Raw genomic sequence first — 144,179 nt, 5'->3', positions numbered from 1 at the left:
TTTGGCACCCCAGCAAATATGTTTAAACCCGCCATATTCTGAATGTGTCTGTCTTTTGTCAGGTGCCGTATGTCATATTTGTTTTTCGTGTATTATTTTGTACATAAATCATGCCAGAGGTTTTCTCGTTTGAATTATTGCAGTATTACATTTGTTATTTTGTGGCCTTTTATAGCCTACTACTCGGATTAAATTTTCCTCATTATTGAAGGCTATATGGTGATCCACGGTTGTTAAATTCATTTAGTCCCTGGTGGAGAGTTGTGTCATTGGCAATCATGCGAAATTTTCTTATTTGTATATTGGTGGTATTCATCATTAATAAGATGTGTCTTATCTTTGTAAAGACCGAGGTTATGAGTTTCCTTTGTATTAAATACATTACATTTAGAGGTATATTCATTCTTTTTAATAAAAAAACATATTACTAGTAAACTTTACGTCTTATATAATATTACTTCAATTATTTTATGAATGCTTATTTCGGTTAGAATACGCCTCTAATAAAAAAAAATTACTGCTTCGTGTATTGGTCAGAGTACCAATTCTCGTTTTAGCTAATAACTCAAAAGATACCAATCATCCCGTAACTATCAAAGTACTTATTACTGACAATTAAGGCAAAATTCGTTAACCAAAGTTCTCATTCGGACGTAAAAAATCAAGTTACGAAATATCAAACTTGGACAATAGCATGGACTTCAAGAGTAATGAGACTGGAATCTTCGACAGGGTATGACGTGTAAGACAAAACCTCGTATTGAATGTCACTTCTTATCATTTACCAGGTGATACCTCAGATGAAATTTCACCCTGCTAACTATTTACAAAAAACTTATTACCTCTTACAAAATATATCTCATCAATTATTGGTAGAATGCTAATTCTTGTTGTGTACCTCTAAAAGACACCACTCCACCAATTATTGACAGAATAACTACCGCCCCTATCCAAATATCACTTCTCAAATTATATTAGGAATAATAATAACATCTTCTCTAATTTTTGTGCTATTTTCACATTTCTTGATCGGTTTGAGAAAAATATTTCTCCTCACTAGTGAAATGTTTGTTCTCGACAAATGATTGGTCGACATTTAATTATGACGTCAAATGTTCTTGGTTTCTTCTGAATTTTCTATTGTGTCGTCATAAAAAAAAGCGACCATGCAAATCTTTGAAAAGGAAGGATACTAATCATTAGAGAAACAGATTCCATCACTATAACTCGTGTATTACGATTTTTCCCCACTCTCGAAAGTTAAATTTTACTTATTTAAAAAGCTCGGCAAGCCTCGCACTTTAAATAAGAAAATTTAACTGTCTCGAGTGGAGAAATATCGTAACACACTTGTTGCAGTGGTGAAATCTATATTTATCAGATACCCATCTTTAATTATTGTCAGTAATCAAGTTACTGTTAGAACGAACCTCTTATAAATCTTACCTGCTTTTATTGTTGTCAGAAAGCACGTAGCTGTTAATACTTACCTATAATAAACTATCATTCCTCAAATCTTCGTGAGAAAGCAAAAAGCCTCAGAAAAAAAGTTGCAATTAGCAAATTATTAAAAAGATACTTCTTACTGTTTAAAGTAAGCTTTTATAAATTATTTTACCCCAAATAAATATGAGAATAAAAATTGTATGCTATAAAATATTACTGATGCAATTATTGTAAGAATTATCAATACTGTAAAAATTACATATTTGTACAATACTTAAAACCAATCTACCAATTATTTTTAGAATACTAATTAATTTCAGAACTAACCTCTTTTACAAGATCTTTCTTCCTATTGTTGGCAGAATGCTAATTACTGTCAGAACTAACCTCTTATAAAATATCACTTTTCCCATTATTGAGAGAATAATAATTAATATAGAACTAACCTGACACAAATTATCACTCCTACAATTATTGCGAGAATAATAATGACTGCCGCCACAACTACTGGGATAATTATCGAAACGCTTACTGAAAAAGTAAAAATGTCAAGTATAGTTATTAACTTTCATAAAAAGGTATGTCTAAAGACCATATTATAACTTTAAACAATTTTATGTATAATCTCTTGCACAAAAGCTTCAAAGAAAACTAATATATTGAGCAACGCGAACCCGACCAGCACGGGGGGTAACTCTTACAAAAATCTTATTTTGTGAATAATTATACTGTATCTCTTGTTATATATCTATATATATATATATATATAGGCATACACGTTTAAATATCTGACAACTTATTGGCAGAAATTCTCCATTGGATTACACGTGGTTATACAGGGCTTACACCATAATATATATATATATATATATATATAATTTGTCTCAAATTTAGCAAATTGTTGTTCTTTCTTCAGCGGGATTCGAACCCTTGCTTCTATGACATTGTGGCAACACCGCCTGCACCGTGTTCTAGCGCCCTAGACCGCTCGACCACCTAGGCTATATAAAAATATAGCTTTTGCTGGCCGAGTAATGCCTTTCCTCGTCGGCTTTATCTAGTGCTGTGACACAGTACATGATGTATAGTGGCAAGTAGATGGTGTACCTTTCAGAGCAGCTATTTTGTCTGTCGGAAAAGAGGATAATGTTACTTTCCATACCGCCACATCAAATTTTAGTTCTATTATACACGTCTTAACATGTGACAACTTTATGACAGACATCCCCATTGATTAACATGTGGTTTTACAGGGCTAACACCATAATATATATATAAGTCGTCTCAAATTTAGCCCAACAATGATAGATCTTCAAATTTGCGTTAGCACATTTTTGTTCTTCCCTCCGCGGGATTCGATCCCTTGCTTCTGTGACATCGTGGCAACACTGCCTGCATATATTATGGTATTTTCAATTTTTCTAAAAATACAGCTGTCAAGTAAAGAGTTGCTTAGCATCAAATACATTAACATAAGATGTATCTAGTTTCCTGTACATTGCTGGTTCCTGTTTGACTAGATTATAATTGGTTTTGATACTGGTATGCTGTACCAAATAGTCGTATTTGATGTGCGTCAAGTTTTAAAAAAAATATTTGGAATTACTTAGTACTGCTTGTTTCACTATTAAACTTCAAATCGAAAGTTTTCTTAATGTCCTAATAACACACGGACTCAACAGTCTTTTGATGTCTTTCACTTTTGTCTTCAAAACATTTCTTCCTGTACTCTCCAGAATACTTGGATAAAATACCAATCTTAGCATGTTAGTATTGAAAAATTCTATCTAAACTCTCAACAACGTGCCAAGCAAAACGAAATATCTAAAGAACAAGGAAAAGCTAACACGTCAAAAAAGGCAAATACCCAGAAGCAATTAAAAACTATCATCCAAAAAAGGCTGACATTACAATAGCTAAGAGACGAATACAATAGCTAAGAAACGAATGCAAAATGAAATTAAAAACCAATTGTTCAGTGAACAATTTCAGGTCTTTCCATCCTAAAACATAAAAATTTGGATAAAAAAAAATATGTCTAGTGTTATAAGATAGCTTATATCACATTGCGTTTCGAAATGTACAATATTTAAGGCACATTCCGTATAAATTAGGGGGATAAAAAGTCACTTCCGGTAAAATTAAAGTCATCCCGATGTCAAATAATAGATTATTTCACACTGATTGCAAAAATATATAGTTGTAGGTACTTTTTAATGAAATCAGTGAAGATAATGGCTATATCCGGTTAATAATACGTCATTTTCTGCTGACTTTTTTAAGTTCATATGTCTACCAACCAAATGCAAAAGACCCCATGGTTTTTCATGTATAGATATGAATTAATAGCAAAGATCGAATTCTAGCAAACCAAATTTACCTTTGACCTTGAGGTCAAAAAGCAAGGACATCAATATATAGTTTTGAGTAATATCACAATACAGACAATTTTAAACATTAGAGGGTAGAAAACTCTAATTAATTGGCAAGAGAAAGAGGCGAAAGATACCAAAGGGACATTCAAACTCATAAGTCGAAAATAAACTGACTACGCCATGGCAAAAAAGAAAAAGATAAACAGACAAACAATAGTACACAAAACACAACATAGAAAATTAAAGACTGAGCATCACGAACCCACTAAAACTGGGGGTGATCTCAGGTTCTTCGGAAAGGTAAGTAGATCCTGCTCCACATGTGGCACCCGTAGTGTTGCTCGTGTTAGTACATACCCGGTAATAAATCTAGTTGGTAGGTCACATTCGGGTACAGAGGAACGGGTTTGTAGTTAGGACATTTTGAACATATCCGCTATCATCTGTGAAATGAGTATTCCATAACGGTCAACCAACTCGTGATGGCGTCCGTAAAATTAACGAAGGGATGATTTCAACTTCATCACTTGGAACTCTTGGTTTAATAGCTTCCTTGCGAGCAGCAACCCTCTATCAAAGAAATCATGATAGGAAGTACAAGCCCTGGAATATCGTATCAACTGGGAGATATATACTCCGTATGCAGGCGCTGATGGAATGTTGCTACATAGAAATTGAAAGTTCACAATTAGGAAGCTGAAATCATCTCTTTTGTCGTAAAGTAAACGCACCCCTTTAATCAAAATATATATGTTATAACATGTTCCAATAAACAATTTATTAAAGACATTGTGTCGATATCTTAATCGGTTTCTGAGGAGAAGTGATAATTAGCCAAAAAAAAAATCACAATTCAGTATTTGGGGAGATAACTCTTACAAGTAAAATTGTTTGGTTTAACAGTGTCAGTTTCAAAACAATATAAACCCTTCATTATAGTATACCCAATATATATGCGACATCTAGCGAAAAAAAATAATTCTCGCAAGAATTTACACTGGCGGAAACAAACAAAAAATAATCAGAACAAAATCAAAAGGTCTTTCCATGGAAAAGTGAAAAGACCCAATAACTCTAAACCTACCGCAGGATTGAATGTTGAAATGTCTGTGAATATAAAAACAACGATTTGAATGGATATATGGTATAGCATATCATTTCCTTCGAATTTAAGCATGAAAGCTATTTTTTCCGGATTAAATTAATTTTATCATTTACCGGTGTCAGGGATCAATGTAGCCATGGTAACACTATCATTGGCTGTTGTTTTCGGAATTTTAACATCTGTGGAAAAAATAGTTGATATCTGATACGTAACTCCTGGTGAGGCTGGAGATAATTTGGTAGTTGTCATCTTTGTCGAACTATTTTTTGCTGGTGGTATTAAAATTCCTATTTGAAAATAAAGATGTGAAAGATATTTAAAATTTAGTACTTTTAGTTATGATTTCGTATCGTTGCAAAAATGCAGTTATTCCCAGAAGGTATTGTCCTTTTGATTTTTACCATGCTATTAAGACAGATGTTATAAAGAGGGGACCATTTTAAATTTCTACAGAATCAAAAAAGCGTTTAAATGAGAAAAATAATTTTCGAAGAGTTTACTGTGACTTGATTTTAGGTGCTGTCCCTTAGCAAAAAATATTGTTCCACCAGATTGTAAAATTGACAACACAATTGAGACATTTAAATTGTCTAACATTCGGCTTTGGGCGTTCCTGATGAAGGTAAATCTGGAAACGCGTTTTGGAGCAGGTAATTTATAAAGTTGTATTCATTAATTTTTGTTATTGTGAGAGTTAAGTCTACCTTTTATGGTACCTGTTCTGTTTATTTGTTTCACCTGATCCAACAGCATGCTTTTTTTCCTGACGTTTTTCTTCGTCTAGGGTTATTCCATCATAAAATTGGAAGGAACAAAAAAAATCTGCTTTTCCATTGTTTTAATTCCTTTATAGAGATAATTAATCTAACTTTGACCAAGAAATTCAGTGAAAGATTTTTATAACTGCATGTTTACATGTGTGGACATGACAAGTGTTTTTAAATAACACACAAACCTTTACATTTTAACCCTTATGTGTTGTATTGTCTAGTTGTCAGCGAAACACTAAATAGCTATTCAGTTGGTTTCAGTTTCAGTTTTTATTTGATAAAATTCAGTTTGATATTTCATATTTTGCATATATCTCTGCACCATTTTCGTTTTGGAGAACTATTGACAGTGTTTGAAATCTGTTGAAATTATTGTGTAAAAGAATTTAATGCATCAAGGAGGAAACAATTCATTCAAATGTTTATGTGACATGAAAATTTAAAATGATAAATTTTGGATTATACTGTGCAGTGTTTTTCTTTTGAAATCTATTAGGACGTTTGTACACAAAGATACTGTTTCACTCAAGAGATTTTAATTTATATTAGATGGCAACAAAAAATTAAAAATGGAATGCATGAAGGAGATATGCCTTTGAATGCGATATTGGAAATAATCATATAACAAACTGGGTTTAAATATAATAAGACGTTGCACCTGTTTATTTTGGGAAATATATATCATGGAAAATGAAATAGATGGTGAATACTGTTGATTTAGTAAAATCTAGTGATATAGTGAAACATATAAGACTTAGTACTTTTTTTTGGAATAATTCATAAAATTAGGAAAACATTTAATGATGTCAAATATATCGGAAGAAGAATACTGGAATGAGATTTCAAATAAATATGTAAACAAAAAAAAGATAAAACAGTTCATTCATACATTTGACTATTATTCTGATATTTCACAAGTGCATGGGCACTCTGTACTAGGTTCATGCTAGTAGGTTTTGAACAAAAAACTAAATGAAGGAATGCACACGTTTGTTCTGGTATGTTAACACATTTGTTTATCCTGGAAAATTATTGAATAATTATTATTTCCACATCGGTCAAAGAAAAAAGTTTTTGAGTTATCTCCCACTAGAGAAAAATTTTAGAGACAAAAGATCTTTTCAACAATGTAAAAGAAATCCAGGCATTCATAGTATTTGGCTATGAAAACAATAACAAAATGCAGTCAAGACAAACAAAACAAATGCAGACGTAAAATTCAATAGACTGCAATAAAATGAAACATTTGTACATTCTACTTCAGGTTTGCTCACTCCTAAAAATATGAAATTACAAATTAATAAAAATCTCTCTTTTTCATTTTCAATGCAGTGTTTCTTTGGCAAAGAATGCTTCGAGGAATACATTATTTAAATTCAAAAGACTGCAAATATAATTGTATTTCCATGACTTGTGTAAGGAAACCTAATGAACCACATAATGAAATCAAATCAAAAACAAATTATAATTTTAAAACGAAAATTTTTAAAACTAGAAATATATTTGATATGGCATAAGTTTTCATCTTGTGAAGATATTCTTACATCAGTCATCCTTACTTATTTAAAATGTATCCATGCAATACTAGTGTTAATTAAAGAACATAAAACCTGAAGCCCTTATACCACTTGAGTAAGTTTTGAAACATCTATCTCAGTAACACTGCATCAGAACACTGACAATTGCACAAGTAAAGTGATTGGACATCATCAATGTAGACTCGTTTCAATGGTTTTACACTAGTTATGTTTGGGGCCCTTTATAGCTTGCTGTTCGGTGTGAGCCAAGGCTCCGTGTTAAAGACCGTACTTTGACCTATAATGGTTTACTTTTACAAATTGTGATTTGGATGGAGAGTTGTCTCATTGGCACCCATACCACATCTTATTATATCTATCTTGCATGAGAGATTATTCATTCACCAACTCTTGAAATACCAACTGTTCAATTTAAATGTCTCGATTGTATTGTCAATTTTACAATCTGGTTGAACAATAGGTATAGGGAAAGAATAGCACCTATATTCAAGTCATAGTTAAACAAGTTTTTAAATCCTTAATTTGTATATAGACTCTTTTGCTTTATTTTTGCTTTTAAGCTTTTGAGACTGTTTTTTTTTTCTATTTTTGCGATTGCACTTTTTGAGATTGTATATTGTTTAAACGTGGAATTAACGGTAGGTAACCGATGTTCCGATTTCGTAAATTTATTAAGAACATATTCTTTGATAAAACAAAATCAATACTGAACAGTCATTTTGCTCTAAACAGCTCTTTGAAGACTGAGCAATACGTTATCAAGTCTTTCATTTTTTCGACTAATTTACTGCGGTAAATTCAGTTCTGTTCAGACAATTCGCTTGCAGTCAATTAAGATTTTGTCATGATATGTTCAGACTGTTCATCAGTTGTTATTTACCTAAACACATCAAAATTATACTGTCTGAAAAGCTACTGAACATTGCTGAATTTGAAGCAAGTGAACTGTCTGAACAGTTCGGAATTTACCACAGTGTATATGCGTCGGAAAAATAGACTGAAAGACTGTACATGACTAAATAATTCATTGTCAATACTTTTCAGATGATGTAAAGATCAAATGACCGTTACGACTTAAATTGAACTACTAGTAATCGAGATAAACAATATATGGAATCGGATAATATCCAAATGGAACCAGACTGAGCGTGTCGCCAGTAACATTATCTACTGCTGTGCATGTCACCTGCGAGAAGAAGCCATGAATAGGCTATATGAAACAATCGTTGCGTCCATAACGCGTTTCTCGATTAATATTTAGTAATAACGCTCAATACTAAACATTTGAAAGCAAAGAATGTGTACATACTTGATTACTCGACATGATAGAGGAGCTTTATCACAAACAGAGATCGATACAAAAATCAATAGATAAATCCAAATGATATAAGATTTGAGTTGGGACATTTATTTTTTATTTTTTGTAATCAACTGGAAATTTATTAAACGAAATTTTACAAATTATTTTAATACATAAAGGCTAATGACTGAGACCATGATAGCAGCGGTATCGACCAAGACTTTGAAAATAAAAATAATATGATTATGTGATGCGCCCTAATGAAAATGAAAAGAACATTTTATGTTTTGTATGCGTCCAAAGCGCTTTACCTTCATGGTAAATATTTAAAAGCCAAGGATATAGAGGTACTGAAACTTTGCAGAAAATTATTTAATACACCATATGATTTATCAACTGTTAAGACAAATTTACATCAACCATTAGGAATGCGTGAAAGATTTAAGAGTCACTCTATCATCAAAATGAAATAGTTCTTTCACTTGCTACCTTTCTGTTTATCAAGGTCCCGATCGTTAACTATAGCCTCAAAACCCGAAAGTTAATTAGCAGCCATTGTTTTTATCAGCACTCACCCAATGAATCATAATTGGCGGACATAGTTTAGAATATATGCATAAATTGATTTAACATTTTCTTGAACATTTTAATCACCAGAAATCCGGTTCATATGAATTTGAATAACTGTTATTAGGTGAAAAGTCTTGAAAAAACTATCATTTGTCGGATTATAGAAGCCAAATGCAATGCACTCTTGATGAGCAACCGATAATTAAAATAATATATTATCCCGTAAAGAAATTCTGACAAAATATCTGTCACTGCTTGACGAGCAACGAATATGTTAAATATGCTTTTGAATGAATTTTGCCTTTTCTGTAATTTTCTTTTAAAGTTATAGTGATCAACATTTTTAATGATTGTAACCTTTCTGTGGCAATTTATCTAAGTAAATGAATGGCTACTGTAACATAAAAAAAAAGTTCAGTCCAGGCTAATTGAAGTTGGATAAGGCTTCTAACATGTGAACGTATTGTTATATCCCTGGCTTTCATAAATTCAGGTTTGAGCGTTCTTGATCAAGGCAAATCCAGAAAAGTGCTTGGTTTCACGAAATGTTTAAAGAGTTATTTTCATCTCCAATGTTAAATACAATGCTCTACTGATGGTGATGAAATCTACTGAACATTTGCATACTTGCATAACTCAATCAGATAAAGAAGATAAACTTTTTAAAAAGCATAACTCAACCCTCCCTTGCTGGCCACTGCATTGAACATCCGATCATCACAAATAACTGTATTTGAAATTGTCTTAAAGCTAAGCAATCAAAGCCGGTGAAAAACGAAAGATAAAATGTTTACCTGGCCATGTATCTGTTGGGGCATGTTTGGTTCGACAAAGCGTATACAACTCCATAGAACAGTTAAAAAGTTCGATTGAATACACCTTTCTCTGTCGGATCAAAGCTGCACATCTTGTTGGGAATAATGGTAATGCTACAATAATAAACATTCAATGAACTAAGTTCTCAAATCTTTTAAAGAAGAATTCAAGATACCATTTCATGTGGACGTTCTAAACTAACTAATAGCATATTTTCGATGTCTGATATATCAATTTACCTATTGTGTTCTAATACCTATTTTGACATTTTGACTGAATGTGGATTTTTTGGAGGAAGATGCATTTATTGAAGAATATACACTTACCCTCTCAACGAAGCTGAACGAGGAATTTAATGTGATGTTATATGAAAATATTGACCTGTCTGTCTCATAAATATGACATAAATCGCGTGTCTTAAGTTATGTCTTACGGCAGTTGTTCTTTAGGGAACTATCTCATATTTAACCTATATTGATATGCATTTGTTGCATTCAATATTTTGTATATTAAGATTAAATGATTTTTCGTAGATTTGATACCAAGTAGAAACGGTTCAGACGATTATAAATTGCCTCAAATGTATGTCCATCTCTAAATGTATTGTAATTGTAACCGGACTAAAAACATTCCATAATACACTGCAAAAGAACAGAAATATTGGACAACGCCAACCCAACCAAAAAAACAGGGGTGAAATCAGGTGCTGTGGTAGAGTAAACGTTCCTGCGGCAAAAGTGACATCTGATATGTTTCGCATTACAAACAATGCATATAACCACCCAACGTGTAAACAATTGTTTGATCCAGCGTGGAATCGCAATGTCTTCTATATTTGAAGTAGGTTTTGATAACGCATGTTCATTTTAACTCATTATTTAGGCCGTGTATAACTGATTTTAATTTTCAACACATTTTTAAATAATCATAGATACGAGAACTAAAACTCTGTACGCCAGACGCGCGTTTCGTCTACAAAAGACTCATTATGGAAGCTCGAATCAAAGAACTCAAAAAGGCCAAATTACGTACGAAGATGAAGACCATTGAGGACCCAAAATTCCGAAAGGTTTTACCAAATACAGCTATTGTAAGCTATTCCTAGGGTAAAAACATCCTTATTGTTTCGAAAAATTTAACGTTTTGTAAACAATTATTGTGTAGTTATTACCATATCAATAATAATTCATGTCAACACAGAAGTGCTAATTACTGGGCTTGATGAAACTTCCAAAAGCAGGGGGATCGATATAGTAGTTGTTATAACGCATCTTTGAGGCTGACGGAATCGGTTGTATAGCTTAATAAAAAAGTTATAAAACCAAGTTTAACCCAAACATTTTCTTTTGAAGATGATTGTACCAAGTCAGGAAAATGACAGTTGTTTTTCGCTTGTTCCGTTGGCTGATAACGTTTGATTTTGTTGGGGTTTTTTTTATGGGCCTCTCCTTTTTAATTTAGTTTGGAGTTCGGTCTTTTGTTATATTTTTTAAATAGGAAAAATAGAAAATTTTAATTTGAAAACCAATATGAAAACCTATATACCAAAAGACTACAATCCACATAATCATTTATAAAGGTGTATGCCAGAGAAAAATTTCAGCTTTGCGAACGTTTTAAGCTTCATGTTTGGGAAGCCAATAATGTTAATTGATTATGAATATTAAACCGAAGGAATACATTTACAGTTCTAAGGCAGTTGTAGTCTAAATTCAGTAATAAGACGTTTTTCATAATCTGAAAACATAAAACTCCATTTGATAATTTCAATAAGACCGAAGTACTTCTTCCTGAGTAAATGATTTTACAGATCTAATAAGAAAATATTAGTTCAAAGTTGATTTTGCTTATTCAGATATAACATTAATGGCGACAATTGTATTGCGTCTAATGCCCATTTCGACAATAATGTTTCTTCAGGGATGCTCAAGGCCAAAATATTTTAAAGTCAAAACCCAAACAAAAACGTCGAAAAGCTGATAAACAACACAGGATCAAAAGTAAAGCCAAACTCAGACAAGGTATTTTCGAAATTTTATGACAGCAAATTTTCCTAGAATAATAATCGTATTTTCATGCTAATACAGACAATTTTTATATTTCAATTCTCGTTCAACATGTTGTCATTTACAATCAAGCAACTTACGTGTGTTTATGTCAAAATAATTATAATGTAACCTTTGTAACCAATATTGCTTCTGTGTTGCAGAGGAAAATTCCCATTTATTTATCAACCTTGAAGAAATGTTCATACAAAATTTCTGTGCGTCATACCATGACATTTCATTCCGTTCTGAAATAACATAAATAGTAAGATCAAGGTTTGTTTTAATTGATGTTTGAGAATTACTTTTGATGTTTGTTGTTGGTCAGTCTTATATTTTCGAAGCAGTGTTTCGTAGACTATTGTTTATTTTTTTTCATCGTTTTTCGTTTTTTGAAGTCATGGTGCTGTCAGTTTCTCTTCGATGATTTTTTAATGTTCATTAAATATCTTCGGCCTCTTTTGTATTATCGAAATTGCAGGATTAATTTCTTTTCCAAACGTGTTTTGTGAAAATTAAAACATTGAACTCAGAATGTATACAAAAAATATATATGAAAATAAAACTCTATAAATTTGCTGTGTCCGAATCCATTTTATTGGATTATCTTCGTCAAGAATGTAACCATTGATTATACGTCAGAAAAACTCATAAGATGTAACATTGCAATTGCCTTCATTTATGAACTCTAATCGAGCTGTTTAAAGTAAAACCACTCAGGTGAGAAAAACAGCTCACCTGTGTACTATATAAACATGCGTGTCACTTTAATACTCGCTTTCAATTTAAGCTCGCAGTCGAGATGTTTGGTAAGAATAAATGTCGAAAACAATTATGGCTCAAACTCAATTTAACTCTCCCAGTTCTAGAGGGAAACATACTCCTTCCCGAGGTTTGATGGAAGATTTAGACTTCGTGTCTGATATTCAATCTCAAGATGAAGTTGACTTGTGTGACGATGGTCAGTTTAGTGACCTTAGTGACATTGAACATGCCAATGAAGGCGATGTTTCTAGTGCCGATAAGGGCAATACTAATATGGGCAATTCAAGTGCAAACAAAGACCAACAAAATGCCAATAAGGGCAAAAAAGGTGCCAATAAGGGCAAAAAAGTGCCAATAAAGGCAAAGTAAGTGCCATTAAGGGCAAAACTTGTGCACAATCCGACGATGGGGCGACAGGGTTGGATTGTGAAAGTGACGAGAGAACCACACGTAACTGGTTGCCGGATAAAAGTTATCCAGTAGAATCATCTTCTTCCGGTAAGAGAAAACATGTGGAAGAGAATGCAGATTCTGGTGATGAATCTGAACAGGAGACCGAGAATTCCTTCTCGGATAGTGGGGAAAGTTCAGATGACGATAAACGTTTTGATCCGTCTGATATTTTGAAGAAGGGTATCAAGATACCGGCTAAAATTACTAAGTACATTGAAAAAATGCCAACCAGGGCATTACAAAGAATGTGAGGTTATAGGTCACAAAGAACTGTAACATTCCGACAAGTAAGAGTCTCGCTTCTAAAGAATTGGATAGATATATGAAAAAACTATTTCGTAAAAAGTTCAATCAACCCCTTAATGCTAAGAAAGAACGTTCTATAATTAACTCTGAAAACAGAAAATTAGATGCTTCTGGTCCCTTAGCAATTTTATGAACAGAAGCAGAGAAAGCTAAGAGACGTGATCATGGTTTAAACCCAGTAGATGTCATTGATATTGTTCAGAGAGCATTAATTTTGATTGAAAATGCTCACTACGTGTATTTTATCTGATCGTCGTAGGTCTATGCTTGGTAGAGTATTACCAGAATGTTTAGGTTTATTAGCTGATAATGATGGCAAAAAAGCTCTGTTAAAAAGTTCTCATGTACAATTTGGCTGCAAATTCAGGAAGTTGCTCACTGAAGAAAGCAAGGACAACAGGGAATTGTTTAGTTTACTTCAGACGGTACGTCGTTCTAAAAATAAATCTAGATTTGGTAATCGTAACTTAAGTGGTGGTGGTCATGGAAATGGTGGCCGTGGCAATAACCAGTATTTTCGGCTCGAGTCCCCAAACAACCAGAACCAGCAGTTTGGGTGCCGAGGCAGGGGCAGAGGCAGATGTCAGTCAAGATCCACACCAGGTATCCCAAGGAAGGGATTCAATACAAAGAATTAGGCATACAGCAGGTAAATGTTCAAGAATTAAGTTTTCTACCTGTGACAACAGACCGTTTTGCTCACTTACCTGTTGGGGGGAGAACAAAATTGTTTGTCCAGAACTGGAATTGTTTGACATCAGATCCTTGGGTCTAAGAAACAGTTCAGGGTCTAAAACTAGAATTCTGTCAAATACCGCCAAAACAAATTCAGTGTTCCAAACTCTTCTTCGACAAAGAGAAAACGGCATTGATAAATCAAGAAATTGTATCTTTGTTAGACAAAAAAGCAATAAGTCAGATATCCCAAAGTCAGGAGTATTTTCTTGGTCAAGAAAAAAGGGGGAGGACACCGCCCTGTAATAAATTTAAAACAATTGAACAATTATTTGGTTTACAATCATTTCAAAATGGAAGGGATTCATTCAGTAACAGATTTAATCCAAAAACCAGAGTGGATGATCAAAATAGATCTGACGGACGCGTATTTGACCGTCCCAGTGTTAAAACAACATCAAAAATATCTCCAGTTCCAATGGCAGGGAAAGACCTTTCAATTTCAGGTACTTCCCTTTGGAATTTCAGTCGCCCTACTAGTATTCACAAAATTGATGAAAGTCCAAGCAAGTTTTCTAAGACGACTAGGTATTCGTCTAGCGGTTTACTTGGACGATATCTTAATAATGAACCAATCAAAAGTGAAATGTCAGTTAGAAGCACAACTAATATTAAAGCTTCTCAAAAGTTTAGGATTTCTAATAAACAGAAAGAAATCAGTTTTTGTCCCATCTCAACAAATGCTTTTTCTTGGATTCCTAGTGAACTCGATAGATGTGAGTCCATCTCTTCCAACCCCAAAAATACAAAAAATACAAAAATTGTGTAAGGAAGTAAAAGATTTAGAAAAAATAACAGTAAAAAAAACTATCAGAATTAATAGGGAATCTGACGGCTTCAATTCAAGCAATTTTACAGCTCCACTTCATTACAGACATTTACAGGAAGAAAAAAATCAAGAGCTGAATCAGACTTTCAGTTACAATTCCGAACTGGTCCTGTCTCAAAAAGCGCAAAACGAATTAGAATGGTGGATACACCAGTTAATTCATTGGAATTGAAGGTCTCTAATTTCTATCCAACCATCTGTAATAATCCAAACAGATGCAAGCAATTTGGAATGGGGAGCAGTAATGAACAAAGTATTCATAGAGGGTCCTTGGTTACAATCAGAAACACATTTCCATATAAACGCCCTGGAGTTAATAGCAGTAACTCATGCAGTCAAATCTTTTTTAAAAGACAGACACAATTTACAGGTGTTGATACAGACAGACAACATAACAGCAATGACTTATATCAACAAAATCGGGGGGACTGTGTCCAAAGTTTGCAACAAACTCGCCCTAGAGCTTTGGACATGGTATCTCCAGAAAAACATAGTGCTAAAAGCAGATTTCATCCTAGTTTGAGAGAATCTGATTGCAGATTGGGAGTCCAGACATCATTTAGACTCCAGCAATTGGAAACTTCATTCATAGGTTTTCAATTCTTTAATGAGGCAGACAATGGTCTGCAACATAGATCTTTTTGCAGATCGGTCCAACAATCAACTTCAAACATACATAAGCTGGCTTCCCGATCCAGGAGCATTAGCGTTCAATGCTCTCCCGCATCCTTGGACAAGTTTCAAAGATTATGCCTTCCCCCCTTTCTGCATGATAGCTCAATGTCTGAAGAAAATCAAAGCAGAGAAAACAACTGTAGTTCTGGTAACTCCTGCTTGGATGGCACAGCCATGGTACGCAATATTACTGGAAATGTCAATTCAACACCCAATTCTGTTGCCAACATTTCCACGTCTACTACAGTCTCATCAAGGAGAACCTCACCCAATGATTCAAAACAAATCACTTCAACTAGTCGGGTGGCTTGTCTCAGGAGACCATATCAAACACTGTCAATATCAGAGGAGGTTAAAAAACTTTTGCTCAGCTCCTGGGGGAAGGGAACTCAGAAATCTTACAACTCGGCCTGGAATAAGTGGGTTAACTGGTGTGTGGAACGGGAAGTTGATCCCTTTTCAGCACCTCTAACTGCTGTTTAAGATTTTTTAGCATGGATGTTCCAAAAGGGGTTTCAGTACAGAACAATTAATGTTCATAGGTCTGCTTTATCCTCTATTCTTCCTCATATTGATGGTCAACCAGTGGGACAGACACAATTAGTAAAAAAATTAATGAGGGGCATTTTACGGGAAAATCCACCTTCACCGAAATATCAAGAAATGTGGGATATTGATATTGTTTTGAGGTTTCTCATTTCTCAGTCTGTTAACTCAGATTTGGACCTTAAAACATTAACCAAAAGATTAGCAATTCTTTTAGCAATAGCTGATCCGAAAAGATCTTCTGAAATTGCTAGACTTGATATACGATTTATGCAAATAAACAATGAAGGGGCTAAGTTTCAGCTCCCAGGTATATAAAAAACTCAATCTGACTGTAATTCAAAAGAAATATTTTATCCTAAATTTGAGGACAATTCTAAATTATGTGTGGTTGATTGCTTGCTTGCTTATTTAAATCGTTCTGCAGATTTTAGATTGAAGGATAAGTCTAAGCCAAATCCATTACTTAGAACTTTAGTTAAACCACAAAAAGGAGCATCATCTAATACTGTAGCTAATTGGATAAAAGATATTATAAAGTTAGCTGGTATTGATACAGCTAAGTTTAAGGCTCATTAAACTAGAGGGTCATCAACTAGTAAGGCAAAATGTCAAGGAGTTTCTATAACAGAGATTTTAAAATTAGCTGATTGGTCCAATGCTTTAACTTTTGAAAAATTCTATTTCAGACCATCGTTGGAGGATAGTGATCAGTTTTCCAGGAAAGTTTTGAGTTTACCTTCAGGTATGTTAGTAATTATGATTAACGCTTTGAACGTGCAATGTTATATCTTATGAATTTTTCTGACGTATAATTGTAGATTTCATGAGGACGCGAAGCGTCCGATATGAAATAAGATTATACGAAGAAAATGATTAAGATATAACATTGCAATTTCCCTCCCACACAATACCCAAAGATTATATTTCTTAGGGTCAGTGCAAAGAGGCAATGAACAAGAGACTGGTTATATTCAAACTTTATATATACATAAGAAAAAAAAATCAAACAAAAAATCAAGACCTAAAATGTTTGTTTTTTGTCTAATGAGTATCATGTTGATTAGTAAGTTGATAAAATTCTAAAGCAATGAAAACATAACAATTGAAATAATATTTATTAAGAAGAACAGGCTTATTATCATTTAACTTTATTCTTTCAGATCGACCATCCTTGGAGTCCTTACAGCCAGAAAGGTGATGATGTGATGACTTGCTTTTGAACTTTAGCTTTATCGTTTCATTCCTGAGATACCGTGAACACTGTTTAATTTCTTGTTAGCAGACAATTTTAAAGATTTCAAAGAGAGACATGTTAAGTTTTGGAATCAGTCAAGATTTGTGAAATATTTGAAATATTATATTATAAATATCTTGTTGACCAATTAAATGGTGAAATAATATTCTTTTTATTAATCATATATAAAACGAAAGGAAATGTATACCAGCACTGGCAACAGAATGATTACATTACATTTTTCAATATCCATAGTTTACAGTTTTCGTTGGTTATTATTGTTTTTTTTTGGGACATGTATGTTGACTAGTATAAACAGGATTCTTATACTAAGAAGTTCTGTCTCGCAAATGAAAGCGAGTATTGAAGTGACACGCATGTTTATATAGTACACAGGTGAGCTGTTTTTCTCACCTGAGTGGTTTTACTTTAAACAGCTCGATTAGAGTTCATAAATGAAGGCAATTGCAATGTTATATCTTATTTTTCTTCGTATAATCTATATTTCATATCGGACGCTTCGCGTCCTCATGAAATCTACAATTATACGTAATTTTCTAAAAGCAAAATTATGTTTTAATATTGTCGCCTGTGGGTGTATACAATGAACACTTTTATCGAAGAACATGACGCACGTAACTTAAATTAAGGCGACAGTGGTTTACTGATGTTACAATCTCGTAAAATGATCAGCAAGGTACAAATCAAAGTAACAAACACTTACAACTAAGTGAATCGCCTGAACCCCAAAAGATGCGAAAACGCAGGCGTCGACAAGGTAAGCATCTCCTGCAATGCATGCGTTGCCGTCATGCAAATTCACACCAAGTTAAAAAAAAAAGTCATAAAGGGGATTAGGACAAAATCTATTAAATTACATATCAGCCGACTTTACTGGTATCTAAAGTTCTAAGACCACGAACACGTATCGCTAGTGAGTTGAGACACTGATACATCGTATCGATCACCCATTTTTTTATGGTGTGACCATAAAACTAAAGTTATTGTGATTTCAATCCTTTGTACTCCTAACTCTGATAGACCAGTTAAACAGAAGAAACACTTTGAGCAGTCATAACCTGTCAAGTAAATGAACATAAAAATTTCCGAGTAGAAAGCAGACTTTACGGCGACTTTGAATTAACCCATGTCAGGTGTCGTACTTAAGCAAGCATATTGGGTCAGGCACTGAAGATATGGTCTTCAAATGCAGAGTTGTTCGTTGACTTTCATCGACGAAAAATGTGCCAAGTGAAGATTTTGATTACATCAATCATAAACGAACGTTAACTCTAAGATAACCTGCTTTTATAAATTGTATAAGATAACATGCAGTACAGTTTTTCAATCTTTTAAGTTCCCATTTATATCAATATATATATTTATCACCTCATTACAACGTATGCAAAAGACAAAAAGTATTGATATTAGTTGGAACTATTGTTGCAAGTGAACAGTCAATAGATAATTTCGAGTCTTATATTGTTTTGGGTAGCTTTTATTGTTTGGGTAGCTTATCCTAATGTTCCATGTCACAAGTAAAATATGTAAAAGCTTTCTTTATTTCCTGAAAACAGTGCATCTTGGTTGGTTTCATGTTTTATCGCAATCGAAACGCCCAAACCTAGGATACCCGTTGGATTGTGTTTAGCTTAAGACAATTTAAATTCTTTTAAATTTTGAAGAAGAAAAAAATCAATTGTTTAATGAAGCTGAACTACCCACCAACTTGTTAGAAAAATTAAATTACCAGTCTTATGTAAAATGTCAACACCTGAAGTATCGAACAAAATTAAATTTGTTTTTACATTAAACCCCAATTGCAGCAGAATAAATTTAATCCAATACAATATTCAGATTCTTACAAATGGTGGGCATATATAGCTCAATACGTTTAATAGCATGTCGTATATATATGATGTCAAGGATGGTGTGATACGAAAAAAATTACAAACTTAAGCTACATAACCGTAGATGTTTTAATTTTTTTTTAAATAGTATACCACTGTACCAAAAACTAAAGTCACTTATGAGTCAATACATTTTACAAATATCAATGTAACAGAAAAAAAATAAAAAGTAGCATTCTTAAATTGAAAACAAAATATAGAATTGTTGTGTCAGAATTACACTTTTTGATGTATCATCATAAAGAACACCAGAACGGAAAAAATGTGGAAGAAATTAACGTGCGAAATACTTTATAGCAAAGGGTTATATATTTATATATAATATCATGCTTAAGTGATGGATATTGTTCACTCGCGTATTAAAGCTACACATTGTTTGATATTTGCTTTTAATCAATACAATTCATCATACTACAACATTATTTCTGTTATGTTTAGGTTTTAAAACAGTTTGATCTTGAGCATCATTGAAGATGCATTAATTGTGGAAATAAATGCGACAAGAAATACTTAGACATTACCTGATGTGTTGTTGATGCTATATTGATAACTGCTGAGTGAATAAATTAAACGGAGAATTTTTAAGACATATTAATATTTCTTAGGTATATGCAAAAAGAAATACTTTCAGGTAATAAGCCAGGCATACTTTAGATCCATCAATACATCTGTTGATGCGACATTTTAAGGTCAAAAACTGAAGCTACTAATCTTGACAATATTCGACACCATAACGTATTCTGTCAGTCAAATGATTACAAATATGAATTTCATTTAAAATAATCAATGGTTCGGTTGCTGCATTTCATATTCTAACTTTTTTATTCCATATCAAGACAATATTCAAATTTTTATTTTCAAACTTTTATTTTCTCCTTCAGTTATTACGTTTACCAGTTATATAAACATGAATGAACACAAATAAAATTTTCCTTTTCTCATACTATCTCTCAAGAAATGCATTTGTAATGAAGCAACAGTTACTTACTTTTTCATTAAGATATCTAATCGTAACGAATGGGTGCCAATCAGAACATACCGAATACTTATAGATAACAAATGTTCTGTCTTTACGTACAATTTAATGAAATAGATACAATGTACATTGATATGCGCATACTAGCGTTTACATCCTTCTCCTTTGGTCTTATAATGATAGTTGTCGCTTTGGCAATCATACCACAGTTTTTATATTTAGTAGGGTTTTTTAAATGGAGATTTCTTCACTCACTAGCCTGGCATGATGAATAGTCGGAAGATAACTAGTCCTCCAATATGGAACGCGAGATATTAAACATGTTAAATGCAGACATACATCCGATTAGCAAATAATAGTTAACTTTCTCTAAAATTTTCAAATTAACTTGCAAAGATGTAAACAACTTCCCCAGAAATACGGTAAGTACACGTTTGTCGTACATTTAGATATGCTTGACGTCTCAAACAACATTCAACAGTAGTTTACGATTAATGAAATTAAAAAAAAACCAGATTAGTCTTTGTAAAACGTTTTAAAAAAACAAGTTTACCTGTATCACCACCAATTTTAGTCTTGAAAGTTAGAACAAAGAAAAACAAATAAGTATAGCCCGAAAGTGTAACGTTGATTTCATATCATTTGGTAAATCACATGTAAATGGTTCATTAAAACAAAAATGCTTCATAAAAACACAGGCAAGTATATGAAAAAATATGACAAAAATACTGAACTCCAATGCAAATTCAAAAAGGAGAAGTCCATTAAAACTGCAAAAGCAAACGCTAATAATCAACGGAACAATTGAAAAACAACTGCCCTACTCCTGACTAAACTGTGGTATGCATTCGTTGCAAAGACTTTTTTACCAGGACTGACGACTATTACCTCTTTTCGGAGGTAACATTCGCGGAAAAGAGGTAATGGTGACAATAAAACTCCTTTAGTGTTAAAATCAGTCGTCCAATCCTGTTGAAAAAGTTTTTGCAATGAAAGCACACCACAGTTTATAACGCCCATAGAATGAATAAATACAGGCTCGTTACATAGTAAAACAGATATTTAAACGCCATACCACGTTACAGAGGGTATATTCTACCAACGAATTGTACCTTGACAAAGGAGACTGGAATCTTTCGTCATAGATTTTAGTTTCAAATCGTATATTTTTGTTTTCTTCACAAATGTAAGTTCCGATTATGAGGTCGACGTTTTTACCTTTTATATCTGTTTGTTTTGCTCACACATTGTTGCCAATATAATTGAATTCTATGCGACTGTCATACAAGTGAGAGGTTTAGCTAGCTATAAAACCAGGTATAATCCACCATTTTCTTAATAAGGAAATGCCTGTATCAAGTCAGGAATATGACAGTTGTTTTCCATCGTTAGATGTGTTTCAGCTTTTGATTTTGCCATTTTATAAAGAACTTTCCGTTTTGAATTTCTCTTGGAGTTCGGTATTTTTGTTATTTTACTTTTTATTTTCATTGATATCCTTAAACAAATTATTCTCAGAGATAAATGAGATGTAATTACTAGTTGCATTATGGATGAATAACTGATAGACGGAAATCACCATACATCAATGTAAAATGCGAAGCTTACCTTGTCAAGATGCGTTTATGGAGAATCTTTATATGAATACAATACAAAGTTGGCCAGTATAGGTGTAAATAAAAGCGACAGTAGTTTACCGATGTCCCAAAACAAACCCATAGAAACGTCTATTTGTTGAAATACTAATTCATCAACTTGTCAATAAAAACAAAATTCAGCATCCAGGGTATTTTTCTCAATTGTATATTCAATTTTTGTTGTTGCAAATGTGAGTTGCAACAACAAAAATTGAATATACAATTGAGAATTGTATGTACTCAAAATAAAGTGCGATCGGGAATGCATATATGGTAATCGTCTTTAGCTTTGAAATGCAACAGTCGTGATGTAATTCGATGCTATATTAGAGAAAAAGGCAATCGATGAATTTACAGATCAGACGACTTTTCTGGTGTCTTAAAATCTAACGCTGCGAAATGTGTTTCTCGTTTAATTTTGTTTTGCGTTGAAATCATGTAGCTGTTAGGAAGGCCCAACAAATAAGAAAATATACGCACTTACAAGTCAATAGAGATATGTAAACGAAATACCTCGGGACAGAGTGTATGTTTTACTAAAGTTAACTGATACGGAAATCTTTCGTTATAGATTCTAGTTGCAAGTCGTCTATCTGTGTCAGTTTCAGATTATGACTCCAATCTTTTACTTTCATCGATATCCTCATAGTCAAGTTCACAGTGATATATGAGATGAGAGCACTCGACGATTTCAAATGGATTACTGATAGACAGGAGATCAACAGATATCGATGTAAAAGTTGACACTGAACTTGGCAAGATGCTTTTGCTTTATATCTTTGAGAACTTTCGTGTGATTTCTGCTTTATATGAAAACAAAACTTTGTTGGCTAGTAAAGGTGCAAAGTAGTTCACATAGAAAATACTTTTGCTTACATTCTTATCCATAAGACTTGCTGTCATTAAAGCAAAAAGCAGCATCCAGTTTATGTGCTGCTCGATTTAGATTTTCTCATCAAGTAAGATATGTTCAGGCCTAATTCAAAAACATATATATGCCATTCCCTTTTTTTTTTTGGTAAAGTGATGGGTTTTTTTTTTCTTTTTTGATGTAATCAGCCTTTCAATTGAGCAATTTGTGATATTGTTGCAAAATTATATTGATTCTTATTGCAGAATTTGGTGCAGATATTTAGGATTCTTAAGATCTACACCTGATTTATCATCACTGGTTCAGTATACACGTAAATCTTAGAAAAACGATTTGGAAAATACTATAAACAACTGTCATATAAGCTGAAGGCTAGCTAGCCTAACAAGGTTTAACCCACCATTTTTTCGAAAAATACATTTACCAAGTCAGGAATATGACAGCTTGTTTTTATTCTTTCCGTTGGTTGATATAGTTGGGCGTCTGATTTTGTCAGGTCTTATGGACTTCCCCTTTTTAATTTACATTGGAATTCGGTATGTTTGTTAATACTTTTTAATATCTAAATGAGGCTGCTAAGTAGCAATCTTTATACAGATGAATTTGAATTATAGTGTAAGAGATTTTCATCGTCCCTTATATGTTAATACAAGAGGATAAAAGGACGGATTTGTAATTTAATATGTGTCGTGATTTAAGTGTAAGTGTGATATTTATGCTAGCTTTGAATCCAAAGTTCGTTTTGGGTCAATATAAAAATGCCTGTTGCACATAAAAAAAATGGAATATTGTTTGAGACTTTGAAAAAAGTCAAATAGCTTTACCTAAAAATATGAGAAAAAAACAGTTGTATTTTGATTTGATTTAAAGAGTTAGTTTTAATCTTGCACAACCATATCGATGTAGAAGACTCGCTCAAATTAAAATTTTGTTCATGTAATTCCGTTCAGGATTTTTCCAATCTATTTTTGTTTCTTGATGCCCGTTTGCTTTCAAACAGTCACTATGCGGAATACAAATTAATATGACTGAAATAACTCAAAATAGAAAGCCATTTGTTGAACCTACTGTATTAAGTTGTCTAATGTAAAGCTATTTTAACCTCGATACTTGGAATGTGTTGAAAATTAGAACAAAGAATATATAAAAAATCTGAATTCGGAGTAGAATAGACACTTCAATGACCAATAAAAAAAGAACGAGATAACCGATAAGTCCGTTTCACAGAATTTTAAAAATTAAACAACATAAAATCCCTCAAATATAACAAGGATTGCATACAGGCCCTCTGGAATATAATTCAATAGCTGTTCCTCTATCGACACCCATCAGAGAGTGTATCGTATGAAAAATACTAAGTTACTAAAGTCGGTTTATACCCCTTAGACTACCTCTATAACACCAAAATTGCCGTGCGAGTGTTGGAAATATTATTTGTATTGTTAAGCAGAACAATGATGGTGATAATTTTAACATATTTCCAAGTCTAAAATTAAAAGATTATTATAATAATTATCGCTTTGATTTCATTTATATTTACCAACTGCCGTACTACCATAGCAATAGAACTTCTTATGTATCTGGCAATCTTCCTCTCCGACAAAAATATTTTGGATGCTTAGCGAATATCCTACTGGACACAAATCTTTATCTAGAATAACATCTGCAAACAAAACATGAGTACCATAAGCAAAATGATAAAACAGTTTGAAAAATTGCTGCAGTGAGATTGTTGATAAAACAAAACTCACCAAAGATACCAGGATTATAATTCTGTACGCCAAACGCGCGTTTTGATTACAAGGCTCATCACTGACGCTCGAACCAAACGGCGGTTTACCTACTTTTAAAACATCTTGGGATGTTATTCGACAAATTTTCTCAATAATGACACTAGGTAATACCATCCGTTAATATCGTTAAAATTATTTATTTATGGAAATTTCTTTATGTTAATATTCATCACACACATGATTAAACATAACGTGAAATAGGAACTGATGGTTCCTCTTTTCACAATACATGTGTTGCAATATTCATTTGTAATTTAAACTTAAACTGTACTATTTCCGAATTTTATTTGTAGCCTTCTGTAGATTTAGCACAATGATTTATCTCATCAAATTGTTATCAGTAATGCCATATGACATCTAAAATCATTTGTCTGAACGATGAATGTTATATTGACTATTACATGCCAATATATAAATAGCATACATAGGATTTCGTTCTTTAACAGCTGCAGTATTCTCACCATGTGCAAATACTTAACGTAATCTATGGATATCAATATGTTTTTGTCTATTCAAAATATAACTGCTCCTAGAAACTATGGATTCAGTGTATGTTTTGATTTCACAATGCAAAGACTAGCTCTGCCACTACAGAATAATTTATGAGAGCAATTTGTTCGAATACAATGCTGAAATAATATTGTACAACACTGGAAATTATTATTGCGTAATTTAGTCACAAATGCTAATACTCTTGATACATATTACGAGAGTCAGTCAGGGCAAATATTTCATAGAATGACTGCCATAAACATACACGCAACATTTTTCAAAATGAAAACAACACTTTATAGAGATTCAACATTAATGCAATTTTCTAACGATGTTGAACACATCAGTATTTTATCAATTGGGGTCTCCGTGGCAGAGTCGTCTAAGTAGTTTATCTACAGTTATTACTGTCCTGTCAATTCTATGTTAAAAATTTGAGTTTAAACCCAGCAGCTGTCGAGGTGTATTCGACTCATCTCTTAAATGACCAAGTTTGGCAGTTTCCGGTCCGAAGTTGGTTTGTTCACTACGGGTAATCCGACTTCCTCTGCCATAAACCATACTGTTCGCCATAATAAAGCCAAATACGCTTATAGTGGCATTAAATACCAACCAAAACAATAAAACAACAAAATTTATCAATACACACAGCTGTGAAAGTACTTTAGTAGCAAGGTTCTTCTAATAATTTTTTAACCATGATTTTGGTAGTATGATTGCCAATGAGATAACTCTCCAACAGAGACCAACTGAGGTAGAAGTTAATAACTGAGGGTTACCGTACGTTCTTCAACAATGAACAAACCCTATACGTCATAGTAAGCTCTAAAAGTCTCCGAAATGACAAATGTAAGACAATTCAAACGATAAAACTAACCGTCTGATTCATGTAGAAAACAACATATGAAAAAAAAATATAATATACAGCTTTAAATGACACATTTAATTGCAGGCTCCTGACTTGGGACAGGCACATACAGAATGTGGCGGGGTTAAACATGTTTGCTGGCACCAAAATCTTCCGCTAGCCTTGGAACAGTGGTTTAAAAGTACTACATAAGAACAAACTATTAAAATCAGTTTCATTCATCATATCGATATAAAGCACAAAAAAAACACAGAGTACAGATCTGATAGCACTCGCAGTTACTGAACGCTAGTTTAAATCAATAACAACTTATAAAAAATCATGTATCTAAGACTAATAAAGGCAATGATAGTATACCGCCGTTCAATAGTCATAAATCGATTTAACTGAAACAAATCCGGGTCACAAACCAAAACTGAGGGAAACACATCAACTATAAGAGGAAACAAAACGGAACACCAGAAACACTTAACTGCTACAAAAAACAACGCCAACATACATAGAAACGGACTATGTGATAACAACTGCCATATTCCTTAACAGTTAGAGAAAACATGACCTAGCTTTATTCTTATCTTTTTTAGTGTTTGTTAATATTGTTGACATTTGATAAGAAATTTTTTACCTACGTTTTTTAATGTCGTAAACTTTTATTTCTAATTCATTTCCACTATTTTCACTATGACAGGATTCCTCCGGAATCTTTGTATTATGGATGTTGTCATGAACCAGATCATTATCTGATATGCTAAAGCTGTTGTTTTCCTGAAATAAATCACAAAAGAACTTACATTACAATCCAATCGTTTGATTCTAAGAATTAAGATATTTGGTGTCCGGAGTACCAATTTACGTTCATGTCCAATATCACTTCAAATATAAAACTACATGTAAAACAATATTATGTTAGATGTACGAGATACAACAGGTCTATAAGTACCCAGTTTGAAGGGTTGATTTATGAAAACAATGGTACTAGTTTTACCATTACATTATATAAGTCACATTTTCAAGAAAAAAATATTTAGTTTGCCAAAATAAATCGATTTACCCAGCAGACTGCAATTTAATTACAGCTGTGTTCACTGTATTATCATCTTGTTTTAACAGATGGAACTTTTATAGAAGTTTCAGCCAAATACTTTGTCTGACTAAGGCTGTTTTTTTTAATTATACACGTTTATGTACGGTTTGATAATATATTGATAGAGATTAAAAAGATACAAATATTTGACCCAACTTCATTTCCATGTGCATTTCATAAGTCCGTTCTAAAAGAGAAGCAAAAGATACCAAAAGGACATTCAAACTCATTAGTCGAAAATAAACTGACAACGTAATGGCAAAAAAAAAGACAAAAGGACAAATAATAGTATACAAAACACAACATAGAAAACTAAAGATTAAGCGCTCCACCAAAAACCGGGGGGTGATATCAGATGCTATTATATACGGGCTCCTGTCTGTTGGTGAATACCTTTTATTGCCTTCTAGATGTCTTATTGTAATTTTGGTTTATGGGTTACTGTCATGGTTCATTGTAATCATATTTTTTTTATTATCGCTGGTTTGTCACCGTAGAATATGTTATGAATTCATAATATTTGAAAAAAAAACAAGTTAAAATGATATCCCCGTTTAAAGGTTTAGGAAGTTGAAAAGTAATGGATATGAAAATGCATCACATAATATATAAAAATAAAGAGATGTGGTATGATTGCTATTGAGACAACTATCCACCAGTCACTATATTATTCAGTAGAGTATGTATACATGAATCCTGATAAAAAATTTCAAGAAGCCCCTATTTGCGGTTCCTTAGATAAATGCGACGGAAATTTCATACAAGATCATTATGTGTCAGAATATAAAAGTATTCGGTAAACACGACATTGATAAGCGATAAATCTGCAACATGGTGAAGCATGTTCACATAATTTGAAAACAAATTTCTAAATAGAAATAAGAAGATGTGGTATGAGTGCCAATGAGACAACTCTCCATCCTAGTCAAAATTTATAAAAGTAAACCATTATAGGTCACAGTACGGTCTTCAACAAGCTGTTTCACAAAAAATTTCATACATGACCATCGTGTGTTAAAATATAAAAGTATAATGTTAACAGGAAGTAAAGGAGAGTTAAATCACACAGTATAGCATATTCACATAAAGCCTGGTACTAAGTTTCAGGAAGCTTTTATTTCTAGTTCTTGAGAAAAATAGAAATGCAAAATTGATTTAATTGGACAGACGAATAGACAGGGATTAAACAGCATACCCTCAATCGTAGATTGGTTATATATAGAACGGATATCTTTCATTCACTAGATGTATTTGGTTATTTGTGTCGCTGGGATGCTAAATCGTTCAACCGGCATCTTTTTTTATTAATATTTTACACTAATCAAAACCGTAAACTGTATAGTTATTTTTACAACTAAACTCATTAAAAATTAAACGCCACGATTCATTGTCTCACAGAACATCAACGTAAATTTGGCATATAAATGACTGGATTCATGTGATACTTGAACGATTCCTCCAGAATTTAAAATGTGTTAACATGATAATTGACAGTACATGCAAATCTGATTGTTGGAGTCTTCGATGTGATCTGATATTTTGGAAATGAATTATCTAGTTTAGAGGACTAAAATAGTTTTTACTGATCAAGGTCCGGGTTAGTTCTATAACATAAGACTTCGAGCGATATTTTTTTTCACTTTGTTTTCTGATATTTAGTTTTTACTTAGAAATATGAGAATGTGAAATAAAAAGAATTTCCCCGAACCGATTATTGGAATTTTGGCATTTGCACCCGATTAGGCAAAAAATAAGAGATTTTATGGAATTAAACAATATCATCCTGATTTCAAATAACTGTATGCCTAGCAAACATAGAACACAAGATGCGATAAACTAAATAGTTTAGTCAGATATATATGTTGTATATTACATAATGTATAACAAACAAAATAAACCAAGAATTTTGTGTGTTGACGCAAACCAAAACAAACAACAAACAAATATTGTATTTGCCAATCACGGCGCCCACAATGAGCAGAATAATTACAATATAATTTCAAACATAATATAAAAGTAAATTAACATAGGTTAAACAAAGTAAATAACATGATTAATTTTGATTTAATTGATTAATGTATAATATCAAAGTAACTGAAATAAGTAATTTGTAATCAAAATATATAATATGACCTGTTGCTTGTTATTCTGGACCCTTTATTGGACAGTACACCTCACAGCATACCAATTATTAATTAAATGTAAATAGTAACTATTGTAAATGCATATGTTATCATATATATCTATAACTCTACATAAAATAATCAAATTTAGTATTGTATTCCGTTTTTTTTTTTAAAAACATCTATAATTGACATATTATTATCAAAATATTTTTATCTTCATTTCCCATTATTTAAATAAACAGAGATTTGTTATCAAATTTTGAAATATTTTTATTTTTACTAAATATTTTGCTAAGATATGGATTATAACATTAACCAAAGCTTTACATGTTAAAAGAAAATGCATCTCATCTTCTATTTCCCAATTACAGAGTTTGCATATTCTATTTTCTAGTTTTATATTAAAGTAACGACCTTTTTCCAATTCAAGTTTGTGAGCTCCAATTCTAAATCTTGTTATAACACATCTTTGAAGATATGGTAATTTCAATACTTATGGCTCAAAATTAAAGTTTGGTTTGAATAATCGATAAGTTCGAAGTTTATTTCCAGAGGTCTTATTTTGTCTTTTGTCATTGAATAATTCTTTCTTCAATATGTTTCAACATTTTAAATATAATTTCTTTTTCATCATATTCTTAATGTTTGTTTTAGATGAGAGTACTTGATACTCTTGTAAATCAAGCGATTTCAGGATAGCATGAATACAACTAATCCAAGAATTCTTCCCAGCTTTTGATAATGTATTTGAGAGAGAGTATGCATTTTTAAATAAAATATTATTTGTAATATGAATTCTTTTTCAATATTTGATCATGTTTGTTAAAAAATATCTCACATTAGAGGATAACGACCTAATACACTAAATATGGCCAAATTTGTTGCATGCTTTTTCACTCCTAATGTAAATCTGCAGAACTTTAGATGCACTTTCTCGATTTTTTTTACGAAGTCTATAGAAATAGTTTAGTTCTGTGTCATTCTTTAACTTCTTTGAATTAAAACAACCCCATATTTCTTAACCAAGATATTATAATACGGGTTTCACTGTATGATCAAAAATGTGCATTAGAATGGAAGTATTAGGTTTATCATTAGTAAAATATTTAGTATGTTTAAAGAAAGCTTCTAAACATTTTTTTTATGACAGGTTTTTGGCTTCTGAAAAGCTGCCAGATGCACTAAAACTTACGCCAAGATAAGTATAATGTTGGGTATTTTGGATGTATGTGTCTTTATATTAAAGCTGTGCATCTTTAATACGGTCAGATGCATTAAGAACTTAGATTTCGTTTTTTTTTAAATTAATATCTTAACCTCAATTTTCACAATAGATTTCCAGCTTATATGATTTTAGACCTGAAAAATCAATCGGGATTGGTCTTTTCAATGTTGGTGGAAAATTGAAATTTATGCCAATTGTGAAATCATTAAGAGAACGCTGATGTGTAAATTAAAGAAATATACATATTTCTTTCTATTCATTGTTTTAACTATATGTGTTATCCCTAGTAATGAACAAATGCTAGCTTGAAGTTTTAGCTAGAGAAAAAAGCCATATATGGATTTTATCATACATCCTTTTTTGCAGAAAAGACCTAAACTTACATGCTACAAATCATTCGATTTTATTTTCTTAATTTTCTTTGAACTAGCTTCGTGCATTTTCGGAGTATTTTGCGTGATTTGGAGACATATACAAACCTTATAAACGTTTAAGTTAGTTCGATAGGTTTTTTTTCGTCAAATGTAAAATTTAATCTGCTAATTAGAGGAAGATCTAAAACATTAAAGGGACATTACATACGAGATATACAAAAAAATCAAAGAATGATTTTTTTTGTTCAATCATGTATGACAGTAAAATAGGGAAATGATAATTCACTTTTAACAGTCAGTTTGGTTCAATTTTGTCAAATAAGCTCAGAAATATTGCTGATGAATTGTTCACTTGCAAATGAATAATTCGACCTCATTGAATCCGTATTCATGTGACATTCAATTTAACCTCTTAACTAGGTATGGGTACGAATAAACTAGGCGTGTTCAACTAATAAAAGGAAAAGAATGTTAACATTGAAAGTTAAACCATTTGGTTGACTGACTCGATCCAAAAAAACAATCATTCTTATATAGGTGAAAACGGTGATTAACATATTTTTTAAACCTATAGTATGAAATCAAACAGACCTAGAAAAATCAAATTGCACGTGTTCGTTGTCTATTTATATCTATATATTTGCTTATATTGGGTTATATGACCGTCGGCAGTTTTTAGAAGTCACCTCGATGCTTAATAAAATGGTGTCTAAAATAAACTCAAAATGCTGATACATATTATCGAGTGCAAGCACCGTAAATTGTTTATTTTAGATTTTTTTATCATTTGGATATATGTTTCAGTATATTATAGATCAAATATGAGAATTTAAGTCAAATCAATGAAAATGAATTTGAAAGCTAATGCCCCTTTAAATCAAATAGTATTTTAATTTCCATACATTTTCATTTTTTCTAATTATCAGAATGAATCGAAAATATAACCGATAATGTTTTTTTCGGAGAACGTGTCAAAAACTCTGGAAAACATCTTTCTTGAAGGACAATCATCATTCACTCTTTTCCCGGCTGTAAACGCAAATATGATAGGCTTGTGTACCAAATAATATATTCAATTATGATTTATATAATATGTACCGACTAAGGCACACACCTTTAAATATTTCTTAATGCACTTCCATTCAGAAACAGGTTTTTTTCAAAGAAATTTAGTGTACAATCAAAACCCTGCTCCCAACAGAAGATGAGTGGTCAGTCCCTAAGTAGAATTTGTATTTTCAAGGTAGAATCATGTTTTTTTCATAGAACGAAAACTTGTTTTAAATCAAACAAACAAACAATTTCTTTTTTTCACACTTTATGTTTATGTAGAAATTCAAGAATAAGAAGATCGCATATTAATTAAATACACAGACATAAAATTGAACATACAATATTGTAATGGTTGAACGTCGCTATACCAACAATCATCTGGTTATTAAATATTTTGAAGTTAATTAAGTTTTCATACATTACTGCATATGCTTTAAGGAATTTATTTCAAAGCAGTATAGTTGAGAATTCCTTTGTCAATGGATTTTGTAATCTATATTGATTGTTTAGTATGGTTATAGACACAAGGGGGTGCATAACTTTCTTATGTACTTGCAGAATATAATGTTTCAGTTAATTGATATATAAATGTACCACCGTTTGCTAGTTTGATTGGCCTTCAGTGTATTGAATCTATTTATTTGATCTATCTATTTCATTTAGTCATGTAATTGACGACAATGTAGCCTTTTATATCAGAATGCATTATTTCATACAATAAAAAATTACCATGATGACATGAATAAAACTTTTCAAGTAAATATATAAATGGTTGTTGATGGTTTATGTCTGTCATATTTGTTTTTTGTAAATTGTTTTGTTTTAAATTAGGCCGTCAGTTGTCTCAATTGAATTGTTTCATATTTGCATGTCGCGGCCTTTTATAGCCGACTAAACGGTTTGGTTTTTTTCATTGTTGAAGGCCGTGTAGTTGCATGAAATTGCTTACATCGACTTCATTAATTTGAACTTTGGTGGATAGTTGTATTATTGACAATCATGCAACATCTCCTTTTTTATATAGTAATTATGAAAAGGCTGACGTTATTAATCTCAATGTGCTGTAGGTTGTAATGACAAATAGAGAAAGACAAACATCAGCTCCATATGTTTTGTCATTTGATATCAGTTTTAACAAATCGATTCGTGTATACTTACTTGAATACCAAGTTTTGAATGTTTACACTTCCGGGCACATTCAGTAAGATCGGTTGTATTACATTCTATAGATGTCAAAGACTTTGGATCAAGCTGGTAACAACCTAAAAAAGATAATCTTGATGATCTGTTTGATACATTTGTGTGACAACAAGATATCGAAAAACGACAAAAATACAACACCTGACTTTGATACGTAGACAATGAAAATGTAAAAAAAAACTATGAAAACCGCCATCTTTAGTCAGTTTATTTGAACTGCGGTCTCAGTGAGCTTTTAATTGAGACAGAACCACAATTTACATTTCGATACAGAATTTTCATAACCAATATGGTAATCACTGGACTATTTCCATTTAGCAGTAAAATTGTGTCATCTGTCTCTTTTATAATCTTAGACTCAATTGTTTGGTTCTCTAGATTCTTATCGAAAATAGACAGGGCACGCGGTTCCTGTTACACTAGTGGCACTTGTCGAGTTGTTGACGCTGCCTACAATTCCGGTGATAAAAATCTATGTCATAAATAAAAACAAGAAAAATGGATAGGTTGGCGCCTGTTAAAACGTTTAGACCCGCTACATTTGTATCCACCAGTCCCAAGTCAGGAGCCTGTTGTTCAGTGGATGTCGTTTGTTGATGTGGTTTATAAATGTTTCTCGTTTCTCGTTTTTATATAGATTAGACAGTTGGTTTTCTTGTTTGAATTGTTTTACACTAGTCATTTTGGAGCCCTATATAGCTTGCTGTTCGATGTGAGCCGAGGCTGCGTGTTGAAGGCCGTACTTTAACCTATAATTGTTTACTTTTGACACATTGTGACTTGGATGGAGGGTTGTCTCATTGGCACTCATACCACATCTTCTTTTTCATATTTCGTTAAGACAAACGTACCTTTTTTCTTCTTGGCACAAAGGAAATAGGAAACTCAGCCCCAAGAATCCACGTGCAATATACACAAAAAATGAATAGTTCGCTAATGGAAGATTTTATGAATTCCCCTTTGACTTAAAGTTTATATCAAAATAAAAAGATGCGGTATGATTGCCAATGACACAACTCTCACCCAGAGACCAAATAGGTCACCGTACGGCATTCAAAACGAGCAAAACCGGTACTGCATAGTAAGCAATAACAGGACCTGGAATGACAAATGGAAAACAATTCAAACGACAAACCTAACGGCCTGATTTATGTTCAAAACAATGAACGAAAATCAAATATGATGTACACCAACAAACAAAAACCATTGAAGTACAGGCTCAATACTTGGGGCAGGCATAAAAAGAATGTGACGAGGTTAAAAATTTGTCCTGGCGCCAAACCCTCCCCCGTACTTTGGACGGTGCAATAACAGTACAACAGAAGAAAAAAACTATAGAAATCAGTTGAAAAAGGCTTTACTCATCAGATCGATGCAAAACAGCAAAACAGTTAACAAAACCATAGACCAGCCGTGGCAGGATATTTGAACATCCCTCACAACAAAAAAGACAAAAAGTTCAGATCTGAGAGTACTCGCAGTTACTGACAGCTAGTTCAAAGCCAATAACAACTCATAAAAAATCATGTATCTCAGGCTAAAATATCAGTAAGTACACATCTAAAATTCAATGGATTTAGTGTAAAGACGTCATTAACAGGCAGAGAAAAACATGACCTTGTGCAATGTCAAAATATAGGTATCGATAAAAATTATAGAACCGTGAATGTGTATATGTGTATTACAATAATATTTGGTATGGTTTTCATTTACTGATATCAAAATCAAAATTTATACCAACAAAAGCAATAATCAAAGATCTAATTACAGTGCTGAATTGGTAACCTTTCAGAAGAAGTTTTTTAAAGTAAAGTTTACCCGGATCGTATCTTAATTTACGGGATCTCTAAACAACATCACCGCCAAAACTAAGATGTGCTGTCTCGTATGTAATAAGTCTTCTATCGGTACAGCTTAACCTACAAACTAAATCTTTCTTTCTATGGTAGAATTTAGTAAAGGTTCTAATTAATTTGTGGTAACGAAATTCCTGACTTAATAATTAACCAGTTATACATAGATTACGTTCTTTTAAATCCAAAACGTCACTTCAGACACGGGTATAGCGAACAAGTTGTGATATATGAACACCTTAAGATGGTTCCCAAGGAATATCACCGTCCAAAAAACGAAAATGAACAATAGGGAAAGAAAACTCTTCCCTCTTGTCGTTAAGTTTTGTGTGGATTTTCCCGTGTAAAACGAAATATCTAAATCTAGGAAAGGACAGTTATTACCGTTTATATTTGATTTACGTAAAATAAGTTCCTATTGGGTAAATTTCGGCAGTATATTTCGAAAATTCTGGATTATTTAACTAATCATTTATCACCAAGATAACGATAAGTGTTGCTGAATTTATCAATTAAATACAATTTAGACGGGTATTTACGGAGTTTGGCCTACAAATTGTGCAGTACATTTAAGGGGTGCAATTGGGGACTCATAATAAACACCAGCGTCAGCGTTTCTATAGACGCATAAAAATATCGCTGACTCATAATCAGTCGTTAGCGTTTCTAATGGCGGATATAAGTAATCGAAGAATCCTAGTCCTCCGTCAGCGTTTCTTTAGGCTGGTATAACCATCGAGGACTTATAGTCAGCCGTCAGCGTTGTTAACGGCGGATATAACCAAGTGAGGATTCATAGTCCTTCGTCAGCGTTTCAACTCATTGTCCATCAGCCGAAGTACTGTAGGAGTATGTTACCATCGGAGATTCAAATTATTGTATCAGCGTTACTATGGATGGACCTAACTATCGGGAACTCATAGTCAACCATGAGCCGTACTATCGGCGGAGATTACCATCGGGATGTTACAATTAGTACGTTTCTTAACAAAAACAAATAAGATCTATCCAACGCAACCAAAACTGATTATATCAACACACGCCTTACAGATCTGTAGTTTACCTTCGTATACAATGCTAAATGATCGGACCAGATAGGCATTGATCCAAGCAGAAAAGGTATCAGGAAGATTTGTAGTGTCTATACTATTTATACGTCTTACATCACAACTTGTGTCGTCTTCATTATTTTTCGAGCAAAACAACAACGAAACGTTAGCAGCTGTATTACAACTCTCCTTTAAATCCTCCCACCTTGTTCTTCTGGTTGTTAATTCAAAATTTTGACAGTCTGCAATCTTGTCTATAATCATATAAACATGAAGAATAGAAATTGTTCTTATATATATATCTCTAAGTCACATTACAAATAATAATGACAAGATCACAAATTTAAAGTAAGTAAGTAAATTATTTATTATAGTGACATTTGTAAATATGTACATATTATAAAGATATACTTTATAAGATAAATATGAATACACCCGGCCCAATGGACCTATACGTCATAGATAATTATAAAAACATTTATCACGTTCTTGAAAATAACAAATTATTCATGAAATTGTCTTTTTGTTGAAGAAAGATATTTTTTTTTAATAACTATTTGTAAGCATAATTGCGTCTTTCAGAATATGTCTGTACGATGTATTTTGCTAGTTTTCGAGTATGACTCGATAATTAACAATTTAAGCTTTTCATTATTGTGTATAGATATAAAGGAAGTAGTAATCAAACCAAACACACGTTCTCGTATACCAGAATAGAATGTACAGTCTCAGTTTCGGCCACTTCTTCAGTGCAAAGTCTTTTTGCTGGTCGTTCACCAATATACCGTCCGGTTTCTATCCTGAGAGGTAATATTCCACATCTGAATTGTGCGTTCGACATTGGTTAAATTGATTTTTACATATTGTTCCCGATTAAAGACAGATTTGAAAGTTAAATAAGTACGAAGTTTGGTACATATTGTAACGTATGTGGCAAGACGGTAGTGTAAAGTGTGTCGTCCTAGTTAACTGTCAGATACAATACATTGCTTTATATAAACATTAAAGATGTGGTAGGATTTCCAAAGGGACATCTATTTACCAGAAAGGAGGAGAGCAACTATATGTCACGATATGGTATTCAACAAGGAGCAATTCATATTATCAAAGACAAAATCAAAGTTTATCCAGATTAAGACAATATTCAAAGTTTACTACATGTAAAATTGATAACCTTTATGAATGAGTTTATTCAAAAGATCAATAAGTTTACATTGATTGTATCTAAATTTATAAACTCTATAAATAACCTCACCACTAAATTTTTCTTGAATTATCATTCGTGGTCATATGTGATAATACATATACATGTATTAAGGTTGCAATGCTCTCTGAAGTGCTATGTAAGATCTTTTGATTCAAGTGCTCGCCAAGTTTTTAGAAATTATTTTTCCACACAAATAATAAAGTTTAAAAAGAAAACATTTCATGACATTCATGTCAGTGTTTCTGTATCATGTTTAGAAAGTTCGATAGATTCATTTTGTCTGCAATTTCCAGTTCATAAACTTATAAAGTTGTGCTTAAGTTAAGGTTTGAATTGCTTGAAGCATAGTTGATCAGAAATGACTTCTTAAGTTTAACCTCTTTGGATTCTGTTCTCTCTAACGCTTCATTTTTGTGGTTTTGCAAAAGTTTAGTCTCGAGAGTCAAAGTGGTACTCTGAAGAAAACATATGGTTTGGCGCTAAGAAATAATGACATTTGTGTTATGCAATGACAAAATTGATGGTGTAGGTATTTTGTCTAGTCGTTTAGTACTGTCAATAAATTACAATTGTTTAACACTTCTGCTCGGCGAAATAGAAGTCATGGCCACAGAAATTATACTGCTGTTCACACCGTGACAATTGATAGTCTGTTATCGTCTGTTCAAAAACCTCTAGGAATTCACCATATCAGAACTAAATTATACTCCATTCCATTATCTAAACTTTATTTACTATTTCAAGAGACCCTAAATAATTCCGTTATTGATTTCAATTCTGTTTTGTATAGATTAGTTGCAATAATCATGGACATTGTTAACCATAGACTATTCAAACCCGTATCTACTAATTCCAAAGATGAGGAAAAACGTAATTTGTTTTTAAAGTAGAATTCGCAAATAAAGGTTTAGATGCTATCAATATTAACAGTGTTTTCCACTAGAAATCTGTACAAAAAACTATACCTGATTACTTCAAAAATAAAGCTACACCTGTAACTTCATATACTTACACCAAGTCTATTGCATCCAAGATTTTCAACCACAAGAGGGTTTTAGAGGCCTTTAACTTCACAGATGTGAAATTCAAACCTTTAGATTGCTCATGTGCATCGTCAAAATACAATTATAGTCCAGCTGGTCATGTTATTACTGGCGACCTTGGCACTGTAACCAATGAACAACTAAGAGAGTTGTAAGCCAAGGGATCAAAACATAGAATTCCCCAGCCCATCAACTGGAAAAAGAACTTCGGGTTACTGATAGATGGAGTTGAGGACTATGATAGAAAATAGGTAAAGCGCGAACCAGACGAACCAGAATTGGACACTTTGTCTGAATGGATCAAAGCTATTCGATCATGCATTTTTAGAGCGCATTCAGAAAATACGATGTACTATAGGCACAAGGATTTCTAACCCATTCAAGAACCCGGAGGTTGTGGATGCTTTATCCTCTTTGCATGACAAATATGTCCTTGTTCCAGCAGACAAAGCCTCCAATAATATCGTCTTTGTATGTAAAAACCATTATTTGCAATGTCTCACAAAAGAGTTTAGAATAAACAGCACAACTGGTAATCCTACATATTCTTTAACATCATTTACAAATGATGAAATGTTACAAAATCACAAATCTGTCCTTCTTTATTTTGATATTAACATCAAAGAACAGGAAGAAAATCCACCGTCATTATACTGGATACTTCAAAAAACTCCTTATAAAGAATATCTTTCTAAAGTCCTGAATACTATTCTTTTTACAGTAAAAGATGGCCTTCAAAAATATTGTTATGAGATATATTCAACCATTGGTGTCAATCAGATGTGGAATCAAAAAAATTCTAATGACATATGCTAAATCTTAAATCACAAACTCTGCAATTTTGCAGCAACATTAAGACCTTTGATTTTTCTAAGCTTTACACTACTATTCCCCATGCTCAATTGAAAGATCGACTTCACCTTCTCATTTAACAGAGCTTTTTCTATAAAAATGGGAATCGAAGATATAAATTTCTTGTTTTTTTGGTTATTATAATTCTTATTTTGTGAAGAACCACACTGGTTCTATCAGAAAATATACTGAAGATGATATTATCAAAATGCTGGACTTTTTAATCGACAATATATTTGTTGAGTCGGTATTCAAATAGGTACTAATTGTGCACCCCTTCTGGCCGATTTGTTTTTGTACACGTATGAAGCAGAATTCATTCAGAACCTTCTAAAAGACAAAAAGAAAAAGCACCTTGTAAAATTCTTTAATTTTACTTTCAGATATATATATTGATGATGTTCTATTAATAAAAAACCCATATGTCAGTCAGTACTTGCATCTCATATATCCCAGTGAACTTGAAATTAAGGATACTACTGATACTAAAAGGACTGCTTCATACCTTGATCTGTTCCTCAATATCGACACAGATGGACGACTTCACACTAAAATCTATGACAAACGGAATGTTTTCAACTTCCCAATTATCAATATCTCATTTCTCAGCAGTAACATACCCTCTGCTCCGTCGTATGGTGTTTACATATCTCAATTAAAACTTTATGCTCGTGCACGTTCACACTATACGGACTTCATATACAGGAGTGTCCTCCTTACGCAGAAACTGCTCCAACAGAGTAATGAAGAGGAAAGATTAAAAATGACACTCCGTAAATTTTATGGACACCATCCACATTGGTTGATCTATACGATGTGTCTGTATCTAAACTAACTAACGACATTTTAACCACGTCTTAGAATGTGGTTTACCATCTACGTCGTCTGTCTGCTTAATACGGAAAGTGACCTAATCCCGAATATGACTGTTTTGCCGAATGTGAATTCGCATTGCTATACGACGTGTCTCGGTATTTATACATCCAACATTCATGTATTTAGTTATGATGTTTATTTTATAATATATATATAGGAAGATGTGTTATGAGTGCTAATGAGACAACTCTCCATCCAAGTAACAATTTATAAAAACACGGAGCATTGGCTCACAACGAACAGCAAGCTATAAAGGGCCCCAAAAATTACTAGTGTAAAACCATTCAAACGGGAAAACCAACTGTATAATCTATATAAAACGAGAAACGAGAACCACGTATGAACTACATAAACAGACGACAACTACTGTACATCAGATTCCTGACTTTTATAAGTACGGTTTGATATTGTGTTATGTCTTAATGTTTGCGGTTTGAATTCTGTATTTTCGGTGCATTTCACATATGTCTTACTTGTCAGTATAGTCGAGTTAATTTCCATTTTCCATGGATAAATTATTGTGGTAGTCCAAATAATTATGACGTCGTCACAGCATTGATTTAAAATAGCTTTTCAAGACCGTCATAATCATTATAATTATTTTGACTAGTATTGTGAAAATAATTGTAATTTGTTTATATCGTTCCATATAGTTGTATGAATTTCAAGATTATATATACGTCACAAAAATATGTCACTTTTTGTGGCGTTGATCCATTCATGTAAAGCAGTTTATGGTGTCCTGTGCTGTCGATAATTCATGGTAGATGGCCGTTGATATTCTGCGGTTTACATGTTGTAATGTAATATTTTATTATATTATTTATGCATGTCTCTGTGCTGAGTGTTCTTGCCTTTGTTTGTACTGTATTCCTTCACGTAGTGTTGTCGTTTTAACGATATCTTTTAACGTTGTCATATCAGCGGGAGGTTTTGCTAGCCATAAAACCAGGTTCAACCCACTGTTTTTTAAAATGTCTTGTACCAAGTCAGGAATATGGCAGTTGTTATCAAATAGTCCGTTTCTATGTATGTTGGCGTTTGCTTTTGTTGCAGTTCAGTGTTTCTGTTGTTCCGTTGTTTTCCTCTTATAGTTGATGTGTTTCTCTCGGTTTTAGTTTGTAACCCGGATTTGTTTTCTCTTAATCTATTTATGACTCTTGAACAGCGGTATACTACTGTTGCCTTTATTTATGCCTTTTTCTTAAAATGTCCTGTACCAAGTCAGGATTATGGCAGTTGTTATCAAAAAGTCCGTTTCTATGTATGTTGGCGTTTGTTTTTGTAGCAGTTCAGTGTTTATGTTGTTCTGTTGTTTTCCTCTTATAGTTGATGTGTTTCTCTCGGTTATGGTTTGTGACCCGGGTTTGTGTCAGTTAAATCGATTTATGACTATTGAACAGCAGTATACTAATGTTCCTTTTTTTTGTCAGCTTTATATAAAAATGTACAGATGTGGTATGATTGCCAATGAGACAACTATCCACAAGAGATAAGATGAAGTGGTAGTTAGCAATTATAGGCCACCGTACGGCCTTCAACAATGAGAAAACCCCATTCGTATAGCCGGCTATAAAAGGTCCCGACATGAAAAGTTTAAAACGAGAAAAGTAACGGCCTTATTTGAAACAAAACAATTTATGAAAAACAAATATGATAGCCACAAATAAACGACAACCATCATACAACTGGCTCGAGACTTGGGACATCCACATAAATACTGGTGGGGTTAAAAATGATTGTGAGCACTCACACTCCCCTAATCAGAAACAGTGGTGTAACAACATAACACATAAAACATGAGAACAAACTAAAAAAATCAGTTGAAATTGGCTCAACTCGAAAGATCGCTACGAAAAAAAAACTCTAAAATAAAAATAATAGACACAAAGCACCGAAATACGAGTACTGGCAGTTACTGAAATTTAGTTCAAATTAAAGCCAATAACAACTAATAAATAAATCATGTTCTCCCAGGCTAAAGTATCAATCAATACACACCCAATAGATTAATTTAAAGACGTCAAAAACGGTCTGAAAAAGGCTCGACCTTGTGCAATGTCAAAATATAAGTAAACGGTATCAACATGATGTAGGATCATGAGTTCGCATAACTGTACGTATACAGCAATATATATTTAGTTCTGTTTTAATTTTTCATAAAACAAAATCAATGTTAGTACCGACAAAAACAATACATTAAGAATAAGTTTAATCAATTGTCTCTATTATCGCGATTCTTAATTTAAGGTGGTTCATAACACTACAGGGAGATAACTCTGTAAAAACCAGCTGAACGTTTTAATCATGTTCTATTGTTAAGGAAATATAAGAGCCTCAATGATCAAAATTAGTGTTTGTCAAACTGCTATATATCCAATGAAATTTTTCCGATAAGTGTGTGGTTCAAGTTTTTTGAAATCTTTTTTTTTTATATTTTTATCAAGGGTCAAAGTAAATATTTTGTCAAAATTTCATGAAAATTTAACGAACCAAATTAATTTTAGTCAATGTGTTTGGTACCACCTTAAAACATATTTACTATAAATGGATATGTTATCAAATCATCAGGAAATTATATTTGGATGCTTTCACACTTGAATAATTTAGTCTCTATTCAAACTTAATTGATTCCACAACATCTGAGAATAACGTTTATTATCATGATTATATACTCAGAACAAAAAAGACGTTTGAATGTCATTATGACTAATTGGCTGTTGCCTTATAAAATATACATATATTTTAGTATATATAGTGATCTTATATAATTTTTGTAACCGTATGTATAGATCACGAATGGTTTAGATGCTTGTATTTTTTTTTTATTCATTTTTTTTCAGGCTGACATTTAGATAATATTTTTATTTGTTTTAGCTGGATATCTGCCTAAGTGTAGCAAACACAAATTTCCTTTGATGTACATTAGTAATACTGTCAATGATGATGACATTGTCCGCTTGCTATTGATAATTTATCAAACACAAGGAAATTTTGCTTTTGACAATGTTTTAATACATGTCAATCAAATTTTAGTGCTACATTCAATTGTCAACAAGTTTGTTTTTCAGCCAAAATTTATTTTGTAAATAAACAGAACGTGACAAATTAAAACAAATGAGTCGCTTTATTGTTTGCAAATGTTGTTTTAAATTGTCACTATTTTGTACGAGAAGAAATATAGTATTTTAACTAAACAGTGCCGTCCTCTTGCTTATTAATAAACGAGTAACGTAATGTTCCCTTTAACATGATATTGTGAATAATTACAATACTTACATAGCGTAAACGTCAAAATCCAAACTAGAAGAAACAGTCTTAATTTCCCACAATTCTCAATGCTGAGTGTCATTTTATACTGTAGTCATCCTCGAATTAAACAATGTTATATTTGCGTGCTATAAAACACACACGAAGAATAGCATATACTCTTGTCTCCCGAACAATTTCACATACATATATGTATGGTTATATGATGATTAATGAATTGCTCTATCAGACGCACTGGCTATTTCCATCGACAGAAAAATCCAATTGAAATTACTTCCGTTTCTAAAAAATCATTTGAGCTTTCGGTTCTACCGAAACTATCATAACATGTTATTTACAATGTTCTATTTTTATCTGCTTCTGTTTTGCAGAATGATAAACTAATAAACATTATCATTTATTTTTGTCCTATTTATTAAAACATTAAACCAATAGCTATAGAATATAAGAAGTAGATAGAATTGCATGTTATGATAAAAGCATTATGTGGATCCAAAGAAGGGGGACGTGGTGAAAGCGGCTTGATTTTTGGCCATCATCTTATCTTAAAAACCAGATTTTACTGTTACAGAAATATGTTTTCTCTTTCTACCAATAATTAACTGTTGCGGTGGTCATATCCAACATTTTGTCCAATGGCAAATATTTCATATAGATTCATGACTAGAACAAATTACCTTCTCATGCTTCCAGTATTTTCTTATTTTTTTCAATAACGTTTCTTTGTCTTTATGAGAAGAATGATAACGCTATGTGCATATTTTCTTAAGATATATTTATAACTAGGTTATTACATTATTTAATTCTGTTATCTTTATATAAACCTAAATTTAGAATACACATGCTATAAACAATTTAAGTCAGCTAGAAATCACCTCATAATCACATAGTTCAGCTTTTAAATATAATATTAGGAATACTTCTGAACAAAAATTCAAGTTACTTATAGTAATCTGTGTTTGACTATATCAAAATAATAAACGATGTTCCAAAATATAAACTTTTATCTAAACACGTTTTCCATTCGAATGTTAAAATTCCTTAATTTAAAAAGGCCACTATTCATAATAGTGCGTCATCACGCACAAACAGACTATAACTATAAACACCTGTTACCAAGTTGTTTAAATAGACCAAGCAACATTGCATTGTAAACGTATAAAGACAAATCAATCTTTATTTTAACTTCCTTGTTGTTATGTGATGAGTTGGTTATAACAGACTCGAGGTACCAACAACAATAATAATTATTCATTACCAATAAAGGTGCAAACTGAGGGGCAGAGCAAGGCCGTAACTAGGCATATTATTTTAGTGAGGCAGAACTGATCGCCGAGCGGAGCGAGGTGAAAAAAATCGAGCAGAGCGAAGCGAGGCAAACAATTTCGGCAGGGGGTCTGGGACATTACGACATGTACTAACACCAAATATTTAACATCTTTATCTAAATTCATATGTCACATAAACATCCATATTTGAGTCTGCCGCCAGAACATAGAACAAACATCGACTCAGTAGCAATTGTTATTTAAATTGGAGTTTGCCAATTTTCTACATTGTTCTAGGGCCGGTTTCCTGGAAATTGGATATAACTATATCGTTTTATGTTATTCTAGGAATATTGAATTTTATCTCTGTTTACATGTTACTGTAGGGCCATGATTTCAGATTATTTCTGGAAATAGTCAGTGGTAAAATATTTTAGATCGACAATCGAATAATAAGGGGGTAGGAGGGGGTCCTATCCCGAAATTCCGAATTAAAAGACATGAAATCCAGTGGTCCCGAATTAGAAAACACGAAATCTCGTTTTAAAGGTCATACCGTCCCTCAATAATCATTTGGTCAAAATTTGTTACGGGATGTTCTTTCAAATTTTAAGGCAAAAGAAACATGGATAAAAACTCATCCATGCAGGTTTTCATATTATTTATATTTAGTTTATCTGTAAAGAGAACGAATAAAGTTAGGGAAAACGGGGAAATGGATACTCAGACAGGACTGCTCCTGTGCGGTGCCCCATGACTTTATTTGTCAGTCTATATAGTTTTGGCATTAGTTCCAAAGAAAATATATCCAATACTGGAACTCTTAACACCTGTTGTGATCACAAATAACATCCATTAAGTCACCATAATAGTAACCTGTTTTTTTTTTAAAGAAAATTAAACCTTGAGTTCGAGTCTATGATACTAAACCTATATGTAGGCCGTAACCCCTTTACATGCATGTCACAAGCCGAAGATGCAAAAAAAATATTTCAGAAAAACTGCGAATTGATACTGGAACAGAACTGAAATTAAATGTATTTTATTTTTATCAAATACTTTTCTCTTTTCAAGAAAAATCAAACTGATATACTGCAATGTACATAGCGCAGTAGGCAAAAGAAAGCAATTACAAGATTAATACTTTTTTAAAAACCATTTTACTAATATTAAAACACAACTGGTAGCAACAAGATGACTTATTTTCAGGTTTGAATTGTTTGTGTCGGGATCTTTTAGAGCTTACTATTCGGTATGAATTTTTTCACTGTCGAGGGCTGTATGGTGATATATAGTTGCTTTCATCTGTCATTTTGGGTCTGGTGGATAGTTGTTTCGTTTGCAATCATACCACATCTTTTTATTTTAAATTTGTTAATCAAATAAACGATTATTAATATCTTAAACTTAAATAATCTCAAGCATACACCATGAGAGAGAGATGTGTATTATTAGTTGATTTATTATTGTGTTGCTAAATATCAGAATTAATTTGATGTAGCCCCTTGTCACGTATGATATCGTTAATTATCGCGGGATTTAAACTCAAACGCGCACAGGATTTCGAGATCAGCGTTGATAAGTCGCTTATGTGAAACTGGTCTATTATTCCTTCCTCACCTTCAGTATCGCTTTTCCTTTTCCTGCAAGAGCCTGTTTTTAACCACAGATCCATGATGATTTCCATGAGGTTAATGTAATCGAGAAACATCACCCGGTGAGATACAGAGTTATATATTCGGGAAGAATAATTCACAAGGAACGATGTCAAGTTATAGATTGAGACAGAAAAAACAAATGACTATATTTCGTATTTGATTACCATAGACAAATACACAAAAAAAAAATCAGTGTCGAAATTTAGTGAGGCAATTGCCTCACTTGCCTCAATGGTAGTTACGGCCTTGCAGAGGAATAACATTCATACAGTGTACAATGTACATTCATAAAATAACATAACATAACATAGCAATGTGACATAGTGGATAAAGTTCATTTCTGTGTATTTCTTATTTCAGAATTCTGAACTTGAATTCATTTATTTCAAATTTTTTCTATAATTTATGCATTACATTTTCTGAAATTTTAATTAAGGGTGTAATAGTCGTGATGTTTATAATAACTTTCTTAAATATCATTTTATTGAGGATTTAGTTAGTCACTAACTGTTTCAAAAATTGTGTGAACAAAACTTTTAAGGGATTATGTTAAGGAGAGGCGACATACACCAAAGGGACATCCAAACTCATAAGTCAAAAATAACTAGCATACATCAAACGATTCATGTTACAATTCTAATGATTTTATAGTATATCCAGAATCCTACAGACACTGCAAACTACAGGATCACGTAGAGGGGAGACGTACTGAAGCAGCTATGTTATAGGAGCAGGATAATCGAAATATATACGGCATTTAAAATACAAGACAAAATTTAAAGCATTGAAACTGGCGCACGAATAAAAGAAAATATATTTACGATAGGGCATACGTTAAAAAATTAAAGTTGTGATTTATCAAACCGGAAATTTATAAATTTACTGTGGTAGGAAAATATATATATATCATTTCGAATATCGTCATATTGATTAGTAGTTAATTCGATTTCATGATCTAAGATTTAATGTCAATGTTGTCACAAACTGATATTGAATATCAAAAAACCAAGACAAACCGCATACTCCAAAAACAAAAACAATCCAAAGAATAATCGAGGATTTCACAATAAAAAAAAAAAAAGATGACCCAAATGGGGAAGAATAACCTGCTTTTCCAATCTGTATTTTATTAGCTATTTTATCGAGTTACGTATCGCATAAGTTACTTCTGGGTACAATTGTAGAATCTCAAAATGACTAATACATTCCTACCCGGACTGTCTGTCCGACCTATCTTTCTTCAGTGATGTAGAGCTCTATTTATTGTCACAGTTTTACACGTTCATGTTTTTTTAATGGATTAAGAAAAGTATTATAAAAACATGCAGCTATTCACAATGGAGAGGAGCACTTACTATGTAAAGAGTGGTAGGGTTGAGCCGCTAAAATAGGTCACTATATTCAGCCACGTGGTATATAATCAGGTAGATATATTTTGATGAAATATATGAAAAGGTTGATGATTAAATCATCAATATCTGAAACTAATCAGATTTCATTTATTTTTGTCACAGATGCAATTAAAAACCACTGTCGTAAATGCAAAAGATATTTAGTAGTATTTGTCAACATGAAGATTTACAAAGATTAGAAATTCTGATAAACCAGTGATACATGTTTGTGTGTGATAATTAATCATTTCACAACAATAAATAAAGATATCAACAGTTAAATCATACACATTTTTTGACTCTGAAAGACAACAGAAACTAATGTAATTAAAATTCATTACAGTGTTAGAAACATGTTCGGAAACGTAGTGCTTTTGACAATTCTATGCTTTACTTTTCGGGGCTCTGGTTTATCACAAGAAGGAAAAGCGGAACATTACGATATATTACAGAATATTAACAGAGTATCCAGAATGGTTAGATTTATCAATAAATCTCCAAACAGTTTTGAGATTTTCACAAAAGCTGCAGCTAAATTATCAACTTCTGGGAATATCTTCAACTATGTTAATGCAGGACATCACATGACAACTTATAAACGTGATGATGTTGGCGTAAAAAACTTTTTTGCAGAAAATGTAACGGACGTTCCATTGAATATTACAACAGAATCTATAGAAACGACAGTATCACCCACACCGACAATATCAGAGCTTTGTTTGAACCATTCACAACTCGTTTCACAGGCGTTACAAAGGCAAGATTACTGGGCGATGAGAAGTAAGGGTCTGGAATAATAGTTGTGTTGCTTTGAAGGGCATATTCTTCACTTTCTTTCAATTTCATTTCTAAGTTATACAAATCAACGCTTAATGAAGGTAAATCAAAATAATTGAATACTAGTACTTGATTTTTCTCATTTTGTTGTATGTAGATGGTTCGATTTTCTGAACTAACTGGTGAGTAAGGTAAAATTATGATTACCTTGCAGAGTGTTTGTTCAATGTAATTTTTCTAAATTTAAAACTGTAAAAAGAGAAGGTATCAATGGGCAATGCTCAATTAAAAGAGAAGGTATCAATAGGCAATGATATATAAAAAAAAAGGGCAAAGATACCAAGGGACAATGATTTAAAAAAAAAAAAGAGGGAGAAAATATCACGGGACAATGATTTAAAAAAGAGGAAGAGTGATGATCTACAAATGGGGGAGAATATACTCCGCCGTTGATAATCTAAAAACGAGGGAGAACATACCCCAAGGGAGGGTGATCCGAAAAAGTTGGAGAAGTCACTATGGGGCAAGCACCTAAAAATAAGGGAGGTTATACCATTATACCTTTGAAAAAGGGGGATAACTTACGAAGGGGTAATTGCTTATCAATATTTTTTAAATGTGAAACTTAATTTTGCAGTGGTTGACGCTGCAGGTAAGCCATCTTCCAACATTCTAAGCGGTGGATTGATGTGGTTAGGTAGCTATGATGAGTGTTTAGAGATAAAAGTTGTAGCAGACCACAATAATATCACATATAGATTTGATGGACAGTATTGTAAAGTATACATAGTACCTCAAGGCGAACTCAGTAAAATCTTGCCTGTAAGTTTTATATATGTGATTAGATATATGTGAAAAGGGGGATGAGGTCTTCTTGTTTTTAGTTAGAACAAAACTGACCAAAGATACCAGGCTTTGGTCGCACGTTTCGTATGTATACAACCAATCAGTGGCTTTAGACATATAGCAATTGGAAGGCCAAATGTTTGAGGAAGTTTAAGGCAGTGAAAACGAAATATTGCATAACATTATGTCAACTCTGGCTAAGTCCATCTATGCCTGAGGTTAAAAAACTTTATGAAAAAAAAAAATCTTAAAAATATTCTAGATTAGAAAAAATTGTATTTGCAAAAAAAGAATAAAATATTTACCTACCAGAAAATCAAACCATTTGTCATTTTTGCTTGTAGTAGTGTGTATTTGCTCAATCGTCATGTTCGTATGAATGTTTATACTTTTCAGGCTCAATCAGTTATACAGTTAGGAGTATGTGTCCCAGATAGCTGTAGTGCTACAGATACTTGGCTCCTCGTCAATAACGGTAATACATCAATTTTTTTTCTACGGTTTGTTTACAAACCAAATCTTAAGTGTACAATAGTAATAAATAATCGTTAGTGAGCAGACAGATAACACTATGACAAAATCAAAGGATAACTGCGTAATCCATGTACAACTTAATACGCATTAATTAATGGAGTAAATATGCCTGTATTATAACATAAGATCAGATAACTTTATTGAGATCAGCATTTTAAAAAGTGCAATAGCATCAGTAACCTGCTTTATTTATTTTGTTAACGTTTATAAAATGATTGGTCTGTGTAACACTGTTTAGAAAATTCAAGAAATAAAAACAAACAAGTCGCATCAATTATAAGTGACATTATCATGAAAATTGAAGAAGGAACAACCTGAGATTTTTTTTTCAAACTTAATGTTTTATATAAAATCTATAGAGAAAAATGCTGAAAGATATTACTTTTGTCAACATACTATATATTAGATGAAGACTTTCTTAGTTGGACCAAGTTGTGTCTTATCCCTTTTGTTCTATTTCTTACAAATTAAATATGTTTAAACTAAACCTAATTTGAAAAAGGTCCATATTTTAAATTAATATTACAGACGTAACAATACACAATAATATTCATCATCAAAGATTCCAGGCTTATTATTTGGTACGCCAGACGCGAATTTCGTCTACAATAAGACTCATTAGTAGCGCTCAAACATCGTTGTCAATATAATGGAATTTTATATGACTGTCATAAAAGTGAGAGGTTTAGCTAGCTACAAAACCAGGTTTAATCCACCATTTACGACATAAGAAAATGCCTGTACCAAGTCAGGAATATGACAGTTGTTATCCATTCGTTTAATGTGTTTGAGCTATTGAATTTGCCATTTACTTAGGGACTTTCCGTTTAGAATTTTCCTCGGAGTTATGTATTTTTGTAATTTTACTTTTTTCAAATCAATACAATTTAAAGGCCAAATAAATACGATACTTCGGTATATGTCGGTATTAATTGATTAATAACTTACTACGTCATTCTAAATCGGGGTAGGCTAAATTATCCAAATAAACTGTTAACACAGAAATGTGTCTCGCCTATTTGTTATTTTGATAATGCAAATGTGAAAATAAAATAGCAAATACTTTGTCATGTTAGTTATGCAAATATTCAAAGTCAATGAACCATGACTGAAGGTACAGGGTTAAACAATCTCCATGAAAATAATCTGTGCCATTGCTAATACAACTGCATACCAAATACCATTTACTTTTCATAAGTCCTTCTCTTTAAATAAACATAAACACAAACTTTAACTTGTAAACTATGTAAAAGTTTCAAAGTCAATGAACCATAATGACGGGGTGGGGTTATATAATCTCCATGGAAATAAAACTTGCAAATGCCAATACATTTGCATACCAAATATCATTCACTTAACATTAGTGGTTCATCTTAAACTGACCTAATTACAAGCTAATACATGAAAACTAAGCAAACGTTTCAAAGTCAATAGACCATGACTGAGGGGTAAGGACCCAATATTCTCCATGGAAATGAGATGTGCTAATGCTCATACAATTGCATACCAATTATCATTGACCTACCACTAACGGTTCCCCTTAAACTGACCTAATCACAAACTAATACATGAAAACTAAGCAAAAGTTTCATAGTCAATAGACCATGACTGAGGGGTAAGGACCAAATACTCTCCATGGAAATGAGATGTGCTAATGCTCATACAACTGCATACCAATTATCATTTTATGTTTTTCGTCAATAATTGTCTTTTTTCTTTAAAGCATCAACCGACTTTGTATACATTTTTTCTACTACCTTAATTTTTTGAAAAATGTGCAACGAACGTTCGCATGCCAACTGTTAGAGAATTGTTGTAAATATGTCGTTACTAATATGAAAATTTTGTATTGTTATGTAGTGTTACCTGCCATTTCTGATGCACTTTTGGCATGGCCTGGGGAATGCATAGCACCAGATCAACCATTCGATACTAGAGCAATTATCGTTCTGTGAGTAAACAGTATTAACACAACGTTTGACTTTAAAAATGTTGAATGCGTCATTAAACGACAACCATACACAAATGTCTTTAAAGGTCAACATCAGTATTCAACAATAAACAAGTCTCTCAACAATGCGTTGGTCTTTAAACCTCAAGTCTAGTAAAAATATTAATAAAGACTATCAACATTCTGCCATCAACACTTTGTTCCATAAGGTAAAAACAAAGGAGTAATGTATAAAGCCAGTCAATGACAGTGAAATAAACATGTGGCGACAAAGGAGTAATGACAGTGAAATAAACCTCTGGCGCGAAAGTAGGTGACACTATGGCCTGTTACCAACGGTGGTCGATTTTTGAGGTACCCCTTATGGTTTGTCAATGAGTTTTCGTCTACAGTTATATTAACATATAGCCATATTTCATTCCCATGAAAATGATTTGGTCCAGCCCTCTCAAACACGGACTATTTGCATAGTTTACGGTCAAAATTGTGATTAAGTAAGTTAAGATAAGGAATGTCAACTCGGTGAAGAATTAGAAATCGAGTACTCGTTGTCTTTACCGAGCGATACTCGATTACTCATCGGAAAATATCTACAAAATGGAAATACAAAATTAAACCTATCTTGCGCTATGTGGGTCGTTGTATGATAGACATAAAATCCTCAAAGAATTTGATAATAATCCCATGAATGTTATACCATTATTAATAGCTCATTAACTACATCTATTATTTATGTAAACGATAACCTAATCAAAAATTTAATAAACACATATTGCAAAATGATTACAAAGTCAAACCAGATTAAACACCAATATTTGGTAATTGTAAAGAAACACATTGAGTTATAGATTCTAGGTGCTGAAGTGAAGTATCTTTTAATTACTGTACAGTTTTCCCTGTATTGACTTTGTGCTATTATCTTCCTTTTGGTCGTTTGACTCTTGACGTGACTTGGTATTTATGCATCCAGCGATCGGGTTTTTTGGCTTTGACATTCCTGGTGTAGGTGGTTCCAGAGGTGCAATTCGGACACAAGAGATTTTTTACAGTGTTTTCAATTCATCAACCCTTGTATTTACATGTTATCTAATTTGTACTTTATCGAAAAAATGTATACTATATACTGTATGTACTATCAACTACAATAATGTTTTTGTTACCGACTTTGTTAGATTTTTTTGTATGTCTGTTTGAATCTTTTAGTCTAATGTGTTGTGTGTCTATGGTGTATGTTCTCTGCTGCTGGGTCCCAGTTATTGTCATATTTACCTACTATACCTGTTTTTGTTGCTCACCAAATTTTGTTGAATACACCGAAACAATAAAAAAAATTCATTTAAGTGGGAGGTTAAGCTAGCTGTTAAAACATGTTTAGTCCACAATTTTGTTCGAAAAATGACTGTGCCAAGTCAGGTATATGACAGTTGTTTTCCATTCTAACGTTTGAAGGGGCCACGGTGCCCGAGTGGGATAAGTAGTCGGTCTACTGCATTACTAGCCTGTCAACACTGAGGTTATTACTTCGAATCCCGCATTTTGCAGGTGCGCTCGACTCCAATCTTACTTGACTAGGATTGTCAGTTTTCCTACCGTAGGTCGGTGGTTCTCTCCTGGCACTCAGGTTTCCACCACCAATAAAAATGCATCGCCATAAAAAAGCATAATAGTGCTAAAAGAGAAAAAAAAAACAATTAATCAATCAATCAATCTAACTTTATATTTTGTCAGATTTTATGGACCTCCCCTTTTTGTTTTATTATGTTATATACTTTTTTTATCATAATGGAATGAGTGAACAACAGCAATATCATGAAAGATAGTAAGTAAAGAAAAAGTACATGTCTTTGCTTCAAAAAATATGAATATAATACTGAAATGGCGGTGAAAATACAACGTGCATCCTTGAATATTTTTACAATTGAGACCTTTTTGTTAAAATGTGTTAACGAATTATAGTTAAATAGTATATGTATCTTTTGTATAGATATTATGTAATGAAAATATTTTTGCCAACCAAATCAAATACGTCACTGTGAATATTTGTATATCAAAACAAAGTAAGAATGTTCCATGATTAAGGAATCTTTCGAAACGTCTGGATAATTTATTGTAAATTCTTTTTCTCGTAAGATCGATCTTTTTTCAAATATATGCATCGTGTGTAATTAGGTTTGTCAAAGTACCTTTTTGCAAACCCAAACACATATTTTATCAAGGAAAAAATGATGGCTCAAACAAGAGGCGAAAGATACTAAGGGAAAATTTAAAACTCATAAGTCGAAAGGGTACTGATAAAGCAATGACACAAAACGAAACACGAAGAAAAAAAACCCAAGGACACGCACTACATAGAAAACTAAAGCATGAACAACTCGAAAGGGTAAGTAGATACTGATCTACAGGTGGCACGGTCATTTTCCTTACTATAAGTACAACAAAGCAACATGAATCACACCAAAACTGGGGGTGGTCTCAAGTCCTCCCAAAAAGTAGGAAAGTAAAATGTATATGTTATGGGTCAAAATTATCAATTATTGGTCAAACATTATTCCATTTGAAAATCACATCATATAGTTTCTTTTAACGTATTGAAAAACACGATTAATCTTTTCTTTTGTACAGAGTTTAGCTAGTACCAATAGGAATATGGTAGTTGTTTTTCACTTGTTGCGTTGGATTTCTCAATTTTTATGAACTTCCCTTTTTTGGGTCCTTTTTATCAAAAAGCTCTTCAACTGTTGGTTACTTTTCAAACGAATTGTAGCAATATTAGTTTGCCTTTTGTTGCGGTCAGACACATTTTATCTTTTTGTTATAATAAATACAAACTGTACAAAGTTGTTGTACTATTATGAATTCTACATAGTTCTATTCTACAGAAGCATCTTTATGAATTACACATTGCTTCTGTTTCAGGGTTGTTCTATCAGTATTTATGGCAGTAATGGCAATTGGAACTGCTTATGATGTTCTTCTCATACAATGGCCAAGATGGAAGGAGACCAAAACCATTTCTGAAAATAGTGAAGAGATTGCAGTAGAGGTAGATGAAAAAGCACCATTATTAGACAATCAGAAGAAAAAAATACCTGAAAATCAGCCAGGTTAATAAATTACATGTCATCTTCATTTTTTACAGCACTGGATCGATACCCCTGCTGGTGGACTATCAGTCCCCGAGGGTATCATCAGCTCAGTAGTCAGTACTTCGATACTGTTTTTGGTATTTTTTTGTCATATAGCTCTTCAATTGTTTAGGTTATCATACATTCTTGGTTTTTAAATATTCGGCTTTGAGCGTTCCTGATGAAGGTAAATCCAGATAAGCGCTTCGGACGCATGAAATTTATATTGTGTTGTTTTTCATTTTTTACAGCACTGGATCGATACATCTGCTGGTGGACTATCAGTCCCCGAGTGTATCGTCAGCTAAGTAGTCAGTACTTCGGTACTGACATGATTTATAACTAATTTTTCTAAAATTGCCCGTTGATAAATTTTGAAATTATAAGAAACTTAGGTTTCAACTCCCTCAGGCAAAGTTGACCTTAGATAAATTTGGCTATTGCTTTGGGTCCTTTTTGGTCATATAGCTCTTCAACTGTTTAGGTTATTATAAATTCTTGGAATTCAAATATTCGGCTTTGAGCGTTCCTGATGAAGGTAAATCCAGAAAAGCGCTTCGGACGCATGAAATTTATAATGTGTTGTTTTCATTTTTAACGGTAATAAAGGCAACCAGACACGTTAACATATCTCTGTTGACATTCAACTCTCATGGACGCATATGTGTGTTAAGATGATACGAACGTCATGAATTAGAATGTACTCCAAATTCCTAAAGACATAACACTGCCGGGTTATGCAGAAGAACGACATACATTAACACTTCAAAGGTTTTAGGGTCATTTTAACCTTATAACCTTAGCCGTATTTGGCACAACTTTTTGGAACTTTTGGTCCTCAATGCTCTTCAACTTTGTACTTGTTTTGGCTTTCGTACTTTTTTTATCTGAGCGTCACTGGTTAGTCTTGTGTGGACGAAACGCGCGTCTTGCGTATTAAATTTTAAACCTGGTACCTTTTGTTAGCTATTATTCGTATGTTTCTCTGTCCTATATGTTCTCCCATTTATTTGTATTGTAGTCCTGTCATGTATTGTTGTCATTTTAATGTTATATTTAACATTGCCATAAAAGCGGGAGGTTTGGCTAGTCACAAAACCAGGTTCAACCCACCATTTCTTTCTTAAAATGTCCTGTACCAAGTCAGGAAAATGGCCATTGTTATATTATAGTTCGTTTCTGTGTGTGTTACATTTTAATGTTGTGTTTCTGTTGTGTCGTAGTTCTCCTCAGATATTTGATGTGTTTCCCTCAGTTTTAGTTTGTAACCCGGATTTGTTTTTTTCTCAATCGATTTATGAATTTCGAACAGCGGTATACTACTGTTGCCTTTATTTAACAAACTGATTGACCTTTAATCCTTCAGTGTTTTGTTTTACGTTGATTTATCTCTTCTTGAATGATTTAAGTGATTGGAACATTAGCAAGCTGCTGTCGCCTTAATTTAAACATCGAAAAACTTCTGTTGTCTCCAATTCATCAGATTTATTCTAACAAAGTTTTGTATAGATGCATGTCTAGCAGGCAGCCCCATCTATGCCCATCTTCTTTTTCCGCCATTCAAATTAAGACTCAGTCCAAATTTCAGAATAGAGAATATGACACAATCTGTATATTATCAAACGACTACTAGTATTCAAGTCAAGGGATTGGGATGTACAGAGTTAGAGAGTTTTTTTTATAATATATGTATTTCTTACAATATTTACTTCTCAGGGTTGATTGGAGATCTGTTGTTAGCCTTTTCGATCTATACTAATGGAGCTAAACTGTTTAATACAAAGCAAAATAAAGACATACTGACATGTATAAATGGAATACGATTTATTTCCATGACGTGGGTCATCCTTGGACATACATATTCAATGCCTTTACAGATGTCAGGTATGTATTATTGTTTAATATAAGTAACAATAATATGATACCAAATAAAAAGTATGAAAGAAAACAAATAATTACATTTCAGATGCTTCATATCAATCGGCCTTAAATTCTTCATGAATAAAACAGATTTGTTGGTTCAAAAAAGAGAGAGAGAGAAGATATCAAGGATGTTATTCGAAGATCAGAAGTAAAACAAAACACCATGGCAACACGTACTAATGACAAAAGGACAAACAACTATAACACAAAATAACATACAAAACCAAAGACCGGGCAAAACGAACACCACCCAAAACCGGGGGTGAACTCATGTGCTGCAAACGGGTATGCTGTTCGTGCAGTACAGGTGGCACCCGTCGTGTTGCTCATGCAAGTAGAAATATTGTGGTTAGTCTCATTCGATGATTGCACAATCGAGGAAAAGAGGACGAGATTGTGGTCACAAATATTTAAACGTATATGTGGTCATCTATGACACAATAATACATAGGTACGCATTGGTCAAATAGGAACTCAACAATACATGGTCAGGGCCCGTATGCATAAAGCTACTTAAGTTAAGATTTTCCTTAGTAAACACTTAAGTTAAGGAAACTCCGCCCTTTTTACCTAAGTGGTATGCATAAAAAATCTTGAACTAAGTATTTCCTTAGTAAATTCTTAGTTGGTTTAAGTCACGCCCACACAACTTAAGTGGTATGCATAAAACCCCTTATACTAAGAAAACGCCTAAGATTATACTTAAGTATAAGGTACCTATAGAGCTACCTTAACTTTTCTAAAATATATAAAATCAGTCGAATGTATGCGTTTTTTGCAGAACATTGATATATTAGCTCCCATTTAATTGAATAATAAATATATTCAGTAATATTTCGTTTGTTTATTGCTAAATATTAACGATCATTGTAATTTTCGAAAGATCACCTATAATCAACAAAACCAAGAGATAACAGAGGGTAGTTTTATAATTTCATTCTACCCTTATTTCTCAATCTCGTTGGTGTGTATTCCGAAAAGTGCTCACAGTTTTTACACGCATGGAATTCATGCATTTATTTTTCTTTTGATTTGTTCGTGCCTGCTTTCACAAATAACATTAAATGTTAGATTGATAAAATACATCGCCTGGTATCGATTGTAACTTTTAGTACAAAAATGTAAGAAGATCTTAAGGCATGCAAAATCCTGTTTTCTTGGGGGACATCGGTTTAATTTTCAATTATATTGTTTTTTTTTCTACATATATTGGGCAAATTTCCCCTAAATTTGTTTCACTAATTGGGACAAAATCAAAACGTTTTAAGACCTACTCCGTGGAATTCGAAGTTTATATATATCATATATTCATGATACTTATTTTTTTTGTATTTCCTTATATATTCTGCAAATTTTGCATAGAAGGAAGACTCTCAACTTTAAATAAATTATGGTGTATCTGAAATAAATGTATGTTATAACTTCCAATTTTGGTTTTGGTTAAGAAAATCCTTCATGTCAGTTTTAGATAATTACTAAAATTTTCTAAAATCTGGCCAGAATGCATGCAGTTTTGAGTTATCTTTACGCATTGATAACTTTCACGCAAAATATTCAGAAATACGCAAAGATGTTGATAATACCTTACAGTAAACATATGAATCTAATAATGTGTGTCTTAGTAAAAAATCGAAGGGCTTTTGAAAAAGGCCCCTGATTTGCTATGATTTCGTGAAAAATTTACCCTACCATCTTTTTTTATTGTTATAAAGAGGGAGTGAAAAAAAAAGTTTCAAATCGAAATAGATTTCAAAACATCTTATCAATATATTTTAGGATAAAAAAAATATACTGTTGACTCTAGAAAATAAACATGCCTTCCATCCAGCATCACCCATAAAAGATGAATGGTCGGTGCCTTAGAGATGGAACAAATCTGTTTAATAAATACGACAAATTGGAACCTTTTTTAAATGAAGATTTTACTATCACATATCATTATTAGATGGATGATTTGCTACAAGATAATGTTGAGTATCCATTTAGAGACTCCTCGTGTAATTGAAGTTTTGTTTGCAATAAAAAAAAAAATTGCTAGAGGATAATTCGATATTTTTTTTTTTTTTATATTTTACATTTATCACGCCATGCATAAGTCGTCCCACTTCTTTTGGATCTCTTAAAAATCTCTCCTCATTTAATGTTCTCTACTTATTAAATTGCTTTCTATTTTTTATTTTCTTCTATCCATAAGAGTGACTGGCAAATAGAAATACGGTCACTTCGGTCTATTTCCGACCGGCAGTAAAACCCTTGTCAAAGTGGGGCGTCCGTTTTTCCAGGATGTATAAGTACGCAACCACGTACGGTCAGAATTGGGATCGTGTAGAGAGAGATTGGTATTGGTTATTTGTTCTCGTCCTGATGATGCATGCCATATTTGCCATTGGACTTTAGGCAAGCATCAATACATCAATCAATTTCCTTTCAAGCCCGTTTCATCTCTCCTTTAGTAACAGTAGTGGGAAGTTTTGCATTACAAATATTGTTTCTCTTATGCGTCAATTTTTTATTTGTTTGGACATTTAAAGTGGTTACGTATTTTTTAATTGTTTTACACACCAACATCCATTTAAACCAAGTTAATAAAAGTATGTATTGTTCAATCAATGTTAATAATCAAAACAAACTTTTACACGGATGAGTACATGCGATGAGCTAACATATATCATACGGTAATTAGAGAAAGGTTCCGATTTAAGTATTCCTAAGTTAAGTGATGACTTAAGTAATTTTATGCATACCACTTAAGAATTTTACTTAACTAAGGGAATTCTTAGTGAAATCTAAGTTTAAGGAACACTTAAGTTAAGATGTTTTATGCATACGGGCCCAGGTGTCTAAACAGTTGTAAAAAATTCAAACAGAATCTAAGATGTGAAAATCTTAATAACATATACGGTACCAATTTTACTGCACCAGATGCGCATTTCGACTTTCATGTCCTTTCAGTAATGATCAGAGCCGACATATTTCAAGACCCAAAACCAAATACCTTCTGAATAGCTGATATACCTCGGATTGTATGAAGTTATATTTTGACATTGCGAAAGATTTCAGAACATGTATTACTTCTTTTCACTAAATCCGATGGATGTGAACTGATTGATACTTTCGTTTGGGACATTATCAATTTATTGATGAGTTGTTATTAGCTGACTTGACGGTATAATTTTGCTCATTGTTGAAGGCCGAGCAGTTATCTTCATTTGTCGTAAATCATCTATAACTTTAAAAAGATCCCGAGTAAAAAAGAGAAGAACATTCCAAAGGGACAATCAAAACTCTTCAGTCGAATAGATACTGACAAAATCATGCCAAAACACAAAAAACCACAATTAGGCAAACAAAGCTCTACATTAAAAACTGAAGATTAAGCAACACGACCGCACAAAAAGACGAAAGGTTATCTCTGAAATGGTACGCAGATCCTGCTTCATACTTACTTTTCTGTCTATAATTTTGGAAAAGACAATTTAAAGCAGACTTAATTTATAAGATCATGACAAAACAGCAAGTCAAAGTGTGGCATTGTTTGAATTTTGCCTGAAGTATACATACATAAGATTGAAAGTCTTGCAAACATTGTTATTTAGGTGCCTACTAGTATCTTATTCCTGATATGTTTTATTTGCACGAGTTTCCATTTATTTTACTAACAAAATGAGCAAAGCATTTTCTCACAATATTATTATATTTTCATAGACAACATGGTGTCTTTCTTCCCTAAGATGATAAAACGGTGGACATTTGGAGCAATAGCTAATGCTACAGTATCTGTGGACACATTTTTTACTCTCAGGTGAAGAAAATATTTTGACAAAGGGAATCCGTCTCGTTTTCTGTTTTTTTAAGCATTACAAAATTTCTATCAGATCAATTAAGAACAATTTACGAAAAACTGTCTCGGCCTTCATTCATGTTACAATGGTCAATCATTTACACCTGATTGAAAACAATAACCTCATGTTGTTCATTTGTGTTATATAAATCTGTCCTAAATAGATATCCATGTAAATGCTTTAAATGTTTTATACGTAAATGTGATTTGAACATTACTGTGTTGTACAATTGAATAGCAGAAAACAAAAATGGTTAGCATTTAAAATATATCATTTTGACATCTATTGGCCGATTTAAGTAGATAACATTGATAAATGACTGTTATTTGTTTATTTTAGTGGATGTTTATTAACATACTTGGTGATGAAAGAGTTGAAGAAGAAAAATGGACGACTCAATTGGGGAATGTTTTATTTTCATCGATTTTGGAGGTGAAAATAAGATTTACATGAATATTTAAATCTTAATCTAAACTCACAGTTATGCCCTAATGTTCTAAAATATCGAGGCATCCACACATGTTAATGAGTTTATATTTCAATTTCTCTCTTAGATATTTTTCCTGTTGTAACTACGTAAACATAATTCAAACCAATTATACTTTTTATTTAAAGCCTTTCTCATTTTAATTCATATTAGGTTTTTTTGTATCTAAAGCCTTTTTCAATTTAGTTCATTTTAGTTTTTATATAATTGAGTGTTTTCATATGAATGATTATGTCTGCTAATTTGCCTCCATCAATTTTACAATTTCATGTCCATGCATGACCTGAGGTTGGGACCCTTTCATTGGATGTATTTAGTTAATGTATTTTTGTTCTTTGGCAAATTTGATGTTGACGGCAGGTCGTGGATACTTTTCTGGCAAATTAATTTTGAATATTTGTTTTACATTTAGAATTTGTAAAGTCTAGATTCCTTCTCTATTTTTAAAGGCTTTATGTTTACCTTTATATGATGTGGTGAGTGTTGTTAGAGTTTTGTCTTAAAGATGTTTACCTAATATCTCGTCTGATCTATAAGGAAAATCAGTTCATTCAAGACATGTCAAAAAAAAAAATATGTAACATTTACAATAATGTTCATTTTACACAAAATTGAAACAACTTTTCAATACTTTCTTTAGACTAACCCCACCATACATGTTGGTGTTGATGGTATACGTGTCTCTGTTCCATTATACCGGTAGTGGCCCAAACTGGCCTAACGATGGACCTGAGAAGAACCACTGTGAGAAAGCGTGGTATTACAATCTACTTTATATTAACAACTTCTTCGACGATAAAGAAAACCAGGTGCATATCAAATAATATTCATTTCAAGAGGAGAACTAGTAATATATTACCGAAATAAAATTAAACTGACAAGTTAAAAACGCTTGGTTAGTCGTTTTCTGTTATGATATTTTCAACGAGAGAAATGATAAATGGAATATATCGATGGTAATCTGCAACAAAGATATATCAATAACGGTCAACCAAATTTTCAAGGTTCCAGTAAAATCTTAGAAGAAATCCGTGACGTGAAAAAACTAAATGTATATACATACATAAATATAGACTTGCATGAACATTACATATATCTAACGTTAACAAACAAACAATTCTTAAGCATGAAGATATAAAAGTAAATTAAAAGAAATTTCAAGAATTGAATTAATGGATTTTCAGTCAGTAAATATAACGAATCGAGTGCGTTGTACTATAGAAGAAATAGAAACAAACACATCGAGATGTGTTCTATAAAAAACGGTTACGATTCAAAATAACCACTTATGAATAGAAGATATTTATTGGCTACCGCAATGCCTATGAAAAAGTTCAGAGTTAGAAATGATGTTAAAAACACAATGCTGTGCTCCTAGCACAAAAACTGCTCCAACTAAGATGTGAAGAAGAACAAATGAAATCGACACTACATAAGTTTTATGGTCAAAAGCACAAATTTGTTGACTAATGCGTTGTGTCGGTGTTTCAACTCACTAGCGACATGTACTTATTATGTTACTATAAATGATATTGTTCTTAATTCTTGTACATGGTTTTAAATCGAAAACTTGTCCATGGCTTATATCAAGTTTTAAAAAAAATGAAGAGGAACTGGAAGTTTACATTATTTACTTTAGGAAACATAAAACCTATTGCTATGTTTCTTTTTTTTTTGTATCAGTGTATGCTGTGGTCTTGGTATTTGGCCTGTGATATGCAGTTCTTTGTATTAAGTCCATTGATTATACTTCCATTATATTTGTAAGTATTGATGTATACAATAAACCATAGCAACCCTGTAAGTACTGATGTATACAATACACCATGTCAACCCTGTAAGTATTGATGTATACAATACAACATGTCAACCCTGTAAGTATTGATGTATACAATACACAGGGTCATCCCTGTAAGTATTGATGTATACAATACACCATGTCAACCCTTTAAGTACTGCTGTATACAATACACCATGTCAACCCTGTAAGTACTGATGTATACTATACACCATGTCAACCCTGTAAGTATTGATGTAAACAATACACCATGTCAACCCTGTAAGTAGTGACGTATACAATACACCATGTCAACCCTGTAAGTATTGATGTAAACAATACACTATGTCAACCCTGTAAGTATTGATGTATACAATACACCATGTCAACCCTGTAAGTACTGATGTATACAATACACCATGTCAACCCTGTAAGTACTGATGTATACAATACACCATGTTAACCCTGTAAGTATTGATGTAAACAATACACCATGTCAACCCTGTAAGTATTGATGTATACAATACACCATGTCAACCCTGTAAGTATTGATGTAAACAATACACTATGTCAACCCTGTAAGTATTGATGTATACAATACAATATTTCAACCCTGTAAGTATTGATGTAAACAACACACTATGTCAACCCTGTAAGTATTGAGGTATACAATACACTATGTCAACCCTGTAAGTAGTGATGTAAACAATACACCATGTCAACCCTGTAAGTACTGATGTATACAATACACCATGTCAATAGATATAAGAAGATGTGGTATGAGTGCCAATGAGACAACTCTCCATCCAAGTCAAAATTTATAAAAGTAAACCATTATAGGTCACAGTACGGTCTTCAACACGGAGCCTTGGCTCACACCGAACAGTAAGCTATAAAGGGCCCCAAAAAATTACTAGTGTAAAACCATTCAAACGGGAAAACCAACGGTCTAATCTATATAAAAAACGAGAAACGAGAAACACTTATGAACCACATCAACAAACGACAACTACTGAACATCAGATTCCTGACTTAGGACAGGTGCAAACAAATGCAGCGGGTTTAAACGTTTTAATGGTACCAAACCTTCACCCTTTTTCTGAAACAATAGTGTAACATCACAACATAGAAAGACACACTATAAAATATCAACTGAAATAGCTTAACTCAATCAAAGGACATATTAACACCATTAAACATACACTGAACAAATAAATTTGACCTATGACACAATGTAAATACAAAATAAATAAACTAAGGGAAGAATAATAAAAGTAACATGTTATATCGGTAAGAAATGTTAAACAATTAAAGAAAAACAATATGCTCGAACAAAAATATCAGCCATTTGCAATAACTTTAAACACAGGTAAATGAAAATAATTTTGTTGTTAGGTATACGTGTACAGTACCAATAGAGAAAGGAAATATTTTTACAAAATAAATAATTTTGATGTTCATAGTACGAAGTGAAAATTTATAGTTATACCAAACACTTATCAAAGCTGGTATATAGACCAGATATAAACCTGAATAACATTAAATAACAAAAAAGCAATACAATTAGTATCAACAGGTCAAATAAACAAGAATGTACGATTTGAGAGTACTCGCAGTTACTGACAGCTAGTTAAAAGCCAAACCAATTAATAATAAAAAATCATGCATCAGATACTAAAATCAACTAAAACACATCCCAGGGATTTAGTATTTTAACGTCATGGACAGTCAAAGAAGACATGACTTGCAATGCCAAAAATAAATGTATCGACAGACAGTAGGATAGTTAGGAGTTTTACCTCCCCTGTAAGTACTGATGTATACAATACACCATGTCAACTCTGTGAGTATTGGTGTATTCAGGTATACAATACAACATTTCAACCCTGTAAGTATTAAGGTATACAATACAACATTTCAACCCTGTAAGTATTAAGGTATACAGTACAACATTTTAACCCTTTGAATATTGGTGTATACATTATAACATGTCAACCCTGTAAGTATTTGTGTATACAGTACAACATGTAAAACCTGTAAGTATTAATGTATATAATACAACATGTTAAAGCTGTAAATATTGATGTATACAATACCACATGTCAAGTACTGATGTATACAATACAACATTTCAACTCTGATTTTTTTCGTCTAAACTAAATGAGTTAGGTACCAAACGTGTCTATCAATCTTTGAACATAGAATTTTCTAGACTTTTTTGTCCTGTTATCTGTGTTTTTCTAGACTGTTTTTTTAATATTTTATTTATTGCTTTTATTATTACCAGTTTTTCGTGATTTATTATTAAAAACCAATACGAACCTAGCAATGAAATATATTATATTGAAATGCACAATATAAATCAAACGGTACGTTTATACTGACATTATGGATTCATTAGAAAAAGATATATCATCTTCTCTATATAGTATAGATCACCCCGTATATACAAATACAAATGAATCCGGACGTTGACGCGTTCGAAGCGAACACACGAATCGTGTTCAGACAGGGAAGAATTTACAATTTTAAGGAAATTCCAATATTTATTCTTCGGGTATTTTTTGTCAATAAATTCTTTGCTGTATTACTCATCTCTTAATGCAAGGTTTTCTAAATATTTTATTTCTTTATAGGCAAATATCAAAAAACGCACGACCTTACCACTGATAAAAGCATGCTCGCTATTTTTATACTCGCTATACTCGCTATACTTGTAAAGACTGTAGGTTTTTGTACACTGTACACTTTTTTATACTGTACGATTCGTTGCCTTAAATGCCGACCGGCATGAAGAGGATAGGTGAGGTGAGGTGACGATTCGTTGCGAAAACATTGTATCTGTCATATGAGTTGTGGATGTATTAAAACATGTTGTCATATGTGGATAACAATATACATCACGAATACATTGAAAAGACAGGGATTTGTGATAATTTTTGTCAACGAATTGTACAGTGGTTATTTGTAAGAGAGCAGTGAACTCGACATATTTGGTGAAATGAACGATACAGTATAAGCTGAACCTATTAAGAACGATATCGTGTTTATTTGGACTTCCAGGAAACATTTGAACGCACGTGGTAATTTAACGTGAAGTTATTTATCATTGCTTAAAGTATTGCTCAACAAAAGTTAATGTAAGAAAAGATATTGAACCATGTTTACCTCATAAAATGTAGCAAATTGCGCCATGTCTGTGCGTTTTGTATCTAGCATTTTTATCTAACGTTTTTTACACAATCTGAAACTTGCAACAACTTTATAATTGATTAGATAAACTACCATGTTCATGTACGCATTGATATATACTCACTTTTAAAAGTTCTAGAAAGGCATTCGAATATGTTGTCATCCCAAATGTCCTGATTATCGCTTCGAACGCGCCAACGTCCGGATTCATTTGTATCGGGGTTATACGTGATGTAGATCGTAAATCAGTTATTGTGTTAAGGCTAATTCGTCAATTTATGAAATATCATTGATGCGATCCTTTTCTTAAAATTTACCTTGTATTAAACTCCAATCCTTCAAAACACTGAGATTGCTCTACCCCAGTCATAAATTTGGCAAAAAAACTGTTTTATTCGAACGCCATTTGTGAGACTAAAGCATATGCGATACGCGCGTTGTGTATACCAAATTACAAACCTGGTATCTTTAAAACAATTTAAGTTGTGTACTTCGAGTCTGTTTGTGTATTTTGAATAATATAACATTGTGTATTGAATTTGCAAACGAAATTATTGAATTATTTCAGTTTTCCTATCGTTGGCTTTGGGATTATGATGGTATTTCTATTAGGAACATGGATAGCTACTGGTGTAATTTCTTCCCATTATGACATCCCAGCATCATCATTTGATGGGTATGAATTTAATTATGTGAACGCAATTGTATATAATTTCTTTTCTCGATATAATACATTAAGTTATGTGTTATGATTATATGGATACACGAAGAAATATCATACCATGCTAATAACAAATGAGTTTGAATCCTTTTATACTTTCAACCTAAAAGATAGACTACAAGAATAAGTCCACCTTTGCGCCCAACGTTAATAATAATATTCTGTTAAAGGAATTGTCGAATTTAAAATTGTCAACTTCCCATTTCTCAGCAGAAACATACCCTCTGCTCCATCGTATAGCGTTAACATATCTCAGTTAATACGTTAAGCCCATGTATGTTCCCATTATTTGAACTTCATTAACCGGTGGTGTGTAAACTACTGTCTCCTAAATTTAATCAAACATACGGCATTCTAAAAGTAGCCCATTCTTGCTCTGCTCTCCTTTTTCAGTTATTCTAAAGAGAAAGTTTCTTCCCACTGTTTCCCAATTGAAGTAATTAAAAAGATTAGCATATCATCCATTAACCTCATTTCCACGATACAGATGATGTAATCGAACTAATTATTCAAATTTGATGACTATTTTGCACGCATTTATCGTACTGAAATTGATAGATTGATAATACATATAATACTACTATTGATTCATATTTTGACTTACAGCTAGAACGTAACAATGATACTCATTTGGAAATAAACTTTTCGACTAAGGGACATTTTTCCAACAAGAACTGTTATTTTTTTTGTGGCAACAGCTAGCACATTCTCAAAACTTCTCCGTTTTCAAAATCTTTAAAAGTGGATTTCTTTAATTACAATTACTTTAAAATGTATAAAGTTGTCAAATCTGTGATGATAAGTAACTAATCTCAAGCACTGATATTGCTGCTGATGGACTATCTGTCCCCGAGCGTGTCATAAGCTCAGTAGTCAGTACTTTGTTACTGACATGATTTAAAACATAAGTTTCCCGTTTATAAGAGTTATAAATTATTACAAAAACGAAGGTTCTAACTCTTTCAGCCAAAGTTGACCTTCGATGGATTTGGCTATTATTTCATGTCTTTTTTTGGTCATAAAAATCTTCAACTGTTTCGGTTCTTACACATAATGGGCTTTCAAAATATTCGGCTTTTAGCCTTCCTGATTAAGGTATATCCAGAAAAGCGATGGTTTTGACTATTACATTATGGGGTTTTTTTATCATACATCTCCGAACGTTTTCACGTTTCCTATACATTTCTAGGAATATGATTGGTTAAAAGTAACCGCGTGTATATTTCATATGGGTTTTGTAGGTGGGGCTTATTTCAATTCACGTTTAGTAGTGGTGTTGCGTCCCTTTATAAAAACAACACGGTATTGAGGAAAAATCTGAAAGGCTTCAACAAACGAAGAAATTGATGATGAACGATTGAAATAAATTCATAAAACACATAAATAAAAAACTGTTAACACAGAGATATGTCTCGCCTTTAATGCAAATGTTGAAATTAAAATAGCAATACTTTAACATGTAAGTTATGCAAATATTCAAAGTCAATGAACCATGACTGACGGTACATGGCAAAACAATCTCCATGGAAATGAGATGTGCCAATGCTAATACAACTGCATACCAAATACCTTAGACTTGTCATAAGTCGTTCCCTTTCAACAAACCTAAACACAAAAATTGACTTGTATACTATGTAAAAGTTTCAAATTCAATGAACCATGATGAGGGGTGGGGATATATAATCTCCATGGAAACGAGACTTGCAAATGCCAATAAATCTGCATACCAAATATCATTGACTTAACGTTAGCGGTTCATCTTAAACTGATTTAATCACAAATTAATACATGTAAACTAAGCAAAAGTTTCAAAGTCAATAAACCATGACTGAGGGGGCGGGACCAAATATTCTCCATGTAAATGAGATGTGCTAATGTTTATACAATTGCATACCAATTAACATTGGCCTGCCACTAATGGTTCCCCTTGAAATTACCTAATCACAAACTAATACACGAAAACTAAGCAAAAGTTTTAAAGTCAATAGACCATGACTAAGGGTCGGAGCCAAATGAACTCCATGGAAATGAGATATGTCAATGCTTATACAACTGCATACCAAATATCATTGACTTACCACTAGTGGTTCCCCATAAACTGACCTAACCACAAACTAATACATGTAAACTAAGCAAAAGTTTCAAAGTCAATAGACCATGACTGAGGGGGCAGGGCCAAATAATCTCCATAGAAATGAGATGTGCCTGTACTAATACAACTGCATACCAAATATCATTGACAAACCACTAGTGGTTCACCTTAAATTTGACCTAATCACAAAGTAATACATTGTTGACGCCGTCGCCGTCGCCGTCGCCGCCGCCGCCGGAAACAGCATATCTATGTCTCGCTTTTTGACTCCGTCAAGGCGAGACAAAAACTAACAAGTTATTGTTATTGTTGCCATTTTTTTTTGTATAGACCAATGGAAGTAGGTTCTTAATTAATACTAAGTATTGAAGACTTAATCACTTGGATAGGCCACTAGTCTAAATACCACATCGGTAATATAAATTCGTGACACAGTGTGCTAGTGACCTTATACGATATATATGGGGTCAGTAAATTCCATATGGGGATTCGAGCTTCGCTCTCACCCCATATGGAATTTACTGACCCAATATATATCGTATTAGGTCACTAGCACACTAAACACAGTAAACTCCATGTGGGGATTCGAGTTTCGCTCTCACCCCATATTGAATTTACTGACCCCATATATATCGTATTAGGTCACTAGCACACTATGTAACTAATAATATATCCGAAAGTTTTCACGTTTCAATATATCCGTGTCTTTTAAATGTTAAGGCTTGATCGTTCCTCTTGAAGGTAAACAGAAAAGCGCTTTAGACACACGGAATGTATGAAATGTTCTTTTCATTCAATAAAATAACATCTTTTTCATTTATCAATTTATTTTAGAAAATATGGAAAAAGGATAATGTGTGTTATATCATTTTTTTCTAAAGATAATTTAGATTTACATTGATAAATTAAAAAGACGAGAATATTTGAAAGAAGAAGTCACACATAAAAACTGCTAGAAATATTTACATAACTTGATGTACAAAAACCTTGTAGATACATTGCGTAATAGTGTTTACTTTCTCTTATTGCAGAGGAGATGGTACTCATTTTAATAAGATATACTTTCGATCCTACTGCAGAATGGGTCCATACTTAGTGGGGATGTTTACCGGATATCTGCTTTATAGGACGAGATGTAACATTCGTATTAGCAAGGTATATTTTGGTCTTTGTTTCAAATCTCTGGAAATGGAAAGCATAATGCATTCTACTATATAGTCTATAACAGATGAAACTATTAACATCTTACCATAGTATGCACACAAAACGCAGGTCATCTCCATCCGTTATGCTATAAACCAAATGTATTTCAACTCTAAACCATATACATTGAATTTTGGTGAGCCTCAAAACAAATGCATGTTTAAAGGATGAAACTTTAATCAAATTGCAATTTCAGAATCAATAAACCGGTATTTAGAAAAAAGTCAAAAATGAAGAATTTGTAGTATAAGTTGGTTATCTCGGAGTGACTGTCATCCAGCAATATTATTGACCTAATGATCAATTTAAAGTATGATACCGGTATCGGTTATATAGTACGATATGCAATAATGACAAACTAATAAAGTGTATGCCTTTATTAATCAGTTGTGTTTCAACAATACATTATATGGAAAGACTGATTTCCTAAAAGGATAAATTTAACTATGTGCAAAAGTTGTTTATCCATGTTGAAACTTCAAATCTCATAAAAAATCTCAAGTAAAAACAAAATCTGAGGAAATCACATGAACTCCAAAAGAAAAAAAACCGTGTGCGTTGAAAAGTGAACCATTTACAAGTCAATGTATGCTTGCATCACGCGACACAGGAAACCACACTTATTCAAAATATCACTATCAGGAATAGAAAAAAAACGGTAAATTTACAGATCAGACCACTATTCCGGTATTTGAAGATCTAATATGGCGAAACATGTCGCTAATGAGTTAAGACACAGACTCATCGTATCGATCAACCGATTCGTGATTTCATGTTCATGGAGTCCGTATAGTGTGAACAGCTCTAGCGTAACGTATGAATTAAGATATGTAAATGCATGCATTAACGCCAAGTTGACAGAGAAAATGTAGGACCCTTGCTTATAGATTCAGAATGTTAACCCTAATTGTACATAATAATATAGTTCTGTCGTGACCTGGACATTGTTAATAATGATCAACTGTATGAATTATAGTAAATGACCAGAAATATCGCATGCAACAACAATACATTGAAGATAAAACTGCATATTCAGTGGCGTAGCTAGGCCATTTTTAAGTGTACGCCCGAACCTCATCGAGGGTTTTGAGGTCCAGAACAGAAGACCTCCTGATTGGGGGCGAAACCCCAAGGATGTTCACGCGTTATTGAGAAAAAGATACCAACATATGTCATTAAAAACTCATCAATAGCAACATACTTGGTCGGTTCAGAACAAAACTTTACGACAAAGGAGATGATTTCAGCCTCCAATTGTAAACTTTTCTTTTCTATGTAGCAACATTCCAGCAGCACCTGCATATGGAGTATATACATGTCAGTTGATAAGATATGCCAGAGCTTGCATTTCCTATCATCATTTCAAGTGGTGAAGTTGAAATCATCACTTCGTAAATTTTACGAACGCAATCACGAGTTAGTTGACCGTTATGGAATATCGGTTATACAGATGATATCGGATATGTTCCTTATGTCGTAACTACAATCCCGTTCCCTTTTCACGAATGTGACCTACCAAATTAGACTATTTAACGGCTTTATAATAACATGAAGACGACGGGTGCCACGTGTGGAGCAGAACCTTCTGGAGCACCTGAAACCAACCCCAGTTTTTGGTGGGGTTCGTGTTGTTGTTGTACCCCTATTTGTGACATTTTGTTCACGCATCGTTGTCAATATAATGGAATTTGATGCGACAGTCGTACAAGTGAGAGGTTTAGCGCTATAAAACCATGTTCAATCCACCATTTTCTACATAAGAAAATGCCTGTACCAAGTCAGGAATATGACAGTTGTTGTCCATTCGTTTGATGTGTTTGTACTTTTGATTTTGCCATTTGATTAGGGACTTTCCGTTTTGAATTTTCCTCGGAGTTCAGTATTTTTGTGATTTAACTTTTTCCTTGATAGATAGTGGATGCTTACAAGGAAGCTACTGAACCAAGAGTTCTAAGTGGTGAAGTTGAAATCATCCCTTCGAAAATTTTACGTTCGACATAACGAGTAGGTTAATGACGACGGATATGTTCCAATTGCTGATATTACCACAATCCCGTCCTCTTTTCCTCTAATGTGATCTACCGAATTAGACTTATCACTGAGTTTGCACACGTGGAGTAGAATTTGCTTACCCTTCCGAAGCACCTGAGATCACCCCCAGGTTTTGGTGGGGTCCGTGTTGTCAAGTCTTATGTTTCTATGTTGTGTTTTGTATACTGTTGTTTGCCTTTTCATAGTTTTTCGTTTTTTGCCATGGTATTGTCAGTTTGTTTTCAATTGATGAGTTTGAATATCCCTTTCGCGTCTCTTTCAGAGTCTAATTTGTTTTTTACAGTTAAATTTATTCATTGTATTGATCTGGAATATAATGGTAATATATTAAGAGAAAAAAATGCCCAAAACAGTTGCTTAAAAATATGTTAAGAAGCAATCTAAAATTTATATCTATATTTACTCGAATGCTCCTTTCTTATGAGTCTAACGAAATCAGAGAAATATATTTTAATTAGATTGGTTTAAAAGGAGATGTGGGGTAAACAATCAATCGACAAAAAAATCAAAACTTTATATAGAGATAGTCAAAAAGCAATTCACCATTTTAATGTTGTCGTTCTATTGATTTTTTGGGAAAAATACAAGGCTCGTGTGCTTTTAATCAGTTCTTATAATTTATTTGGGTTCAAATATTTTTTTTTTCTTCAAAATTTATGTGTACGCCCGGGCGTTTTGACGTAAACGTAGCTACGCGCATGATATTACTGTCCTGAACTCTGTTTAAAACTCTGCGAGAGTCAGCGGAACCAGTAACCCTGACTGGACCAATATAAGAAGTGTCCTGAATAGTTGTACGTTTATAATCCGTTCCTATTGTCGTATATTATATACTGTTCTAGAATATCATAAAGTAATATGGATATTCCTGCAGTTGTGTTAAATGAAACTCATATGTAGGTTTAATTTCTGCTTTCAGTATTGGAATTTACTGGGCTGGGGTATAGCTACCGGGGTGTCTCTGGCGGTACTGTACGGATTGTATGATGATATGAACGGTGAACGGCTATCTACAGAAATGTCAGCTCTATACAATACAGTCCACAGAACCGTCTGGGGTGCGTGTGTAGCATGGGTTATATTTGCCTGTGCAACTGGTTATGGAGGTAAAATCTAATTTACAAAAAGACTTGAAACGTTATACTATTACAGAGTTGATAATTGAGATATTATAATTGTACATAAAACAAGAAAAGTCAGTTGCAAATTAAGTGTTAATTTATACAAAAGACAACCAAAAACAGAATATATATAGAAGTAAAGAATACCCGCATATCACTATCAAACACCTTTCAAAATGTGACCAGTGTTTTATCTAAATTGAAAACATGTAATGTGTGCATGAATAACATAATTCGTATACCCAATAGGCAAAACCGAAAGCAAAGAAACGGCGCTTCATTGATATTTGCCATTGGGTTTTTTAAATGGATCGTTAGATATTATTAATTCTTCTAAATATTTTAAATTAATTTCGACATGTCATGACGAATTGTGATAAAGGACGTTATTTATATTAAAAAAGCAAGTTTGTAAATTAAAATCATGTATGGAGACTTTGAGGTCTGGAGCTGGCGTGTCAATAACTGCTAGTAATTCTTTGTTAATTTATGTATCATTGTCATTTTGATCAGTTTCTATTGTTACCTTTTCTTTTGTTACCTATTCTGACATTGGACTCGGACTTCTTTTAAATTGAGTTTTACTGTGAGTATTGATGTGTGTTTTGGTTATTGGCTAGAGGTATAGGGGAGGGTTGAGATCTTACAAATCATGTTTAACCATGCCGCATTTTTGCGCCTGTCCCATGGCAGGAGCCTCTGGCCTTTGTTAGTCTTGTATGCTTTTTAATTTTAGTTCATTTATATGTTTCAAAGTTTAGTGTGACGTCCATTTTCACTGAACTAGTACACATTTTTATTTAGGGGTCAGCTGAAACCCGCATCCAGGGCTGTTTTGAAGACCCATTGGTGGCCTTGTGCTGTTTTCTGCTCTTTGGTTGGGTTGTTGTCTCTTTGACCCATTCCCCATTTCCCTTCTCAATTTTATTTACTCCATTGGTAATCATATTTTTAATAGATTTACGAATAAGAAATTATGATAGAAAAGTCGTAAGTCCTTATCAAATGCATATACAAATTTCAAACACCAAACTATCCTTGAAAAGTGTTATCTGTCTGATCAGAAACTCTTATATGCTTTTTGACACTATGAATTCATGGAATTGGTGTGTCATATTAACAAGCACATTTGTGACATGCTCTATGGACACCATATTACCATGTCTTAGGTATTTATACCACAGATTTGCACATTTTAGTCAAATTTTGTGAACGACATATGCATGATATAATGAAGGGTTTTATTCCGTATTAGTCCGAGATTGCTCTGAAATCTCACAGCCTTTTAATGCCTTCTTGGTGATGTATGACGTCATAGATTAGATCATATGGACAACATGGAAATTGTTTCTCTTTTGAAATCGTAAAATTTTCATATTCAAGTTGATAAATCATACATCATCCCTTTCCTTATTCATTTGCATAAATTAGCCCATGAATATAAATCATGTGAGATCGCGATTTGTTGTTCAAAGTGAAACTGTGTCGCTGAAACTAGTGGGCTGGTAGAATAGAAAGTTTTTAATTGTGCTACGGAGTGTATGTACGTAAATAAAATTACTTATCCGTGGAGAAAAATAAGTGAGGAATCGAATGATATATAATTTATCTATTTCAAAATAGATCTTTTAAGTCATGAATATGGCAGTTGTTATTCTATATGTATGTTGGCGTTTGTTTGTGTAGCAGTTCAGTGTTTCTGTTGTTCCGTTGTTTCCCTCTTATAGTTGATGTGTTCTCCTCGGTTTTGTTTTGTGACCCGGATTTGTTTTTTGCTTAATCGATTTATGACTATTGAACAGCGGTATACTACTGTTGTCATTATTTACAATTTCGAATTAGAAACTGGTCGCCCAAAATCTTGGCTGGAAGTTTCCATGTTTTCTATACGGACTGGGCTTTGACTTCACACGGTCTCCATAAAGTCCACAGGGAGATCTTTTACAATTTAAGATAGAAACTTGTCGCCTCAAATCTGGGTCGGAACTTTCAATGTTTTCTCAATGAACTGGGCCTTTTATAGCTTGCTGTTCGGGATGAGCCAAGGCTCCGTGTTGAAGGCCGTACTTTGACCTATAATTGTTTACTCTTACACATTGTGACTTGGATGGAGAGTTGTCTCATTGGCACTCACACCACATCTTCTTCTTTCTATTGAAGGCTGTTGTAAAACTAACACTAACCCTTTGTTTCAGGATTTGTTAACGTCATACTATCATGGAAGGGTTTTATACCACTAAGCAGACTGACTTACATGGCATACCTTGTACATATTATCATCATGATGCATTATATCATGTCCTACCAGAGAATGTTTCATTTGACTGACAGTGAATATGTGAGTCTTTTTTTTTCTTTAATCGTAGGGATTTATACTATATCGTTGCATTGCTATTGGCAGACTAACAGTGATTTGTTATGTTCCTTTTTTGGCATACAAGAATCCACAAATACAATGCTTGTATTGTCATAAGCCTAGGCACATATACCTGAATATTGATACAATGTAAGTATGTGTCCATAAAAATGATAGACGATATGGCAATCTTAATTAGATGTTAAAACTCAAGTAGAGTCTAAATACTATTGCTTGAAAAGAAAAAAATAATTTGACAATATATAGCTCAATACTAGACATACGTTCACTGCAAAATCTCAAAACAAAACCGACACATTTTATAACTATTGTTTGAAGAGAAAAAATAGTTTGACAATATGTACCTCAATACTAGACATGCGTTCACTGACAAAAACAAAAACCAAACCAACAAATTTTAATGATAGGCAATTTTGACAATACAAAAGCAATGCCAAATTGAAAAACACTGACAATAAGCATAGGCTCCGGCATATAACAATAGCAACAAGTCAGTATAAGACGGACGACCATTTACTAAAAACCAAAAAACCCAACACTTTATTGTTATAAGACTAGGCACATGTACCTGGATATTAATACGTGGTATATCATGTACCTGAATATTAATACGTGGTATATAATGAACCTGGATATTTATACGTGATTTATCCTGAACCTGGATATTAATAGTCCTTAATACGTGATTTATCGAGTACCTAGATATTAATACGTGGTATATCATGTAGCTGTATATCAATGTGTGGTATATCATGTATCTGGATATTTTAAAATACGTGTTTTATCATATACCTATATATTGATACGTGGTATATCATGTATCTATAGATATTGATACGTGGTATACCTAGATATTAACACGTGATATATCATGTACCTGGATATTGATGCGTGATGTATCATGTACCTGGAAATTGAAACGTGATTATCATGTACCTAGATATTGATACGTGATGTATCATGTACAAACTTAAGAACGTCGGGGTCACAAAAAGAGTAAATTTTCAAAATTTTACATTTTCTATCCAATTTCAAAAAAAAATAATAACGTCTCTTACTCCTGAGTGTACCGTGACGAAATTGAATTATGTTTACTAAGTTATTGTTAACATTAAAACATTTCTTAGTTATCAACGAAAGTCTTAAACGAATTAAAAAGATAAAAACGATATTTATCCTGAATTTGGATATTGATAAGTGATGTATAATGTAACAATTTGAAGGTGCTGATATGTGATATATCATGGACAGGGATATTTATTCGTGATGCATCATGCATCTGGATATTTATTCGTTATATAACATGTACCTGGATATTGATACTCTGAGTTAACCATCGATTTTTGGCAGGAAAACTGGCAATCCAGGTCAATTGTGATCGGAATCGAACGCACCTGCTACTAGCAGCGTTTCGAAGTCACAATCTCAGTGTTGACAGGCTAGTGATCACTGTACATGAATTACTTATATTATTCAGCCCCCTAGTCCCCATAGAAAAAAACAAGACATAACTACACACTACCAAGTGAGATCACACATTTAAATTTAGAAATAAAAAGTTTTGCATTAAACTGGAACCAAAATAGTGAAAGCAGACAAGTGTGTTAAAATGAATTTCCAGCTAAGCTTTCAACATCCTTAGAAACAAACCTATGAAATAAAAATGATACCTGAATTATCAAAAATAAAACAAGACAAAAGACAACGCTAACCACCAACACCTGACCTTCCGACAAACAAAGATGTACAAACAACAATGAACAAGACAAAAGACAACGCTAACCACCAACACCGGACCTTCCGACAAACAAAGATGTACAAACAACAATGAACAAGACAAAAGACAACGCTAACCACCAACACCTGACCTTCCGACAAACAAAGATGTACAAACAACAATGAACAAGACAAAAGACAACGCTAACCACCAACACCTGACCTTCCGACAAACAAAGATGTACAAACAACAATGAACAACACAAAAGACAACGCTTACCACCAACACCTTACCTTCCGACAAACAAAGATGTACAAACAACAATGAATAAGACATGGATTCATATAATAAAAGACGTAGTATATTGTAATCATTTGATGAAATTATACCGAGATGAACATTTTTAAGCTGTGAAAAGTAAACATTTTGTATATTTTTCAGATTTATCAATTCCTTGGTAATTTAGGTTTGTCATATATGGCAGCTTTTGTGACAACGCTGGCATTTGAATCACCAATGATGGGACTAGAAAGAGTCATTTTTAAGAAAGAAGAACGGAAACGATAATCGACAACATGTTCGTTTAACTTTTAAAAATCTACAATGATATAAAATAATACTTTCGATTGTTTCCACGCTGATATATTTTGACATAAGTCTTTGTTCGTTGATTTAGATTTAATTTGTGTTGTAATATTTCTAATTTCACGATTTGTGTTTGAGCGAGATCTGTGAAAAACCACAAATTAAAACATCAGTTATCGTGCTTGTTTCTTTAGGCAAATGATTTATTTGTAACGTATGTAATTGGCCTCATTTATATATACCTACTGTTTTAATGGGTTTTTTTTTTTGGGGTCATGGGTGTCAGTGCCCTTTGTTATTTATTAGCATGTCAAGATCTTGCATATTTCGGCATTTTACTGTCATTTCATGGTTGTATAAGTCATGGAAAGACAATATTGTATACCAAAATAGTATTGTTTTATTAAAGTACGTACTTATATACATTAAGTTCCTAATTAAGATCCGCGGTTGTTGGAAATAACATTTTGACCCCAAATCTTAACTCCTATTTTTAATTTTTACAAATATAATTTTCTGAAATAGTTTTCACTTTTTATTTAGGGTATCATATAAATTTGGTTTAATCCACCATTTTCTACATAAGAAAATGCCTGTACCAAGTCAGGAATATGACAGTTGTTTTCCATTCGTTTGATGTGTTTGAGCTTTTGATTTTGCCAATTGTTAAGGGACTTTCCGTTTTGAATTTTTCTTGGAGTTCGGTATTTTTGTTGATTTACTTTTTGTTATTTGAAAATTTATGTGTTTTTGATCAATATAAATCTTGCGCTATAAATTCGGTATGTTTGACCTCATTTTGATATGTGTTACTTTTAATTATGTTTATGGTTACAAAATATATTGTCAAGCAACTTTATTTTGAATATTAACAATATCTTATATTAACAATATATAATCCAAAATTCCTTTTATTGTACTTTTTAAAATTCAAGACAGAGAAAGCTATTCTTATTGTGTAATGTCGATAATTACCAAATTATTCATAATTTTAGTTAACCTGATATAAAATAAAAGAAATATCTGACGATTCTAAAGCCTATGTTTGATGTTTGATATTGCAAATGTTATTAGAATTTTAAGAATTTTTTTATTCTATTAAACCAAGAACCCATAAAGGGCATCATTTTACAACAACAATATGCACAATATGATTGAAAAAAAAAACATAATGTTATGGACGGGATCAGAGCCTAACACGTCATGTGTCTTATATAACTATTACAACATATCTCATAATAATAAAATATCATTTATATATTTTGTTTCCACCTGGATCTTATTTCTAAACACTGAATAATAAAATTTCCTATGCACATAAGAGTTGGTAAATGCTCATTTGTGAACAGCCAGAAATATTTTTTATCCTTGGGTAATTCTTTAAAATTAGTACAAAAATGTTATTATGTATAATGCTACCGAAAATAAGTTTTACAAATAGTTTTAGTTGTGTATATTCTTTTTAATTTGTTAAAGTATCTATGGAAAATTGCAATTGTTCACAATTTTAAACATAATTTCTAAGCATGGTTTAAAGTGCATTTAATGCTATATAAATAAGAATATGTGGTATGAGTGCCAATGAGACAACTCTCAATCCAAGTCACAATGTTTAAAAAGTAAACAATTATAGGTCAAAGTACGGCCTTCAACAAGAAGCCTTGTCTCACACAGAACAGCAAGCTATAAAGGGCCCCAAAATGACTAGTGAAAAACAATTCTAACAAGAAAACCAACGGTATAATCTATATATACCTTAATTACTAAAATATATGCTACATAGTTTAAGATTTACCCTTATGCTTATTTTGTTTTAAATATGTACTACTTTCCAGTATGTTCTTTTTTTGACCGGGTCCGATTAAATGGTGTTACATCTTACAAAGTCTGTCCAAATTATTTTTGCAAAGCATTCCGCTCAAGCCGGTGCTAGGGGCCGTCTTAAACTTGCAGTGAGGTGAGAGTTTTTTTTTTTTGCTTCGTGTTGAAGGTCTCACTGTGACTTTGAAATGACGAACAGCAATAAAAGCGTTGTTCCTTTGCTTTTTGTGTGTTTTTTGCTGTTCATTTACCGATTTTGTGTCATGGATGGGTACCCCATAACCTTTGTTTTTTCTATTAAAAAACGAAAACGAGAAATACCTATGAACCACACCAACAGACGACAACCACTGAACAACAGGCTCCTGACCTAGGACAGGTGCATAAAAATGCAGCGGGTTTAAACGTTTTAACAGGCGCCAACCTTCACCCTAACATGAGACAGTAGTGTAACATTACAATAATTACAATATAGAAAGACACACTATAAAATTGAAATTGCTTAACTCGATTAAAAAGACATTTGATTAAAAACAAGTAAACATACATTAAACTAATAAGTTTGATCTATGACACAATATAAATACAATATTAAAACGTAGGTGCCTATAACATATTGACGTTACAGGTAGTACATTTGTAATACAAAGATGTAGGAAGAGTGTCAAAAAGACAACTCTTACCTGGGACAAAATGGCGTTAAATAAAACAATGTACACAGGTTATTGTAAATTTTGTCATAAGAGCCTTATTTGGTTTACGTAGGAGGCATGAAAAGAGCACAAGTTGGTTTACCTAGGAGGTATGATAAGAGCCTTATTTGGTCGTTTGCTTAACAGAAAAGGTATGACAAGAGCCTTATTTGGTTTACCTAGGAGGTAGGATACGAGCCTTATTTGGTTTACCTAGGAGGTAGGATACGAGCCTTATTTGGTTTACCTAGGAGGTATGATAAGAGCCTTATTTGGTCGTTTGGTTTACGGAAAAGGTATGATGAGAGCCATATTTGGTTTACCTAGGTTGATTTATATAGAATAATTTTGTACAATGTTACAATGATATGGAACAAGAATAAATAGGTTATCTCATAACAAAGAAAGAAGGGAAAAAAATTATAATTTAAAAATACTGGTATAAAAACATTCAAATTTCCAACGTACTGGATGTAAGAGGCATACAGATTCTCGGTACTACCATAAACAATCGATATTAGTTCTAAAAATTATGATCTTTTTGTCAAGTACAACTTTTCCTATTATGAATTGAAGAATCTTGCAGTTTTGAATAATGAATTGAAAACATCATGATGATGGTTTTATCTATCGTATTTCATATTTAGTTTTGGTATAAACAAATGGATTTTATAATCATAAGAACGTGTTATTTTGAGACGTAAATAGTTAAATTTAAATAAACGCATCCTATAAATTAAAAATGTTTCTTTTTTTGCATGTTGATCTATTTTGTTTTCAAATATACGTGTTGGTGTTGTTTATACCGGGAAAAAAAAATGTTTTCTATGTTGAAAAAAAAATCGAACTCTCATATTAGGGCAAATTTTAGGGCAAAAATCTCATCAAAGATACCAAGCTTATAATTGTGTACGCCAGACGCGCGTCAGTTTGTCTACAAAAGACTGATCGGTAACGCTCGAATCTAAAGAATGAGAAGGCATCAATAAATTATAATGTTGAAGAGCATTATGGCTAAAAATTCCAAAATGTTTTGCCAAATACAGTTAAGATAATCAGGGAATTCCTACTACTACTAAGGCGTATTTAACGACTTTGACTACCCAAGAGGGTCTCACACGGTCGAGCAGGTAAATCTCTTTACCGATAGTATGTGGATTTTGCGTTGTTTTAGGGTGAGGGATTTATAACACCAATAGTTTGTGCATTTGATTTAAATTTGATTGATGGTTACTTAATGTCCAGTGGCAAATATGTCATGATTGTTTAGGACGAGATGTTGTTTTATTTAGAGAATTATATATACTGATGTTTACGTAGTTTTCTGTTGATTTGTTTTTCTTAGTGACCATGTAGGTTAGTTAACTCTCCTTTGGTATCTCATCTCTTTTAATATGACTCATCAATGTATTTTGACACGAGTAACATGGTACTGCCACAGGTAAATCAGATATCTATATGTACCTTATTTTTTCAGAACATATACTGGTATGCGCCAAAAACTGTCATTTCAATCATAAGTTTATTTATTATTTATTTCTGCACATTTATAAAATAATTCGCTTTGTAGAAATACATTCCGTAGAATTAGAATTAGAATCAGCAACAGGCGTCCTCAATTCAAATGTTTAATGAACGCCATCCTGTTTAGATAACACTTGCGACTTATAAAAGCATGTGTACGTAACATGAGCAACATGACGAGTGTCACAAGTAGAGCAGGATTTGCCTATCCTGCCGGAGCATCTGGGATCAACCTTGTTTTTTGTGGGGTTCGTGATGCTCAGTCTTTAGTTATCTATGCAGTTTTTTAAGGACTCGTCTTGTTTGCCTTTTGTTTTTCGATTTTTGCCATGGAGTTGTCAGCTTCTCTTCGACATCTGAGTTTTTAATGGTCTCTTGGTATCTTCCGATTTTTTTTATGGTGCATCCATTTGTCCCCAACCACAATCCTGACCTCCTTTTTTAGTCTTTGGTGTCACCTTATAAGATTAGACAGGACTCGCACTGCTTAATTTTTATTTGGCGTATGAATATATAAGGGTTAGAGTTAGTGTTAGACTTCATGTGTACTATTTTGTGGATTGCTATTCGTCTTTTTACCATTATGACATGGTGTTGTTTATCTTTCTCTTTACCAACTTGATTTCTTCTTTTTCATGAGTTTCGAGTACATAGTCAACATGAATAATACAATTATATGCTAATAACAGCTTGTACCATGTTGGTTTTGTGCTTTTAGTTTCGAAAAATACCTGCATGATGAAGGTTATTCCAGACGCACTTGTCATGATATATAGCCTTTTATAGTATCTGAGTGAATAATGCAATACGTCTATTATAGTATCTGAGAAACAGACTTTATCCCAAAAACGTTACGTTGATAAAAAAAAAAAACAAAAAAAAACATGAATATGAATATGAGGTATGTTTTCAAAAGTTTCAAGTGGTTCACATTTGTATATAGTTGAATAGTTGAATATTGGAAAGAAAAGGTGAATTGATTTTAACCACTACTTACAGATAGACATTCTGTAGTGTGCACCTATAAATACCAAGTATTAAAAGTTTCTTTTGAGGCTTTGTAAACGACTTGTACAAATTGAACTTTGTTAGCACTGGTTATAATCTCTAGTCATCTTCTCATTTCACTCTCTATTTAGTATTCATTCATTCATTCATTCATTCATTCATTCATTCATTCAATCTCATACTTGATAATCAATCATTTTTTTAACTTAAGTTTTTAATTAAGGAACTTGATTTTGAAACCCCCAAAATGTTCAACTCTACTTTTAGTGAAAACAAGAGTGCACACACCTTGTCAGATAGACATGTACATCTTACGATCATTTCTTACGCGAAATAGTTTTGGCTTATTTATTCATCTGAGAAACAGACCAAATTACCAAAATTGAACATTGACCAATGGACCATAAAACTTACTTGAAGTATCTAAGATACGAATTTGACTACATAAACTTATCCTTTATTACTGATCCATGAAATGAGGTTGAGGTCACGTGAACTCTGTCTGACAGACATGTAGACCTTGCAAGGATCCTAAATACCAAATATGGTTATCCTATTACTCATAATAAGGGAGTATTTCATATTTACATATAAATGGATAATGTGTCCATGGGACACAGATAATGCCCCCACTTCTGTATAATGTTATAAAGGGGCATAACTCAAGGGTAGAAGTGATGCAACCCACAATCGAACTTAATCTGTGTTTTGCGGTAATAAGCACTGTGAATAAGTTTCATAAAAGAGAGACAAAGGATGCCAAACTGACATTCAAACTCATTAGTTTAAAATAAACTGACAACGCCATTGTTAATAAACAGCTGCGCCACGAACGCATGATACGCCCATCGTCTTGTGTGTGTGAGGTTTTATGCAATAATCATAAATCGTTTCTGAGATACGGCGTGACATGTAAAAACCCCCCTTTTTTAATAACAAGAGTGCACACACTGAAATGTCTCGCCTTCTTTACTAATCACTGATATTATGTTGATAGTCCTAAATATAAAGTTTTATTACAACTGTCACATAAACTTAACATTAACCAAGAAAACTAAACATTGACCAATGAACCATGAAAATGAGGTCAAGGTCAGATGAACCATGCCAGGCAGGCATGTACAGCTAACAATTCTTCCATACAACAAATATAGTTGACCTATTGCTTATAGTTAAAGAAAAACAGACCAAAACACAAAAACTTAACACTGAGCAATGAACTGTGAAAATGAGGTCAAGGTCAAATTAAACCTGCTAGACTGACATATAGATTATAAAATATTTCCATACACCAAATATAGTTGACCTATTGCATATAGTATTAGAAAAAAAGACCAAAACTCAAAATCTTAACTTTGACCACTGAACCATGAAAATGAGGTCAAGGTCAAATGACACCTGCCAGCTAGACATGTACACCTTACAATCATTCCATACACCAAATATAGTAGACCTATTGCATACAGTATAAGAAAAACAGACCAAAACACAAAAACTTAACTATAACCACTGAACCATGAAAATGAGGTCAAGGTCAAATTACACCTGCCAGTTGGACATGTACACCTTACAGTCCTTCAATACACCGAATATACTAGACCTATTGCTGATAGTATCTGAGATATGGACTTGACCACCAAAACTTAACCTTGTTCACTGATCCATGAAATGAGGTCGAGGTCAAGTGAAAACTGTGTGACGGGCATGAGGACCTTGCAAGGTACGCACATATCAAATATAGTTATCCTACTACTTATAATAAGAGAGAATTTAACATTACAAAAAATGTTAACTTTTTTTTCAAGTAGTCACTGAACCATGAAAATGAGGTCAAGGACATTGGACATGTGACTGACGGAAACTTTGTAACATGAGGCATCCATATACAAAGTATGAAGCATCCAGGTCTTCCACCTTTTAAAATATAAAGCTTTTAAGAAGTTAGGTAACGCCGCTGCCGCCGGATCTCTATCCCTATGTCGAGTTTTCTGCGACAAAAGTTGCAGGCTCGACAAAAAAATCAATAACTCTAAAATAAAATTTTGAATCATCACCAAAAAGTATACAGCTCTTTAGATTAATATAATTAAGAAGTGTGTAAAGTTTTAAGCAATAATCATAAATCGTTTTCGAGATACGGCGCGACATGTGAAAAAAACACCCCCTGTTTTAGTTACAAAGTCCCGAACTCAAAAAGTTTTAATCTTATTTTCACCAAAAAGTATACAGATCGTTTGACCATCATAAGAAACAACATTGTTAAGTTTCATGGGATAAGTCGTTATCAAGTTACTGTGCGACATGTGGACGCCGGACAGACAGACAGACGGATGCCAGACATTTGTAAACCATATAATACGTCCCGTCAAAATTTTGACGGGCTTATAAAAAAGAAAAAGACAAACAGACAAAGAACAGTACACAAAACAACATAGAAAACCAGAGACTGAGCAACACAAACTCCACCAAAAACTGGTCCTAACATTTGGAAGAGGCAAACTATAATTAGAGAACCGAAACCAGTATTAAGACGTTCATACGGAAAGACAAGGGTATCACTTAATGCCCCTTCTGCTGCGACAGGGGCATAAATAACTTGACATTTTTTTCAAACAGTCTCTGGAACATGAAAATGAGGTCAAGGACAATTAACATATGACAGACAGAAACTTTGTAACACAAGGCATCTCCATACAAGGAATGAAGCATCCATGTCTGATGTGTCATCTACTTTCAGGATTATAAAGCTTTATACAAATTGTTAACTCTGTCCGCGGCCACCAAATTGTAATCCCTATGTCTTGTATTCTGCCATAGTGAGAGAACAAAAACACTGAAACTAAATGATTATGAAATGGAATAAATCTTTATTTCTGGGTAGAACAACAAAGATTTTCGTGTGTTTGTATAACAATCCAGAACCATAGTTATATGATAATATATATATAATAAAACTAGAGGCTCTCAAGAGCCTGTGTCACTCTCCTGACTCTACTTTGGTTTTGGAAATCATGTAAAAATAGATAAAAATCATAACAGATACCCAAATAATGATTGAGGCCAAATTTGGTTAAATTTTGGCCCCGTAATTTAATAAGAAATCATGGTGGCCATCTTGAACAGTAAATCAGCAACAAGGGCAACACTTCATCAGCACCTCATAATGAACACTTATGCCATGTTTGGTGTCATTCCATTCAGTGGTTCTCTAAAAGAAGACATTTGAATGTATTGTCCATAGGGTCCTATGTTAAATGAAGTCCCCCACTGGTGGCCATCTTGGATGATGGATCGGCTTCAAAGTAACAACACTTGGTCAGCACCTCATAAGGAACATTCATGCCATGTTTGGTTTCATTCCATTTAGTGGTTCTCTAAAAGAAGACATTTGTATGTATTTCCCATAGGGTCCTATGTTAAATTAAGTCCCCCGCTGGCAGCAAACTTGGATGATGGATCGGCTTCAAAGTAACAACACTTGGTCAGCACCTCATAAGGAACATTCATGCCATGTTTGGTTTCATTCCATTCAGTGGTTCTCTAAAAGAAGACATTTGTATGTATTTCCCATAGGGTCCTATGTTAAACCAAGTCCCCCACTGGCAGCCATCTTGGATGATGGATCGGCTTCAAAGTAACAACACTTGGTCAGCACCTCATAAGGAACATTCGTGCTATGTTTGGTTCCATTCCATTCAGTGGTTCTCTAGAAGAAGTTCAAAATGTAAAAAGTTAACAACGACGACGACGGAAAACGGACGCCAAGTGATGAGAATAGCTCACTTGGCCCTTCGGGCCAGGTGAGCTAAAAACATAGGATATGGGGTATTAATCCATGACACAAAATCTGTAAAACGGTTCCTGAGTAATAATGAGTTTCAGGCTAACACATGGACACAGGAGGGTTGAGCACTCACAAACAAGTCTCTTTGTAGATGGCAGAGAAGGTGGCATATAATTGCTTACATCTACATCATTTTAACTCTGGTGGATAGTTGTCTCATTGGCAATCATAACACATCTTATTTTTATATAAAAAAATTGATGGAAGGACATATAGGGACAGAAACTATTATCAACTTCGGAAGTGCAAGCTTGGAAAGGGACAATAATTATATAGACCTTGATATATACCATTTCTCTCTAAAACAGGTGACCAACGGCTTAACTAACAAAGAAGACTTAAGGTCTGTTGGACCTCAATATTATTTTCTTTCATTAAAAAATCAAAGCCTTTATTTTAATTTAAATGATTTAATTATCATTTTAAAGTACATAAAATTACATTTGAGAAAATTTCAACAACAAAACAATCTATACATAATAAATATTCACTATGAACAAAATATTCCTCTCAGTAGTAAAGCTTGTATATCAAAACATGCACATCCCAACTAATCATCAAGCTTATATATTAAGTGAGTTACAATTATATCAACATAATACATATACAGTGATTGAACAGATAAGAATCATCTCTGTATGGAATACAAGTGTTATCTTAAACAAGAATGCATGAAATGTCTCACCTGCTTAACTAACCATGATTGATTTTATGTTGATAGTCCTAAAGATAAAGTTTTACTACAAGTATCAAATAAACTTATCACTATCAAAAATCCATTAAAATGAGGCCAAGATCAGATTAACCAAACCAGACAGACATGTACACCTTACCATTATTCCATACATGAAATATAGTTGACCTATTGCTAATAGTATATAAGAAACAGACCAAACCATGAAAACTTAATATTAACCAAGGAACCATGAAAATGATGTAAAGCTCAGATGAACCCTGCCAGACAGACTTGTACACCATACAATCATTCCATGAATCAAATATAGTTGACATTATTGCTTATAGTATCTAAGAAACAGACTTATCTAGGAATACATTGACCAATGAATCATGAAAATGAGGTCAAGGTCAGATAAACCTTGTCTGACAGTCAAGCACCTTACAATCATTCCGTACATTAAATATAGTTGACCTACTGCTATAGTGTCTGATGAACATGTAGACCTAGCAATGACCCCATACTAAATATAGTTATCTTACTAATCATAATGAGTGCAACCTACATGACAAAAAAACTATTCTTTTTTTTTATGCAGTCACTGAAACCAAGAATATGAGGTCAAGGACAACGGACATATGACAGACTTAAACTTTATAACATAAGGCATCTGCTTACAAGGTATGAAGCCTCCATGTCTTCTACTCTCTGAAATATAAAATTTTAAAAACCGTTTACGCCCTCACCCTTGGAATGTTATCTCTATGTCTCGCTTTCTCTGACTATCATCGCAGGCGAGACACAAAACCAGGTTGAATCATCTAGATAAGAATGCTCTTTATATGGTATACTAGTGTTATCTCAAGCAAAACCAGTATCAGTTCTCTACCATTTAATTCTTTTTCATATATAAATAACAAGAGTGCACACGCTGAAATGTCTAGCCTGCTTTGCTGACCATTGATTTTATGTTGAAAGTCTTAAAGATAAAGGTTTAACTAAAAATATTACAAAAACTAAGGTCAGATATTAAAATGCTGTCAGACTGACAAACACCTTACAATTTTGTATACACAAAATATAATTGACCTAGGCCTATTGCTTAATATAATTGAGAAACAGACCAAAACAAAAATAAACTTAACATTGACCAATGAACCATGAAAATGAGGTCAAGGTCAGATGATAACTACCAGACAGACATGTACACCTTACAATCATTCCATACACTAAATATAGTTGACCTGTTGCTTAAAGTACTTGAAAAACAGACCAAAACACAAATAAAATGCTCCACTGGGCGCAGCTTGATACGACGGCCGAGGTCGAACCCTGAACAGTTGGGGCAAGTATGGACACAACATTCAAGCTTGATACAGCACTGAATTTGGATTGTGATTAAATATTTGACACAGCACAGGTTTCTGACACAGAATGAATGTTGTCTAAGAACATAAAAATTTTTAATTTACCTATTCAAACCATATCCTTATTATTTGCTTTTATATATAAATCAGAAATAACCAATTTAAAATGGAAAATTTTAAAGAAAAAAAAATCCCCCCCCCCCAAATTTTTTGAACCCCCTTGATTCATCACCCCCAAACTCAATCCCAGCCTTCCCTTTGTGGTATGGTACCTGCAGTACAATTTCAGAGAGATCCATACACTTGAACACAAGTTATTGTCTGGAAACTAGAAAAATGCTTGTTTTTTGGCCCCTTTTTGGCCCCAAATTCCTAAACGTTTAGAGCAATTACCCCCAACCTCAAACCCGGCTTTCCCTTTGTGATATGGAACCTTGTAGTACAATTTCAGAAAGATCCATACACTTACACACAAGTTATTGTCATGAAACTAGAAAAATACTTGTTTTTTGCCCTTTTTTTGGCCCCTAATTCCTAAAATTTTGAGGCAATTACCCCCAAAATCAATCCCAGCATTCCCTTTGTGGTATGGTACCTTGCAGTACAATTTCAGAGAGATCCATACACTAACACACAAGTTATGTCTGGAAGTTACAAAAATGCTTATTTTTGGCCCCTTTTTGGGCCCTAATTCCTTAACTGTTGGTACCATAATCCCCAAAATCAATCCCAACCTTCCTTTTGTGGTATTGAACCTTATGGTAAAATTTCATAGAGATCCATTCACTTAAACTAAAGTGAGAGTGCGAAAACCAATGTGCCTTCGGACGACGATGCCCACGCCAATGTCATACCAATATACGACTGCAAAATTTTTTTGCGGTCGTATAAAAACTTAATGTTAACCAATGAACCATGAAAATGAGGTCAAGGTCAGATTAAACCTGCCAGACTGGCATGTACCCATTACAGTCATTTCATACACCACATATAGTTGACCAACTGTTTATAGTATTTGAGTAACATACCTAATCATGTAACTTTAAGCTTGATCACTGATCCATGAAATGAGGTCGAGGTCAGGTGAACCCTGTCTGACGGACATGTAGACATTGTAAAGAACCCATATACCAAATACGGTTATCCTATTACTCATATTTAGTGAGAATTCACATGACTAAAAACTCAAATTTTTGTTCAAGCAGTTGCTGAACCATGAAAATTATTGAGCTCAAGGACATTGGACATATGACAAACAGAAACTTTGTAACACAAGGTATCTGCATACAAGATATGAAGCATTTAGGTCTTCTAACTTCTGAAATATAAAGCTTTAAACAAATAGTTTACGCCCCCCGCAGCCGCCGCTGGATAGTAATACTGATGTATCTCATACTGCGACGAAGTACTGCTACCTTCGTCACAGGAGAGACAAAAAACATAGTTTCCCACTTGAAAATCTATAAATCTATGATGAAATAAATAATGGACTAGTATGTTTTACTCTGGTCAAAGTCCCTAGTGAGCAGGCTATACAAGCAGAAGAAACAACAGCAAGATTTATCCACATACAACTTACTTTGTAATCTTGATTTTCTTACAATTCTATGAATAGTATACAGTTGAACCTAGTTGTGTCGAAAACTCGGATGAGTCAAATGAATTTCTCCGTCAAGGTAAAATTTCCGTTTAATCAATGCATTATTACCTCTGATGAGTCAAAGTAGACTGATTCATTAAATACTACCTTAAGCAAATTTTTTAGTCCCGTCAATGTAAAATTAATGTAAATTGACCACGATGTCTCCAAGTTTGAAAGTAGGAATTTTCAAAAGTTGCAGACCTATAGATAAAAATTCTACTCTGATGTATTTCATATGCAACCTAATCATTTTCAAAAGAGATTAAAGCTGAGTAAACACACAATGATATACACAATCTATTGTGTTTTCAAAAAATACAAAGTTATTACAACAATATAATTACAAAATTTAGATGAAATGAACAGGAAGGTGAAATTATTTATATCAGAATCAATGTCTGTACAATGTATACACCAGTCATTAATAAAATTTTGACTTAATATAACTCATACACCAGTCATTTATAAATTTACCCATGATTGATGGTAGATATACATTTAAATTATCATCTTAGAAAGTATTCATGGAAGAGAGCTTAAAGTGTACCTCTTTAAGAATTGACTACATAATAAAGGTCTCAAAAATGGGATAATAATTCTTCGTTAAACAAAGCAGCAGAAATCCTTAACTTTATAATACTATAGAGGAGAGGATTCCAATAATAATCACAGAAATCCTAAACTTTATAATACTACAGAGGAGAGGATTCCAATAATAATCACAGAAATCCTAAACTTTATAATACTATAGAGGAGAGGATTCCAATAATAATCACAGAAATCCTAAACTTTATAATACTACAGAGGAGAGGATTCCAATAATAATCACAGAAATCCTAAACTTTATAATACAATTGAGGAGAGGATCCCAATTATAATCACAGAAACCCTAAACTTTATAATACTATAGAGGAGAGGATTCCAATAATAATCACAGAAATCCTAAACTTTATAATACTATAGAGGAGATGATTCCAATAATAATCACAGAAATCCTTAACTTTATAATACAATTGAGGAGAGGATCCCAATTATAATCACAGAAATCCTAAACTTTATAATACTACAGAGGAGAGGATTCCAATAATAATCACAGAAATCCTAAACTTTATAATACTATAGAGGAGATGATTTCAATAATAATCACAGAAATCCTAAACTTTATAATACTATAGAGGAGAGGATTCCAATAATAATCACAGAAATCCTAAACTTTATAATACTATAGAGGAGAGGATTCCAATAATAATCACAGAAATCCTAAACTTTATAATACTATAGAGGAGAGGATTCCAATAATAATCACAGACAGGAAATACTGACAAAAGATATAAAGGTTTACCAAAAAAAAAAATAGTTGATTACTTATGTCCATACTACAAAAAATGTATTGATATACCAATTCAGTATTATCATCAGCAAGCCATCCTAAAAATAATTTGTTTTAACTCTTTCTTAAGTTTTAAACAGTATAAAAACTTATTCAATTATGAGTCACTCTTAAAAGCATTGTCCTTGTTCTTGCAACACAATGTGAGTTCTGCTCATAGCTGATGTAACTGGCTGACATTACTCGTCTCCTCAACAAATCTAGCATTCATGTTTTTGTTGAATATTTATAGGGACAACTCACAGTGAATTATCAAAACAATAACAACAAGCATTCTGAGAGTATTGTATGGCAATACACAGCCCCTACCAGTTAAAAATTCATTGTACTGGAACAAAATGCTAACTTGATCTATTACTTGTCATGGTTAAACTACGGTATATAACAAATATCAAGTCAATATCTTCAAGTATGACGAAAAAAAGTGTGGAAAACTGATTATATAAGTGAATTTTCTAAGTCCAAGGACCATAACTCTAAATTGTCAGTAAGGGACTAAAAAGGTAACTTTAAAGAAAGAAATATTTATATAATGCAGGCATAAAAAAGTGATTGCCATACATATCTACAACAGTGTTATTAATAAGAAATAGATCTGAACAAAAAGAAATTGGTAAACAAAATATTGGTATCGATTGTTTACAATTTTTTTACATGTTTACTGTAAAGGATGCTAATTTGAAAGTTATTTATATTTGTTTCCTTTGTGTGACTGTTATTTAGTCAGCATTTTATTTTCAGTGTTGCTTTAACTTGTTCCCTCTGATCAGTAGAATGAATACATAATAAATTTACATATAATTCTGAGCAGCAAACAAGATGTACAATACACACCATTATATTCCATGATAACAAATAATCCATCACAAATCAATCATATTCATGACTACTCTCCCTTTGTTTTGGAGTTGTCCCCCCTTCTTCAAACTTCTGATTCACTCTGGTAATATTATCATACGCCCCTGACTGTGTTACCCTGCAACATAATAATATATCTTTAATGGTGATATTGTCATACGTCCCTGACTGTGTTACCCTGCAACATAATAATATATCTATACTTAGGCAGGTTAAACAAAGGATGAAGAAAGTTTATTCCATTTCAATTTGAGTTTGTTCTTATTGTGTGCAAACATGTTAAACCCTATACCGTAAATTCAGAAATTATTGTTTGCATTTACTATTGCAATTTTGTTATTTTAGACCAAAATGAGATTTTAATTTTTGAGATATTGAGAAAAATCCTGGTTCATTCATATAAAAATTCAAAAATGCGAGCTTTTAAGTTATTGCGATTACAACCAGTCGCATTTTTCACAATAATAAAAACATCGCAATAATTTCCAAATATACAGTATTCATAATGTAAATTTATGGACTTTTTCCATTTCTACATCCTCCATCACTATCTTGAGGAACTTGAAGGTATGGCCACAGGGAAGAGGTCACAGGCTAGACAATATATAAGATAATATCTTACACTTCTTCCATTTCTTCGTCACTATCTTGAGGAACTTGAAGGTATGGCCACAGGGAATAGGTCACAGGCTAGACAATATATAAGATAATAGCTTACACTTCTTCCATTTCTACTTCTTTGTCACTGTCTTGAGAAATATGAAGGTATGGCCACAGGGAGGGAGGGGCGGGGGTCACAGGCTAAACAATACATGAGATAATAACTTACACTTCTTCCATTTCAACTTCTTCGTCACTGTCTTGAGGAACCTGAAGGTATGGATTGTCATTAGCTGGTCTGAACTTATACCCAGTTACTATGAAGAATGTTATTGTGGCTAATTCTTTAAACAGTTGATCTAGCCATTCATACTGGAAAGGGACTGTAATCTGAAAAAGAAAATGTATATTAGTACTGGTTTTATATCAGGATATTTGACAATTGATCTTGAAATGAAAGATTTAAAGCTTTACATATAACTGAACATTAGCAAGAAAAAAAATATGGTAATTTTCTTCACCTGAAGTGTAATAGAAGGTAAATAATATAAAATAAAATGCTCCGCTGGGCGCAGCTTGATACGACCGCAGAGGTCGAACCCTGAACAGTTGGGGCAAGTATGGACACAACATTCAAGCTTGATACAGCACTGAATTTGGATTGTGATTAAATATTTGACACAGCATAGGTTTCTGACACAGAATGAATGTGGTCTAAGAACTTAAAATTTTTTAATTTACCTATTCAAACCATATCATTATTATTTGCTTTTATATATAAATCAGAAATAACCAATTTAAAATGGAAAATTTTAAAGAAAAAAAAGGAAATCCCCCCCCCCCCCCCCCAACTTTTTGAACCCCCTTATGATTCATCACCCCCAAACTCAATCCCAGCCTTCCCTTTGTGGTATGGTATCTTGCAGTACAGTTTCAGAGAGATCCATACACTTGAACACAAGTCATTGTCTGGAAACTAGAAAAATGCTTGTTTTTTGGCCCCTTTTTGGTCCCAAATTCCTAAACATTTAGGGCCATTACCGCCAAACTCAAACCCAGCTTTCCCTTTGTGATATGGAACCTTGTAGTACAATTTCATAAAGATCCATACACTTACACACAAGTTATTGTCCTGAAACTAGAAAAATGCTTGTTTTTTGCCCCTTTTTGGCCCCTAATTCCTAAAATTTTGAGGCAATTACCCCCAAAATCAATCCCAGCCTTCCCTTTGAGGTATGGTACCTTCCAGTACAATTTCAGAGAGATCCATACACTTGAACACAAGTTATTGTCTGGAAACTAGAAAAATTCTTATTTTTGGCCCCTTATTCCTAAAATCAATCCCAGCATTCCCTTTGTGATATGGAACCTTGTGGTACAATGTCAGAGAGATCCATACACTAACACACAAGTTATGTCTGGAAGTTACAAAAATGCTTATTTTTGGCCCCTAATTCCTTAACTGTTGGTACCATAACCCCCAAAATCAATCCCCACCTTTCTTTTGTGGTATTAAACCTTATGGTAAAATTTCATAGAGATCCATTAACTTAAACTAAAGTTAGAGTGCGAAAACCAATGTGTCTTCGGATAACGACGACGACGACGCCAACGTCATACCAATATACGACCGCAAAAACAGTGTTATAATTTCCTCCATGTTGCACATATTTTACCTATCCAAGGCCAATATTCATTTAAACTTTTTATAAACATCTTTCAAGAAATGTAGGCATGATATTGATCACAATGTTTTTTTTTTTCAATATAATTCTTTATGCAAGGGACATTACATCTTTAAAAATAGTTGGTTGGCACTCTTCCAAGACCTTGCTGATATAAGCCTCTCATATAAACTTCATAAAAATTCAGCAAAAATGGTAGGTGTGATAGTGTTTACAATGCTATGTTTAATATAAATAAAATTTCAAAGAGACATCACCTCTTTAAAAATAATAGATCAGTGCTGATTTTGGAACTCACTCAAGACTGATATAAACCTTTGATATAAATTTCAGAACAATCCTACAAGAAATGAAGGTGTGAAGTGCTTACAATACAATTTTCAATATAATTTATATTTGCCAGGGGCATTACTCTCTTAAAAATAATTAATTGGCAAAGATTTTCAAAGTTGTCTGATATTATTATTATAAACATTTGATATAAATTTCATAAATATCTGGAAAGAATTGTACACATGAAAGCCATTACTCAAGTTTTTTGGACCCTTTTTCCTAAACAGTTTGGGCAATAACCCCCCAAAATAAATCCCAACCTTCCTTTTAAGGTATGGAACCTTTGGGTAAAATTTCATAGAGATCCATACACTTATACATACACTAGTTGTCCTGAAACCAGAAAAATGCTTGTTTTTGGACCCAAATTCCTAAACAGCTAGGACAATAACCCCCAAAATCAATCCCAACCTATTGTGGTATGGAACCTAGTTCTACAAATTCATAGAGATCTATAAACTTATACTCGTCATTTTCTGCAAACCAAAATGCCTTCAGACAACAAATGTCTTAGGATGACGATGATATTTAGCCCCTTTATGGTCCCTCATTCCTAAAGAGCTAGGACTATAACCCTCAAAATCAATCCCTAAGTTCCAAAGTTTCTATTGTGGTATGGAACCTTGTGCTACAATTTCATAGAGATCCATACATTAATACTCGTTATTGTATGGAAACCAAAATGTCTTCGGAAAACGAAACAGATGTCGCCATAACATAATACAAAGGCAAAATTTTCAGTCGTATTAAAAGGTTGTAAAAAGAATAATTATAGAAAATCATAGGTGTAATACTTCAGGTCAGTATAAATGATTAGAGTTTTAAAGAAAATTTCTTACATATGCAAGAGTAGAGCCCAACAAACCATTTTTGCCCCTACATAAAACAACATAAATTATCAGAAAAGAGGTAAAAATTGTATACTTACACTGATTAAATAGACTATAATTCTTGTAAAGTAAATATAACAAACTACCTGCAATATAGTGTATAAACAATGGTCATTTCAAACTATTAATAATATAAAATCTGTACAAAATTGTAACACTGTATTTGGGGTTTATACATATTTATATATTTATTGACATGTATATTCTAATTGGCATAATTGATGCTCATTAAGGTTAACATATATATATATATATATATTATAATTCTAATATGACGCTCTCCTTTCTCTTTGTAAACAAAGCCATGTTCTAATCCATTAAAACATGGGGTGCAGTTGTGTGACACCACAATTAAAATCTTAACATAATTTGTTTTTGAACAAAGCCAGAATTCAAACATGTCTTTTAGGTCTGTCTCCAAGTGCCAACGTTTTGAATATTTTTACTATGAATAGTTCGATCATGTCATGCTTTGTGTTGGTTTGTAAAGTTTTCAGTTACTGCAAGACTCCAACTTTCTCATGAATTATGGTCTCTACTACTCTAGCATGTCTAGATGTTTTTGTAATAATCACAGATCTGATAACTTAAATTGTAAGATTGGTTGCAATGAAATACCAGGATTTCTCATTAAAAAAATTCGTAAGGGTTCCGCGGAACCCAGTGTCTCGCCTACTTTTTTCTGTTAATCGCAGGCTCAACAAAAATGAGGAAGTTAATCAATAAAAATATTCCTCTTTATACTATCTTTTGATTGAAAGAAGCTTCTGTCCAAGTTTGGTAAAAATCCAGGATAGTTTATGAATCTAATAAATGTTTAAAAACTTTAACTGCAGACTGAATGTAATGTTAACTGGAAAAAACAAAATTTCCTTCTAGATACTAGCATTTGATCATAAACAAGCTTCTGTCCAAGTTTGGTACAAATCCAAAATAGTATAAGAAAGTTATTAAAATTTTAAAAACTTTAACCACAGAGTGAATATGTTGTTTCCTGGCAGAAAATCTAAGTCCATTTAAAAGTAAAATATGGAAAAAATGGATTTATTTTTTTACAAAATTTCCTTCTAGATACTAGCTTTTGATCATAAACAAGCTTCTGTCCAAGTTTGGTACAAATCCAAAATAGTATAGGAAAGTTATTAAAATTTTAGAAACTTTAACCACAGAGTGAATGTGTTGTTTCCTGGCAGAAAATCTAAGTCCATTTAAAAGTAAAATAAGGAAAAAATGGATTTATTTTTTTACAAAATTTACTTCTAGATACTATCTTATGATCATAAACAAGCTTCTGTCCAAGTTTGTTACAAACCCAGGATAGTTTAAGAAAGTTATTAAAATTTTAAAAACTTTAACCACAGAGTGAATGTAATATTTCCCGGCAGAAAAACTAAGTCCATTTATAAGTAAAATACGGAAAAAATGGAATTTTATTTTTACAAAATTTACTTCTGGATACTATCTTATGATCATAAACAAGCTTCTGTCCAAGTTTGGTAGAAATCCAAAATAGTTTAAGAAAGTTATTAAAATTTCAAAAACTTTAACCACAGAGTGAATATTTGTGGACGCCGCCGACGACAACGACGACGACGACGACGCCGACGGAATGTAGGATCGCTATGTCTCGCTTTTTCGACTAAAGTCGAAGGCTCGACAATAAAACCAATAATTTTACTCTACTGACATCATACAACATTCAGTGTTTTTGAGACATTGTCTATTTTGTTGATCATAAAGGGTTTAAGAATCTGTAGAGAAATATACTTCCTTGTACTTCCTATTTTTGTTTTTACATTAAAAAGTCCATGATCAATGTAATTATAAGATTAACCAATCCAAAAATTAAAATATTCAAAAATAATTCGACAAATGACCAAACAACACTGATATTTAACTGATGTGCTACAAGCATTGGTGAATTAATGTGTTATAAGTCACTTGTTATTTTTCTACAGTTTATTTCTTGGATTGGTTATTCTATAATTCCTATCAACTGATCTTTCCCCATTTGTTATGTCACTTGTTATTATTCTACATTCTATTTCTTGGATTGGTTATTCTATAATTCCTATGTAATCCATGGACCTGTTCTTCAGTAGCTGTTGTTAATTATATTAAATTTTTTTCAGTATTAATGCTACTACTGGCTTGAATCAGGGTGTCAGGTTTTTTGCTTTTTTCCCATTCATTTAAGTTCTTAATTAATTGTTGCAGGCAATGCATGTTCCTGTAGACATTCACATCTGTTAGTTTTTGTAGTCTTATTGAGAACCAAATACTAGATTAGTTGCTCAGTCTTTAGTTTTCTATGTTGTATTTTGCGTACTGTTGCTTGTCTTTAGGTGTTTTCTTTTTTATACATTGCATTGTCAGTCTATTTTCAACTTTATATTAGTTTGAATGTCATTTTGGTATCCTTTTACCTACCATTATATATAACTATATCACACCGCAGGTAAATTATGATGTTGTGATTGGTTTAACATCGTCATGTGGTAACCCTCTATGAATCCGTAGGGGGTTAGTAAATTTCTTGGGTTCATGATGTCAGGTTTACTATTAATGGTGACGTCATCGATTGATTTTGTTGTATTTCATTGTTTATTTTTCTACAAAACCCGGCATGAAAAGTCCCACATGCAATAAATTCACGGTTCACGGTTGGCCTCACCCCCTATGTATTTTGCTAACCCTCTATGGATCCGTAGGGGGTCAGTAGCGAACAATATAACTTATAGTCTGAATGCTTCCATTATATAAAACAGTCTGAATACCTACCATTATATAAAACTGTCTGAATACCTTCCATTATATAAAACTGTCTGAATACCTTCCATTATATAAAACTGTCTGAATACCTTCCATTATATAAAACAGTCTGAATACCTACCATCATATAAAACTGTCTGAATACCTTCCATTATATAAAACTGTCTGAATACATTCCATTATATAAAACTGTCTGAATACCTTCCATTATATAAAACTGTCTGAATACCTACCATAATATAAATCAGTCTGAATACCTTCCATTATATAAAACTGTCTGAATACCTTCCATTATATAATACTGTCTGAATACCTACCATTATACAAGAGTGCACATGCTGAAATGTCTCACCTTCTTTACTGACAATTGATTTTATGTTGATAGTCATGAATATAAAGCTTTACTGCAAGTATCACATAACCTTAACATGATTCAAGAAAATGAGGTCAAGGTCAGATAAATCAAAAGGGAAACACATGTACATCTTGCAATCATTCAATACACCAAATATAGTTGACCTATTGCTTATAGTTTCGAAGAAACAGACTTAACCAGGAAAACTAAACATTGACCAATGAACCATGAAATTGAGGTCAAGGTCAGTTGAACCATGCCCGACAGACATGTTCACCTTTCAATCAATCTATGAATTAAATATAGTTGACCTATTGCTTATAGGATCTACGAAACAAACTTAACCATGAAAACTTAACTTTGACCAATGAACCATGAAAATGAGGTCAAGGTCAGATGATAACTGCCAGACTGACATGTACATCATAAAATAATCTTAAGGGATAAAAATCGGGATAAGACAAATAAAATGCTCCGCTGGGCGCAGCTTGATACGACCAGAGGTCGAACCCTGAACAGTTGGGGCAAGTATGGACACAACATTTAAGCTTGATACAGCACTGAATTTGGATTGTGATTAAATTTGACACAGCATAGAATTCTGACACAGAATGAATGTGGTCTAAGAACTTAAAAAATTTTAATTTACATATTCAAACCATATCATTATTATTTCCTTTATATATAAATCAGAAATAACCAATTTAAAATGGAAAATTTTAAAGAAAAAAAAAGGAAAAAAAAATCCCCCCCAAATTTTTTAAACCCCCTTATGATTCATCACCCCAAACTCAATCCCAGCCTTCCCTTTGTGGTATGGTACCTTGCAGTACAATTTCATAGAGATCCATACACTTGAACACAAGTTATTGTCTGGAAACTAGAAAAATGCTTGTTTTTTGGCCCCTTTTTTGCCCCATATTCCTAAACATTTAGGGCAATTACCCCCAAAATCAAACCCAGTTTCCCTTTGAGATATTGAACCTTGTAGTACAATTTCATAAAGATCCATCCACTTACACACAAGTTATTGTCCTGAAACTAGAAAAATGCTTGTTTTTTGCCCCTTTTTAGGCCCCTAATTCCTAAAATTTTGAGGCAATTACCCCCAAAATCAATCCCAGCCTTCCCTTTGTGGTATGGTACCTTGCAGTATAATTTCAGAGAGATCCATACACTTGAACACAAGTTATTGTCTGGAAACTAGAAAAATGCTTATTTTTGGCCCCTTATTCTTAAATGTTTTGCGCAATTCCCCCAAACTCAATTTAAGCTTTCCCTTTGTGATATGGAACATTGAAGTACAATTTCAGAAAGATCCATAGACTTACACACAAGTTATTGTCATGAAACTAGAAAAATGCTTGTTTTTTGCCCCTTTTTTGGCCCCTAATTCCTAAAATTTTGAGGCAATTACCCCCAAAATCAATCCAAACATTCCCTTTGTGGTATGGTACCTGCAGTACAATCTCAGAGAGATCCATACACTTGAACACAAGTTATTGTCTGGAAACTAGAAAAATGCTTATTTTTTGGCCCCTTATTCCTAAACGTTTTGGGCAATTACCCCCAAACTCAATTCCAGCTTTCCCTTTGTGATACAGAACCTTGTAGTACAATTTCAGAAAGATCCATAGACTTACACACAAGTTATTGTTATGAAACTAGAAAAATGCTTGTTTTTAGCCCCTTTTTTAGCCCCTAATTCCTAAAATTTTGAGGCAATTACCCCCAAAAACAATCCAAACATTCCCTTTGTGATATGGAACCTTGTAGTACAATGTCAGAGAGATCCATACACTTGAACACAAGTTATGTCTGGAAGTTACAAAAATGCTTATTTTTGGCCCCTTTTTGGCCCCTAATTCCTTAACTGTTGGTACCATAACCCCCAAAATCAATCCAAACCTTCATTTTGTGGTACTGAACCTTATGGTAAAATTTCAAAGAGATCCATTCACTTAAACTAAAGTTAGAGTGCGAAAACCAATGTGTCTTCGGACGACGACTCCAACGTCATACCAATATACGACCACAAAATTTTTTGGCGGTCGGATAAAAATGTACGGCTGGCACAAATATTTTTTGGAAGCCCTGTCCCTATGTCGAGCTATCTGCGACTTCTCAACAATAAAACTGTCTGAATACCTTCCATTATATAAAACTGTCTGAATACCTACCATAATATAAAACTGTCTGAATACCTACCATTATATAAAACTGTCTGAATACCTTCCATTATATAAAACTGTCTGAATACCTACCATAATACAAAATAGTCTGAATACCTTCCATTATATAAAACTGTCTGAATACCTTCCATAATATAAAACTGTCTGAAAACCTACCATAATAAAAAACTGTCTGAATACCTACCATTATATAAAACTGTCAGAATACCTACCATTATATAAAACTGTCTGAATAATTTTAGTTTAAGGAGACATATTGCAGCTTTGCCGTCAGTGTTTGATGCTTCTGTCAGATGTCTGATAGACCTACAAATACAAACAATAATAGAACTCAAAAGATCTATGACTGCAAGGCCAGATTTTCATATGAACAAACTATTACTTCACGTTGGCCAACAGTTACATTGTAGTTTTAAGGAAGAAGATTATTTAATATTGGGAAATGGGCATTAAACATTGCCTCTACCAGTCAACTTTTTCATCTGATCATAAGGAAATGTAAACCATTTGTAAAAGATCATCCGTACATAATTCCTTCAAAGTTTTATTCAAATGGTTAAGTGGTTTTAAAGAAGAAAATGAAGATGTGAAAGTTTATTGATGACAGATAACATGAATGTTCCGGACAACAGACAACATGTGATTTGTGAATTTAAAATGTTAAAGTTTATGGTTCAGCCTTTGAGAAGCCGTTGATTAAGAGAATTGTAATTTGTAGAACTATATTTTGGAGTACCTGATGATGATCTTATAAAAACTTTTACATTTCATGATTTGGTATTAACTGTTATAACAGAGATATTTCTCGTGTCTGTAACTTCATCACAAAGTTTAACAATTGTTATCACAGCTGACACTGAAGATGCTGGAGCTGTTAATATGCTTCCGCAACTATTGTGACTGAAGAGACAAATAATACAAGACAAATAAGTATGGTTGGCCTCCTCCATCTCTAAATCAATATATTTATTATAACTTAATATTGACAAGTCTTACATGTTACTATCAGACATGTCAAATTACTTACCATACAACAGGGAACAGTATAGCACCACAACATAACAAGTCGATCATGATAAATAGCTGTTTCCAGATATGGTACTGTAACTGGCCTTCTTCACTCTCTTCTATGATAATGTAAGCTATGTTATCAAATACCTACAAAATACAAAATTGACTTCACACATTTTAACAAATTGATAACTATAATATATGGTTAATGCATGTAAATTGTTGAACATTGTCCTGAGCAGATATTGCATGATCTTGCTAGTGCAACAATATATTCTATGAGGGATAATATTCACCAGTTTCCATGCAATAAACATTTGACTGTATGGCAAAGCTTGAAAAACTGTAAAAATCATGTTTATGTCAATAGTGTAATATCATAGTACAGAAGACTCTGGCAAATCGGGTACCCAAAATGTCAGCAAAAAATATCACATTATCCGATACATTCAATTAGACCATAAATGTATATTCATTGAATATTCTGCAATAAAGAGTTAAACTTAATCCTGAGATGTTACTAGCCCTGACCACTGCTATATATATAAAAGGGTTGGAGTGATTTTTATCAGATATATCACCACGATGTTTGTGTAAAAAATTATCAGTTGGTTATGTAATGCTCATATTTGTTTTCAGTTTTTAAATCCTATCTTTATTAATATAAATCAAATGTCCTGAAATATTTATGTGAATAAGTATCTATCATCCATAGTTCGTGTCTGTATTTGTTTTTTATAAACGAAGTAGTATCCATATTTACATTAAACAAGAGTGCACACGCTGAAATGTCTCTCCCAGGGCTTCCAAAACGGTCATATATTCCGGACTTGACCGAAACTTTCATAAAAAGTCCGGCTGCTCTCAGCCTCAAACGGTCAAATAGAATTGGTTTGCCACTTTTTGTTATTCAAGGCATTTTCATAAAACGGTCATTTCAATTTTTACCAACTATCGATCGATAAAAATGTCCGTTTGGGGCTTTGGGCATGTCCGTTTGAGCATTTTAGTTTATAATTGTGGCAATCTATTTCACAAAGATATTTCGGTCATAATTGGGTTTAATAAAACAGATGCAGCATATTTCAGATACTTTGAAGTGTCTCAGTTAGTCTAATCCTCTGGGTACATAAATGTACCGCTTGGTCTTTAGCTTGTGTACATCAATAAAAAGTAGAAAAAACACGTTTTCTTTTATTTAAATAACAACAAGCTGTCAAACAATTATCCCTTCAATAAGTTATATTGAAGCCATAAATCATTCACTGATTACAGGTTTGTAACATTTGATGAGGTGTCCTTAGCTTGTCTTTATCAATAGAATTAATGATGCATAACACTGTACATAAAGGTGATCAGGTAAACGAGGTCAAACATGTAAGCGTGTATGGAACAACATCCTATTTAATTACACTTTATAGATATTATTTTAAATGAGCATTCAGTTTAAAAAAAGTATCCTGATATTTAAAAGTTATTCTTCAAATAAGGATATTTATAAATGAATAAGTATGATATATATTATTTTATTTAACACTGTACATCGTGTTAAATACTGGGGTACTCTAAAGGGGAAAATTTATTGATATATATAGGAAAAACACCGAGAATAGCCGAGTTGTCCAATAAATAAGGGGGGCGTTCTCTATTCTTGTTTTCATATTAAAAACTGTTTTTATAATTGAAATCAGAAAGAAGAATAGCCAATCATGACAATCTCCGAATGTTATAAAGACTTTGTCTCAAATTGAACTTTACAAATCTGCCGTCATGGGCAAACTTCAACGTGACGATTCCGATCAAAATTCGAAATCTGCAAAAAATGCTAGAAGCTTTATTCATAAATGGTTACAACTGTTTTTATGGTTAAGATTTGACAGTATGCTAAATGCCATGTTTTGTGACATTTGTCAAAAACATAAACTTAAAAATAACTTTTCGAAAGTCAGCCGTTGTAGAGCATGCTAATAGCAATGACCACGTTCAAGCTCTTAAATTAGAGACAGCTTCCAAAAGTAATCCAATTGTATCAGTATTTGAGAAAGTTCATGAAAAGACTGACAACGCAATGTGCACCTTGTTCTGTAATGCTTACTTTATTGCTAAAGAAACCTTACCAATGGACAAATTTCAGTCAATAAATGATTTAACTAAGTTAAATGGTGCCGTGATCACTTCTAAATTACATCAAGAGAACAATGCCTGCTCCGAATTTATTCAAACAATTTCCGATATTATAGAGAAAGAGGTGATGTCCGACGTAAAGTTAAGTCCCGCCATGGGAATCAACTGATCTGGCTACGCAAAAACATTTAATTTTGTACTTATCATACCTCAAAGCTGGTGAACTGAAAATTAGTTTAAATTATTTATCAACTGAGTTTGTTTTTATTTATTCTTCTCATTTTCTAAATCAGGTTGGGAAATTGTACAAAGAAAAATGTTATTACTGTTCAGTAGATTTTACACGGTTTAAAACAATATCCTTCATTGGGCCTCCTCAATATTATCTATAAATACCGCATCAGTTGTAAAAGTCACGTGGTCAGGTAATCAATACACAAAAAGAAAAGTATCACGTGTATTGATGATCAAGTTGACTTGTACTGCAATTAAAGCCAACATCAACAGTTTCAAATAAGATACCCTTAATTTACAAAGTGTTAAGTACTCACAGAGAGAAGATAGATTATATAAACAGAAACAAAAACATGAGAACAGTCAGGTACTGAAGCTGATTGATGCAATGATGGTTACTGTATTACGATACACAGAAAAATGACACAATACCGAGGATAATATTTTATTTATTTTTAGAATGAAGAAAACAAAACAGTTATGAATAATTTTATTGCATATAACACTACTAATTATTTAGACACATATATCAATTTATGCATCCTTTCAGTTACATTTAAGTATCCAGCTGATCATTGACCGTCAAAATATTTCTTTGAAAAATGTCCGGCTGTCGTCAGGAAATTTTGGAAGCCCTGGTCTCCCCTTCTTTACTAATCATTGATATTATGTTGATAGTTCTAAATATAAAGCTTTACTACAACTATCACATAATTTTAACATGATCCAAGAAAATGAGGTCAAGGTCATATAAACCAAACAAGAAATACATGTACACCTTACAATCATTCAATACACTAAATATAGTTGACCTATTGCTAATAGTTTCTAAGATACAGACTTTACCAAGAAAACTAAACAATGACTAATGAACCATGAAAATTAGGTCAAGGTCAGATGAACCATGCCAGGCAGACATGTACAGCTTGCAATCCTTCCATACAACAAATATAGTTGACCTATTGCTTATAGTAATAGAAAAACAGACCAAAACACAAAAACTTAACTAAAACCACTGAACCATGAAAATGAGGTCAACGTCAGATGACACCTGCCAGTTGGACATGTACACCTTACAGTCCTTCCATACACCGAGTATGCTAGACCTATTGCTTCTAGTATCTGAGATATGGACTTGACCACCGAAACTTAACCTTGTTCACCGATTCATGAAATGAGGTCGAGGTCAAGTGAAAACTGTCTGACTGGCATGAGGACCTTGCAAGGAACGCAAATACCAAATATAGTTATCCTATTACTCATTATAAGAGAGAAATTAACATTACAAAAAATCTTAACTTCTTTTTCAAGTAGTCACTGAACCATGAAAATGAGGTCATGGACAATGGGCATGTGACAGACGGATACTTCGTAACATAAGGCATCTACAAGTAAGTAAAAAACAAAATTTTCTTTTCTGCAAGATTGTTACTGTGTAACTTCAAGGGTGCATTTCCTGTCAGAAAAACATTGAAAATATCTAATTGTGCATGGTTTTGACAGAATTTTCCTGAATATTCTTATCCTATTTGCTTATATATTCATATATCCGATATTCTTTTACAGGATAAAACTACAATTAAACATATAGAGAAGGGTTTGGTGTTTTGCAATAATATTACAATAGCCTATATATTTGTTTAGCAGAAATCCAATTAGGTGGAGTCTGCTGTATTCACAAATTAAATAGGTTGACCTGTAGTGGTTAGACACATTAAATAAGATTACCTGTAGTGGTTAGACAAATTAAATAAGATTTACCTGTAGTGGTTAGATAAATAAAATAAGATTACCTGCAGTGGTTAGACAAATCAAATAAGTTAACCTGTAGTGGTTAGATAAATTAAATAAGATTACTTCTAGCACTTGGTTAGATAAATTAAATAAGTTAACTTGTAGAGGTTAGACAAATTAAATAAGATTACCTGTAGTGGTTAGACACATTAAATAAGATTACCTGTAGTGGTTAGACAAGACAAAATAAATATGTGTACCTAGAGTGGTTAGACACATTAAATAAGTTTACCAGTAAGAATGGTGAGTCTAATTAAACAATTTACCTGTAGTGGTATGATAATCAGAAACAATTTCTTTTCCTTGTCTGACAGGATATGTTTGACAAACGCCCATCCTGCTCCAACTAATATAATTGTAATAATCATCAAGGATCCTTTGGTTCTGTAAATAATATTCTCATAGGATTAAAACTGAATCGTTTTTAATTACTATTTAATTTTATTTTTTATTAAGATGGTACATAACACTACAGGAAGATAACTCTGTAAAAATCAGCTGAACGTTTTAACCAAGTTCTATTGTTAAGGAAATATTAAGCTTCTCAATGATCAAAATTAGTGTATGTCAAACTGCTATATATCCAATGAATTTTTTTCCCATAAAGTGTGGTTCAAGTTTTTTGAAATTTTTATTTTTTTGTCAAAGGGTCAACAAATATTTTGTCAAAATTTTATGAAAATTAAACAATCCAAATTAATTTAAGTCAAGGTGTTTTGTACCACCTTAAAGATAATTTTAATGCAAATCTGTATGTGACATTCAATTTAATTGAATAACAACAAGATTACAGCAACTCATCAACAAAAGTTTATTAAAACAGAAATGTGGGATGAGCATCTGATAGCAACTCAACAACAAAAGTTTATCAAAACAGAAATGTTGGATGAACATCTGACAGCAACTCATCAACAATTTCTGTTTTAATAAACTTTTGTTGATGAGTTGCTGTCAGATGTTCATCCCACATTTCTTTTTTAATTAACTTTTGCTGTTTAGTTGCTGTCAGATGTTTATTCCACACCTGTTTATTCATATTGAATACATTTCATCCTTAACACTAATCTAAACAGAACTACTATACTAGACCTGCCAGCCTTTAAGATTTATGAAGGATTACCCCCATGAGAGGTGTTGACCTGAATTTTTAAATTCTTAATTTTATGAACTAAACACCTCAAATTATCCGTTCAAATGAGAAGGGAGGGTATCAAAGCACATACATACTCATTCAAACTATTTAGTAGTAGATTAAAAACACTTGTGACAATTCAAGAGAAGCATTAGTTCCTCTGGCTCTTAAAACCTTCATAGAAATTTTGAAACAACAGCCGATGACTGTATAAAATAAGTCAATACAATTTGAATGCGTAAAATACACAGTTTGCAGTTTAAACAGAAATATGTTGCTCCCATAATGATAAGCACCTCCAATAGATTAATTATAATGTAATAATTATTCTCTTCAATAAACCAGTAAGTATTGAGAATCTATCTAGCACCTTAAAGAATATTTTACTTACAAATATACAATATAATATAACACAGCCCAAGCTTCCTCGTGAATCCCTTCTTTACCAATGTAATAGATATTTACCTGTAAAACATATAGCCTTATAAATGTCAATGGATGTAGCTTATGATCATTATTTTTTAAGTGCACTTTACATAACTCTGAACCATGGGGTAAAGATGTTTACACACATGTTCTCGTGTAATTTTTAGTTTAAGTAATTTCAACTGTTTCAACTCATATGTGTGTCTGATTTATGGGATATTATTACATTCAACTCATATGTGTGTCTGATTTATAGGATATTATTACATTGTCATAATAACTTAAATAGTTAGCAATTATTATAGGTAACCTTTAAGGGACACTCTGCATGAAATATACTTTATTTTCAAAAGGAAATTTTCATGCTATTATTTTCAAGTTTTCAATTTATATTTACATTATTCATCTAATTGTGAAAATTGCATAAATGAATTACTGTGGAATCATTTATTTTCGTGGAAACCAATTTTCGTGGATTGAGAAAAACTTGCATTTTCGTGGATATTTGATTTCGTGGTTTTGACAATGTCTGCATTAACCTTATCATGCTTATAGAAAATGTGTAATTCGTTGAACATTTAAATTCGTGGTTTATCAATATCCAAGAGATCCACGAAAATTGGTACCCCACGAATAATAATGAATCCACAGTAGTTGATATACAAATACCATATTATATGGACATTCATTAATTATTGGTTTACATACCTTGGTAAACATGTCGGATTATCATGTGACATACATCAGTTATCCCTTTATGTACCTTAATATTTTTACAACAATTCTTTGATTCATCATTAATTAAAGAACATTAGTGAGCGCGCTCACATACCCCACGTCCCCACATTGTCATTGGAGAAATAAAATAAGTGTAAGAAAAAAAAATTGTATCAGAAAAAAAAATTGAATCATAATTTCCTGTCAATATGCACATCTACATAGTATGTCCTTATTATCTACACAGTTTCATGAAATTCTGTTGTGTGGTTTGAGAAGAGTTGCGATGACAAAAGGTTGCAGTAGTATATTGGGCAAATAAGTTCAAAGGGGCGTAACTCCTGGAAAAAAAATTGAATCGTAATTTCTTGTCGATATGCACATCTACTAAGTATGTCCTTATTATCTGTAAAGGTTTCATGAAATTCTGTTGTGTGGTTTGAGAAGAGTTGCGATGACAAAAGGTTGCAGTAGTATATTGGGCAAATAAGTTCAAAGGGGTGTAACTCCTGGAAAAAAAATTGAATCGTAATTTCCTGTCGATATGCACATCTATGTAGTATGTCCTTATTATCTGAAAAGGTTTCATGAAATTCTGTTGTGTGGTTTGAGAGGAGTTGCGATGACAAAAGGTTGCAGTAGTATAATGGGCAAATAAGTTCAAAGGGGTGTAACTCCTGGAAAAAAAATTGAATCGTAATTTCCTGTCGATATGCACATCTACGTAGTATTTCCTTATTATCTGAAAAGGTTTCATGAAATTCTGTTGTGTGGTTTGAGAGGAGTTGCAATGACAAACTGTTGCAGTAGTACATTAAAGTAAATAAGTTCAAAGGGGGTAACTCCTAGAAAAAGAATTGAATCGTAATTTCCTGTCCATATGCACAACTACATAGTATGTCCTTATTATCTAAAAAGGTTTCGTGAAATTCTGTTGTGTGGTTTGAGAGGAGTTGAGATGACAAGAAACAGGACTGACGGACTGACGGAGTGACGGACGGACGGACAGACGGAGGGACAGACGGGTCAAAAACATTATACCCTCTGCAACGAGTTGCGTGGGGTATAAATATATAGATTAACATTCTCATTACTTACTGCATGAAACATACTGGAAAAACTTTTTACTATCACAACTGCAAACATCAAATAGTGGATTTTATACACATCATCACTGAAAAATATACATAAAATACACATCATCATTCAATAATATACACAAAATACACATCATCACTGAAAAATATACATTAAATTCACATCATCGCTCAATAATATACACAAAATACACATCATCACTGAAAAATATACATTAAATACACATCATAGCTCAATAATATACACAAAATACACATCATTGCTGATTAATATACACAAAATACACATCATTGTTGAAAAACATTTACAAAATTAAATTTACTACTTCCAAATAAGGCAATAAAAGGAACAATACAATCGATTGAGTTTGCTCCCTGTGTTTACATTCCATACTTCTCAAAAGCCAATAAATTACATGAATAATATTACCAACTGAGTTTCTTCTGTTTAAATACATTCCTATCCTAATAGGCTGCATTTTAGTGCATAGTATTGTTTTTAAAATTCACTTTATTTATAGATATAGATGGACTGTTGGCACATTTAAAATACAACAGAATTTAGGCTTTTAGAGTCATTTAGGCTAATTTTTTCTGAAGCAAAGTTTTATGAAACATGTGTTTGTCCTGAGAAAAGAGATAAAACTCATCTACTTCATGCTTTGAGTCCTGTGTGGTAATAAGTTACAATGTACCTGAATTTGTAAACCATATCAATTTAAAATGAACATATATTTTACAGTTTGGGTTTTTTGCTTGTGAGAGAACTGTCTAACATATTCAGTTATGTATCATTTGGTCACTGGTGGAGAGTTGTCTCGTTGGCAATCATACCACATCTTCTTATTTGTATATGGCATTGGTATAGAGGACCACATAGGTGCAATGTTTACCTTGGTTTCTAGTATACAGCATTATCCATGTTATCTGAATAATTACCTGGATTTCTTTAGAACACTCATCCAGAGACACCCAGCTGCTAAATACAGGACAAAGAAAGAGAAATACAATGGAGCCAGGGGTATTTCTCCAGCAGACAGGTAGGTGGCATCATTTTTCTCAGTTATCTTTAGCTAGCAAAATAATATTATGCTTAATGTTAATGAAATATTATAAAGCTATAAAAGTATCATTTGTTAACTTCTACTGCTATAAGCTATAAGTATATATATATATATATATAAAGAAAAGTCAAATAGAACCGTATGCTGGTAAAATATAAGAAAAATAATATAAGATAATGACGGTTTCAATTCATCACTTTTACTTAAATAAGTGATTTATTTGTAAAAGTGATGAATTGAAACCTTCATTATCTTATATTATTTTTCTTATATATATATATATTTATATATATATATATATATATATATATATATAGGTTAGCAACTACATGGGTAACCTTTAAGGGACACTCTGCATGAAATATGCACACATTGTTATTTTCAAAAGGAAATTTTCATGCTTTTAGATGATTTATTTTCCTCATCCTTATCTTCTTTTCTGAATTTAATTCAATTAAAGTATGGCAATACCTAAATACCTTGAATGACTAATAGCATCAACAAATTTATTTTCCAAAATTATTATTTTTGGTGTTTAACACTTTCTAGACAACATGGTGGCTATTCTTTATATACTTATATATCTTTATAATCATACATCTCATTAATTAATTCCTTTATCTTAAAAATATATTTATTTGTATAATATTAAAACATAATTTTTCTTTTACAATCCATCAATCTTTATCTTTTTTCAAGCTCCTTCAGTTAACCAATACTTTTTTTATGATATGCCTGTCTTATAACACATTCAGCCACATTCACTAACTTTTCCTAATGAGCTATATTTTTCTGACTTAATTAAACAAAAAAGGTTACAATTTATGAATTAAACTGCCAGGATTTCACATGCTTTTTTTAATAACCATTCAGCAGTCAGGGGAATTACTGAAATAAGTGATTTATAAAATCACTTATTTAAGGTAGCACTACAGTCTAACAATGATTTTTTGAAGATATTTTTGTTATCACATAATTTTGAATTAAGTATTATTCTGCACAGTTTGTAAAAATCCCAAAGTCATTATCATATCACAACAGGGAGTAAATTGATAATGAACTTATGTAAATAAAAGCACATGGTAATCAATCTAAATATATAGGCATTTGGGAGGGGCTAATATGTCAATCATCTGTTGATACCAGTGTCCAGCTGTTAATCCCTGACCACAAGATAAATATTGTGGTCTTATCTCATTGTATTGCAACAAAAGTAATTTATATAACATGTTTATAAACAGAGAAAAAGAAAAAGATATGAAGGAAAAAATCTAAAGGGAAGAAATCTACAAAAAATGAAAAAAAATATGGAAAAGAGTGTGAAAGTATCTTTGAAAGCCTCTGACTGCCTGTATAAATTTCTTCTATTTGGTCTTCTACATTTAAATACAGTTTTAGGCATTTTAACCAATTTTAAGTTTATGTGAAATTTTTCAATTCCATAAAACTCAAAAATCATGTTGGAATGTCTTTTTTTAAAGAAGTGGATGGTCTTGGATCTTTTTATTAACATGTCTTTTGATGCACAATTTTAATGTTCTAGCTTAAATTTCAGTAATAGTATATTTCTTTTTAAAATACAAATGAAATTTATTCTTAATAGTGAGAATAATGATGTTAAATATTGATTATATGCAGCTGGTAAATCCTGTTATTCTCTTATCTTAGACTGTCTGGACAGAGGCGGAGCTTTGTCTATATTTAATTACTACATCACAAATATTGGTCAAATCTGTGACGTCAAACTCCCGCCAAATGCCAAGTTAATGTTGCACAGTGCCACACATAATGCAAAATTTACAGCATAAGAGCATCAAAGAGACAAAGTGTGAGGTTCTATTGATAAAGTAATGGTGTCAGAATACTCCTGGGGTGTTCCCAGTGTAATTTTTGTATTTATGTTGCATTTATAGGGGTTCTAAGGGGGAAATCCGTTTTTAGGTCATTTCTCAGAACAATTTTTCATGAGATTTGTTAGGAAAAAATGAAAATATAAACTTTATGGGTACCCCCTTTGGCTTGACTTTGATATAAGTGATTAAAGGGAGTATTTTCTACAATGCCGTGTCCCAGTTTTTGGATAATTTGTTTCTAAATGAATTTATAGGTCTCTAAAGATGAAAGGTGAAATGAGGTTTGGCACCCAGCAGTTAAATCAATATATCTTCTTACTGGAGGCATATATCAAAAATCTGAGACACGTTTTTGCAGTTTGTATATCGTTGATTAAAGGGATGAAAACAAATTTTTACTACCATTTGACCTGAATGTGCCATTTCCATCCAAGTTGGAAGACCATTTTTTTTGGAATTAATGAGCTATATTTTGAGATTTATCATACCAAAAATAAATTTATCTATGGATTAAGAAAGAGTAATATTTCAGCTTTAAAATGAGTTAAAGATTTTAAAAATCCATTGAGTAGTTTTGGAGAAATTAATCTTTAAAGACTGTTGATTGGAGTCAGAAAATTCTGACTGTAGTGCTACCTTAAGTAGCAAATTCGAAATTTTGTCACAAATTTTGATTTTGTAGTTTTATCAAAATTTTAAACATATAGGTTTAGCTTAAATCTCATTATTAGTAAAATTGGAAAACATGAACCTTTATCTTCCTTTAAATAGCAAGGTTTATGCCTTTGATGCAATCATTTAGCTGTAAATTCTATATTTGTTGAAAAAATACTATAATGAAGGCTTTACATAATGAACTGATACTTTCTTAACAGATTTTTCCCAGCAGTGGGAGTAATTTTCCTGTAAAATTCAAGGTTTTATCTTACAGATTATGTAATAAAATTTTAATGTTCGCGATCAAAATTTCACTGTTCAGGGTGTTGAAATTAGTGGGGGTAATTAAAATAATAATACTTAAAGCAGTGATATTTTGAAAGAAAATAGAGGTATGATACTTAAACAAGTGATTTTCATGTCATTATCCCAGATTCAGTACAAGGTCATCCTATCATCACAGATGTTGGTTCTGATAATTTTAGCAACACAATTAGTCCCTGGATCATTAATATTGTAAATTAAAGCTACAATAAAATTAAATCACTTAGTCTAGTGATTTATTTGTACTACTTAAATAGGTGATTATCGAAGAAAGACAACTCTTACTTCCAACATTTCTGGACAAAATGTTACTTGAATCAGTGATTTAAAAATCACTCATTTAAGTAAGTCCCCCGACTGTTCAGATTTCAACTCAAATGCTATAATAAACTGCTTCGCTGAGCGCAGCTGGATACGCCCGCAGAGGTCTAACCCTGAACAGTTGGGGCAAAAATGGACACAATATTCAAGCTTGATACAGGTCTGAATTTGGATTGTAATTAAATATTTGACATACATCTATCATAGGTTTCTGAATAAATGTAGTCAAAGAACTTGAAGTTGGTTAGATGAATTGAATTTATATTCAATTAAAGATTTCTTGCTGTTGTGCAATACACTGTGCTGTTGCGCAATATTTAGTAAATCTGTTGTCAGACTATAAACAAATAAAATTTATAAAATTCTAAAGGGAGCTTACATCAATAGATATAAACAGTTCACCAAAGTTTCATACGAATTGCTGAAAGCATTTTTGAGTTTTTGTCTGAAAACTGGAAAATCCCCCCTTTTTTAATGAATAAACCCCATAATTCAGAAATGTAAAATCTAAAATTTATAAAATTCTAAAGGGAGCTTACATCAATAGATATCAACGTTTCATCAAAGTTTCATGAGAACTGCTGAAAGCATTTTTGAGTTATTGTCCCAAAACTGGAAAATCCCCCTTTTTTTTATAAATAAAACCCCATAACTCGGAAACGTAAAATCTAAAATTTATAAAAATCCAAAGGGAGCTCATGTCAATAGATATAAACAATTAACCAAAATTTCTTGCAAGTTGGTGAAAGCATTCTCGAGTTATTGTCGGAAAACTGGAAAATCCCCCTTTTTTTAATGAATAAAACCCCATAACTTGGAAACGTAAAATCTAAAATTTATAAAAAACGAAAGGGAGCTCACGTCAATAGATATAAACAATTCACCAAAGTTTTAAGCAAATTGGTTAAAGCGTTTTTGAGTTAATGTCCGACATGTTGACGACGGACGGACGGACAGACGGACGGACGGACGGACAGACGGACGTACAACAGTATACCATAATACGTCCCGTAAACGGGCGTATAAAAACCAAATTGACTGAACTCATTTCATTATTCATTGATTGATTGATTGCTGATTTGCTGTAGTTCAGTGGCAAATATTTCATGCACATTTAGGACCAGAACAAATAAATATCTAATATAATAGGAAGATCCTGCAAGGTAGGGATTGACAAGGATAAAGGATAGGAAATGTTGACTGCAGCTCACACGCACTGGAAAATGAGAGCATGTTGAGTAGGGACAGACATTTTGCATTGCAACACCTACCCTCCATAGAGGTGTTACAAGGATTCCCTTACATGAAGAGGGTGTGTCACTCTCTCTACACGAGACACTGATTTAACATTCCCATTACGACCAGAAGTAGCTGTGTATTTAAACTTCCTGCACATCCAAACAGACGCCCCACTTTAGTAATGGTATTACTAGCCTTTTTTTCTACTATGTTTAACGTATCCCAGTTTTTTTCAATTTTCAACACTCTAAATATAACATATTATCGGGTGGTGGGAATGCCTAATCTGCTGGACAAGTAAATGTTAGACTTACAGTCATGTCAACAGAATAAGCTGCTTTATAAGATGGACAATTATGGAAATACAGGTTATATAATCCTTCTTCTTCCTTTCTGTTGATGTTTACTCGAAACTACAAAATATATCAAAGAAACAATGCATACTAGAAACTACAAAATATATCAAAGAAACGATGTTTACTCGAAACCACAAAATATATCAAAGAAACAATGTTTACTCAAAACTACAAAATATTTCAAAGAAACGATGTTTACTCGAAACTACAAAATATATCAAAGAAACAATGTTTACTCGAAACTTCAAAATATATCAAAGAAACGATGTTTACTCGAAACTACAAAATATATCAAAGAAACAATGTTTACTCGAAACTACAAAATATATCAAAGAAACATCAACAATAAATATATACAAGAACATCATATTCATATGGCTATGGAAAATCAAAAATGTCTTAACATTAAATTCACAGTGGTAAAATAAGTATGATATGCCCAACTTGAAGATTTCATTATTGTATTCTTGGGGATTGTGGTTGTTATATAACAAGGTTCTAACAACATGTAGAACTGTTGAATAATCACTTTAAAACATTGAAAGTACAATCTTTAATAGTAAATGTTATTAGAGTGAGGATAAAAAATATCTTTTATAACTGACCAGAAGACAGTTAATCTGTTATCTATATTACTGACCAGTAGAAAACTACTGAAAATTCAGAAATTATTCCATGGATTTTATTGCGATTTGTGAAGTTTGGACAAAAATGTGAGATAAATTTATATTGCGTTTATAGAAAAATTTGCATACATATATATCCATCAGATATCAGAATGCATGTTCTTATCATTGCCATACTCACCCAGTCCCATTATTCGCTTTATTGAAAACCTACCTAGTAAATAATTTCTGAATTTAGTGTTAGATATTTAACCGACTACAAGACAGCTATTATATACATTTAACTAACCAGCAACAGTAATTATCTATTTTACTGACCAGACAACAATAGACCTATTTTACTGACCAAATGACAGTAATTAGCTGTTTAACTGACCAAACAACAGTAATTAGCTGTTTAACTGACAAGATGACAGTAACAAGCATTCTGAGAGTATTGCATGGCAATACATAGTCCCCTACAGGTTAAAAATTCATTGTATTGGAACAAAATGCTAACTTGATCTATAACTTGTCATGATATAAACTATAAAACAAATATCAAATCAATATCTTCAAGCATGACGAAAAAAAGTGTTGAAAACTGATTATTTAAGTGAATTTTCTAAGTCCAAGGACCATAACTCTGAACAAAATCAAATGACCGGAACAAAATTCAAATTTGATCTGTAACATGTCTAGGTAAAACTATATACCATTTATCAAATCAATATTTTCAAGCATGACGAAAAAAAGTGTTAAAAACTGATTATCTGAGTGAATTTTCTAAGTCCAATGGACCATAACTCTGCACAAAATCATCAGACCGGAACAAATTTCGAAGTTGATCTGTAGCTTGCCATGATAAAACTATATACCAATTATCAAATCAATATCTTCAAGCATGACAAAAAAAAAGTGCTGAAAACTGATTATTTGAGTGAATTTTCTTAGTCCAAGGACCATAACTCTGCACAAAATCATCAGACCAGAACAAAATTTGAACTTGATCTGTAACTTGTCATGATAAAACAATATACCAAATATCAAATCAATATCTTCAAGCACGAAGAAAAAAGTGTGGAAAACTGATTTGCCGGACTGATGGACAGAAAGACAGACAGACAGACGGACAAAGTGCAAACCTAAAGTCCCCTTCGACTTTGACGGTAGGGGACTGATTATTTGAGTTCATATTTTTGTTGAATATTTATAGGGACAACTCACAGTGAATTATCAAACAATAACAATATGTATTCTGAGAGTATTGCATGGCAATACATAGTTCTCTACCGGTTAAAAATTCATTGTACTGGAACAAAATGCTAACTTGATCTATAACTTAATTGTCATGGTTAAACTATATAACAAATATCAAGTCAATATCTTCAAGTATGACGAAAAAAAAGTGTGGAAATTAAAACTGATTATTTAAGTGAATTTTCTAAGTCCAAGGACCATAACTCTGCACAAAATCATTAGACCAGAACAAAATTTGAACTTGATCTGTAACTTGTCATGATAAAACAATACACCAAATATCAATTCAATATCTCCAAGCACAAAAAAAATAATGTGGAAAACTGATTTACCGGACTGACGGATGGACAGACAGACAGACAGACGGATGGACGGAGTGCAAACCTAAAAGTCCCCTTCGACTTCGTAGGTAGGAGACTAATTAGCTGTTTAACTGACCAGACGACAGTAATTAGCTATTCAACTGACCAGATGACAGTAATTAGCTGTTTAACTGACCAGACGACAGTAATTAGCTATTTAACTGACCAGACGACAGTAATTAGCTCTTTAACTGACCAGACAGCAGTATATAGCTGATTAACTGACCAGATGACAGTAATTAGCTATTTAACTGACCAGATGACAGTAATTAGCTGTTTAACTGACCAGATGACAGTAATAAGCTGTTTAACTGACCAGATGAGAGTTATTAGCTGTTTAACTGACCAGATGACAGTAATTAGCTGTTTAACTGACCAGATGACAGTAATTAGCTGTTTAACTGACCAGATGACAGTAATTAGCTGTTTAACTGACCAGATGACAGTAATTAGCTGTTTTACTGACCAGACAGCAGTATATAGCTATTTAACTGACCAGATGACAGTAATTAGCTGTTTAACTGACCAGATGACAGTAATTAGCTGTTTAACTGACCAGATGACAGTAATTAGCTGTTTAACTGACCAGATAACAGTAACTAGCTGTTTTACTTACATAAATTGAGTATGCCTCAACTGAATTATTATCAAATTTTGATATAGGAATTTTCTTAAGAACTCTGGCTGCTTTTATTTTGACTGGTTCTGATGGTTTCTTTGTTACACTGGTTTCTGTTTTCACTTTAGCTGTTTTTGATGTTGTTGTTGTCGGTACTGCACTGGTACTTGGTGGTTTAGTCACTTTTTCCTTCACACTAGAAGCAGCAGCTGAATCCTCCCTTTTATGCCTCTTTCCAATGAGGACCTGGTCACTAAATGGTGAATGTGGAACATGTCTTTTACTTGGAGAATGTGGCTCTGTCAAGTTTTCGTAAACAATTTCCAAATTCTTCACATCACTGCCGTTTCTTTGTATTGTAACTCTGAAAAATTAATAATGCCATTTTTTTCAATTCTTGAAATAAAACAATTTATTTGCCATGTTTAAGCAGAAGAGTTAGTAAGAAGTTAATTGTCCCCTTGAACATGAGATAGAAGGTTGAGTCGCCTGAAGCATTGGTTAGAAGTTTTGGACGTCTGAAGCAAGGATCTAGAAATTTTTTCACATAATTTCGGTCATTTCGTGATGACCATAATGACTTGTTAGTTGAGGTCTTTTTTCTCAAATTGTTGAAATTTTTAATACTAGATTCAGTGCATCATGAAACTTACACTACAGCTCAGGTGGATTTTTGACCGTTTCATTGCATTTACTTCATTAACAATGATGAAGTTTCTAACTGTTTTTCTACAAACCGTCAAGAACAATGAATGCAATGCAATACGGGTAGTTTAATGTTAAAATGATTTCAAATACTTCATACAGAAAATTTCTCAGGAATCGCCATCGCTACTTTCAATCTTGAAGACCAAATAAAAACCAGAAGTTTCAAGTTAATACTAAATTACCAATGATTCAAAATTACATTTAGGAGATCTTTTTATGTAATGGCAGGAAATCATCCTATTTTTATTTCATTTCCTGTAAAAGTGTATAAATAAACTGATAATCATTTCACTTGTTTAATTTGGCATAGCAATCAAGTGTTTAATCTGGGGAAGACAATTCCATGCCTGCATATTACATAGTAAACAAAGCAAATGTTTGACTTGTAAAAAATTACTATTCTCTACATAATTTAATAAAAGTTTCAGTTGGTGATTGTCTTTGCTGAAAACATATTAAATAATGACGCAATTTGTCATTGAATTGAATTTCTTTGTAAGATTAGTTCTGAACTTGATCACTACTACTGTCAGGTGTGAAGGACACAGGTTAATCAAAGGGGAAGGTGTCCATGGGACAAAGATGATGCCCTCGCTTGCATATAATGTTTATATAAAGGGACATAACCTAAAAAAAACTAGAGGCTCTAAAGAGCCTGTGTCGCTCACCTTGGTCTATGTGCATATTAAACAAAGGACACAGATGGATTCATGACAAAATTGTGTTTTGGTGATGGTGATGTGTTTGTAGATCTTACTTTACTGAACATTCTTGCTGCTTACAATTATCTCTATCTATAATGAACTTGGCCCAGTAGTTACAGTGGAAAATATTTTGTAAAACTTTACAAAAATTTACAAAATTTATGAAAACTGTAAAAAATTGACTATAAAGGGCAATAACTCCTTAAGGTGTCAATTAACAATTATGGTCATGGGGAACTTATTTGTAGATCTTACTTTGCTGTTCATTATTGCTGTTTACAGTTTATCTCTATCTATAATAATATTCAGGATAATAACCAAAAGCTGCAAAATTTTCTTAAAATTACCAATTCAGGGGCAGCAACCCAACAACATGTTGCCTGATTGGTCTGAAAATTTCAGGGCAGATAGATCTTGACCTAATGAACAATTTTATCCTGTCAGATTTGCTCTAAATGCTTTGGTTTCAGAGATATGAGCCAAAAACTGCATTTTACCCTATGTACTATTTTTTAGCCATGTCGGCCATCTTTGTTCGCGGGCGGGGTCATCGGACACATTTTTTTAACTAGATACCCTAATGATGATTGTGAACAAGTTTCTTTAAATTTGTCTTAGTAGTTTCAGAGGAGAAGATTTTTGTAAAGATTACAAAAATTATGAAAAATGGTTAAAATTTGACTATAAAGGGCAATAACTCCTGAAGGGGTCAACTGACCGTTTTGGTCACGTTGACTTATTTGTAGATCTTACTTTGCTGAACATTATTGCTGTTAACAGTTCATCTCTATCTATAATAATATTCAAGATAATAAACAATAAAATGCTCCGCTGGGTGCAGCTTGATACGACCGCAGAGGTCGAACCCTGAACAGTTGGGGCAAATATTGACACAACATTCAAGCTTGATACAGCTCTGAATTTGGATTGTGATTAAATATTTGACACAGCATAGGTTTCTGACACAGAATGAATGTGGTCTAAGAACTTAAAAATTTTTAATTTATCTATTATGGTCCAATCTCCAAAGTCTAAATACATGGTTAGATTCAGCATATCAAAGAATCAAAGAATTCAATTTTTGATGAAATCAAACAAAGTTTAATTTTGGACCCTTTTGACCTCAATGTGGACCAATTTGATAACGGGGCCCAAAAATCAAAATACATGGTTAGATTCAGCATATCAAAGAACCCCATATATTCAATTTTTGTTGAAATCAAACAAAGTTTTATTTTGGACCCCAACTTGGACCAACTTGAAAACTGGGCCCGTAATCAATAAAAAACGAAAGGGAGCTCACGTCAATAGATATGAACAATTCACCAAAGTTTCATGCATATTGGTAAAAGTGTTTTTGAGTTAATGTCCGACATGTTGACGACGGACGGACAGACAGACGGACGGACAGACGGACGGTCAACGGTGTACCATAATACGTCCCGTAAACGGGCGTATAAAAATCTAAACACATGTTTAGATTCAGCATATCAAAGAACCCCAAGAATTCAATTTTTGTTAAAATCAAACTAAGTTTAATTTTGGACCCTTTGGACCTTAATGAAGACCAATTTGAAAACTGGACCCAAAATTAAAAATCTAAATACACGGTCAGATTTTGCTTAACAAATAAATAAATGTGGTCAAAGATTTTACAAATCTAATGCGCCATACTGTGCAATTAAAGATAACTTCTTGAAATTTTTCAATATTTGAAATTTGAAAAAAAAATAATATTTGAAGAATAATTCTTTTTAATTTCTGAAATCTGAAATGAGAAAAAATTGACCCCCCACAATTTCTTTTTAACCCCCAAAAACTTCTTTCCCTCAAGATATGGTCATAATCTTAATTCAAATTTCCAATGGAATTTGAAACCATAATTACCAATTTAAATTTACCATAGTGCTAACTTAATCTATTTTATAATAGAATTTAAAATATGGTGTCAAATCATTCATATGTGGATTTTTTTGTAAAAAAAAAAAGATGCAACATTTGCAGATATTTTTACTGGTCTTCCTTTATAAATTCGCATTTCTTTAAACATAATTTAAAAGCAGTGTAAGGGAAGTAATTAAAACGGTGTATGTAGATTACCTCCCTTACACTGTTTTAAATTGTCTTAATTGTTCATTAACCATTACTTTATACATAATTTAAAAGCAGTGTAAGGGAGGTAATTCAAATGATGTATTTGATTTATCTCCCTTACACTGCTTTAAATTATGTTTTGTACTAAAGTATTTGTCCATATAAAAATGCTTGTTTTTTGCCCCTTTTTTGGCCCCTAATTCCTAAAATTTTGAGGCAATAATCCCCAAAATCAATCCAAGCATTCCCTTTGTGATATGGAACCTTGTGGTACAATGTCAGAGAGATCCATACACTAACACACAAGTTATGTCTGGAAGTTACAAAAATGCTTATTTTTGGCCCCTTTTTGGCCCCTAATTCCTTAACTGTTGGTACCATAACCCCCAAATCAATCCCAACCTTCCTTTTGTGGTATTGAACCTTATGGTAAAATTTCATAGAGATCCATTCACTTAAACTAAAGTTAGAGTGCCAAAACCAATGTGTCTTCGGACAATGACGATGCCGGACGACGACAACGACAACGACGACGACGAAGACACCAACGTCATACCAATATACGATCGCAAAATTTTTTGAGGTCGTATAAAAACGACAAAATTTCCTTAAAATGACCAATTCAGGGGCAGCAACCCAACAACGGGTTGTCAGATTCATCTGAAAATTTCAGGGCAAATAGATCTTGACCTGATAAACAATTTTACCCCATGTTAGATTTGCTCTAAATGCTTTGGTTTCAGAGATATAAGCCAAAACCTACATTTTACCCCTATGTTCTATTTTTAGCCATGGGGCCATCTTGGTTGGTTGGCCGGGTCACTGGACACATTTTTTAAACTAGATACTCCAATGATTATTGTGGCCAAGTTTGGTCAAATTTGGCCCAGTAGTTTCAGAGGGGAAGATTTTTGTAAAAGTTTACGGACAACGGACGACGGACGCCAAGTGATGAGAAAAGCTCACTTGGCCCTTTGTAAAAGTGATGCCACCAAAATTCAAACTAGATCTGCGTTTTGTGGTAATAAGCATTGAGTATTAGATTCATTACAAATAGTTGAGGCAACTTCAGTTGGAGAAGGGAAATGAAAAATTCAGTAATTTTTACATTTGTAAGGGGGATAACTCTTGAAAGGTAAAAGTGACGCCACTCAAATTCACAAATGATCTGTGTTTTCTGGTAATAAGCATTGTGTATAAGTTGCATAACATTTGTTTGAGGCAAATTAGAGAATTTAGAGGATGGAAACCAATTTCATGACGTACAGACAGACAAGGTGAAAACTTAATACCCCCTCTGTTACAGCAGGGACATAAAAATGATTAGTGATCATAAGACAATTTCTCCCTCAGGCATTTGTATGGTAATTAGGAGGGCCCTCCAGGCATGATTGAAACTGAAGTAGTTCTTTCCCATTTTAAAGACTTCTGTTTGATCTAGCCAATGATTGGGCCATCATATTCCCTGACTTCATGTTTAGCACACAAACATTAGAATATTAATTGTTCAATAAGTGGGGCAATACAGCATGTTCTTAGTTTACAACAAAAACAATAATATGTATCATTATTTTACCAATTAACTTATCTGAAATAAAACTTACACCATTTGATCAAAATCTATTTTAAAGAAGATAATAGACAAACTATTATTCTTGTTGTTTTCTTTGCTGAGTATACCAGCTGGATTTTTCAACAAGCAATTCTTCCCTTGTGCATTTTCCTAAAATTCACAAAGTCAATATATATTCATTCATTAAAAAACACTTTTAATTTTAACAATAATATGTGTTCATAGAATGCCATGCTCTGCTTGCACTATCACCTTTCCTTGTTCAGTTAATCTGATACTCAATTGTGGTCTACGTGTTAATTTTAGCATTTAGTGTTAAAAGTTCACATCATAAAGCACGGATCTGTACTAAGTTTTATTTCAAGTTGATGTGACTATACTATGTATATTTTTCCTTATGCAGTGACCTTAACTACAAGACCTCTCGACAGAACTTTGGCCACCGAACAACGCAAGTTCAAGGGGAAAACTGTGATGAAAGAATGTAAACAAACGTGCACTGGAAGGTAAATAGTAATAACTGATTCATACAGAACAAATTTAATACAACAAATCATTTAACAACTGTTAAGGAAAAGTTTAAATAAACATGGGAATGCACGGAGAAAAAAATCGTAAGGAGTTCTGTGGAACCATGTGTCTTGCCTACGATTGCTGTTGTCAGTTTAAAAGGACTTAACAAGTAAGTAAAAAAAACTTAAAAAGTGAGTCCATTTATCATGTTTATTAATAAAATACAAAATTTAAAAAAAAAATCCAAATTTTCTTTAGATGCTATTTCTTGGTCTTGGAGATTAGCTTCTGTCCAAGTTTCATAACAATCCTTGAAGGTTTTCAACCGTATCATGTCAAAAACATTTAATACCAGACTGTATGTAAATGTAAACTGTAAAAAACTAATTAGTCCATCTATCAGAAAAATACTGAAAATGAAAATATATTTTCAAAACTTAGCATCAGACATTATCTCTTAATCATAAAAAAAGCTACTGCTAAAGTTTCATTAAAACCTATGAAGGTTTGAAAAAGTATTTGATGTGTAACAAACTTTAACCCCAGACTGTATCTACTTGTTGACGGTGAAATAAACTAAGTTCATTTATCATCAAAAAATGGAAAAATGAAAATAAATATTTTCAAAATTTTGCTCTGGGTACTGTCATGACTGTATTTTGGACAATATCAAGCTTCTGTCCAAATTTCATAAAATTCCATGAAGGGTTGACAAAGTAATTGATGACAGAAAAATTTAACCTCAGACTGAATCTGAATGATAACTGAAAAAAAAAAATAAGTCCATTTATCAGTAAAATATGGAAAAATAAAAATAAATATTTTCAAAATTTTGCTCTGAATACTGTATTTTGGTCATAAACAAGCTTCTGTCCAAATTTCATAAAATTCCATGAAGGTATGAAAAAGTTATTGATGTCTAAAAAACTTTAACCACAAGACTGAACCTAAATGTTGATGCCACCGAAGCCAACATCATCGCTATGTCTCGCATTTATATAAAATATAAAAAATATAAATCATGGCTCTACCCACACACTTATTTGTCACAGGGTCCACGTGCTCTGGGTGAATCATTTATCAATGTCACGATCCAGTACACTTCAGCAACAAACTCAAAAGATAATTAGCTTGCGATGAACTATTATTATAGATTCTTAATAAATATAAAAATAGTGCTTACATGACTTACTGGTGACTTTGAGAGCACTCTTCCTTAGCATATTGTGTATGTTTTTTTTGTGCATGTACTTATTTTGTGTCATAGATGGATACCCCATATCCTTTGTTTTTCTATCAGTTTAGAATATATGCATGTTTATATTGGTTCAATAATTTCGAAAACGTTAAAATTACAAGAAAATCATTTCATATGACTTTAAGGTTAAAGGTTATTCCAGATTAGGTGTTATGGAGATGTTAACACAATAGGCACATTAAACTTACCAGGTAAGCAGAAATACCACTACTTCCACTCTTGTCCAGTGTAAAACCATACTGAAATAAAACAGTTTTTTTATGAATGGTTTCAAACTTTAATAAAAGAACAGAGTTCCAATGTCCCCCGCGGGACACATATTCCATCTATCCAAGGTACAAGGGCAATAACTAAAATTGAAAACTTTAAACTTTTAATAAATATCTTAGAGAAATGATGGCTTCAGTGCAAATGTGATTTCAGTTATAATGAATATTTCCAAGGGGCATAACTCGTTAAATGTATTTGATCAGCATTTATTTTCAAAATTGTCAAAGACATTGGTACTGAACAGTGATAACTAGCACATCTATGGTATTTTACAATGTTGACAAGTACATGTATGGTAATTACCAGCATGTCTTTTTTATTCATAGCAACACCTTCTGGCACTTTGTAACGAAAGAAACTAATGCTGACTTCTAAAAATCCTTTCTTCAAAAAACCAAATGTACTCATCTGTATAATCTTCCTTTCATCATCCTGAAAAACATAACAAAATAAGTAAAGGGACATAACTTATTATCCTGAAAAATAGAACAAAATCAGTAAAGGAACATAACTTATCATTCTGGAAATCATATAACAAAATAAGTAAAGGGACATAACTTATTATCCTGAAAAACAGAACAAAATAAGTAAAGAGACATAACTTATTTTATATGAATTTGGATAAATATACTTACCATGATATTTACTATTATAAATATACAATATTCCGCATTTTAGTATGTTCTCAATTGCAAAAAACATTGAGGAGACCAAGATTTAAAAACATTCGGTGATGTATGAAATCTACTCACCTCGCATCAATGTAAGTTTAATTTTTTAACATTCAATTGAACGGGTGTTCTCATCAAAGTCTAAAATTATTTAGTTAGTTACTTATAAGATTGTTGTATCCATCGTTATTCATTAACATGGATGAGACGGAAAAACAGAATGACTCGATACTTATGTATGAAGAGTCGGCACCGGTTCCACCATGCACGGTATCGTTGAAAGAAAAGTATTCCTCTTCACACCCCAGCAAGGTCAGTGCTAGGACAAATACGGAACTAGTCAGTAGGTAAAAAGGCTACTAAGGCTAAACAGCTAACATGCAGACTGAATATGATAAAAAAAACTCCATAATCTTGAGAATTTTAATCATAAATTTGACAAACTTTTTGAGTTGTTTGCCTCTAGAAATCACAATAGGGATTTTTTGCCCAGATCTGAATGCAATATAATGGGTAACCTCCCATCAGGGGAGTGTAGGCCAGTCATATCATTAGAACCAGACTTGGACCAAGATTTGGGGTCGCCAAGGGTTTCTAGGAACATAGATATTGACACAACACTGCACAAGGTCAGAAATATCTTTACATGTTCAACAATGTGAGAGAAATGATCTGGATATAAGGTCAGATGAAGAAAGTGTGTCTGGAGGTTAAGTCCAGTTAAAGAGAACACTGAAGAATTTGATACTGTCAATAATCGTATTTTTAAAATGTGAATGGTTTATAAAACATGTCAATGTACAAAATTCAAATGTACATGGTGGTATTTCTCTTTCTAATGAACATGATAAGTCTGATCAAGGGCAGACGAACAATAATGTAAACTTTCTATCCAAAATATTTAAGGAGGATATTGCTAAAGAGAGATGAAATATTGGTTTGGTTTTAGACCAAGCACAGGTTGACATTTTAGAAAATTCTTGGCGTTCAAAAAACCCAGACAGAATTTCTGCATTTAAAGAGGACTATAAGAATTGCTTTCCAATTCATGATAGTTCAGTCGAGTTTTTACAAGTTCCGTCATTGGATGATTGACTGGAACCTATGTTAAGACAGACACATGGTCAGAATGCTGTCAAGTCCTGGGATACTCATAGGCAACTTTTTACACAGCCTCTCAAACAGATTGAGAAATTAGCATTCCAAGGTCAATTAAGTGCAAGAATGAATGTTATTTCTGTTTTATATATGCAACAGGTACTAGGTTCCTTATTGCAAACTCTAGAAGGTGAGGATTATAACAAAGACAGTGTTTGTCGGACAATAAAGGATGTTTTTGCTATGTTGACAAAAACTCTTGATCAATCAGGGCGCATAGGTACTTTCTGTCATTTGATATGTCGTAAAGCGACAGCACAAGATTCTGGATTGAATGATTTAAAAGATATGCGCAGTAAGCACCAATATCTTCCACTCACACATGATGGGTTATTTGGTAAAGGACTGGAAACGTCTTTGGAAAGGTGTAAAGAACAGAAAGACCAGCTTTCTGATCTTTTGCCAGAGTTCACTAAGAAAAGGAAGTTTGAGAAAGATTCTCTTGAAAAGGGTAACACTAAGGTTGCCAGGTATTCCAACGTGTCTAATGAACATAAGACCGTTAAGAGCAAATGTAAATGCTGCTAGTGCTGTTTCCAACTATAGGAAACCAGCACCACATTTTCAAAAAGATAATACAGCACCAGTCTCAAGACAGGTTGGACAGGATGCAAACAAGACCGGCTTTAAGTCTGGCAAGAGTACTACACAGTCATCCTGGGGTTCTTTTCGGATCCCCAAGAGGAAGGATAGCTGATTCAGAAGTTAGTTTAATGATGTGTCCAGATATACCAGTAGGGGGTCGATTAAAAATTTTTCTTCAAAATTGGGAGAAAATAAGATCAGATCAGTAGGTTCTCTCAATTGTGAGAGAAGGTTACAAACTGGAATTTATACAAAAACCTCTTTGGACGGGGATAAAAAAGACAATTGTACAAACAGACAATTTGGGTATTTTTATGCAAGAAATAGATACTTTGCTAGAAAAAGATGTAATAGAAAAAGTTCAGTATCCGTTTTGTCTAAACGGTTTTAACAGCACATTATTTCTAGTCCCCAAGAAAATGGGAAGTTAAGAATGGTGACAAATTTGAAACCCCTAAATGGATATCTAAAGAAAATTCATTTAAAAATGGATACTATGCAAAAGGTAATTAACTTGGTGAAACTGAATGATTGCATGGGCCATATATCTCCATCTGTCAGATGCGTATCTCCATGTCCCAATATTTCAATCACACAGACAGTACATGAGGTTCTGTGTTCAAAACCAATGTTTTCAATGGAAAACAATGTGCTTTGGGCCAACATGTGCTCCGCGAATTTTCACAAAAATTGTATCAGTAGTTGCAGCATATCTCAGAGCTCAAAATTTAAGAATGGTGGTATATTTGGACAATTGGATGATAGTCAATCAAGACCAAAATCAATTGATACTAGATCGAAAGAAGTGTCTCAATCTGATAGTTTCATTAGGCTTCATAGTAAACAAGGAGAAATCCAATTTAATTCCCAGTCAGTGAGTGCCTTATCTGGGGGGAGTTTTTCACTTAGAAAAAGGGCTAATTTTTCCTACTTTAGAGAGAATAGAAAAATTACAGATGTTAATTCAGAACATGCAGACTGTGAAAACAGTAGCTCTAGATTTTCTACGTATTCTGGGTGTAATGGCATCTTGAAACAGTAAAATGTTAAGTTTTAAAAACAGAACGTAAAGTCAAAATAAAACAATGATAGGATAACATATACTTGTGCAGAAATTGAAGATTTTTGGTGTTCACTACGAATATAGTACAAATATTAGATAGTTTTATGTTAAATTGAAAGACAATGATGCGTAGAACATTACAGAATTATGTGAATTGAAACTGCAGTTCTATGGAAAAGAATGAGGGACAAATCCCAAGGATTTTTTTTTCTTCATTTGCAACTTGATGAATATTAATGAAATTCAACTCAAGAGGCAAAATGATATACAAAGAAAGTTTTCCATAAATTCATAGCAAAAGAATTACCCATCGCCATATATATTACAATTGAATACAGTTGTGCCTTATATTTTACATGTTTTGTTTGGATTTTTTTTAATGATTAAAAACCAGACTTTTTTTTATGAACAATATTTAAGAAAATATTTATCTGTTTTGTGTTAATATATACAACATAATCAGTGTTCCAGCTAGGATTTGAAAATAGAGGGGCGCATTTTTAAAAAAGGGCACTTAAGCGCGATCTCACTGAAAAAAATCAAATACTAAATATTACCACATAATGACATATTTTTAGCAAGCATGTAGCTAAGTTAAATACTCTATACTATTATATACAAGTTTAAAAATCATTTATTTAGAACATATAACATGTATAAGTTAAAATCAAACTGAGAGCACTAATAGTCATTACTATATTCATTTCTCTTTCAGAACTACAGATTTTTTCAAAGAAGAGTTCAAATGCAAATAAATATTAAACAACATTGACAAGTCTTCTGTTTTTCTTTTTGAAGAAGGTTGTCACACATTGGTCAAGAATTTTTTCGAATTTAGTTTCATCACAGTTTAATTTTACAGTTAATATTTTTGTTAATGTCTGTGTTTTCAAGTTTGCCCTGTGACTTGTCTTTATCAATTTGACCTTAGAGAATATTCTCTCCACCTCTGCTGTACTGAGTGGTTGTATTATTGCAACACTGAATAGTTTTGCAACAAGAGGGTACATAGATAATAGGTTTTTATCCTTATGACAAGGTGAATGAAATAGCTCTAGCAGACTAGGTAAGGAACGATCTGTAAGTTCTGCTGATGACACAAGAGCTATAAAGTCCTGCCATTGAATAAGGAGAGTTTCAGGGTCCATGTCAAATGTATTTGCCAGAGCTTCTATCTCTGTATAACCATACATTGTTTCAATGTTGTCTGTTCCTGTAAGGTCTGAAATGGCCAACTGATTGATTGTGTCAGCATCCTTAAATCTAACTGTTATATTTTCAATTAATCCATTGAGAAAGCACTCTCTGACTTTAGTGTCAAAATCTACTGGGGGTGGGTCAGTAATGTTACATGTGCTTCTTAAATGTTCCTCTTTTTGAAGCCATGGGCCATTCTGGGTCTTTCTTGTTGTCAACAAATTGACAGTTTTCTCCACACTTGTTTTAATGTTGCCAAGATGAACATCCCTCTTCTGAAAAACAAGTGAGAGGCTACAAATGTGTGGCAGCACATCTGCAAGTAGCAAAACAGCTTTCAGCATGGCAGGATCTTTAAGATTTTTAAACAAGCCATTTCCCACTGGATCAGTTCGAATTTCTGCAGACTCTAAATGAACAACAAGAGACCTGTATGATCGTGCAATTGAGGATATTGCTTGGTCATGACTTAGCCAGCGATTATGTTTTGCTAGTTTAATAGCTAAAGGTGCCTGATCAAAAGCTTTCTGTATTTCTTTAAGTCTATCAGTGTTGCAGTAGCTATATTTATAATACTTATATTAAGCTTCAAGCACCTGGTCAAGCTTCTTCATGAGTGGGACTTGCTTAAAACTGTCTCTGCAGGCAAGGGCTAAACGGTGATCTCTGCAATGATGTGTCAAAAGGTGAGGGTTAAGGTCCTTCAGTTGTTTGGAAACACCATTAATGCGGCCTGTAAATTAAAAACGGCTGCACCATCTGATGCAAATCCTGCCATATCTTGAATTGAAAGTTCACGGCTACTTAATTCATCTGTTATAGCTTCAGTTATGTTATCTGCTTTTGCATTTGGCAATTCACTGTCTGTTAAGAATCCATTTTGAACTTTACCATCCTTGCTAATGTAACGTGTACAAATAGCTAAATGCTTAATTGTCCTGTTATCGGTAACTTCATTTACCATTGTAGCATAACATGGACTGGCTTTCATATCATCCAACAGCAGTTGATGTACTTTTGAACTTAATATTTCCAACAACTCATGAACTGTATCCCAGCTTGAATAAGTAGCATTTTTAGCTAAACGAAGTTTAGATAAATCTGTTGCTCCAACATCAATGCAGAGATCAACTGTTGATCCAAATAAGTCAAGTGGCAAGTGATGGCGCAGAATAAAAAATAGAACTTTCAGAGCATCCTTCACTGCTTTTTGTGCACCAGTAGATATATTAGAAGCCATGTCATCAATGGTGTGTGCCATATCTAAAGTTATTGCATATTTATGTTGTTCACTGTCTTGATGGATTTGTATCTTATCTTTGCGCAACAGTTTATAACCTACAGTAGACCATGTCTGACTACCATTACTTCCGTGTGATTGATGCTTGTTACAAAGTTTGCAAAGCATGACATCAACTAATGTTCCATCCTCACTAAAGTCTTTGTCAAAATATAACCAGGAATACTGTTTCAACCAATTATTATTTATACCAACTTTGTGTTTCCCACTAGGATTTCTTGTTCGTGTGGAGGAAGGAAGTGTAGGGTTAGGATTTTCACAGAGGGGCGCATCAGAAGGGCAGAGGGGCAGAGGGGCACTTAAAAAAGGCAGAGGGGCGCAAAATTTCGGGGGCAGGGCGTGGCGCCCCTCCATTTCATGCTAGCTGGAACACTGATAATATTGTGGCTTTATAAGACTTATGACTGTGAGGGTCAAATTTTACTCATATAAAATCACATCTATGTAAGAGTTATCAGAGAATTTGTATTTACCACTCCCCTTTTCCCCGAAATAAAACATAAGAATCTGGAGTCTTAATCTTAAAAAACAAAGATCAACTGATATGACAAATAATACGCTAAAGCGTAGGACTGAGAGGGTCAGAGCTATATGAGAATGTGACCCCCCCCCCAAACTCCCCTCCCCCGGCCTTGTTAGAGGTATCTGAAAATTTGAATTTTCTTTTCCACAAAATAAAACAAAAGAATCTGGACTTAATCAAAACCGATGCGATTATGATTTCCATAGAATGTCAGAGACAGTTTGTCGACTAGTTCGTTGAAAATTCGGCTAGGCAAGTAAAGTATGTCTTGTAATAAAGCAGGGTTTATTCATATTCATATCACACTTACATAATCTCGTCCTTATATGCATGTAATATTTGCCACTGTACACTAAACACAAATACATTATCATCAATTCTTTTTTTATGAAAAGGAGCCTATTTTAAGCACATTTATCGATTTGACACCCTGTAATTCATGTTTTTTGGGAGTTCCTCGAAAATTATAACACATTCCTTCTTTATTTGAAAAATCACCAAGTGACGGGTGCCACATATGAAACAGGATCTGCTTACCCTTCTGGAGCACCTGAGATCACCCCTTTTTTTTAGGGTTTTGTGTTGCTCAGTCTTTGGTTTTCTATGTTGCGCTTAATATACTGCTGTTTGGCTTTGATCTTTTTTCTCTTGTTTATTTCGGCTGATGAGTTTTTGTCATGTTGTCAGTTTGGTTAAGAGTTTTACTATCCCTTTTGTATTTTTCGCCTTCTTTTATCCATTTTTGTGTATTTTTATTCAGTTTTTTTTCGATTCTCCACTCCCCCTGAACAGTCATTTGACAGTATAATAGATAGAAAAATGAATACAGAAACCCTTTTCAACAAATTAAAGGAGATCTACAAGTAACTTGACGTGACCAAAATTGTAAATTTCTTCCTCATTAGAGATATTGCCATTAGGGTAGATCGGGTGTCTTCCGCCATCTTAGATTCTCATATAGCACAACACAATCGGTCTAGGTCTAAAAAACATGAAGAAATTTACAAATTTTGAGAGAGGAATGTTATTCATATGTAGTACTTTTCATCTTGAAGAAAATTATGTGATTTATCTGATTAAAACGACTATTTGTTTTTAAAGACAGAACGTTTTTTGCATTTTTTTTCCAACTTTTCCATATAATGGGAGATAACTTGGATAACATTATTTTTTGTCGTTTTTTATTTTTTTTATTTTTTACCATGGCATTGTCAGTCTGTTTTCGACTTATATGAGTTTGAAATCCTTTTGGCATATTTCATCTCTAATGATGGAATGTGTAGGGACTTTATCTATTTTGTTTTGTAGACAGAAAACGAGTCTCGTGATCCAAATTTTTATTTTTATTTTCTAAAATTGAGTTTTCCATGTATAGTTTATACAAAATCTGACAATACTGCATAACCTGTAGCTTGCAAATTGCTCTGTGGCCCAAACTTTTTATTATGTTTTTCAAAAAAGAATAAACTACATTTTGGCAAATAATTAAAAATAAAATACTCCGCTGGGTGCAGCTTGATACGACCGCAGAGGTGGAACCCTGAACAGTTGGGGCAAGTATGGACACAACATTCAAGCTTGATACAGCACTGAATTTGGATTGTGATTAAATATTTGACACAGCATAGGTTTCTGACACAGAACTTAAAAATTTTTAATTTACCTATTCAAACCATATCATTATTATTTGCTTTTATATATAAATCAGAAATAACCAACTTTAAATTGAAAATTTTAAAGAAAAAAAAAAGGAAAGAATCCCCCCCCCCCAATTTTTTGAACCCTCTTATGATTCATCACCCCCAAACTCAATCCCAGCCTTCCCTTTGTGGTATAGTACCTTGCAGTACAATTTCAGAGAGATCCATGCACTTGAACACAAGTTATTGTCTGGAAACTAGAAAAATGCTTGTTTTTTGGCCCCTTTTTGGCCCCAAATTCCTAAATGTTTTGGGCAATTACCCCCAAACTCAATACCAGCCTTCCCTTTATGGTATGGTACCTTGCAGTATACTTTCAGAGAGATCCATACACTTGAACACAAGCTATTGTCTGGAAACTAGAAAAATGCTTATTTTTGGCCCCTTTTTGGTCTCTTATTCCTAAACATTTTGGGCAATTACCCCCAAACTCAATTCCAGCTTTCCCTTTGAGATATGGAACCTTGTAGCACAATTTCAGAAAGATCTATACACTTACACACAAGTTACATGTATTGTCATGAAACTAGAAAAATGCTTGTTTTTTGCCCCTTTTTTGGCCCCTAATTCCTAAAATTTTGAGGCAATTACCCCCAAAATCAATCCCAGCATTCCCTTTGTGATATGGAACCTTGTGGTACAATGCCAGAGAGATCCATACACTAACACACAAGTTATGTCTGGAAGTTACAAAAATGCTTATTTTTGGCCCCTTTTTGGCCCCTAATACCTTAAATGTTGGTACCATGCATAACCCCCAAAATCAATCCCAACCTTCCTTTTGTGGTATTGAACCTTATGGTAAAATTTCATAGAGATCCATTATCTTAAACTAAAGTTAGAGTGCGAAAACCAATGTGTCTTCGGACAAAGACGACGACGACGCCAACGTCATACCAATATACGACCGCAAAAAAATAAAAATCTACTGATTTTAATTTAGACCACACTCTTGAAAACTATAAGAGAGAGAGAGAGAAACTGTTGACATAAAAAAAACATATCTACAAATTAATCAAAGCAATACCAAAATAATTCATGCACTTTAACAATTATAAAACAGATTTTTTATTTTTTTCTTTTTCTTTGAAAACACATAAAAATGTAGAGAAAAGCTGCAAAGAACCAAGAAAATCACTATGGACAAGAAAATAAGTGACAGAAATCATCTTATTATAAGTTATAGGGGTCATTGTCCATTAATGACTTTACCAATTTAAAATAAAATGCTCCGCAGGGCGCAGCTTGATACGACCGCAGAGGTCGAACCCTGAACAGTTGGGGCAAGTATGGACACAACATTCAAGCTTGATAGAGCTTTGCATTTGGATTGTGATTAAATATTTGACACAGCATAGGTTTCTGACACAGAATGAATGTGGTCTAAGAACTTAAAAATTTTAAATTGGACATTCACCTATTATGGTCCAATATCCAAAATCTAAATACATGGTTAGATTCAGCATATCAAAGAACCCCAAGAATTCAATTTTTGATGAAATCAAACAAAGTTTAATTTTGGACCCTTTTGACCTCAATGTGGACAAAGTTGATAACGGGGCCCAAAAATCAAAAATCTAAATACATGGTTAGATTCAGCATATCAAAGAACTCCATATATTCAATTTTTGTTGAAATCAAACAAAGTTTAATTTTGGACCTCGATTTGGACCAACTTGAAAACTGGGCCCACAATCAAAAATCTAAATACATGTTTAGATTCAGCATATCAAAGAACCCTAAGAATTCAATTTTTGTTAAAATCAAACTAAGTTTAATTTTGGACCCTTTGGACCTTAATGTAGACCAATTTGAAAACGGAACCAAAAATTAAGAATCTAAATACACGGTTAGATTCGGCATATCAAAGAACCCCAATTATTCAATTTTTGATGAAATCAAACAAAGTTTAATTTTGGACCCTTTGGACCTCAATGTGGACCAATTTAAAAACGGGGCCCAAAATCCAAAAACTAAATACACAGTTAGATTCAGTATATTAAAGAAACCCAAGAATTCAAGAATAAAACCCCATTGAAATTGGTCAAGAAATAAGCAATTTATACAAAGTATCTTCTTTTGTACAATACTGTGCAATTAAATATTTCTTGCTATTGCGCAATACTGTACAATTGACAATTTCTTGCTATTGCGAAATATTGTGCTATTGGATATTTCTTGCTATTGCGCAATACTGTGCAATTCAAGATTTCTTGCTATTGCGCAATACTGTGCAATTGAAGATTTCTTGCTATTGTGCAATACTGTGCAATTGAAAATTTCTTGCTATTGCACAATACTTATTATATAATAATTCACACATCCTGTTTGGTGTGTATCTCCTACCATATCATCATTATTTGCTTTTAAATATAAATCAGAAATAACCAACTTAAAATGGAAAATTTTAAAAGAAAAAAAAAAGGAAAAAAAAAAAAAAAATCCCCCCCCCCCCCAAAGTTTTTGAAACCCCTTATGATTCATCACCCACAAACTCAATCCCAGCCTTCCCTTTGTGGTATGGTACCTTGCAGTACAATTTCAGAGAGATCCATACACTTGAACACAAGTAATTGTCTGGAAACTACAAAAATGCTATTTTTGGCCCCTTATTCCTAAACGTTTTGGGCAATTACCCCCAAACTCAATTCCAGCTTTCCCTTTGTGATATGGAACCTTGTAGTACAATTTCAGAAAGATCCATACACTTACACACAAGTTATTGTCATGAAACTAGAAAAATGCTTGTTTTTTGCCCCTTTTTTTGCCCCTAATTCCTAAAATTTCGAGGCTATAACCCCCAGAATCAATCCCAGCAATCCTTTTGTGATATGAAACCTTGTGGTACAATGTCAGAGAGATCCATACACTAACACACAAGTTATATTTGGAAGTTACAAAAATGCTTATTTTTGGCCCCTTTTTGGCCCCTAATTCCTTAACTGTTGGTACCATAACCCCCAAAATCAATCCCAACCTTCCTTTTGTGGTATTGGACCTTGTGGTAAAATTTCATAGAGATCCATTCACTTAAACTAAAGTTAGAGTGCGAAAACCAATGTGTCTTCGGACGACGCCAGACGACGCCAGACGACGACGCCAACGTCATTCCAATATACGACCACAAAAATTTTTTTGCGGTCATATAAAAATATAAAATATTCTCCGAGTGGATATATAGATAAACCTCGGCACTATCTTACTTCATGTACTTGGTGCTGGAAAAATGGTTGGCACTGCTGTAAATGATGTTTTTTTTTTTTAGAAAGTTGACAATTTAGACTGGAGGCTCTAGGTCAAATTTCATTAGGTTTCATAGACTTCATGTATGAGCGAAAAGTATACAACAGAATCTACCATACATTATGTTTGGGTGGCCCCATGCAGTAGGATTCTTCCACCTATCAATTCACCCGTATGGATACATTCGAATTTTATAGATTATTATTCAATCAATAATTTCAATATTTTGTTTGATTTTTTTTGTTTTTTTTTAGAGGGGGGAGAGGTCACATTCTTTTACAGTTCTACTCTTTAGCGTATCATTTATCAGATCTGTTGGGTTTTATTTTTTAGATTAAGTCCATATTATTTTCCTTTATTTCAGGGCGGTATTAAATTAAAATTATCTGATAACTCTGACACGGATGGGGTAATATAAGCTTTAATTTTAGTAGATCATTTCCAAGAGCATTTGAATTTTGTTAGAGGAGATAACACAGATTAAGGCATGAGACTTTGTATTTCCTATCAGTGACATATTTTTTTTTTATCATGTAAAAGGAATTTATATGAGAGAAAAAAAACTAATCACATGAGGATTATTATAAAAAGTCCTTTAATCTACAAAAAATAACAGTTACAAAGCTTATTATGTAAACACTGTATGAATAAACGAGAATGTGGGTTATGCATAACTGGGTCGAAAAAAAAATCAAAAGACATCCTATAGTGAGGGTAACACATCAAACAGAATTCATCAAAGAATTGTCATTAAAATTGAATTCTTAAAAATAACGAAATACATTTAGCATGTTTAGTTATGACAATTACCGACGAGGTTCCTGACTTGGAACAGATACACGGAAATATGATTGCCACAATATTATGTTGTATATATTAAGAAACAACATAGATAGATATATTCTTAAATATGGTTCATCAAAACAATTCTGACAGATTTTGGTTTTTTGATCCAAAAATTTGCATAAAATCCTAACAAAACATGTAGAATATGCAAAACTGTATTCAAGTGTACTGTATATATAACGATGAGTAATTCTTTTGCTTTATGAATTTATGGAAAACGTTCTTTGTATATCATTTTGCCTCTTCAGTTAAATTTCATTAATATTTATTAACTTGCAAATGAAAAAAAAAATCCTGGGGATTTGTCCCTAGCTTTTTTCCATAGAATTGCAGTTTCAATTCACATAATTCTGTTATGTTGATGCATCATTATTGTCTTTCAATTTAACATAAAACGATTTAAACTTTGTACTATATTTATTATTAGAAGTCAACACCAAAAATCTTCAATTCTGCACAAATATATGTCTTCCTATCATTTTTTTTTTTACTTTACGTTATGTTTCTATACTGTTTCAAGTCAAGACCAAACTACTTCAAATTTACATCGTGTAGTTTCAAATCAACACATTGTACGTACATATGATAAGCCTCTTGTTATAACATCGTGCTATCTTAGCTGAACAACACGTACTTTCAACTGTACGTTGTGTAGTTTTAAATGAGCATATTGTATGGCAAGCCTATCGTGATATCATTATGATATAAGATAGTGCTATCATAGCTCAACATCACATACTTTCAACTGTACGTCGTGTAGTTTTAAATGAGCATATCGTGTGGTAAGCCTATTGTGACATTATAATGATATAATAACGTGCTATCTTAGCTTAACATCACATACTTTCAACTGTACATTGTGTAGTTTTAAATGAACAAATTAAATTGTATGATAAGCCTCTTGTTATAACATCGTGCTATCTTAGCTGAACAACACATACTTTTAACTGTACGTCGTGTAGTTTTATATGAGCATATTGTATGGCAAGCCTATCGTGATATTATTATGATATAAGATAGTGCTATCATAGCTCAACATCACATACTTTCAACTGTACGTCATGTAGTTTTAAATGAGCATATCATGTGGTAAGCCTATCATGACATTCTAATGATATAACGACGTGCTATCTTAGCTTAACATCACATACTTTCAACTGTACGTTGTGTAGTTTAAAATAAGCAAATTGTATAATAAGCCTATTGTGACATTATAATGATATAACATCGTGCTATCGTAGCTTAACATTACAATATTTCAACTGTACGTCGTGTAGTTTCAAGTGAGCATCTTAGCTTAACACGTTGCATCTTGTTGTTTTAAGTCAACAAATTGTATGGTAAGCCTTTCGTTTCAAAATAGTGGTGTAGCATCGTGTTATCTTAACTTCACATCATGTACTTTCAACTGTGCATCATGGTGTTTTAAATCAACAGATTGCATGATAGACCTATCGTAATATCACAATGATATAACATCGTACTATCTCAGCTCAACATTTATTAATAACAAGTCAGCACCATACATTTTAGCTATTCATTTTATTTGTTATCATAGCAATCAAAGTGGATGACTGAGCAGTATCCATCTGCAAACTAACATCATGCAACGTCAACTTCACATCATGTACTTTAAACCCAACGTTACGTGTGTTTGGCATTTCATCACAACATCGTGACTTATCATTATACTATCATGACTAAAGCACTTATCATTGCAAGTCAACATTGCGCAGATTCAACTTAGCATATTGTCATTTAGATTTAGCATTTTGATGACTCAATTCACCATCTCGCTGTCTTAACTTTACATTTTAAGCTTCAGCATAACGTTTTGTAAATCTCTAATATGACAGCTGAGGCTTTCCATAGTTATGATTCTAAAGTGAGCGAGCGCTGCTTCCCCTAAAAATTACAATGTATAAATACAGAAATAATAGCAATAGATGTGACGCCAAAAAATAACAAATGTTGGATTAGTTAAAACCTAGTGCAAAAAATGTATACATACAAAATGTAAATAGCACTGTCCAAAATAATTTTTGATGGATCAGGATGTGATGAAATTGACAATGTCAATCTGTCATATCAGGCAACAAAATACGTTACCTCTAATTTCAGCTGATGTATTCTACACTGATTAAAAGAAACACAAAAAGCTAAAAGAACAGTTAGCTTAAAAACTGTCATCGTCATGTTTGTCTATTCATCATACTACTTTAAGCTTCTGTAATTCCAATCTGTAACAGTCTTTTCCATTGGTCGATATAAATTAGTGAGTTTAAATAAAAACCCCAAAAAACTATTCAAATAAGAGAGACAACAGCGTACTATCATATCTTGTAAAAAGAGATAACAGCATGCAGGCTGATGAATCCGGGTCCGTTCGCCCAAAATCACGTTCGCTCCCATTCACATTCTCCCCTATCACGCTCGAACCCCACACGTTTGTAGCCAGGGTATGTTCGCACTCTTTTTAAAGGTTATGTTTTGAATATTTTTTTAATCATGCTTTATTCAGTCTTCAGTGTATTGCTAAAAAATAAAGATTATATTTTGTTTTAGTTTTTTTTTTTCTTAATAAAGTGACATTCTAAATACGTAAGCCGGTTTTGGTTTTGTGAATTATTTTGACCAAATGAATAATGAATATTGTCATGATGATGATCAAAGGCCTAGCTATACCTGGGAACAGTATATCTAACATATATTCTTAGTTTGCTTATATATATCTAATTTCTTAGTTTGCTTATATATATCTAATCAATATATATGTTCCTGGCTATACTAAGTCATTTGTCTCTAAGACATGCCGTTAAAAGTTTACTGAAATAACTGAACAGCAGTTTGATAAAATATAATATATACAATCAGAGACATATAATATGTCTCTGATACAATTATAAAATAATTTCTCTAATTCTTCGTCAATTTATCCCTTTCTGCACCCATTGTATAAAAAAAATTTAATCAACGTGTGGTTCGTTTGATCTCAGTTCTTCATTGGTTAAAAAACCGATTATGACGTCGAATTTTCTTGCTTTCCTCTGAATTTCCTATTGTGACGGCATGAAAAAAGGCGACCATGCCTGATTACGTCACATAAAAAGAACACATCTTTCTGCAGATCATTCAAAAAGAAGGAATAAGTTTGCCTGCATATTGTTTGAAAATCATTAGAGAAACAGATTCCACCACCAAATCTCGTGTAATACGATATTTATCCACTCTCGACAGTTAAATTTTAAATATTTAAAACGCTCGGCGAGCCTCGCGTTTTAAATTTGAAAATTTAACTGTCTCGAGTGGATAAATATCGTATCACACTCGACGCAGTGGTAGAATCTATATATAATACAATTATATGTCTCTGATAATGAATGAAATGAAAAAAAAATAATTGACAAAGCTAGGTTTAGTAATTGAACGAGGCTCCGTACTTAAACGTCCCAAATGAATAGAACCCTGCGATTTAAACTGGTATTATTCAAGAATTTTAGAGTAGAGTAGAGACTGCGTAGTAATATGTATTATTTCATATCGGTTAAGAATTAGCTTCTCTTATTGGATAACAAGGGGCCACTGTTTATATAGTGATATCCCTTTAATAAACCACAATCGCGATTCAGACGTTTGGAACATGTGAGTTCGTGGTCTAGTGGTCACATGTTAAGACCGATGGCTACAGTGCTGAATGTCCCGAGTTCGATTCTCAGTCGGGGTGCAAAAAATATCAGTACACCACGGAAGGGTGATTTTCACCCTCTCATACACATCTCTGGTACCCAGACCGGAGTTTAAACTAGAATGGGTACTATGGGGGCCTCGGTTGGTCAAAGATGCTCCCAACTTTGACCTGGAGATCAATATGCTAATCATGATCTCTTCGGTTTGTCTGTTCCCGCCGAGCAGCCCGGTGGTTCTCTCCGAGTACTTCGGCTTCCTCCACCATTATAACAGTTATGCCCGGTGTCCTAACACTCCCTTGTGTTGGGTGGGGATTGTCCTTGTAAATATTGAACATTGTGAATACGTTAGTGACACATCTCCATTAATCCCGATAGGGAGTGTACACGGATTCCACTGTACCCTCGCAGCTCTCGAGGGGTGATCCGTAAGCGGAGGGATCTACGTACATACATACACATGGCTGAACTGGAAGGTACGTCTGCTACAGACAACTCAAATGCCATGATTGTTTTGCCGTACTTTCCGATGCTGATAGAGACAAACTACTGAGCAACAAGAATTATAAAATTAAAGAAAACTTTATTTTGTATTCATATACTGATGAATTGCACTTAAATGAATGGCAGTGACTTAATTAGTTATCACTATGACTGGTCGTCACTCTTTCCTATAGAAATCGTACAATAACGAGTTGAATTCAGTTGCTTTAAACAATTTGAATTTATGAGAATTTTTAAATACATGGTTCCTCAATGAAATAAACATAATAGTTATTGAAGAACTTGTCATTATCGTGATACATGGACTGTCCTGTAGTCCATGTATCACGATAATGACCAGTTCTTCAATAACTATTATATAAATATAACCTAAATGAAAAGCACTGCGCGAATTAGAACTACACCTTTTCATTGATCCCATTTGGTGCCAAAGTTTTTAATTTTCTTATCCAAAATCTAAATACGCAGCCTCTGTTGTAATTACTTTACCGTTGTCAAATTTGAAATATTATACCAGCTAAGATCGGTCAGTGCTGTTCATTGGGAATGTATTTCCCCGCAGTCTTTGTTGTAACATCTTAACTGTCGTCACCGTGAGAAAGGAAGAAAAGACCATTCACAATTTGTCTTACATTTGTTTTTCTCTCTTTCAATTAAATAAAAAAAATATATAAACCTTTCAGATGTAGAGTTCATAAGAAGGAAATATTCCCTGTGGATCACCCCCACCCCACCCCCCCCCCTTTTTTGTGCTCTCTGCTGCCTTCAGAATTTTATAAATTTTACATTTTACATTTCCAAGTTACGGGGTTTTATATATTAAAAAGGGGGGATTTTCAAGTTTTGGACAATGTTTTCAGCAATTCTCATTAAACTTTGGTGAATTGTTTATATCTATTGATGTAAGCTCCCTTTTTGATTTTCATAAATTTTCTTATATGACATTTTGAAGTAATTGAACTTTATTCTTTGTAAATGTGACGCGCATATCATGCGCTCATGGCGCAGCTGTTTATTGAAGGTGGTATGCATATGGTTGCCTATAATTTCTTATTTACATCTATTTTATTTGAATTTAAGGGAATAGTTGTTATTTATATAAACAAATCCCACGTCGATATATAACATGTACAACAATCAAACATCAACCCACGCCAAACTGGATGTAATTGAAAGACATCTAGAGGTCAATATAAAGTCTCGAACAAAAGACAAAATAAGGAAAAATATAGCGAAATTTTTAGAAGAATTATTATTACATGTATTTTCAATATTTAAAATATATCGTTTAAATTTTTTTGAGTTTTAGGTTCCACCTACCATTTTAGAAAACTGGGATTTCATTGCGGCTAGTCTATTAGAGGGATATTTCATTGGTTGTAGACATGGAATCTTATTTTATCATAAAGTCAGATTTGAACACGACTTGAGGAATGAAGGTGGAGTAAAAGACCAAATGTCACTTTTAGTCTTATATATGTACGTCAATTTTAGTCTTATATGTGTATACATATATTATTGATTCAGTGGTGATGGTAAATAGACACTGACAAGTCTTAGATAACATTTTATAGTTTTGAATGTTTCTTCATCAGTTAACTAAAATTAGGTGGAGGTATGTTCTTATTTCCGACAGAGGGGCACTCAACCTATATCAATTTGTGCATGAAGCGATTGATAGTTGCTAGATACTGAATGATTTTACCACAAATTTGTGAAAGTTTTAACCGGTGTATATATACTTAAAATAAGATAATAAAATTCATGTCTTTTTCAGGACTTCTGATCCAACCATGTAGTATGGCATGTTTGTGAGATATGGTTTTGGCC

General features: G+C 32.9%; 3 protein-coding genes across 5 annotated transcripts in view; 1 reads left to right on the top strand and 2 right to left on the bottom strand.

Annotated features, from left to right (window-relative positions):
* LOC127729486 (uncharacterized) overlaps window positions 1-43,551 on the bottom strand; it is a 44,163-nt gene extending 612 nt beyond the window's left edge. The window contains exons 1-9 of one of the 2 annotated variants that reach the window (XM_052237323.1): window positions 43,280-43,549; window positions 36,037-36,276; window positions 33,079-33,182; window positions 26,688-26,823; window positions 24,446-24,568; window positions 12,067-12,213; window positions 9,899-10,033; window positions 5,040-5,213; window positions 1,893-1,977 (exon numbers count right to left, since the gene is read on the bottom strand). In XM_052237323.1, coding sequence (XP_052093283.1) covers window positions 1,893-1,977; window positions 5,040-5,213; window positions 9,899-10,033; window positions 12,067-12,213; window positions 24,446-24,568; window positions 26,688-26,823; window positions 33,079-33,182; window positions 36,037-36,276; window positions 43,280-43,352 — 1,217 coding nt within the window. In that variant the 5' untranslated portion in view covers window positions 43,353-43,549. Of the gene's footprint in view, window positions 1-1,892; window positions 1,978-5,039; window positions 5,214-9,898; window positions 10,034-12,066; window positions 12,214-24,445; window positions 24,569-26,687; window positions 26,824-33,078; window positions 33,183-36,036; window positions 36,277-43,279 lie in introns of both variants that reach the window. The other variant, XM_052237324.1, reaches the window with a different exon arrangement.
* Window positions 43,552-48,060: 4,509 nt separating this feature from the next.
* Window positions 48,061-77,902, top strand: LOC127728923 (nose resistant to fluoxetine protein 6-like). The gene is made up of 17 exons (XM_052236503.1): window positions 48,061-48,367; window positions 49,002-49,186; window positions 49,523-49,685; window positions 51,605-51,695; window positions 54,612-54,799; window positions 56,537-56,704; window positions 60,449-60,545; window positions 60,925-61,017; window positions 61,713-61,881; window positions 62,756-62,835; window positions 66,610-66,693; window positions 69,521-69,541; window positions 69,886-70,009; window positions 73,029-73,215; window positions 75,426-75,568; window positions 77,085-77,132; window positions 77,766-77,902. The coding sequence occupies exons 1-17, from the start codon at window positions 48,061-48,063 to the stop codon at window positions 77,889-77,891; spliced, it is 2,274 nt and encodes a 757-aa protein (XP_052092463.1). The 3' UTR covers window positions 77,892-77,902.
* Window positions 77,903-89,064: 11,162 nt separating this feature from the next.
* LOC127729483 (protein GPR107-like) lies at window positions 89,065-140,398 on the bottom strand. 2 transcript variants are annotated; one of them, XM_052237316.1, is made up of 15 exons: window positions 140,269-140,398; window positions 126,177-126,305; window positions 125,792-125,842; window positions 123,864-123,982; window positions 118,751-119,117; window positions 115,866-115,964; window positions 111,033-111,166; window positions 110,095-110,170; window positions 108,245-108,318; window positions 106,988-107,105; window positions 102,586-102,716; window positions 101,771-101,864; window positions 96,278-96,325; window positions 93,561-93,721; window positions 89,065-92,909 (listed from the first exon to the last, which is right to left on the bottom strand). In XM_052237316.1, the coding sequence occupies exons 1-15, from the start codon at window positions 140,353-140,355 to the stop codon at window positions 92,744-92,746; spliced, it is 1,854 nt and encodes a 617-aa protein (XP_052093276.1). In that variant the 5' UTR covers window positions 140,356-140,398; the 3' UTR covers window positions 89,065-92,743. The 2 variants fall into 2 exon arrangements, with proteins under 2 accessions (XP_052093276.1, XP_052093277.1); XM_052237317.1 differs by having other exon boundaries at window positions 89,065-92,849.
* Between the last annotated feature and the right edge of the window lie 3,781 nt (window positions 140,399-144,179).

This window comes from Mytilus californianus, unplaced genomic scaffold (assembly GCF_021869535.1).
Source record: "Mytilus californianus isolate M0D057914Y unplaced genomic scaffold, xbMytCali1.0.p SCAF_2, whole genome shotgun sequence".
In the NCBI taxonomy this organism is placed as follows: Eukaryota; Metazoa; Mollusca; class Bivalvia; order Mytilida; family Mytilidae; genus Mytilus; species Mytilus californianus.
Note: the sequence above shows the minus strand (reverse complement) of the source record. Positions and strands in the feature narration are given on the sequence as shown.

Coding starts and splice junctions, on each gene's coding strand:
- LOC127728923 (XM_052236503.1), top strand. CDS start 48,061: ATGGTTAGATTTATCAATAAATCTCCAAACAGTTTTGAGATTTTCACA. Junction 54,800..56,536: donor AATACCTGAAAATCAGCCAG/GTTAATAAATTA, acceptor TTTACTTCTCAG/GGTTGATTGGAGATCTGTTG. Junction 75,569..77,084: donor ATTTGACTGACAGTGAATAT/GTGAGTCTTTTT, acceptor TATATTATTCAG/CCCCCTAGTCCCCATAGAAA.
- LOC127729483 (XM_052237316.1), bottom strand. CDS start 140,355: ATGACGATGACAGTTTTTAAGCTAACTGTTCTTTTAGCTTTTTGTGTT. Junction 115,965..118,750: donor TTGAGGCATACTCAATTTAT/GTAAGTAAAACA, acceptor TATATTTTGTAG/TTTCGAGTAAACATCAACAG. Junction 102,717..106,987: donor TGATTATCATACCACTACAG/GTAAATTGTTTA, acceptor TGTATTTTGTAG/GTATTTGATAACATAGCTTA.